This window comes from Quercus suber, unplaced genomic scaffold (genome assembly GCF_002906115.3).
Source record: "Quercus suber isolate HL8 unplaced genomic scaffold, Cork oak 2.0 scaffold_353, whole genome shotgun sequence".
Taxonomy (NCBI): domain Eukaryota; kingdom Viridiplantae; phylum Streptophyta; class Magnoliopsida; order Fagales; family Fagaceae; genus Quercus; species Quercus suber.
The window spans coordinates 1-120,177 of record NW_027069805.1 but is presented as its reverse complement, the minus strand read 5'-3'; the positions used below and the strand labels follow the sequence as shown (position 1 = coordinate 120,177).

The following is a 120,177-nucleotide window of genomic DNA, read 5'->3' as shown; positions in this document are numbered from 1 at the left end:
ACTTTCTTAAATTAATGACCAGATTTTAGTAATCACACATAGCTAATCAAGTAAAAAATTAAAATATATAATATAGGAAAAACTACTTTATCAATTCCAAAATTTATTGAGCCTTTTTTCCTTAATTACGACAACAGAATACTAAAAGAGNGATTGGTCAACATCTGTAGTTTGGTGTCTTTCACATTCTTTGTTCATTTATAAGTAGTCTCCAGAATCTCCCATGCTTCCTTAGCAATAGTTATATGTGAAATCTTGTGAAATTCTTCTGGAAAGACACCATAGAAAATAGCGTTCAAGGCTTTACTATTAACATTAGCCGTCGCAAGTGCTGCCTTATCCCAGGTGGATTTGGCAGCCTCCGGCTTAGTCCAACTAAATTCAACTGCATCCCACACAGCATCATCAATAGAACATAAAAATGCCCTCATTCAGACTTTCCAAAATGTATAATTATTTCCATCAAAAAAATTTGGCACATTTAGAGATTGAGACCTATCCATCTCAATGTAGGGCCAAGCATCGCACTAAGGTGTTTAAACCACAACAAATGCACCCGCTCTGATACCAATTGAAAGTTCAAATAGCGTTGAAAACATTATGAACGTTTAGACTCCCAAACAACAAATTACCAATTCAAGCTTATACCAGAATTGATAAATAATCTAAATCATAAATAATCACAATTACAGTAGTAATTAAATGGTAAAGATAAAGGGAAGAGAGATGCAAACACAAGGACAACACACGATGTGTTATCGAAGAGGAAACTGAAGCTCTCAGCGTAAAACCTCTCCGCTGCCCTCCAAGCGGTCAATAATCCACTAAAAAATGTAGTTGGGATACATGAATAGCAATAGACCTTCTAAGCCTAATCTACCCAGGTACTTAAGCCCTCCAACTTCTTACTCCAACGAGGTTACGCCGAATTTTTTTCTTTTCTAGCTTACTGGATTCCGCTATAAACCATAGCATTAACCAATAGTCATTGGTCCCTTCCAAACTGCTTCCCTTAACACCAAAAAAACATTCTCATAATCATGGGTATGGTGAAAAAATGATTTGGTCAAGAACCTCTCAAGGATGTATCAATGGAGAGGAAGAGAGTAGAGAAATTTGAAGAGTCTCTTAGGTGAAGATTGTGGATGAAGCAATCTTGTTTTTTCTAGGGTTTCTCTCTCAAAATTCTCTCTCTGGAAGCTTTCTACATTTCGTGGGAATGAGGGGTATTTATACTAAGGTGAGAATGGAATGTAAAACGTCAGTTTTTCTCAAACAAGGCAAGTTAGCGGCTTGGCCTCACGACTTGGTTGAGTCGCGAGTTCAAGCCGTAAGCTAATGGCCTAACCAGCCTGGGACTTTTGTCCTGTAGTGCAACAGCTGGCGCGACTCTTCAGCTTCTAGCATGCTTGGCACGTGTGCAACTTCTGGCGACTTGCAAGTCGCAAGTCACCCGCAAGATCCAGTCGTGAGTCTCTGTTTCTTTGCACAATCTTGAACATTTCTTCACACTCTTTCACTTACTACCCTTACAAGATTCTTACCTAAATACAGGGTTACTAAATGCTAAAATATAAGCAAATTTGGCACGAAATAAAGCCAACAAGATGGTTGATTAAATTCAAACTTACAAAGCTCAGCCTTAGCGTTTGCCAAAGACGGTGTTGCACGCGTTTTTGTTTATCCAATTAGATTTCAATGTAATAAGTAATACTTAATAATTTAAAATAGTAAAAACAAGAATTGTCTATTAGTGAAAATTAGAATCCCAAAATACCATTTACAAGTCACTATAAATTTGGTTATACATTTTGATATATAGCAGTCAAATTTGTTCTTGTCATTTTAAAATTTAAGTCAGTTTGGTTATATTATTTTCAATTTGCAGTCATCCTTGGTCCAAGTATGAGTTTGTTATAGTTTTTGAGTTGATATATGTGTCTATTGGAGTTGGAAATGGGTAAAATTGATTTTATTTTTGTGTTTAGTTGCCAAAAAATGCAAGAAAATTTGTGATTTGACTACAAATTGACTGTTACAAAAAATATAGGAGCCATATTAATGTAGGGAACAAAATTTTATTTTCACCAAATTAAAACAATAAATTATGCATAACGGTTGAGCTAAGACTAACCATTATCAAAACATTTTCAAAATATTTAATTTATTTTGTAAGTAAACTACGAATGTTATTTAATATAGCTTTACTCTCTTTTTTTTCCTTTTTCCATATTTCGATTCTATTTATTTATCATTGACTATGTAGACAATCTATTGCTCATATACTTATTAGGAACTGGCTTAGTTCTAATGTTCTTGTGCATTGGACTAGTTAGGATGCTCACATGTGTCAAATTTTTGTTAAATGTCCATATCTTAGTAGGTGCCAGTCTTCTTCATCTGGCCGCATTGCATCAATATGGATCAAATAATCCATTAGGTTTACATTAACAGATGGATAAAATTGCTTTTTACCCAAGCTTGAGAAATGCAGCTGTGATTGGCTTCTCTCAATGCACAAAGCACTAGATCCATTCTTGCCATAATTATTATAATTTGGGGCCACTTGGTATAGGAGTTTAAACAAATGTTTTCAGTTTTTAAACAATATAATACGCATTTTTATACACTTTTTCACCCACACATATTTTTAAAAAATACAAATAACGTTATTAGAACAACGTTACCAAACCGCAATCATTGGAACACTTGTCCAATCAAAACAATCTATTAGAATGGAAAAAATAACGTAAAGAGTATGATATTTGTTTGTTATGGAATAAATTGGATATCATTAAATATATATAAAATAAAATAAAAAAGACCATTGATTATGTCCGTACAAGTTTATAAATGTCAAGTTCAAAAGTGTGGATAGTAACTTAGGGGCATAGTTGTCAATATCGTATCATGTGTAAAAAGTACCGTATCGTATCGGCGTATCGTAAGTGCTCATGAATCGTACAATACAGTGTGCGTATCGTATGAATCGTATCATATCGTAAAATCGTATGTATCGTACGATAAATAGGCAAATGCTTTAAAATAAGATTTTTTTATTAAAATTTGTACTTTTATTTGAATCTAACAAATTGTTTGATTTGTTTTTAACACACAATTATTAGTTTACTTAATTTTGCCTACTAAAATAACATATTTATAAGTTTTTTCCCCTCTCTCTTACAATTGGACTGCACAGTACACACTTACCTTTCACTTTAATATTTAAAATTTTTTTTAATTTAATTTTTTTTTTTTTTTTTTTTTTGTTATTGTTACAAGTCCAGGAAACTAGAATGAAAAATATATATATATATATAATATATATATATAATTATAATTATTAAAAAAAAAAAAAGAACAAGAAGAGATAGTAAATGTTAATGACGAATGACGATGAAGAAAATTTTAATAAAGAAATAAATTTGCAAAATTATAAACATGATGATAGCGTAGACTTAGATGGGGTTGACTAGGTAATTTGATGAATATGATGAAAATAAATTATTATTTTTGAATCATTTGTAATATATTATCACTTTTGAATTTAAGCAATTTGAATGTGTATGTTATGAACAAATGCTAGTTTGATTTATTTAGTTAGCTTGTTAAATATTATTACATAAGTGATGAATAAATTAGTTATTGGTTAAATATATTCAAAATTTATAATGAATATACTATTTATATATGTATATTTATAATTTTTTATAAATTTTATTAATTGTTTGTGTATCTTATGATACACGATACAAAAAAATTAAAAATCAATTCACGATACGATTCACGTTTTGACAACTTATAAGGGGGCTTTTCCACACACACACACACACATAAAAGAGACCCATATATCAATAGAATGATAATAGTACTAAACATAGTAGGAGCTATAAAATTTGTGCAAAACACACACAAACACACACACACACATATGAGATGGATTCAAGTTACACCTAGTGTAATTCTATTAAAGTTGCATTTTTTTTTTAAATCATAGATTTTTAAATGATATAATGGTTTAAAAAATACTATTAAATATTAATTTCTTACCAACTCATTTACCTAATAAATAGAATTTTTTCTCACTCCTTATTTATTACTGTAGGGTCAGTTTTTGTAGCTCAAACCTAAAAGAGATTGGTCATAGGCCCAACGAACCTAGAACAATGAATTTGTAGAGAGTGGGTTGAAGATTTAGGCGTTGACCGGCGTCTTAGAAGCAAGAACATCTTTTCCTTTTATTGAATAAAATACTTAGAACAATTTACAACTAGGGGATGCTTCTCGGCCCATGGCCGAGGAGGCCTTTTTCCTCCTTTCACTCTTTCAACCCCCCCCCCTCCCACTTACATTCTGCTTGTCTCTCTTATATATTACTCTCTTCCTCCTTCTGTTGATCGTTCATTGGCCTCTCCTCTGGCTGCCTGTCCCATCAGAGGTCGTATCCGCGCTCAAGTGGTTCACCTTGACCAATGTAGCCCTGCCTGGGGGTTGCATCCCCATTAATGCGGCCAGAAGGGTTAGGTGAACATATTAAGTGTTGAGGTGACAACTTACTCTGGGTCTGTCCACTCTCCCCTACTGTTGTCCTTAGTACGCCGAGGACGAGGGAATCCTCGGCGTGGACCCAAAGAAGAGTTTTCTCCCCAAATTGGCCTTGGGTAGCCACTCTTCCTCGGACTGGGCCATTTGGGCCAGGCCTGGAGTGGGCTATGGCTGTACGATTTCCTGGCCCCACAATAGCCCCTCAAAATCTTGCTGCACGCATCCTTGGGCAGGGAGTAGGATTTTGACATCCTCGGCCTCATTCCCCCCCGCCCCTCGTTAGTGCTGGGGCCCATTCACCTGCCAAGGGCACGTCGCTGACGCTTCGGAGCACGTAACATGTCCATCATTAAATCCAGGCGGCTCTGTGCTCCCATGTCCAATGAGGAGTTATCCATCCAACGGTGGAGATTCGTCTGGCATTCATGAGCGGGAAAACCAGCATGGCTCCTCGATTTGGGGTATAAATACCCGTATGAACCGCTTCTCCCTGTTCCTCATTTGTAATCGAGGATATTCGTGCGCCCTTCCCGAGTTCAGACACTCCCTTACTAGCGCCTCCAGCACAAAAATCTGTCCGAGGAGCCCTTTCTTTTTCCTGTAAGTCGCTCTCTCTTTGGCCCCTCTTTCTCGTTACCCTTTTTCTGCTTCGCCTGTTCTTTCTTAGTTCTTTTAGGCATCTACGAGGATGGGTAGGTTTAAGAAGTACGTCGATATTGAGGAGGCGATGGAGAAATTCATCACCGACTATAAAATTCCTGGCAACGTGAATCTGAGACATTGTGAGGACGGGGAGTGGCACATATACAGGCAGGAGGGCGAGGTGGTGATTCCCGTAGTCGCCTTCCTTGAAGGGGGGATGACGATCCCCATGGGACCGGTGATGAGGGATTACCTCACGCACTTTCGGTTGGCCCCCACCCAGTGTGGGATAAATGTCTTTAGGATTCTGGGCTGTGTGGACGCTCTGAACGAGAAGATAGGGTTGAGGTTGACCCACCATGACGTGAACTAGTGTTACAATCTTCAGCTTCTTAAGGCAAGTCGTATTACCTGAAGACGAGGGACGACAGGGTGCGGCTCATTCAGTGCCTCCCCGAGTCCAGCAAGGGGTTCTATGAGGACTTCCTCATTGTGTCGGGGAGTGGCACGATGGCCTTCACTGCCCCAAATTAATTATTAGAGGAAAAAAATAGTGTATTAATAATATACAAAATTTTCCATTTTTATCAAATACATTAAATACATTTTGAATTAATGAGTTATTAATATTGCAAGAGCAATTAGAGGAAACAAAAATGAAGCATTAATTATCTAAATAAATGAGTTACACGTTTTTAGTAAAAATATAGGGGGCTATCATTTAAATTTATATCTAAAGATAATTTTTTTTTACCAAAAATATAAGAGGAATGAGAGATTTTTACCATAGCATAATCACCAATAAGTAACCATATTTGCTTAACATTTGATGCTAGTTTTGATTCATAATCTCAATTCTAATGGTCTTTCTAAATATGAAAATATATAGCTTTTAAAGTAAAAGATCAAGGCAATTAATTTGTTTGATTCAAAAATCACTATAAATTAGACAAGGCCCTGTAACATTACATTCAGAAAAAAGTAGAGAAACTAATTTCATCAAAGAAGTTTTTAGTAATGGCTACTTTCATCAAATTTCTTTGTGTACTTTTCGTCCTCAGTTTCGTTGGCAAAGGTAAAGGATTCTATCAATGCATACAATCCTGAAAGGCATTTCTTTTGTTTAAACAAAAAGATGATATTATATGAAAAGGAACATTTTGTTTTATAATATGAAGGCATATGAACGATTCTTGTATTTTGAATGTTTTTGGATGTAAGGATTGGCCATGCTATCTAATGCATCGCAATCTTACTACCATATATAATATTCACGTCTTCTAGATATGTTTTAAATTTTTTTTATTATGTTTATTTTATTAATGTCCATGTTCTTCTTGTTCATGCTTTTGAATTTGATTTAGTATTTCTAATTTGTTTATGTTTCTTTAATTGTAGGAAATTGTGAATGCACCCTAAGCCAAGTAACCATCAAACAATCTAAAACTGGAGAAGTAGTGCAACAAAAGCCAGTGTGGAGTGTGACAATCAACAATGGCTGCCTATGTTCCCAATCAGATTTGAAATTGTCCTGCAATGGTTTTCAGACAGTGAAAGTTGTTGACCCTTCGGTATTGTCTAAGTCAGGCAACGAATGTCTAGTTAACAATGGTGTCCCAGTTGCACCATCTTCTTCACTTAGCTTCACCTATGCTTGGGACACTTCATTTTCATTCCAGCTACTTTCTTCCCAAATCAATTGTTCTTAAGGAGGTTTCCCAAAGTGCCTGATGTTTTTGGTAGTCTCATTTAAATTAGATGATTTTTCATCTAAATAAGAGCTTTATTGTTGTACTAAATTTCAATTATGTTGTCTACGTTAATAATAATATCATGGGCAATATAGAATTTTGATTTCCAAACCTTCATCTGAATTGCAGCATGTCGTCCATGCTCTTTTATATAGCATTGCCTCTCCTTTAAATTTTTGTGTTGTAGCGAATGCTTTTGCTATATGAATATGACTTGAATTTCAATACAATAGCTTGTCTTTTTTACCCAATATTTCAAATAGGTTCAAAATACAATACTAACAATATATATATATATATATATGAGTTGATTTCAAGTTGCACATGGTGTAATCAATTGTTCTTAAGAAAGTTTCCAAAAGTGCCTGATGTGTTTGGTAAATTCATTTTAATTAGATGATTTTTCATCTAAATAAGATCGAGCTTTATTGCTGTACTCGATTTCAATTATGTGGTCTACGTTAATAATAATTAATATCATGGGCAGCATAAAATTTTGATTTTCAAACCTTCATTTGAATTGCAGCATGTCGTCCATGCTCTTTTATAGAACTTTGCCTCTCCTTTAAATTTTTGTGTTGTAGCAAATGCTTTTGCTATTTGAATATCACTTGAATTTCAATACAATACTTTTTTCAACAAATAAAATGAATATTTTCCATAAAAAAAATAAATAACTTGTCTCTTTTACCCAATATTTCAAATAGGTTCAATAAATATATAGATATATGGATTGATTTCAAGTTGCACTTGATGTAAATTTTAAGCAATGTTACACTATTCAATAACTTGTGATGTGGAAGAATTATAACAGGTGTCATGAACATAGCCCGTCAGCTTCTGTTTTGGCTGACGGGTCGAGACGTAACGTAAGGTAAACGGGATGCAGTGCATACCGACTAAATCAAGATGAAACTGACGGGCTGAAGTACCCAAGTCCAACTGACGGCTTTTTGAAGCCGTCAGGTTACTGAACAAAGCTTGAAGGCCGACGGAAAGCGCTCGTTTTGTAGATTCACTTTACATGATTTCTGCTGGTCATGGTCAAAATAAGAGCTTGAATTTTATTTGTATGAGATTTTAATTATGTGATCTACCTTAAAAGGATATAATATATATAGTTGGACAGCATTGAATTTCGCCTTGGCCATGTTCTTTCATGGCATTTATCTCTCCTTAGTCCTTTCATTTTTTGTGTCGCAGCAAGTGTCTTTTTTTTTTTTGGGGGGGGGATCTTAATTAAGTAGTAATGTATGGGACAGAAATTGCATTGTGGTAATCAAGCTACATATAGTACCCAAATCAGTCTGTGATGTGGCCTACTTTTCCATGTAGGGTGTGTGGCCGGCTAATGTGACCAAAAAAAACAATGCAATTTTATTTCTTATTACCAAAAAAAAAAAAAAAATGCAATTTCTGTTATTATTATTATTATTATTTTTTTTTTTTTAAGAAAGGTTCTTATATTAGTAATTACAAGTCCAAAAGGATGCTACCAATTTCGGTTCCTGCAGTCCCAAAAAATGATGTCATTTTGGATTTTCCAATAACCAAAAACTAGATTGTAACTTGGACTTATGCATAGAAGCATTAAACAATAGTCATAAAAACAAAAGAATTAATTTTTTTTCAATATTTATTCGGATTTTGTTGATTATAATTTATTATTAGTTGAATAAATATTGTGAATATTGATATTGTTAATCAAATTGGAGGTGGAACTCCAAGGTGTAGCAAAGGGATTGAAATTGGAAGGTGCATGGGAGAGGGATGAAGAGGTTGAAAATCAGAGCTAGGGACAATCTCCTGCTTGATCTACTGTTGCGTTAGCGACGATCACTTATCACGTACATGAATATTCTAGTTACTTCATTTGCTATTGTGACTATCAGATTATCAACAAAAAAAAAAAAAAAAATATAAATTTATGGGGGTGTTCTTCCATTTTAGACATTAGGCAATTGTCAAAATAAGGGAAAGGACAAAACAATTGGTATACCATGTTTTCACTGCATGTCACTGCAACAAAAGTGAATTACGGTGACGAAGTGCTATTTATATATGGAATGTTTCCACGCACACACAAAAAACCTTCAAATATTGGGAGGCTACGTAGGATGTGCACTATAACACTTAACAAATGCATCATAAGAGAATTCTGCAAACTAATATTTCTTTATTAGTAATTATTTAAATTGCATTATTTAGAAATTATTTGGCAATGAATCATTTTTCCTAAAATTGTTTTTTTACAAAGAGGATTTTAAATATTTAAATTACGTTTTCAAAACAAGATTTCTTTTAATGTCTGAAGGCTAAAGGCTAGTTCAGAAGTTGCCACAGGAGCAAAGAGCTCAGACAAGACGTTTTGTCCTTCTACTGGGATCTAGTAAGTTAGTATATATTGACATATTGTAACCATCTTTATAGTGGATTTGGTGAGTTAGGCTTGACTTTGGAGTGTTTTTCTTTACTAGGTTTTTCAATTCATTAATAAATCTCGTCTTAGTGTGCGTGTATTATTCTTTATTACTTTATATGTTTTTAAGATAAAATTTAGTTACAAAATTAGTTGTAATTTTAGGCTATAAACTGTTCTAATAAGATGATATATGTAAAAAATAATATGTGCATTGCACATAATTACTTAAAATAAACTTAACACAACTAACCTTAGTTAACTAAACAACTTATTAAAAAAATAAAAAAAATAAACTAAAAACTAAAAACCCTCAAAAATTCTACACGTATGATCTCTCTCTCTCTAAACTGTAACCCAGAAGGCCAAAACCCAGCTCCAACCAATCACCCATAGCGTCCTATCTCCACCGCCGGCCGGCTAGCCCAAATCCTCCTGTCTCCACCGTCCGCCAACCTCAAATCCTGTATTGTCTCCACTGCCGGCCAACCTCAAATCCTCCTCTGTCTCTACCGCCGGCCAACCACCTCAATCCTCCTCTGTGTCCACCGCCGGCTCACTCAGTCTCCGCCGCTTCACCGATTAGAATTAAATTTCCTTTTTAATTCCTTTTGTTTTATTCATAGATAACTAAATTTACTTTTTTAATTCCTTCAAGAACTGAAGAGGATTTGCTAGCTGGTTTTTTTAAGTTCAGTTGAGGTTTCAATCTGATTCCTCATCAGCTCTCACTTTCTTCAATTGGGTCAAGAATGATTTAAGTCTCAAACTGTCAAAGTCATTGTTGTATGAGTGATAGGAAATGGGGTTTGCCTGGATAGTTTTACTTGTCGAGTTGTTGTGGAAGGACCTAGAAACAATAGTAAGTTGCTTTCAGCTTTGAAATTGTTGTCAGAGCTTTAGGGACTTGAAATTCCTATTTTTGCTGACTTTTATGAATATCTAGTGATCAAACTGTGTGAAGAGAATCGGCCAATTGCCACTAGAAGTCTTCTGGAAAGAATCTCTCAGACTCTCAGTATGGTTATGTGCCTGGCCAAGAACCTAGTGAATAACTCTGGGAAAGTTAATGCTTAGCCATCAACCAGTGCTTGCATCTTGTGCAATTATTTTGCTTTTGACATTTTCTTTTGAAGCTACAATCAAAATTTTTTAAACTTTATTTTCTACCTTTTTATTCTATTTTTGAATTGAAACAAATCTAAAAGGTGTTGGAGAGATCCTATATTCTATTTAAAAGTATTGTTTCATAGTCTGCAAAAGGAGAAATTTTTTTGAACCTTTTTCTAGTCTGTCATCTCAAAAGAACTTGTCTATTTTCTTATGGGTACAATTAGAAGTCAGTTTTCATAAGATTAAAAAATAATAGCTCATATATTTGCTGTTCACAGGTGGCAAATTTGAATTTTTCTGGCTCCTTCTTACTATCTCTCATGTCAAGTTTCATGTATAACTAAAGAATGAGTTAAAATCTATGCTTAATTTTCAAGTCNTGATGTGGAAGAATTATAACAGGTGTCATGAACATAGCCCGTCAGCTTCTGTTTTGGCTGACGGGTCGAGACGTAACGTAAGGTAAACGGGATGCAGTGCATACCGACTAAATCAAGATGAAACTGACGGGCTGAAGTACCCAAGTCCAACTGACGGCTTTTTGAAGCCGTCAGGTTACTGAACAAAGCTTGAAGGCCGACGGAAAGCGCAGGCTGACGTCTTAATAGGCGGACGGTTCTGTGAAGACTATAACTTGGTCATCACGCATGGGTTTTAGAATTGCTTGTACTCCACGCCCAGTATCAGAGTCCTATAAGGAAAGGATTCCGCAATCTACGCGCATAAGGATTCCTACAAGGAAAAGACTTCTACTCCAAGGAAAAAGGTCCACCCACTACTACTATAAAAAACCCAATACCCTCATGAGCCGAGGTACGCATAATTAACCCCTCTCTAGCACTCTAGAGTTGAAAGAAGTTCTAACTTGACCTTCGGAGGGTATTTGGCCGGCACCACACCGGTGCTCTCTGTGAGTCCTTTTCTTTTTTGTTGTGCAGGTGTTGTTTTTGAGCGTACACGCGTCGTGCAACTCACTGGTGAGATTTTCGGCATCATCAGTTGGCGCCGTCTGTGGGAAACGCTTTTAAGTGACTAAGCCACTATCGTTTCCCGGTCTAAAGGGTTGCATGGTACTCACTCGCTCAATGGCAACTACTAATGACGTACAAAGAGAGGAACGCCCACGACCGCCCTTGAGAGACAAGTTCAGACTCTCAGTGCCGCCGTGGAGCGTCTCACCAAACGAAACCTCGACTTGGAAGAGCAGCTGCGCCAGAGGGATACAGCACCAAATGGCCAACCAGAAGATCAAGAAGGGACTAGCGCTCCGAACAGGAATCAGGAGAGACCTGAGGGCAGCCACGCCCCAAGCAGCCGGAAAGGCAGCATGTGAGCATGCCATCCCTGCAATTTTATTTCTTATTACCAAAAAAAAAAAAAAAATGCAATTTCTGTTATTATTATTATTATTATTTTTTTTTTTTTAAGAAAGGTTCTTATATTAGTAATTACAAGTCCAAAAGGATGCTACCAATTTCGGTTCCTGCAGTCCCAAAAAATGATGTCATTTTGGATTTTCCAATAACCAAAAACTAGATTGTAACTTGGACTTATGCATAGAAGCATTAAACAATAGTCATAAAAACAAAAGAATTAATTTTTTTTCAATATTTATTCGGATTTTGTTGATTATAATTTATTATTAGTTGAATAAATATTGTGAATATTGATATTGTTAATCAAATTGGAGGTGGAACTCCAAGGTGTAGCAAAGGGATTGAAATTGGAAGGTGCATGGGAGAGGGATGAAGAGGTTGAAAATCAGAGCTAGGGACAATCTCCTGCTTGATCTACTGTTGCGTTAGCGACGATCACTTATCACGTACATGAATATTCTAGTTACTTCATTTGCTATTGTGACTATCAGATTATCAACAAAAAAAAAAAAAAAAATATAAATTTATGGGGGTGTTCTTCCATTTTAGACATTAGGCAATTGTCAAAATAAGGGAAAGGACAAAACAATTGGTATACCATGTTTTCACTGCATGTCACTGCAACAAAAGTGAATTACGGTGACGAAGTGCTATTTATATATGGAATGTTTCCACGCACACACAAAAAACCTTCAAATATTGGGAGGCTACGTAGGATGTGCACTATAACACTTAACAAATGCATCATAAGAGAATTCTGCAAACTAATATTTCTTTATTAGTAATTATTTAAATTGCATTATTTAGAAATTATTTGGCAATGAATCATTTTTCCTAAAATTGTTTTTTTACAAAGAGGATTTTAAATATTTAAATTACGTTTTCAAAACAAGATTTCTTTTAATGTCTGAAGGCTAAAGGCTAGTTCAGAAGTTGCCACAGGAGCAAAGAGCTCAGACAAGACGTTTTGTCCTTCTACTGGGATCTAGTAAGTTAGTATATATTGACATATTGTAACCATCTTTATAGTGGATTTGGTGAGTTAGGCTTGACTTTGGAGTGTTTTTCTTTACTAGGTTTTTCAATTCATTAATAAATCTCGTCTTAGTGTGCGTGTATTATTCTTTATTACTTTATATGTTTTTAAGATAAAATTTAGTTACAAAATTAGTTGTAATTTTAGGCTATAAACTGTTCTAATAAGATGATATATGTAAAAAATAATATGTGCATTGCACATAATTACTTAAAATAAACTTAACACAACTAACCTTAGTTAACTAAACAACTTATTAAAAAAATAAAAAAAATAAACTAAAAACTAAAAACCCTCAAAAATTCTACACGTATGATCTCTCTCTCTCTAAACTGTAACCCAGAAGGCCAAAACCCAGCTCCAACCAATCACCCATAGCGTCCTATCTCCACCGCCGGCCGGCTAGCCCAAATCCTCCTGTCTCCACCGTCCGCCAACCTCAAATCCTGTATTGTCTCCACTGCCGGCCAACCTCAAATCCTCCTCTGTCTCTACCGCCGGCCAACCACCTCAATCCTCCTCTGTGTCCACCGCCGGCTCACTCAGTCTCCGCCGCTTCACCGATTAGAATTAAATTTCCTTTTTAATTCCTTTTGTTTTATTCATAGATAACTAAATTTACTTTTTTAATTCCTTCAAGAACTGAAGAGGATTTGCTAGCTGGTTTTTTTAAGTTCAGTTGAGGTTTCAATCTGATTCCTCATCAGCTCTCACTTTCTTCAATTGGGTCAAGAATGATTTAAGTCTCAAACTGTCAAAGTCATTGTTGTATGAGTGATAGGAAATGGGGTTTGCCTGGATAGTTTTACTTGTCGAGTTGTTGTGGAAGGACCTAGAAACAATAGTAAGTTGCTTTCAGCTTTGAAATTGTTGTCAGAGCTTTAGGGACTTGAAATTCCTATTTTTGCTGACTTTTATGAATATCTAGTGATCAAACTGTGTGAAGAGAATCGGCCAATTGCCACTAGAAGTCTTCTGGAAAGAATCTCTCAGACTCTCAGTATGGTTATGTGCCTGGCCAAGAACCTAGTGAATAACTCTGGGAAAGTTAATGCTTAGCCATCAACCAGTGCTTGCATCTTGTGCAATTATTTTGCTTTTGACATTTTCTTTTGAAGCTACAATCAAAATTTTTTAAACTTTATTTTCTACCTTTTTATTCTATTTTTGAATTGAAACAAATCTAAAAGGTGTTGGAGAGATCCTATATTCTATTTAAAAGTATTGTTTCATAGTCTGCAAAAGGAGAAATTTTTTTGAACCTTTTTCTAGTCTGTCATAACTCTCAGTATGGTTATGTGCCTGGCCAAGAACCTAGTGAATAACTCTGGGAAAGTTAATGCTTAGCCATCAACCAGTGCTTGCATCTTGTGCAATTATTTTGCTTTTGACATTTTCTTTTGAAGCTACAATCAAAATTTTTTAAACTTTATTTTCTACCTTTTTATTCTATTTTTGAATTGAAACAAATCTAAAAGGTGTTGGAGAGATCCTATATTCTATTTAAAAGTATTGTTTCATAGTCTGCAAAAGGAGAAATTTTTTTGAACCTTTTTCTAGTCTGTCATCTCAAAAGAACTTGTCTATTTTCTTATGGGTACAATTAGAAGTCAGTTTTCATAAGATTAAAAAATAATAGCTCATATATTTGCTGTTCACAGGTGGCAAATTTGAATTTTTCTGGCTCCTTCTTACTATCTCTCATGTCAAGTTTCATGTATAACTAAAGAATGAGTTAAAATCTATGCTTAATTTTCAAGTCAAGAATGTGATTTTTTTTTGGTTTCTCTCTTTTTGCACAGCAACCATCACTGACAACACTGAATTCAAGAGCTTATACAGACAGAATATCTCTGTTTCTATTTGTTCTGCACAGGTTGCTGCTGTTGGGTTAGTTTGTTTTCTTATATTCAAGGGAATTCAAGGCTTAATACAAGCGTTAGAATCTATTAAAATGAAAGGGAAAAGGGTGTTGCAGTTCTATTTGCCACAAGTTTAAGCCGCATCTGCTTTGAGCATTACACTTGCATTGGCATGGCAAAAGGCAGTCAGGGAATGGGCTTTATTTATGGTTCATTTCATACTATGGAGCTCTTTTGTAATGTCCCTATTTGCTGGAATTCTCCTTATTTGCTTCCAAAAACCTGCCACTGAAGGCATTGGAGTCTATTTTATTGCCTTTGCAATTGGCAATGGATTGTATGCTTGTTGGGTCACAACGTGAATTAAGTTTTGTTGTAAGATCTTGATGAAAGCACTTGAGCCAAGTATTTTGTCCTTTACCTGAGTGGTACAATTTATTATTAAAATGGTTATTTCTTATCTGCTAGTGCTGTAATTTGAATTTCTTTGACAATTATGTGGCAGAGGCATTAGCTTTGAAAGTTGAGATGGTGTATAAAATTTAAAACCCAATCTCACTGCATATAGAGCTTATAATAGACTGCTTGTGTAAAATAAACAAAAGTATGGAGGGTGAATATGTAATGAAAGAAATAGTTAAATTTGGTGTGCCACCTGATATAGCAATATGCAAGGCAATAACAAATGGATACTGCAAGGAAATGGATATCAATAGAGCAGAATTATTATTGGGCTTCTTTGCCAGGGAATTTCAAATCTTCCATACTGAAAGTTACAATACACTTGTGGTAAACTAGGACTGCAGAACAAGTAAAACTAGGACTGCAGAACAAGTGGTACCATTTTGAACCACAAACATATCTCTCACAATAGCTAAAATAAAGTCAACCTAAACTATATTCCGCCTCACATGACAATATGATTAGTATGGAATCATCAATCTGCCAATGGTCTAACCATTAAAAATAGTCTTCAATATGCCAATGGCATCACAATAAAAAATACTAAAAGGTTAACAATTTGCCAATAGTCTAACAATAAAAAATAGTCTTCAATCTCTAACAAATAAAACTGCATAGTCTTCAATCTCCATCCAATAAAGTTGCACCCTAACTCCAACCTATTTAGTGCTTTTGCCAAAATGGTGCTCTTCTTGGATAACATCAAAAGTAGTTGTTGAAACCTGAAAACAATTGCAAAGAATAATTGTCACAGACTATAAACAAATTTATGTGCCTACAAGATTGATATATTACGGTGGAATGTAACAAATCTTACTTTATTTAGGCTTCCAAGTGATTCAACTTGTCTCGCCTCACAAGCTTTTTTTTGTAAGCCACTGGCATGTTTTTTAGCATGTGTTGTTTTGCTTCGAGATTTACCATTTTTCTTCTCTAATGCAGATTTCAATCTTCTCTTTGGACGCCCAACAGTAGGTTTTTTTTTAATCCTATGTATGCTATCACCTTGTAAAACATCTGCAGTAACATCACCATGGACCTCTATGCAACTCTCCATATTATTCGAACGAAATTTTTTTCTAATCTCCTACAAATCCCTCATTAATTTTTCAAAACATTCTTTGGTGTGTTCATACATTATCTCATTCTCTGCTGCAAGTGTGGAAATTTCACGAGCATTGTGACTTAAATGAGAGTAGCGTTTTCCTATCGACTCTTGAGCATTACCTTTAATATCAATGCCATGATAGTCCTTGCCCTTGCATCTTGCGTCCATCTTTTCAATACATATTGGACGGGAAGTCTTTTAACATTTTTATGTTCAAGAACTTTCAAAGCATGGGCACAAAGAATTCCTACAAAGCTGAACTTCTTGCAACTGCATTCCACCGTTGTAGTTGAGGCTTCATATTTAACTAGGTGCTCTTGAATTCTTTGACTATATTTGACCTTGTATTCTGTGATAGTATCAGATTTATTAGCCTTGTAAATAGTACAATCAGCAATCTTCATATATTCATTTTGAAACATTTGAAAAATTTCTGGGGTGTACAACTCTACAACATGTCTCAACATCTCTACATTAGATTGTAAAATCGGTTTTGTTTGCCTCATTTTGAACTCTGCCTGTAGTTCTTGATGTCTTTTATCAACCAAAACTCTAGAGTAATGTCCTTAAAAGCGCACACAATCGTGTTTTGGTTTCAAGTATTTCTTCAACACATTGTTTATTGACTCACTACGTTGGGTGTTTTTCATATCAGCAGTGAACATATGTCGACCATATACCATAGCCCATTTTTCTTTCACATCAAATATGCTACACAACCATTTATTATCAGTAAGACCATATTCCTTAAGCATATAATCCCATGAAACAAGCCATTCATCTTCATCTTCATACTCATACAAACAATCACTAAAATCATTTGCAAAATGCTTAGATGAATGAAATACATGATGTAGATTCTTAGCAGCATTCTTATAAATATGCCATACACACAAACGATGATTAGATTTAGGAAATACCTCTGTTATTGCTTTAGCCATTGCAGCAGATTGATCTATAAGTATAGTTCTTGGTTGCTTTCGTGACATTGCAGTTAAAAAAGTTTCAAACAACCACTTAAATGACTCTATAGTCTCATCATAAAGTAAGGCTGCACCAAAGATAATTGATTGTTTGTGGTGATTAACCCCAACGAATGGAGCAAAGGGACGATCATATCTATTTGTTCGATAAGTTGTGTCAAAACAAACAACATCTCCAAAGTGCCTGTAATCAACTATTGATCTAGCATCAGCCCAAAAAATGTTCATGATTTGACCATCATCATCAACTTGTATTGAATAAAAATAAGATGGATTTGCCAATTGCATCTTATGAAAGTACTCCATCATAGCAGGTCCATCTCCTTTCCTCAAAGCCATCCTCCTCTCATTATGTACATGATTTTTATAGTCAACATCCATAAACCCAAGATTTTCACGACCCCCAGCTTGCATGCTCAATAATTCAATGGTTTGTTTAATTGATATTCTAGACCTCTCTGCATCATTTGCAATGGCTTTTTGAGCAGATGAAATTTTTCTCTTCGATCTTAACATATGTTTCATTGGCGAAGGAGCAAACTCATGATTATGTTGACCATGAAAAGAAACAACATGTAACATACCATCCTTTTGAAGATGACAGGTCATCTGTGCTAAACAACTTGTTCGTGAAATTGGACGACGATAAGATGCATTTTCGCGACGTTTGTCAACAGCTCGTTCACCCTCTTTTGAGCAACTAAATGTTCTCCTTATAATTTGCCCCGCATTTCCTCACTTTACAAAATGTTTCCGTACACTAAAGCCAATTCGGTGAGCATATTCTTTGTAAAATTCATATGCACTCTCATCACAATCAAATTTCATGCCAATTGTTGGAGTATTTGATTTGTTTAGGCTTCCAAGAGTAAGTTCTACTTTAGTCTCCTTTTGTTGATTAGCTATCCAACCAATGAATTCATCTTCCAATACAATTTCTGGTACTTCTACAATTTCCTTGCTATGTCTACTTGGAGTATTTGAATTTTTTGCGCTTCCATGAGTAGCTTCTATTTGAGCTTCCTCTTGTTGATCAGCTATACAATCATTCAATTCATCTTCCAACAAAATGATTTGACTAGTATACATCACCTGTAGTCAAGATACATATTCAAAATCAAATCAGAAAAAAGGAAAAAATTTATAAACAATATTTAAAAAAAGTATTCCAATATTCAGGACCCATTAAAGAATACTCTCCATGAATTACTTACAAACACTAGAGTTTTAGAATGTATAAATCAAGAAGCCTATAAAGTTTACTCTTAGTTCTTATACTTTTGAAAATCAAGTCAATATGAACAAGAACAATTTTTTTAGATGAATCAAAGATAAATTCAATACCAAAGAAAAATGAATACAATTTCTACAATTCAGCTAAATTTAGTATCATAAAAACTACAACAAAACCATAGTACAAGACAGCAAATAACAACACTATTACATATTAGAGAAGAAATACACATAAATTCATTTTTTTAATAAGTAAATTAAACTAGATTTGGTAACTTATAAACAAATGCTAGAAAATCCTCTTCAGTTCTTGAAGGAATCAAGGTTATCAATGAACAATCAAACTAAAAAATGCACATTAATAAAAAAATAAAAAATAAACTAGAAAATCCAGAACTCACATTAATAATCAAACACAATTCATTCAGAAAAAAATTAATAGAATTAAAAAGGTAAATTTAGTTATCTATGAATAAAACAAAAGGAAATTTAGTTCTAACCGGTGAAGCGGCGGAGAGTGGGTGGGCCGGCGGTGGAGATAGAGGAAGATTGAGGTGGTTGGCCGGTGGTGGAAACAGTACAGGATTTGAGGTTAGTCGGCGGTGGAGACAGGAGGATTTGGGCTGGCCGGCCGGCGGTGGAGATAGGAGGCTATGGGTGATTGGCTGGAGCTACGTTTTGGCCTTCTGGGTTACAGTTGAGAGAGAGAGAGATCATACGTATAGAATTTTTGAGGGTTTTTAGTTTTTAGTTTTTATTTTTATTTTTTATTTTTTTAATAGGTAGTGTAGTTAACTAGGGTTAGTTGAGTTAAGTTTACTTAAGTAATCATGTGCAATGCACATGTTATTTTTTACACATGTCATCTTATTAGAGCTGTTTATAGCCTAAGGCTACAACTGGTTTTGTAGCTAAACTTTTTCCATGTTCGAATTAGCCATATATGGGTCTAAACAATAATTTTTCAATTGGTATAAGAGCATAGGTTCACCATTATAGGAATAATTTTCTTATATGATCCTTAACCTCGTTTGTCATGAATATAGTTAAAAGTCATTATACTCATGATTGTCATAATGTAGCTCTTTTTTTTTTTTTGATACCAGTGATAATGTAGTTCAAAACAATTTTATAGATGATCTTATAATTGTTGGTAACCAAGCTCTTTAGGGAATCAACAAAATCCATAGCAAAATTGAGCAAGAGTGAACTTGAAAAAGAATCTTTAATCCGTAAAGCTCAAAGTAAGATCAATTAATCCATATTAAGATCCCTCCAATAGTAAGATCAATTAGATGGAGGCCTCCTCCAACGGGATAGGTTAAGGTGAATTTTGATGTTGCTCTCTTCTTAAAAGATTGTACTGTTGGTCTCAACATTATAATACATAATGATCATGGATTACTTATGGTTACTCTATCACAACAAATTCCACTGCCTACTTCAATAGAGATGGTGGAAGAGTTAGTAGAATGTTAAGCACTTTGTTTCGCACAAGAGCTGGGCTTCGACAAGTTGGTGTTGGAAGGCGATTGGAATTTGTTATACACTCTATCGTTGGAGACAATATGGGTTCTTTGTCCTTTGGTCACATTCTTCTAGATATTAAGCTTTTTTTTTTTTTTCTTTTTTGTTTTCAATAATGTTTTTGTTTGCTATGTTAGACGGTTAGGGAATTGTGTTGCTCATACGCTTGCTAGAAGAGCTATTAGTAATTATTTTATGTTTGGATGAAGTCTGTTCCTCCTGATATGTGTGATGTTTACAATAACGATCTCTACTTAAATAATGAACAATACTTCCCCGTTTGGGGCTTTCTCTAAAAAAAGAAAAAGAAAAAAAGAAATACAAAGGAACAATTATTGAAAGAGAATAAAAAGAAAAGATGTTAAATGTTGAAGATGATGTCAATGATAAGATGATTTTGTAACATGATGAAGACGATGATAACATTGACTTGGACTATATCTGACTATTTGAGAATAGCTTATTTAGCTTTTTGTTGATTTTGTTTTTGCTAAAAGTGTGTGTAAAGTATACTTGTACTTTGAAAAAATAAAAAAAGTTAGAAAAAATGAGGTTTTAAAAAACTATACATAAAACCTAAAAAGCAAAAAAAGCTAGCTCATAATCTATTTCCAAACACACTATATGGAGATGAAATTGATTAGGTAAGATGATGAATATATTACGATAGATATTATTTTAGCATATGTTGAGTCAGTGGCATGTATTTAGTCAAATTAGGTTTGCATAATCCTAGTAGTAATACGACTCTACTTTGGCCGTGTATGACATGCACTAGAAAACCAAGTCCTACTTGGTTTAGGACTTGTAGTAGCTGACCTATGCTAGTATATATATGCATAGATTCTTTTGTGTTTTAGTAAATTATGTGTGAGAAAGTGTAGTGCTACAAGACTAGTGAAAATACAATAGGGTGCTCTATTCTTTATGTGAGAGAGCCAAGGGTATATTTGTGAGGGTACTATTGTGCTACTATTTTAATCTCCTTATTTTATAGTGGAACCTTCTTTGTCACCGCCACTGGACATAAGAATATTGCCGAACCGCAAAAATTCCTTATGTCTAATTTTCTGCTCTCTTCTTTAATCTTGCATAAGTGGGTATTTTCACAATAATTGGTATTAGAGCTCTAGGTTGGTAGATCCAATGGAGGTTAATGCTTCTATTGCCAAGGTAAACGTTGTTAAGTTCAATGAGATAGGTAACTTCGGGTTATAGAAGAGAATGGTGAAAGATATGTTGCTATAACAAGGTTTGGTGAAGGCTTTGTATGGGAAAACAAAGAAACAAGAGAAGACGACTGATAACGAGAAGGAAGAACTTGAGATGAAGGCAGTGAATACAATTCGGATATGTCTGGCAGACGAGCTTATGAATGATGTCATGGATGAGCTCACTGCTGCTATATGGTTAAAGTCAAAGAGTCAGTATATGTCCAAGTCCCTCACAAATAAATCAAATCTTAAATGGAACTTTATGAGCTTAAGATGGTTGATGTTGCAGATTTGACTCAACACATCAACACATTCAACTTGGTTTCTAGTGACATGTTAAGGCTCGATATAAAACTCAATGATGAAGATAAAGCGATGATGCTTTTGACCTTACTTCCGGCTTCCTACAAACACTTGGTTACAACCTTATGTTGGGGAAGGAGACTCTGGAATTTAAAGAGATCTTAGGAGCCTTGATGGATCACTACCATTGGAAACAGAACTTGGGTGAGAGTTTTGGTGAAGGGCTCACTGTAAAAGGTAATCAAGATCGTGGAAGAAAAAAAGACAAGGATAATAGTTCTGCTAGGGGACACAGTAAATCCAAATCCAAGAGTAAAACAGTGAAATGTTATAAATTCCAAAAGAAGGGGCATATGTTGCGAGTCTGTCTATAGTGGAAAATATACAAGGATAAAAACAAGGAAGGGTCCTCAAAATTTGTAAACGTAGTGGTAGTGGATGCAGATTCAAATTGAGATTTGTGTTCTATTTCATCAAGTGTATAGGTTGATCGATTCTTGGGTTTTAGGGATTCAACATGTTCGTTCTACGTGATTCCTTATAGGGATTGGTTTGACACTTACAGGTTAGTTAATTGTGGTTTGGTTCTAATGGGAAACAAAGTTGTTTGCAAAGTTGTTGGAATAGGAACAATTAAAGTTAAGATGTTCAATGATGTTGTGAGGACATTAAAGGATGTAAGACATGTTCTAGATTTGAAAAAAAAAAAAAAAATCTTATTTCATTGGGAATCCTAAGTTCTAATGGTTTTAGATATAAATATGAAAATGAGATAATAAAGGTATCAAAGGGCACTATGGTTATGATGAAGGAACAGAAAGTAGATGGTAATATCTACAGATTGCTTGGTAGCACCTTATATAGGTGGAGTTGCTATAGTTATTAAATCTAAGCAGGATGATACACTCTTGTTGCATATGCGATTAGGGCATATAGGTGAGTGTGGTATGGGGGAATTGTAGAAAAGAAATCTGTTGGCTGGAGTTAAGTCATGCAAATTAGATTTCTGTAAATACTGTATTATGGGAAAGAATTGTAAAGTGCAATTCAAAACTTCCACACACAAGATAGAGGGTATTATGGATTATGTTCATTATGATATTTGGGGATTGGCGAAGGTTATCTCTAAAGGTGGTTCTCAATATTATATGAGTTTCATTGATGACTATTCTAGGAAAGCTTGGATTTACTTATTTAAGAACAAATCTGATGCCCTTGCAAAGTTCAAGAAGTGGAAAACCAAACTGGAAGGAAAGTCAAGTGCCTTAGAACTGATAATGGCACTGAATATATGAATAAAGAGTTCTTGAGGTTTTGTGAAGAGCATGGCATCAGGTGGCACTTTTCGGTACCAAGAACACCACAACAAAATGGAAAAGCTGAGAGGCTTAATAGAACACTTGGTGAAATATCTAGATGCATAAGACTGAATGTTGGGCTTACTAAGGTCTTATGGGTTGAAACTGTGAATATGTCTTGTTACATTATGAATTGATCACCTAGGTTTTCACTTGATGGGAACGTTGCTGAAGAGGTTTGAACTAGGAAAGAAGTTGATTATTTTTCAATAAGGATCTTCAGGTATCCTGATTATGGGCATATTCCTAGTGAAGAGAGTTCATTCAAAATCAAAGAAGTGCATCTTTCTTGGGTTAAAGAAAGGTGTAAAGAGATTCATGCTTTGGGATCTGGTTGTAGAAAAAGTGGTGATAAGTAGAGATGTGATCTTTGATGAAAGGAAGAGGAGTCTCAAGTAGTGGGAAGTTGTAGTGACAGTGGTAAATCAGTTGTGCAAGTGGAGCTAGATGAACTGAAGTCTCAGCTCGATAAGGAATCTCACAATTGTGATCAGGAAAATCACAATACAATATCAGATAGACCTAAACGCAACAAAAGACTACCAATTAGGTATAGTTTCGAGAATCTTGCTTCTTATTATTTACTAATTAGTAGTGGAGATCCTTCCACATTTCAAGCAGCAATGGATTGCTTTGAAGGGACAAGTGGATGGAAGCTACAATGGAGGAGATGGAATCTTGAAGAAGAACAAGACTTAGGAGTTGTTAGAACTTTCAATAGGAAAGAAACCAATGGGTTTCAAGTGGGTGTCTAGAAAGAAGGATGCTATGTTAATTGCTACTAGGAGCAGGTGTGAGGTTGACATACAAAAGCCTATGTTACGCAAGGAGTTGAAAATGGAAGCTGAAGACATGTCAAAGGTCTTAGATGCAAGTGCTATTGGGTGTTTGATGTATGAGATGGTCAGCACTAAGCTGGATTTGGCTCATGTAGTGAGTACTATTAGCAGGTACATGACGAACCTTGGTAAAGAGCACTGGAGTGTAGTGAGTGGATATTCATATACTTGGAAGGTACTTCAAAACATGGGATTTTGTTTGCGGGGCAATAGGGTGATAATTCATTGGTAGGATATGTGGAATCGAATTGTGTAGGCAATGTGGATGGTTATTGTAGGGACTCGGTTTAGGAAGGTTCCCCAACAATACATTTTTAGAGAGTGGGTCGAAGGGTTAGACCCTCACAGATTAACAATGGAGCACAAGCCACCTTTTTCCATTGAAGGGGGGTGAGCCCAACTTACAACTAAGGGTGGCTCCTCGGCCTTCGTCCGAGGAGGTTCCCCCCCTGAAACTGACATGACCTCCGAGTCATTCTATGTCCTTCTCTTGAGTAATGAAAAATCCCCCTCCTGAGCTGCTTTGCTCGCCTTTCTTATATAGCTCTCTTCCTCCTATCCCCTCCTTCCTTCTGTTGATAATCCATTGGCCTCCCCTCTGACCGTCCGTCCCATTAGAGGCCTTATCCGTACTCGAGTGGCTCACAATGATCAATGTTACCTTGTCAAGGGGTTACATCCCCATTAATGCGGCCAGAGGGGTTAGATGAGCGCATTCAATGCAGAAGTGACAGCTCGCCTAGGGCTTGCTCCTTCGCCGTGCTCCCATCGCCGACGCGTGGCACTGGACCCCCTCCTCCTCAGATATTCAAGGAGTCCCCTTTGGTGGGGTGTTGCTCGTGTTCTCCCGAGGCCTCGGACGCCCGAGGACGGGGTAATCCTCGGATATGTTCCTCGGGGGTCAGTCCTTTCCCATAGGCTTGAGTCCGAGGACCATGCAAGGCCTTGGCTCAGTCTAACGCTTTTGTTTTTTTGTAAGTAGCTAGTTTCCCTATAGGTTTGAGTCCTTGGACCATGCAAAACCTTGGTTCAGTCTAGCACCCAGGTATATTTGGGTGGTTAGTTTTCCCATAGGCTTAAGTTCGAGGACCATGCAAAGCCTTAGTTCAGTCTAACGCTTTTATTCTTCTGTAAGTAGCTAGTTTCTCCATAAGTTTGAGTCATTGGACCATGTAAGACCTTAGTTTAGCCTAGTACCCAGGTGTTCTTCTGTAAGTAACTAGTTTCATCGAAGGTTTGGGTCCAAGGACTGCGGGAGACCTTGGTTCAGTCTAGCACCCAGGTGTTCTTCTCTAAGTAACTAGTTTCACCGAAGGTTTGGGTCCGAAGACCGCGAGAGACCTTGGTTCAGTTTAGCACCCAGGTGTTCTTCTGTTTAGGGTGAAGGAGTTTGTCCCCGGTGCTGGGAAGCTTGTTCTTGGCGTGATGACGGCCTCGACCTTGCTCTGCCGGGAGTGGGCCATTCCTCTGACCTGACTCTTGATCCCGCGGTGCCCTGGGCTGGGGTGGTTCGGACTTCTAACCTTACACGTGGCTGTAGCCCCGCCTTCAGTTCAAGTTCCCACCCTCCTCAATCACGAGGCATCCCATGACTGTTCGCATTCCGTGCTTGACGCTTCAGTGCGCAAGGCGCGCTCTCATTAATATCCTTGTGGATTGATGCAAATCCAGCGATCGACGGCCTCCTTAGAAATTGGTCAGGATTAATGTCGCTGATAATCCTTCTTTCGAATTCTGTGTGAATCAATTCCCACCAACCTCCATCTTCTAGATAAGGCCCTCTGGGGGGGAACGTCCTTCCACACTCCACGAACCCTCTAGCCAAACAAGAAACATGTCCCCTCAACTTTCTGAGCCCTTTCAATAACCTTGCCAGGGTTGTGATAAGAGTTTGGAGGAATGGGATGGCTTTGGATAGGAGTGAGGGCACACAGGCCAAAGGTCCTCCTCCCTCGATCGAGAGTTGTTGCGGTTGTAGTTCACGTCAGACTTTCGACGCGGCAAAGTTTGGGCGTCATCCTGATGATGTCGTGCATGGCAGTCAGGAGGGAGGTCCCTGAGGTACATAACGCTCTTCTCCGGGTCGCGTCCATGCCTGCCCTTCAGATTGGCAGTGATTCGCACTTGGCTTGCCCGCCGATGGAGGCCCGTAAGATTACGTCATGTCTGGTGCCCGGGTGTTGCCGCCTCCAACGGTTAACCATCGTGGGGCTGGGAGAGAATCAAGGGAACATCATGGGGAGGGGCCGCCAGGCGCCCTTGCATCTGCTCCTCTCTTCGCGCCAGCATTATCCGCACTAGCCTGGGGGTTATTGGTAGCCTTAAAACAAGCTTGCCTTAACCCCCTTCCCTAGAGTTAGCTTTAGAACAGGCCCTCTGGGCCTCTGTTTGTAGAATTAGCTTTAAAACAAGCATATCTGAGCCTCTGTTTGTATCTTGTACTTGTTTTTTGATTAATAAAATGCTGCGACATCTGTTTTCTTTTCCTATTCTCTGAGTCTTTTACTTTTCTGCAATGATTATCTCTTGTGCAAATGCGTTGTTGTTGGTTGTTCCTTCTTTCTCTTTTTTTTTTTTTTTTTTTATGGGATTCGTGGTCAGTGTCGCTGGTGGTAACGAAAAACTACCTAACCCTGCGTAAGCCCCCAACGGGAGAATCATTAACCGTTGCGCTTGCTAACGCCCTAGTTCTCCCCACAGACAGCACCAATTGTAGGGACCTGGTTTGAGAACTTCTATTATTGAGAGAGTGGACTCAAGCCAAGTTAGCCCATTACAATGAATTTGTAGAGAGCGGGTTCAAGAACTAGGCCCTAGCAAACGGACGATGCCTAACGTAGACTTCACCTCCGCTGAAGGCTAGCGCGCCATGGCTACCCTCCAAGGTCGCTCCTCGGCACCGATCCGAGGAGCATGGCAGTGGCCCCTTTTCTTCTCCATCCCACCGTCCAAAGAACCCTCTCTTTATATAGCCCTCTTCCCACAATCTCTCTCTTCCACCTGTTGATCATCCACACACCTCCCTTTTGACCGTTCGTCCCATCAACCGCTTTACCAGTATTCACGTGAGTTGCAGCAACCAAGGCTGCCCTGTCCAGAGGTCATATCCCCATTAATGCGACCAGAGGGTTAGGTGAGCGCATTTAGTGTGGAGGTGACAATCTATCCTGGGCTTGCTCCCCCACTTGGTGTTGGTCTCGGTCCGCCGAGGACAAGGTCATCCTCGGCGGGGATCCTTGCAGCTCAGGCCTTCATACCACGTCCTCGGGCGATTCTTCTTCCTCGGCATGAGCCTTGGGTCGGATGTAAAGTGGGCCAAGGTCACTAAGTTCTCAAGCCCCACAATAACTATAGTAGCTATTGATTATAGTGTACTTTTGTGTTATTAATTATAGTAAATTATTATGATTATGTTTGTATATGAAAATAAGTATTCTACTATTTTTAGAAATATATAATATGTCAAAATTTTAATGCTTAGTTTAAATATAGATCAATGTTGCAAGTCCAAGTAAATTTTAATGCTTAGATAAATTATTGTCCAAGTAAATTCCCTAATTTACCATTTCTAACAAATTAATCATAGACCAATGTTGCAAGTCCATTTTCAAATAGGGGTAAATTTGTCTATTTTAATCATTTCCTCTCATCTCCATTATAATTTTTAAAACATCCAAACAAGAGGAAGAGCTAATTACTCCCTTCCCCCTTACTAATTTTAAAAACATCCAAACAAGGTGGAGGGGAACCATTCTCCTCTACTCTCCTCCCTCTCTAAACTTCCAAACAGGCCATTAATCTAATGATAAAGAGTAATCATGATGAATAAGGCTGATTATTTGGCTTGGTCATTGCCTAAAGCCATCTATTAGCAAAATACTCCAAAATATTTTGTTTAATAATCTGTTATATAGAGAGAGAAAAAAAAAATTAGTTGGACTATATGTTCACTTTCTCACCTTAACAAAGGCCTCAAAAATTGTGTGTCAATAGGAATCCAAACTAATTAAAATCCTAAATTGTTTTAAAAACAATACTGCTATGAGTGTGTTGTATCGTCATTAGTGATAAATTTCTTATGACAACTCAAGGCTTCAATAGTGATCTCTCTCTCTCTCTCTCAAAAAAAAAAAAAATATATATATATATATAAATGAAAAATAAAAATTAGATTTTAACTTTCCATCACCGTACATTTATTTAATTGAGATAAATTAAAATTCTTGTTCAAAGAGAATAATAATTTTTCATAATATTTATTTATATAAAATTTATTTTGGTTTGGTTAGTATTAATTCATTTAGTTTTGTGTTAAAGTTTTCTTTGTTTGGACGTGTGGACGTTGTTGGGTGTTATTATTATTAAGTGAAGTCCTAATAGCGACTTATATAAATTAGATTCTATTGTTCTGTGCAAATAAAAATTGTTAAACAAAAAGTTAATAATGAAAATATCCTAATTGTAAAGCTAACTTTCTGTTGTACTAACACACAAAAAGATTTAGAAAATAATGAGATAATACAACAAAAGATAATAATGAAAATAAATAAATAATCCAAATAATTCTCTAAAATATGTAATTTAAGAAATCCTGAGTATATAAAAAGACTAATTATTCTCCAAATGCATATATTTCCTACATAATTTTATTAAGCAATACTTGTTATAAAATGCATTTTCCAACATCATAATTGATAAAATCCTTCATAAAATCCATTATGTCATAACAATATTAAGTGGATTACTCATGGTATCGGTTGAAAAGTAAATGTTTGTAAACTTAAATACAAATACTTAACTAGTAATTTTGAATGTAAATTATAATAAATTTTAAATATAAAAATGTCTCACAAAAATTATTGTCTTACGCCTCAAGTTAAAATGGGTCAAAGTCTTTTTTTTTTTTTTTTTGGTTAACAAAAAAAGGGGTGTTTATGGTTGTATTAAACCCCCGGGCAAAGCGCCGCGCCGTGAGATACTCACTTATTTTTGCACGTGTGAAAGTCACCTCATTTCTAAGTACACCCCTCACCAAGGATGCCCACCAACAGAAGGCTGTTGGCAGGACTCGAACCCAAGCCTGACAAGCAGGGAAGCGAAGTACTGACCAACTCAGCCAACCCCCCGTTGGCTAAAATGGGTCAAAGTTGAATATGGATCGGGCACTACAAATCGAAAAAAGTCTTATTTATATATATAAAAGAAAAAAATGGTTGAATGCAATATTTTATATATATATATATATATATATATATATTCACAAATATTTATCTGGATCCATAAGAGCATCCGTAGCAACCGTTACAAAAATTATGCCATTTTGCCATACCAAAAGCTTACTTTATTATTTTACCACATCATTTTACAATATTTCATTTATCAGATATTCTATATTTTTACCACTTCATTTAAATATTATTTCTTAATTCTTTTTAATTCTTATTTTATTCTTTCTTTATTATTTGTTCCTAATGGTAATATTTGTTCCTACAACAATCATATTTTCAAATCTCATCAATTCTAATGTAACATTTTCAAACAATTCTCTTAATTCAACTGTCATATTTTTAAAAATTAATATTTTCTTAAGCATTTTTTTTTAAAAATAAAAATAAAAATAAAAAAACTTAGAACCTGTCACCTTAAAAAAAAAAAAAAAAAAAAAAAAAAAAAAAAAAAACCATGTTGAACCTGTCACTGAGTGAGAGCAAATGGGCAAAAGAAGCTGTCTCCTGTATCAAAGAACTCAAACTGATCAAAACAAGACCTATCTAGAAACCAAGAACTCAAAAAGATACTGAGTTTGAACAAACCACAAGGCTAGATGACAAAACTCAAGCACAAATAAGTTCTGAGCACAACCAGGCTATATAGAACAGCAAGTAACGCATGCACCCAGATAACACCAAATACCAAGGCTCATATCAAAAGCCAAAAACATATGCTAGAAATAAAGTTGAAATGGAATACAAGAAACCACATAACAAGAAGGGGAAATGGCAAAAACTTCCCAAGTAAAATTGTGATTGATCTTACAAAATGTAACAAAAGGGCATGTATATTTGAAAGAACAAAGAAACAGAATAAGGTTGATCCACTTAATGGACTAGTAATAGGAAATCATCCATATTTCAGAAATTATACTTAATAGATTATTGAGTCCATCCATTTTGAAACATGGAAATAACATCACATATAACAGACATAGCTTTGAACACTGCCATCGCATTTCATTTATTTATTTATTTTTGTTGATAATCAAGTGAATTTTATTAAGTAACAAGCTGGAAAACCAGCCACAGTTGCAATAGAGCAAACAACTCCCAACAACCAAATAACAGTATCTAACTACACAACCAAGATTGACTACCCATATACGTAGGTCAGGGACAAATTCCCAACAACAAACAAACCAAAATACAAGATAATGCAAAGCTAAACAACCACATATCCGCTTGGCAAATAGCAGGAAGAAAAATCTGCAAAAGTTGGAAAGTTGTACACAGATCAAACTTTAGGCTTAAACACAACATTTGAGATACCCCATTTGGTACAGGTTTTTTTGTTCATACTAGAGTTGGGATGTACACCTTTACTTTCAATTTTAATCTTCACCAGATTCTTTATGACCCCTAAAGTTTGGTCCTCTATTCTCACAGTCCCCTGGTGCTTAATAGAATCTCTTTGAGCCCAAACATGGTATATACCAGCATTGAAGCCTAACCTACAACAATTTGCAAACGATTTATTAATATATATATCGCTTCATGAAATTATGACTGATAGGTTCACTTTTAACACACACACACACACACAGACACTTGTGAATCCATGCCTCACTCTTTATCATTCTAAATTCTAAATGCTGGAATTAGATCTTTGGTACATATGGTTTTAGCCTAAATGCTGGAATTAATGAAACAAATACATAACACAGCACACAGCACATATGAACTAAGAAGATAAAGAGAATCAAAAGTAGATACTAAAATACCGAGAGAATCACAGAGAAGGCGGAGAACTTACCTGTACACAGTAGATGTATAACGAATCGATGAAACCTTCAGAGAAACGGTGAATCGATGAAACCTTCAGAGATAGAACAGCGAATCGGCGACTCTAAGAACAACGAACAACAAATCGGCGACTCAAGATAGAACATAGAGGAGAGGACCCACAACCCAGAGACCCACGCCGATCACAATTCGAAGTCACAAACCCACAACCTAGAAACCTAAGCCCACACCGATCACAATCGGAAATCACAAACCCACAATCAGACCCATGTCAATAGGCGACTCTGAGATAGAACAGAGAGGAGAGAGCGAACAAAAGGGGAAAAAAAACCGGTGAAGGAGATTTTATAGATCAGTGATGGTAGAGAGGAAATCGGTGGTGGCTTATATTCATGAATGGGAAGAGAATAGAGCAAAAGGGAAGAGGGAAGAAGAAATAGTATGGGAGAGTGGAGATGGAGGCGGTGAATACTGAATAGCTAAAGGAGAAGATGAAAGAGATATGAGAGAGAAAGAGGAATAAAAAATTAATAAATCCATATGCCACAGCTTACTGTACCATGGCAAATTTGTGACTCTACTATAGCATGTTGCAAAAAATATGGCATTTAGAACATTTGATAAATGGGTTCAAATGGTGTTTGGTGTGAGATATGTGTCAAATATTTAACATTTGGCACATATCTCACATCTACTGTGGGTGCTCTAACTGTATCCACCTCTATCATGTTTATTAAAAAAAATAATATATCTGATAATTTATTGGATAATTTCATCTCAGTCGGCTATTAAAATTTTAGGAAGATTTAAATAAAAAAAATTATGATAAACCACAAAGCTGATGGACTCCTAAGAAACCATTTTGACACCGCATCAGCAGGAAAAGCAAGAAAAGAACAAACCCTTCAATGTCTAAGTGTGAGGATCACCATGTTGTAGTAACACCATATCTTAATCTTATCAAATTTATGTATGCATAAAAAATAATTGCTAGCTATATAAGGTCGCTTATAATTATTGATTATATACGTAGGAAGGAACACTGGCATTATTTCCTATATGTGTTGTGTCAACTAGATTGCGTATGTACAAAACACCATAAAAAATGAAATTCGTAGTGCTGATCTTGATTGTGAGCTCTTCTTGGGGCATGTAAACAATTCTATAGTGAATAAAGATATGAGGCAACATGATGTCCTAGCCAAGCTAAAATACTTGCTCTTGTTTTTGCAAAAGTAAAACAGTTGGACAACCACGGCTCCCTTTAACAGGTTTCGATATCCATTGTCCCATTCGTTACCATACTTTGAAGCTATTATCAGTCTCCATATGTATTTTCTATCTCAAAGCACCATTGCCATTTTCCAAATAAGTCTTGATTGAAGGCTCCAAACCTACTGCACCCTAACCGAGAATAATACCACTGGATGAATGGTTTTTGAGACTTCGTTTTAACTGGTCATATATGCATACCTTTTTTGTCAATTTACATTTTTATAACAATATTTTGAGTTGTTATTTGATCTTGCAGTTTAACCTTTAGCTAGTGGTCCACTAGTTGAAATAGTGATCTACCTCCTTGATGCAGTACAAAAATTTTAAGGTTCTTCTCGTTAGGAAGATAGAAAAGTGAAAGGATAGAAAATGTTGAAATAATATAAATAAAAAAAATGTTATAATTTTTCTTGAGAAGATGGTGATAGGCCAAGAATGTATTGACCCCTTGTGATGAATTAACCAATTAATTAGCTAAGTTAATTAATTAATTAAATTAGCATGCAATAAGCGTGGTAGCACAAACAAATCACCAACTAAGTTAAAAAGTAGCGGAAAATAAATTAACACGGTGGTTTGTTTACGAATAGGGAAAACCTATACAGCAAAAACCCCACCGAGTGATTTTAAGGTCACTAATTCCGAGAATTCAATATTATCACAACAAGTGGTTACAAGTAAAAGAATCTCAATACCTTATACCAACCTACAATTGAACTCTTACCCCAATACCCAATTGGACTTGTTCTGTAGTGACAATCTCTCCTTTCAATGCACAACTCCCAGAATGTGACTAACTAATTCGATGCGCGGATCCCAGTACGTGGCTTACTCACCAACTTGAGAAGGATGTTTGCTGCAAAGTTCTTCAGTTCATCACATGATGAAGATCGCAAAACTACAAAATTCTATGGTGTACAAACATAGTAGCTTCTTGAATAAAAAGATGAATTGGGGCATATGTCTCCAGTTCACAATATACTTGTGAAAAACTTTTGCATTGAGTTGTATCAACTTTGACGGCCCTTAAAACAATCCTTATATATATTTAGGGTTGTGAGAAAAGAAAGCCCAAACATCTATTCACAGATTGGAGTGAAATCAGATCTGAAAAATTGATTTTCATAAACCTCAATGAATACCTTATCTATTGAGCAACTGTCAAGCATTAGGCTAAAGTAGCCTTTAAAACCTCGATAGATACTAGCTGTCGAGTTTTAAAATTCAGTACTTCTTCACTTGATTCTTGGACAGACTTGCATGGCCTTAACACTTGAACTTGAGAACTTGTTTCTTGAAGCATTAAACACATCCTAAATTTACCCAATTATCAGTAAAGTGCGTTTTGTCAAAGGATTAACCAATTCTATATTGACATATGTTCCTAACATGATTCACATGTCCTAACAGATGGAATGAAAAAATAGAAATTATAACATCTTTCTAGTTCATGCATTATTCTTTATATATATATATATATATATGGCTACAATCTACACCCATTTAATTGTATGTCTCATTATTGCTTTCTAGCATGTTTTATTGCTTTTCTAGCATATTTTATTACTTTGATGTTGTTGGCCTAGCCTTCTTTGGTTAGGATATGTCTAAATTTCTTGTTTGTGCTTTCGCCATGTTTGTGTGCTTAAAACTTAGTATGGATGCTATGCCTAGTGCTTTTATAGCTTTATACATCTTGTTTATATCTCTTTCTTGTGTCTTGTGTCATGGGTAGGGTGTAGATCTAGATCTAGTGGTCTAGGCCTATATCCATACACCTAAGTTCAATAAAGGGTTTGGATTAGTTCCTATTTGCATGTTTATGCTTTGTTTACCCTTTTCCCATGCTTTTATGTTTAGATCCATGCTTGTATGCTTAGATCTTGTTTCTTGCATTCTTGCCATGCTTCTCACATTTTGTTTCTCTTTGTGGGTGTGTGCTTGCACCTTTGGTGCCTTTTGTTTGTTTGGTTGCATCATTTCCCCTTTTGTGGCTTGTTTGGATGTAATTGTATGGTGAGTACATATTTGTCATGTTGGCTTGCTTGTAGCTTGTCTTTCTCTCTTTGTTTAGCTTTGCATGTTAGAGTTTATAATGTTAGCCTTGTATGTGCCTTATAACATGATTAGTTTCCCCTTTGTGCGATAACATGCTCAGCCTCTTTTGTGCTTACTTTGTGCCTTCTTGTTTGGTTTCCTTGTTTTGTTTGCATCTTTATACCTTTGCCTATATTTTCATGCATTTTTCTTTGCTTGCTTTTCCATGTCATCAAGTATAGCTCCTGCTTATGATTGCGTGCAGGTTCACACCTATCTTTGTACATGAAATCCTGAGTCCCTTTTAGGAGCTTTGCTTGATGGCACATGCGTTGTTCGTATTAGAATACGATGGAACTACAGACACTAAATCCAAACCTACATTCGTCTTAGGAGACCCTTTCTTGTTTGTTCATTCAATAATATACTTTCTTGCCTGTTTGCATGCTTTCTTTCCTTGTTTGATTGTCTTGCTTCTTTGCTCGGTGTTTCTTTGTTTCTTTGCTATCTATTTTGCTTGTTTGTTGGCTTTGTGTTCCTTGTTTATTTGCATGTACACGCTTGGAGTGCGGACACAACTTCTAAAATGCAAGCAAAAAGGGCAAAAATGCAAGCAAAAGGAGCAAGCCCAAAAAGGGCAATGACCAATTGATTAGAAGGTTTAACCTCTTCATGTGGTTCTCTCTCTCTTAGTGTTTTCTTTTAAAACCATGTCTATAGCTTTCTAGATTAGAGCTTTCTTTTTTCTGTACCTTGCTTGGGTCATGTTCCTTGGGTATGGCAATGTCTGATTCTTTCATTTTATTGTACCTTGCTTGGGCAATACGCTTTGGGATGTTGGCAATGTCTTGTTTATTTTTCTGCTATGCTTGTTTGCATTGTGCATGTATCTCTCTCTCTCTCTCTCTCTTGCTTGCTTGCTAAAGATAATCATGCACTTTGTATGATGAACTCACATGGTCAAGAAGGTACCCCCCCCCTACCCAAATGATCATAGGTGTTAACCTTGGAGTGTGGGTATGCATTCAAGGTAATTGTTGTAGATGCATATTCACGCTACATTGTGTGCATGATTGTCATGATGTGATTGTCTCGATCCATGTTAGCTAGTGACATTGGTTTCCCCGTGTATGTGTATGGGTGCAAATGCCCGCGATAGGATTTAGGTTTCCCCAAATCCGTGGGAAGTACGCCTTGGTCTAGTGTGAACCATGGTGGAGGGTGTAAATGTTGTCGCCACCTAGATTAGGTCTAAGAACCATAAATGTAGTGCCCTTGTGAAATGATAGATCTTTGCTAGAGCATGTGTGTAGAGTTTAAGTATAAGGATTATAAACACAATGGATGGAGTCGCCACCTAGTTTTTGTGATGGTCTAGGAGCCATATATATAGCATCCTCTCGAGGAAGAACCTTCTTTGATCTTACTACCAAAGATATGGGGTTCGGAGTTAAGGTATGGTCTTGGGAAGGTGTTAGGCACCAAAAACCACCCAACCCTAAGGTTGGCTTCCTCTCTCATTGTGTCTTCTGTCTTAACCCTATTAAAGGCATACTCAATATTGTTATTCTAACTCACACACACTTTAGCATACATCTAAATACACAACATGGCATCAAACATCCCTAACCATACATCTATCATGCTTGTCATCCATCACAAATCCTAGTATACATCTAATCATGCATATCATCACACCATAAACCCTAACATATATCTAGCATACAGGTCAAACCAACCTAGCATTCATCTATCATACATGTCACATCATATCTCATCCAAAGCAGAAGCATGTATCATTAAATAATTCAAGCAAACACGTGATTAAGCATAACTCTTCCAAACAAACATGTTCAAGTCTATCACTAAACAAAAACATATTTAAAGATGCAGGTTCATGTGAATCAATGTTATGAATACCGTTTCAGTGCCCGTTCCAGTTTGTCTATTGGGATGAAATATTTCGGTACCAGTCTATTTCGGCGTACCGTTTTAGACCGTTTCGAAATCACCACTTTATATATATATATATATATATATATTAGTAATTAATAAAAAAAAGTTATTACTGGCATAATTAATATATATATATATATATGTTCTTAAGCCAAACTTTATATATGTAATATCATTTAATGAATGTAATATTGTGTTTTAAAAGAAATGCTGCCATAATAATAAATTAATTAGATTGATTATTTTAAAATTCAAATTTGGGTATTTTTGTAAATAAACAAACATTGATGGATATTTATATACTAGGAAGCTTCTAGGAAGCCCCCTTTTCACCTAACCCCACCATCACCCACGTGCAATGACTTTCTCCTCCACTCTTATTATTCTTCTTCACTTCAAATTCCCATCAGTTACAAGTTCTTGGAAAGTTTCAGACTCAGAGGCCCAGAGGCTAGAACAGAAGTTTAAGTGTAGCATTGAAGAAGAAAGTTTTAAATGCAGCAAAAACTTGAGCTTCCTCCACAATGGCTGTAAATTTCTAATCTCTTCTTCTTCCTTTTTCATTTTTCATTTTTTTTTTTCAAATCATTTGGTAGCTCCATAGCAAATCTGATTTGAACTTCTTCAGGCGATCAATGCTAGGTGGAAACATGCTGTGCTGATGGGTTTGTTAGTTTAAGTTTTTTTATTTTTTATTTGGCTAAAAACTGCTACCTACATTTCGGCTGAAATTTATCGAAATTGACCGGAACGGCCGGAATGACCCCAAACTGTTCGGAATTGGACTCGAGGTGGAATGGGTGAAATTACCGTTCTAGATTGCGTCCCAATACGAAATTTTTTGGCCATTCCAGCCGGAACGGAACGGATTTAATAACAATAATGTGAATGCATGACTTACCTCGCTTACCTTGCAGCAACTCAGCACCTTTGTCATTTATGCATGAACATGTAAATACGTGTTCATGACATTAAAACAAAACAACACAAGATAAACTCTAATTCTAACATGTGAAACAGAAGCTTAAAAGCATAAATACATGAAAAAGGGTCTAAACAGAAGTATTACATGTGAAAACAGAGGCAAAAACAGATAAAATAAAATTAGGGTTTCTGGGCAAGATCAAGCGCACACATGAATAAGACTACGTGCACATAATCAAGCATGTGCACGCAACCAAGATTATGCGCATGTGGGTTTCAGCGCAGAAACCCTAAAAACACAGCAAAATTTTAAAACACTAAATCTTACATACTAACATGCTACATAATACATAAACATATTAAAGCATATTACAACAAAGAAACTAAAGCAAACAAAAAGATTAAAGTATAAAAATAAAAAAATAAAAAAAAAGAAAGGAAAAAGAAAGTTTAGACTAATACCTAAAACAAAAAGCTCTTCAAGCTTGATTTTAACCATTCCCCTCAGTCAAATCTATTCACAATTAAAAACAAAAGTGATTAGTAATCTTAAACTCAAAGATCAAGGCCAAAAAGGGCTCTAATCAAAAGAAAATTGACTTGAGGATGTTTTGTGAAAAACTCCCTCTTTAATTAACTATTTTTAGTAAATCTTTGTGTTTTCCTGTGGGATTTCTGTGTGTTTTTGAAAAGGTATCATGTATGGCTATTTATATTGAGAAAATAGGGGTTTGGAACGACTCTCAGATGATGTGGGAGTCATTCCAAACCTCAGCATTAATGCAGAAAATTTGCATTTTTATGTTTCTGGAATCCACCATGAGTGCGCAAAATTGTGCCTGCGTGCGCATGATTATGGCTTTGTGTGCAACCGCGTAGGTTGATTCCCACATGCGCATGCCAAGGGTTCCTTCGGTTTTACTTTTCCAAAAATAAATGTATTTGATCATTAAAAGTTATATTTTCCATTTTAAATTTTTTTAAGTCAATTTAACATTTGATTGGGCCCTAAGCCAACCTTGGGTCTTAGAATTCAGCATCATTGGGGAATGGGGGGCTGGGTACAAAATGCGGTATCTAGAAGGATGGGAAGGTGTTAGGCACCCAACCCCACCCAACCTGTAGGTCAGCCTCCACTCATTGTGTTCCAAATCCTAATCTCATCAAAGGATCTTCTAATATGTTATTCTATAGTCATACACACTAACATGCATCTAACATCCAAACATGGCATATGTCCCACACTCATCATAGCATAAAACCCTACCATTCATCTAGCAAAATATATCCAAGGACATAAGTATATCACAAGGTGAAAATATCAACAAGGCATTATTCAAGCATATTCATCATGTTCATCAACCAAAAAAAGTCCACCATGTTCATCAACCAAATCAAATGCATTTTCATGTAATTATGCATGACTTACCTTACTTACTTTGCTGCACCATAACACCTTAGCACCTATGCATCAATGCATGCTCAAGTTCTCATGAATATTCACATGGTTCATCAAAGCATAAACCCTAATCATCAATCTATTAATCCAAGCATGTGAAACATGTTATCCTACAAACTCTAATGCTAAACATGTGAAAACTAGACTCAACAAGACCTAAACATATGATTAAAACTAAACAAAATAAATGAAATCAAGAACCCTAAATCTGCGTTTTTGGGCATGAGTGTGTGTGCATATACACGAAGTATGCATACGCATGCCTCGAGTATGCGTGCATGAAGCACGCGCATGCATGCATGCCCAAAAACACAATTTCAGAACAACAAACAAAACAACAATTTAACAAACCCTAGTATACTTCTAATACAAAACAAAACAACCTAAACTAAAAAAAAAAAAACTAAAAAAAAAACTAAAAAACAAAAAAAAAAAAACATTATTAAAATTAAATAATTATTAAAATCTTTGCTTAGATAGAAGGTTAAATAGTTATGCATTCATTTAAAACTTTGCTTTGGTAGAAAACTAAGAGTGAAATATGATGGTAATTAAGAGATGATGAGGTGGTAAGCTAAATGAAAGAGTTCTCTTATTTATTGTAGAATAGAAATAAATAACAAAAATTAAATAATTCATTAAAAATCTTTACTTAGTTAGAAGGTTAAATTGATATACATTTATTCCAAGTTTTGCTTAGATGAAAAATTATCTTTTCACTTTTCTTATTTAGTTTAGTAAGAGATAGAATTGTTTTTTACTAAAGTTGTCTTGAAAACAATTTTATCTCACAGTAAACTAAAAAATGAAAGTAAAAAGATAATTTTTCACCTCATTTAAGGTTGTTGCCAAACATAGGAAAATAAGATAATTTTTTTTTATTATTCTTTTTGCCAAATAAATAAATATTATGGAATTCTATCCTATCAAAATTTAAAGGTCTTTCTAATTAAATAGGTAATAAAGTTTTGCATGAATAGCTAGCTTTAAAGTAACAGATCACAGCAATTAATTCATTTGATTAGAAAATCACTATAAATTACACATGACCTAGTTGCATACCATTCAGGAAAAAGCAGAGAAACTAAGTAGCAGTAGTATTGATTTTAGCAATGGCAGCTTTCATCAAACTTCTTTGTGTATTTTTCTTCCTGAGTCTTGTTAGCGAAGGTACGTAAAAGATTCATGCAGTGCATGCAATGTATCCCTGAAATACATGGCTTTCTTACTGCAATGCATATATATATATATATATATATATTCATTTGGAAGAATTTGTCGCTGCTCTTGATTTTACACACTAGCTAGCTAGAGTCACTCCTACAAATANATAGGACTTAAAAACGCCACTATAGGGGCGATCAAAATAAAAAAAAAAATTTTTGCATGGAACTTAAGTTTTTAAAACTCGAGATCCATATGACATTTTCATTCCAACAACACTCGCTAAACAAGTTTTTAGGACTCGAGTTTTAATATGGATCTCGAGTTTCTAAAACTCGAGATGTTATTTTCCTTTATTCTTCAAACTTTTGCCTAACTTACTACATACTTGGCCTTTACATTGTTAGTCTGCCCATTCCCCCCATACGGTGATATGTATACTTATTTAAATAAATTATTACGTAGAGTAAAAATCCCATAAAAGCAAACATTTGAATTTGGAGATACATATATAAAAAAATAAAAGAGTTTTATAGAAAGTCCGGGCTCTAATAGTGATCATATCCATCCAATTAAGAAGTCAATTATTGCAACTCAATTCCCTTCTTTCATGTCCCACATTTCTCCAAGCGTGACTCGTGAGCTTGTCTAGCACTGCAGTTTGAACACATCTGCTAAATATGTTTTCAACATTCACCATTTTCTCCCCACCAAAACGTGAAGCAGATTGGAGATGGGAGCGTGATTTTGATCCAAACGTGAGACCTTTATTTATTTATTTATTTTAAATCATAGTCAGCAGTACACACGATATCCGAGTTGACATAAAAATCATTTTTTATATAACGGTGACACATTTGAAATATTAGGAACCAATTAACATATAGCGAAAATTATAGGAACTAAATTTGTAATTAACCCTTAAAAAAAAAAAAAAAGATTATGCATGGCAATCTTACTACCATAATATTCATTTGGAAGAATTTATTACAGCTTTTTTCATAATCACTAAAAAAAACTATATATATTTGGGTAACCCATATTATACGCATATTCAGCATGACATATTACTCTATGGCATTAGGGCCATTTTTACACGTGTCTTTATTGTGTTAGAAATATGAAGGAAGAACAAAGGCCAACTCAACAAACAAACAAATGAACAACTCGCCAAGCAAAAACTAGCATTATGCTATCTTGTAATGATTCTTCTTTTCTCTAAACACTTGAATAATTATGACTGGAGGTATGTTTGTTTTCTTACACTGCTCTAAATTAATTTTTCTTAACAGTAACCTAAGCCAAGTAACCATTAATCAATCTAAAACTGGAGAAGTAGTCCAACAAAAGCCAGTGTTGAGTGTGGCAATCACTAATGGCTGCCCATGTTCCCAATTAGATATGAAATTGTTTAGCAATGGGTTTCAAACTGTAAAACTTGTTGACCCTTCGTTTTTGTCCAAATCTGGCAATGAATGTCTTGTTAACAACGGTGCGCCAGTTAGAGTACTATCTTCTTCAGTTAGCTTCACCTATGCTTGGGACACTTCATTTTTATTCCAGCCACGTTCTTCCCAAATAAATTGTTCTTAAAAAGGTTTCACAGAGTTTCTGATGATCTTATTGGTAGATTCACTTTAGATCATTTTTGGTCAAAATAAGAGCTCTATTTATGTACCGGGTTTAATTAATTGCTCCATTTAATATCATGTGCAGCATGAAATTTTTATTTTCAAATCTTCATATTTCGTGTTACAGGAAATGTTTTGGTTATTGGAATTTATTTTGGCTTGATTTTTTCCATATAACCCGTTAGATCAAGATGTCGTGCGTGAATTCAATATAAGGAAAATGTTTCTCTCTAAACCAATTTTAAGAAAAACCCTTCAAACTTTTTCCTATATCTTTTTAATGTATGTAAATTTTGCAATTCTAACATTTTTGAATTATATATTTTTATTATATCTTCCATACTTACAAAATTTTAAAAATATAAAAAATTGATAGCTATATCATCAATCAAATGTTTAAATTTTAAGTTTTTGAAGTATAAAATTATATATAAAAAATAATTTTATTAATCAAATAATAAATAATATTCGATTTGAACGAAATTTGACATGCATGTTAAAAATATATAGAAAATGTAATATAACAGTTGAATTTTTAAAATTCACATCTATTAAAAAATATAAGGGGAGTTTGAAACGTTGCTCTCCAAAAAAATCTTGTCCTCAATATTATCAACTCTAGCTTGTAAAAAGTGCGAGAAAAAACTTATTAAAAAACAAACTGGTGCAATCTACAGTATTTTTCTTTCAATAAATTTTATGATTCTATATCTTAAAGCAGTATTCAAAATTAACAAATTAATATTTTAAAAAAAAAAAACTTTAAATCACAAACGAAAAAGTTAAATGTATAGCATTAAAAAAAATAAGTGTCTTTAATTAACTTATTAAATATCTTTCATAAGGGTAAATGTCTTCACTAACTTATAAAAATTTAAATTCATAACTAAAAATAATATCCATTTCCAAGACAAATAACATAGGGAGGAAATTATTTTTTCACAAAATACTTTTTAACTAATAAAATAACTCGTTGCTTTTACCCAATATTTCAAATAGGTTCAAAATAGCAATTATAACAAAAATAGAAACGAATCCATTGAATTTCATTTAATTTTTTACTACAAACCATGGAATATATAGAGTAAGTGAGAGATATATCTAAAAAAGAGTAATACTATAGATACAAATTTTTTTACAAATAATTTTACAAACTACTGATATAGTAAATGATTATTGAAAAATGAAAAATTGATATTAATGATGAGTCTAAGTTAAAATCAATAAGAAGTTGGTCACATCAATAGTTTGTAAAAATATTGTAAAATGATTTGCGGCTATATTATTATTCATCTAAAAAAATGATAACAAAAGAAGAAACCAGAATTAAAGAGTAATAGCTAGAATTCTAGGAAAAACCTTCTAAAAAAAAACTAATAAAACAAAACAACAAATCTTCGTGTTTTTTCCAATAGCAAAACCAAGTACAAACCCAATTGGTGTGAATTTCAACTTCTAAAAGAATTGTTCCTCAAAATAAAGAAATTCTTAAGATATTTTCTATTTGCAGAAGAGGGAGGTGGGGGGACATTAAAATTATTTATTGTGTAATATAAATAAATTATTAAAATTAAATAATTATTAAAATCTTTGCTTAGATAGAAGGTTAAATAGTTATGCATTCATTTAAAACTTTGCTTTGGTAGAAAACTAAGAGTGAAATATGATGGTAATTAAGAGATGATGAGGTGGTAAGCTAAATGAAAGAGTTCTCTTATTTATTGTAGAATAGAAATAAATAACAAAAATTAAATAATTCATTAAAAATCTTTACTTAGTTAGAAGGTTAAATTGATATACATTTATTCCAAGTTTTGCTTAGATGAAAAATTATCTTTTCACTTTTCTTATTTAGTTTAGTAAGAGATAGAATTGTTTTTTACTAAAGTTGTCTTGAAAACAATTTTATCTCACAGTAAACTAAAAAATGAAAGTAAAAAGATAATTTTTCACCTCATTTAAGGTTGTTGCCAAACATAGGAAAATAAGATAATTTTTTTTTATTATTCTTTTTGCCAAATAAATAAATATTATGGAATTCTATCCTATCAAAATTTAAAGGTCTTTCTAATTAAATAGGTAATAAAGTTTTGCATGAATAGCTAGCTTTAAAGTAACAGATCACAGCAATTAATTCATTTGATTAGAAAATCACTATAAATTACACATGACCTAGTTGCATACCATTCAGGAAAAAGCAGAGAAACTAAGTAGCAGTAGTATTGATTTTAGCAATGGCAGCTTTCATCAAACTTCTTTGTGTATTTTTCTTCCTGAGTCTTGTTAGCGAAGGTACGTAAAAGATTCATGCAGTGCATGCAATGTATCCCTGAAATACATGGCTTTCTTACTGCAATGCATATATATATATATATATATATATTCATTTGGAAGAATTTGTCGCTGCTCTTGATTTTACACACTAGCTAGCTAGAGTCACTCCTACAAATATGTCTGTCTTCATTAAATATTTTGATAGTTATTTTGTTTACTAACTCAAAATAAATTTGAAATTTGTCAATACATTTTTTAGTGTTTGTGTTGATGCTTTTTAATAGATTAGATTAATTTGGGTGTTAATAATTATTTTGTATTTCTTAAATTACAGGAAATTGTCAATGCTCCTTGGACAACGTCTCAGTTGTTCGATCAAAAAGCAAATTAGTTGTACAACAAAAACCAGTGTGGAATGTGACAATCAATCTTGACTGCCCTTGTACTCTCACAGATTTGGTATTAAGCAGCAATGGGTTTCAAACTGTATTACCTCTTGACCCTACCGTCATAGTTCAAAGCGGAAACCAATTACAAGTCACTGCTGATGGTGGTACGATTGCACCACACTCTAACACAGCCTTCGCCTACGCTTGGGACACTTCATTTTCATTCAATCCAGTTTCTGGCCAACCAAATTGTTCTTAATAAAAGTGTTAAGGAGGTTTCGTTTCACTGAGTTTATGATGTTCTTGGTAGATTCATTTTAAATGATTTCTGGTTATGGTCAAAACAAGAGCTTGAATTTTACTTGTATGAGATTTTAGTTATTTGATCTACCTTAATAATTTATAATTAATATATCGTTGGATTACATTGACTTTCAGCTTTCCAACAATTTCACCATGGCCAAGTTCTTTCGTAGCATTTATCTCTCCTTTCATTTTTTATGTTGCAGCGAGTGTGTTTTTTTTTTCTTTTTTTCTTTTATCCATTTTTGGGATCTTAAGTAGTTAAATAGTAATTTATGGGATGGAAAAAGTGCATTAAGCCAACAAGACTTAAGTATTGGATTTGAATCCCCCTAATCCCCATTGGTGAGCGTGAGCGCATTAGTGCCAATTTCTTTTGCACTTTCTCCTCTTACAAGTTTTTTTATTTACCTATTTACCGAGAGAAAAAAAATGTGTGGGATGGAAGATGTATAGTGTGATGTAGGTATGAAATAGGTACACATTTCATTCGGATCAAGATTTAAATTTTTTTATTAAAAAAAAATACCGCATAAAAACGGAAATGATAAAACTGTAAATAAATGTAATTATGGGTATACTATATATGAATATAATTTAATCGCATACTTATATAATTTTATAAGATGTTATAAAAATTGAACTAAATAAATATTTAATAAATTTAGTGTATCTTGTTTTCAAAATTTTAGTTGCAATTTTAAGGAAAATACATCACGAATGAAAAAAAAAATGTTTAAAATATTCTTTCATTCACTTTCTTACCAAAAAGACAAAGAATAAGAAAAAAAAAGTGTTCGACTTTAATGTGTTATTGTGAATACATACATCCCATGCACATTCTTCCAAACGGTACATAATTCATGTCGTATTTAATATAAAATACATTTTCCAACCAATAAATTGAGGCGCTAATTTTATGCATTATTTCAAACATGATCAAAATAGACAAAGATAACTTAAATAAGAGCATTGCATTTTCATTTTTGTATAATAAACCATGGAAAATATGACATTGCAAGGGAGAGAGACCTAAAGGCTAAACAAAAGGTATAACAACAGAGAAAAAAAAAAAAATGAAGTAATAGAATTCTGACAAATTAAAAATAAAAACAAATTAAACGAAATACTTAGGTCTTTTCTAGCCACAAAATCAAGTACATAAAATTAATACTAGCATGTAAGTCAAAATGTTTATTGATTTTCAATGGTCTATGGCTAATGCACATTGTCTTCCCTTTATAACATCACCTCTCAATTGTATTTTACGTAAATCCAGTTTTCGAACACATAATATTCGAACGGCAAATTACTTTGCTCCTTTCAACGCCTCTACCTGAATAAGTGAATAAAGACAAGAATTATCCTAGAAGAAAAAGAAGAAGAAGAATGAATTAATCCAAGTGTCCATCTTCAAAGAGATTCAAGAATTAAATCAATCTCTTGAAACTCGACAAACACATCTACCAACAATTTCTTGATCTCTAGTTCTCTAAAGTTCCTACGAAGACAACGCTTTGGTGAAATGTAAGAAGATCACTCTCTTGATATCTCATCTTTCATGAATATCTCCACTTGGGTAGTACAAGAAAAGTTTACCAAATTCCTTCCATCTTTCAAGGTGGAAGTAATTTTTATTCAGCGATATGGTTTAAAAAAGATAGACTCTTATCAGTTCTTACCATCCGAAGGTTCACCAAACAGCCTATCGCCTATGGCTCGACCCAGTAGCTCGACAACACACCAAGCTAATGGATAGTCCAACCTATTGTTATTGAGGCCCATAAGTAGCCCAATGGGTCAGGCTATGTGCTAGGTTTTATGCTCATGTGCGCTCGATAGGCTAGCCCATTAGCCCAACCTGTTGGCCCAACCTGCTGCAAATTAAGCTCAATAACTCAGCATTCATAACAAAAATAAATAGGAAAAGTATGAGGAATCGAGGATTGATCTTGACACATTACAAAATATTACTTTTAAGAGCAATACCCTAATCACTAAAATACTTAAAAGTGATCGTGATAAACTTAGTTAAGTAATTTTTTTTTTTTTTTTTAGTAGTCTAACAACTTTGCATAAACCGTTGGACATTTATTTTATTAAAAGATTTATAAAAAATAATAATAAAAAAAACCATTTAAAACCTTAATAAAAAAAAATTAAATAGGTTTCATCAACAAAACAAAAAAATTAAACAGATTTTACCGTAAAAAAAATTTAAGTTTGTTTTAAATTCTTTGATTCTTCCCAATGTTGGATACAATGCAATGATAGGCAGATATGAAGATCTTCTCAGTACTGTAGTTGCAGATCCTTGTCGTGTTTTAAGGCGTGCACTTCAAAATGCAGGGTCAATTGCGGGTGTAGTTCTAACGACTCAAGCTGTGTTGGTGGAAAAGATAAAGAAGCCTAAGCCAGCTGCTATCCCTCATGTTCTAGGCATAACTTCTTAAAGAAAAGATGGGAAAAGATTAGTTGGAAATCTAGTTGAAAGCTGAGAAAGGCCCGTGTGTGTCACATTGGTTTGAAACAAACAATTTGAATTACAATTCCATTTTGTCCACTAAAGTTCTATTCGGTCCAATTTAGTTCATTCTGCCTTATTCAGCCCACTTTGGTCCATTCAATCCACATTTGCCCTATTCGGTCTACAAGTCCTATTTTGTCCACTTCGGTCCTATTCAGTCCATTATATCCACTTTAGTCCTATTCGGTCCATTCTGTTTACTTTGGTTCTAATTGGTCCTATTCAGTTCACATTGCTTCTATTTGGTCCATTCTATCCACTTCAGTCCTATTTGGGCCATTTAGTTCAGTTTGGTCCTATTCGATCCATTTTATACACTTTAGATCTATTCGGTCCATTCTAGCCATTTTCATCGTATTAGGTCCAATTTGGTCCAATCTGGTCCATGTGATCCTATTCAGTCCACTTTGTACCTATTCGGTCCTATTCTATCCATTTAGTCCACTTTGTTTCATTTGGTCCAATTCAATCCATTTCAATCACTTTGGTTCATTTTGGTCCACTTTGATCTTTTTTTGTGCACTTACATAATGGGGAAAAGACATGTTTAGGTTAAAAGCACCTAATGCAAATCCAAATTTATTAATATATATAAATCTTAAACATGTAATATCTAAAATTTTCAGCATAGCATTTATTGTTACTACATTTTTATTAAGTTATATTAATGTAGCTGTGTGTGCCCAAAATCGTCTTCCTCACAATAATGGGGTCACAATTTATTTATAAGTGGGATTACGCTCTATCCTACCAATTTAGGCCCCAAACAAGCCTTAGTTCCTCCCCCAAATTCCCCAGTGTATCCCACTGTTTTCCTTCTCTATCTCTCGCTCTCTTACCTTTCCCCTCTCCAAAATGTCCAACCTCCCTTGCCCTTGACACCTACCCCTTCTTATAGTCCCTTCCTAGTGGTGTGGCTATCATTACCTTCTCCACTTACACACACATTCCCATGCTCGCCAGATTCCCAAGGGATCCTCACAAATTCAGAGGATTCCCTTAGAACTTGTTCTAGACGCCGGATAGTGTTCAGGAGTGGACCCCTTCTAGAACCACTAGTCCTCGATTACCAACCTTGCTGGGGTTGCGCCTTACCCTGATTTCCTTTGTGGTCAGTCAGTGCCTTACCAACCTCTTAGGAAACCCTCAGGTGCCATCGCCCAAACCCCTGGTCCATATTTAGAGGTCGGGCCCATTGTGATAAAGCTCGGGGTTACCCCCCGTGCGTATCGAGCTCAGATCGCCTAATGGGCTTTGGGCTTCATGTTGGGACTTATCTATGTGGGCTGACATGGTTTCTAGGGCCTAGCCCCCCATAGTAGCATTTCAGTCCACTTCAATATGACTGAATTTAAGTAAAAGTATTTCTAAATATAAAGGTTATAAATATACAAATGTAATCTTTAGACCAGCTATTCATTTGTTTTAATGTCATTACTTTTAAATGAATTGCATGAGGTTGAATATACATTTAAGCAAAATAAATAAATATATACATATATGTATGTATGTATAATTTTAATTTAAATAAATTATTCACTCTTAAAAGAGATTATCATGATAATCAAAACTCATATCAAACTTATACTGAATATGTATAATTTATTATCTAAATTTTATTTGAGAGAGAGAGAGAGAGAGAGAGAGAGAGAGTAATTGTGATGGGGAACTAAAAAATACAACACCAAAATGTACAAACCCAAAATAGAGTTTTAAAAATCACAATGAATCATCAATATAAAGTAGAGTTGCAAGAAAGAATAAAAAATCAAGAGAGAGAATAAACACTTTTTCAAGAGAGAATGTGAGAGAGAATAATAAGAAATTTATAGAAAATAATATGAGAAGAAAAAATTAAAAATTAAAAATATAGTAATAAACACCAAATTATCAAAGTCATGTTACGTAATAAAATAATATTATATTCGTATATACTATCTTTATAACGCAATATAATAACATTTATGAAATTAAAGAGAATAAAAAGATAACAACCTAAAAACACAAAATTTAATCATATCAACGCATTAGAGATACAAGAAAAATATAAAAAAAAATTCCACTAAAAATGAAAAAAAAAATGAGAGAGAGAAAGAGAGAAATTACCTTTTGTGTGTAAAAAAAAACTACGAATAGATTGGAAAAGATAATTATAAATTTATACTAAGAGGAGAGGAATAAGAAAAGTAAAAGATAAAGGAAGATAAAAAAAATAGAGGAAAAGTGATATTAAGTAAGAAAGAATGTTAAAAATAGGTAAATGATATGGCCGTTAATGTGAATCAACAAAAGAATAGCAACAATAAATGCTATAATAAGAAATTTATAAAAAATAATATGAGAAGAAAAAAGTAAAAATAAAAAATATAGTAATAAACACCAAATTATCAAAGTTATGTTATGTAATAACATAACATTATATTCTTATATACTATCTTTTTAACGCAATATGATAACATTTATGAAATTAAAGAGAATAAAAAGATGACAACCTAAAAACACAAAATTTAATGATATCAACACATTAGAGATGCAAGAAAAATATAAAAAATTCCACTAAAAATGAAAAAAAAAAAAAAAAAAAGAGAGAGAAGAGAGAAAAATTACCTTTTGTGTGTAAAAAACCTATAAATAGAATGGAAAAGATAATTATAAATTTATAATAAGATGACAGGAATAAGAAAAGTAAAAGATAAAGGAAGATAAAGCGATAGAGGAAAAGTGATATTAAGCAAGAGAGAATGTTAAAAATTGGTAAATAATATGGCCATTAATGTGAATCAACAGAAGAATAGCAACAATAAATGCTATTCTCTAGCTTTTCGATATGTATAATTACAAAGGTTTTTAGATATATATAGTTATTAAGATTAGCTAGCTTTAAAGTAAAAGATCACGGAAATTAATTTATTTGGTTCGAAAATCACTATAAATTACACAAGGCCCTATTACATTTCCATTAAATAAAAAGGAGAGAAATAATTTCTCAAAAAAAAAAAAAAAAAAAAAAAAAAAGGAGAGAAACTAAGTAGCGGTATTATTGGTTTCGGCAATGGCAGCTTTCATCAAATTTCTGTGTGTATTTTTCTTCCTGAGTCTTGTTAGGGAAGGTAAAAGATCATTTGGAAGAATTTGTCGCTGTTCTTAATTTTACACATTAGCTAGCTAGAGTCACTCCAACATGTCTGTCTTCGTTAAATATTTTGATAGTTATTTATGTTTAGAACTTAAAAGTAAATTTGAAATTTGTTAATACATTTGCTTGTGTTTGCGTTCATGCTTCTTAATTAATTAGATTAATTTCGGTGTTACTAATTATTTTGTATTTCTTAAATTACAGGAAATTGTCAATGCCCTTAAGCAACGTATCAGTTAATCAATCAAAAAGTGAATTAGTTGTCCAACAAAAACCAGTGTGGAATGTGACAATCATTCTTGACTGCCCTTGTACTCTCACAGATTTGGTATTAAGCAGCAATGGGTTTCAAACTGTATTACCTCTTGACTCTACCGTCACAGTTCAAAGCGGAAACCAATTAAAAGTCACTGCTAATGGTGGTACGATTGCACCACACTCTAACACTTCCTTCGCCTACGCTTGGGACACTTCATTTTCATTCAATCCAGTTTCTGGCCAACCAAATTGTTCTTAACTAAGGAGGTTTCGTTTCACAGAGCGTATGATATTCCTGGTGGATTCACATTACATGATTTCCGCTGGTCATAGTCAAAATAAGAGCTTGAATTTTTTTTTTTTGCATTTATAAGAGCTTGAATTTTATTTGTATGGGATTTTAATTATGTGATCTTCCTTAATAATATATATAAAATAAAACTATCATTGGATATATTATTGAATTTCAACTTTCTAACAATTTCACCATGGCCATGTTCTTTCATAGCAGCATTTATCTCTCCTTTCATTTTTTGTGTTGCAGCAACTGTGTGAGTGTGTGCGTGTTTTTTATTTTTTATTTTTGTTGGGATAGTAATGTTGGAAAATTGACTCAAATTCCAATTGTGACTTGGAAAGTCAATTAAGTTTCTTAGTTGAAGAAGGAAAAATTAATTTGAGTTCCCTTTGTGTGGAAGGAAAGACTATTTATTATTAAAGAAGCAATGTATTCCTAGGTCAAAAAGAAATAGGAAAAGAGTCTTATAAAGAGACAATGTTACAATGAATTTAATGGCTTTGGCCCAAGGGGCCTCCCTATAGGGAGAGGGAAAATAGAGCGTGAAACCAAGAGGAAAAAAAAAAAAGGATTTTTGCTTGGGAGAAACGCAAGGAGGAGGAGAGAGAAAAGAGTTGCCACTTTCAAGGAGATAGCCAAGGAGGAGAGAGTAAAGGGTTGCCGCTTTTGAGAAGATAGCCAAGGAGAAGAGAGCATTCTGCCTTGAAAAAGATAGCCAAGGGAGGAGAAAACAAAGGGTTGTTAGCTTCAAGAAGATAGCCAAGGAGGAAAGAGCAATGTGTTGCCACCTTCAAGAAGATAGCCAAAGAGAGCTATGTGGAAAAGAGAAAGAATAACCAAAAAAAAAAAGTTAAAAGAGAAGAGAGTAAAGTGTTGCTGTCCTCTAGATAAATAATTAGTGTGTGTTAGAGTAAAGAAAAATTTTCTTATTTTTCTTTAGCCGTGAGACACAGAGAGTATATGTAAGAGCAAAGAAAAACAAGAAAGATTTTTCTTTGGCTGTGAGACATATACAAGAGATATTATAATTGATTTAAGAATAGTGAGATTGATTCAGAATTTGTCCCGTGATTTTTTCCTTCAAAGAGAAAAAGGTTTTCTACGTTAATATTTGTATTTTTATATATGATTGTTATTTGGAATTGATAATATTGGTAGCAATACTAGTTGGGATCCAACACTTAAGTAGTAGTAATGTATGGGACGGAAAAAGTGCATTGGGCCAACAGGACTTAAATATTGGATTCGACTCCTCCTAATCCTCACTAGTGAGCGTGTTAGTGCTAATCTTCCTCCATGTTGCCTTTGGCATGTAAGGATTGTCTCCCTTTCCTCTTACGCATCTTTTTATTTACCCCCCCAAAAAAAAAAAAAAAAAAGTATGGGACGGAAGATGTACAGTGTGACATAGATATGAAATATGTACATTTCTCATTCGGATCAAGATCCAATTTTTTTTGGAAAAAATAAGGTATAAAAAAGGGAAATGAAAAAAACCATAAATAAACGTACTTATGGGTATACTATGTATATAATTTAATAGCATACTTATATTATCTTATTAATATAATTTTATAAGATGTTATAAAAATTGAACTAAAGAAGATTTTTTTTAATAAATTTAGTATATATTTTTTCCCAAATTTTCGTTGTGATTTTAAGGAAAATACATCACAAATGAATAAAAATGTTTAATATATTCTTTCATTCACTTTCTTAGCAAAAGGTCAAAGAATATGAAAAAAAAAAGGTTCAACTTTAATGTGTTGTTGTGAATAGCGAATACATACGTCTCATGCACATTCTTCCAAACAGTACAAAATTCTTGTTGTATCTATAGAAAATGTTGTGTAAAAATAGTCATCCAATCACATACTTTCATACATTAACACAAAATTCATACATATAATAAACCATGGAAAATAAGCCATTGCATTATTTCGAACAGGTTCAAAATAGACAACGAAAACAAAAATAGGAGCATTGCATTTTCATTTTCGTATAATAAGCCATGGAAATTAAGCCATTGCAAGGGAGAGAGACCTAAACAAAAAGCATAACAACAGAAAAAACGAGAACCAAAATGAAGTAATAGAATTCTAACAAATTAAAAACAAATTAAAAATAAATAAAAAACAGAATACCTAGGTCTTTTCCAGCCACAAAATCAAGTACATAAAATTAATACTAGCATGTAAGTCAAAATGTTTATTGATTTTCTATGGTCTATGGGCAATGCATATTGTCTTTCCTTTATAACATCACCTCTCAATTGTATTTTACGTAAATCCAGTTTTCGAACATATAATATTCAAAGGGCAAATTACTTTGCTCCTTTCAAAACCTTTACCTGAACAAGTGAATAAAGACATGAATTATCCCAAAAGAAGAAGAAGAAGAAGAAGAAGAAATTAATCCATGTGTCTATCTTCAAAGAGATTCAAGAATTCTACCAATCTCTTTAAACTCAACGAACACATCCACCTCGGTCAAAAAAAAAAAAAAAAAAAACAAAACAAAACAAACACATCCACCAATTTCTTGATCTCTAGTTCTCTAGATTTCCTAAGAAGACTACGCCTTGGTGAAATTTAAGAAGCTCACTCTCTTGATTATCTCATATTTCATGAATATCTCCACTTAGATAGTCTCTTATCAGCTCTTATCATCCGAAGGATCACCAAATAGCTCATTGCCCACAGCCCAACCCAGTAGCTCAACAGCTTGTCAAGCTAATGGGCAGCCAACCTGTTGTTGTTGAGGCCCATGGGTTTCCCACTACCCCAATGAGTCAAGCCGTGTGCTAGTTTTATGCCCAATGGTCTAGCCCATTAGCCCAGGCTATTGGCCCAAGCTACTGCCAAGCCCGATAACTCAGCATTTAGAACAAAAATAAGTAAGGGGAGTATGTGGGAATGATATTGAGACATTATAGAGATATTTTTTAAAAGCAATCCTCTAACCATTAAGATATTTAAAATGATCGTGATAAACATAGATTAGTAAATATATATTTCTAGTAGTGTAACAACTTAATTTAACCATTGGACATTTTTTATTTATTAATAAGCTTTAAAAAAACCATTTAAAACCTTAATAAAAAAAATTAAATAGATTTCCAACCCTACCTGCTAAAGACAAAATAGTAAGAATGATTTGGAGTATATTGTAGCCAAAAGAAAAAAAAAATGCGCTTTTTAAGACTAATAAACAAAATATGTATACAAATGCCCTCTAGTCACATGGCTGAACAGTTCAGCGGCTTCAGACTTGTAGCCAACCATGGCAACACCCACTAGTAAGTATTAAGCTGGACCAAAACTGGTGACTTTTTGCACTGCTCAGCACCCTCCAAGTGAATAAAGCCAGAATCCCATCTTTAGAGAGATTCCAGAATTCTCACTCTTTAAACTAGACCAACACAGCTCATAGAACTCCTTGATCTCTGCAATTCCTGAGGAAATGACTCCCAATGAAAGTGTGAGAAGCTTGCTCTCATCCTACATGAACATCTTCAGTAGGGCAGTACAAGGAGAGTGCCAAATTCTTCTCGTGCTTCAGGGAAGCAATTGCTATTCAGACTTTGTGCACATCGTTACTAATTTATTAATCTTCTGTCTTTTCCTCCCGACCTTGTGTCTGCTTAATTTGGAATCATTAGGTATATGAGTTGCTTCATCTTTCTTGCTTGTGTTAGTTGGCTCCTTTCTCTTTTCATGATTTTTCATAATTTGGTCATGATTCCTCTTGCTCTTCTTTTGTCTTCCTTCTGACTGACCCTTCATTGATTTTGCATTATGAGATAGCCTAGCACTTTGAACTGCTCTTAAACCACCACCACTACCAGATGACGGGTGATGCTCATTTGAGCTAGGGATGCGGGCATAGGCATTGGTTTTCTTCTCTCTCTTTCTCTTCCTTTGTTCTACTGAACCATTCTCCTCAGGTATAGAACTCATTGCTTTGTGTTTCCTCTTCTCCAGCCTAAAAAAAATAAAGCAAAATAAGAGATGGAAAGAAAGAATAGAGCAAGATTTATCAAAAGAACAGAGCAGCATAAAAAATGTGATCAGTTGTACATGGATTCAGAAGCCTTCATAGATGTATCTGCAAGCATCATTTCTGTATCACCAGCATCAGATTCTTTGGAACTCGTTCTGCCATGGCGGTTCTGCAATAAGATACATGAGGACAACATAATCTTCCATCATATATGTTTTTTTTTTTATAAGTAATCTAAAATTTATTCAAATCACAAAAAAGAATCACCCAAGTATACACAACATATACAGCTGGGGATCATAACAATCAAGTACAAAAGTTACAAACATCCATCATATCATAGATTGAAAAAATGGAATGGCTTCCAACAATGGACATCCAATCAGTCAGCATTCTAAAGAAGAGAGGTTTAAGATCAGCTATTGTCCTTTCTAAATCCTCAAAGCACCAGTTGTTTCTCTCCCACCAAATGCACCACATCAAACAATGAGGAACAGCCATCCAAATAATCTTCCATCATATATATATATATATATTATTATCAATAAAAAAGCCAACCCAAGTACGTTGGGGAAGTACTATGGGGGCACATATCAGGAACCAAAATTACAACGATCAAGTAAAACAGGAAGGGAAAACAAGAAGAATGAGACAAAGCCACACTCCATTCAAGGAGAGTGTGAAAGAAAAAAACCTAAATCTCTAGCGTAGAACGTTTACATCCCTCAAAGCTTCTAACATTCCTTTCACGTCAAATACACCATATCAAGCAATGAGGCACAAGTCTCCAAAAATAAATATTGCGATGTCACCCAAACTTACCCTACCAAGACTCAAACAACTCAATAACCTTATGAGGCCTAACCCAGTGGATTCCAAATGAAATGATTCTTTATCAAACACACTTCAAATGAACTCCCACCAAAAGAAAAACGCCTGCAGGAGGGACATTAGATCCCTATGTTTAAACTGATAATGCTCATTCATTAAGGGGGGGGGCAAGAAAGTCTTTATGTTTCTTTAACTAGAGGCCTTCATCTAATGAATGGTTGAGGACACACTATGGGACCAAATTGATAGTAGAGAATAGAGGTAAAGGGTAAAATAAGAAAAGAATGCAAGGAAAACAATCAAACAACAGCCAATAGCCGGTCTATGTAACATTTTAATAACAAAATCAGAATATCTTACCCTCCCCCCTAAAAAGAAATAAAAGCTTTCAGCGTTGGTGGTTTCATTCTGGTTTGTGACACTTGTGGTTGGGCCCGTCCTAGCATTCTCTTACAAATGCATAAGGCGTTCCAGGCAATACAAGTGCAGGACCATACAAAGACACGGCCAGATACCTAGTTTTGAATACTAGCTTGTGTTTATTTCATGCACAATGTGTGCGTTTGGATACGGTGGATAGTCACGGCGCGTTTTGCTTCCTGTGTTTTCTCTTTTTTTTTTTTTTTTTTTTTTTTTTTTGCCGCAATTGTTGACATTTTGGGGACAAAATTTACTGTTCACGTACTGTTCACGCACTGTTCATGCACTGTTCAAGCAATATTTAATATTAAAAGTGGATCCCACGATACTATTTACACATTTAAAAATTATTTTGCTACAGTGTTTTCAGCAACAATCAGTTTTTATCAACTTTCAGCAACAATAAGTGCTATCCAAACGGACCCAATGTCTATCAAACTCCTCCAGACCTCCGATCCCACTGAACTATCCTCCATCTCCGTATTTGCCATCCACCTAGTTGAGCTCACAGGACATGCTTCTACCATGCTAATTGTGCATTACAAGTACAGCTACTCTTCAGAAAACTATCTTAAGACATGCTGCAACATTATATTGCTAATGTTTTTCTCAAAATTATAAAAAAAACTGTGAAGCCACATAAGCATGTGGCTTATTAATGCCTAGTGCCAGTACTTTGACATTTAAAACAAGGCCTCCGTGGAGAGGAACCTATGATCAAGCTATATTTGCATCACCAACAATTTTTAGTAGAGATTACACTATTTGAAAATAATTCATTACGGTATAAAAAAGATCGAACTTGAGGGCCTAAACAGCTCAAAGGAGTTCTCAACCAATTGGATGATCAAGTCCCTCTCTAAAATTAAAATAAACTATATTTAAAAATGAGCTTAAAACAGGAAATGAAAGAATCACCTCAAAAACGGTCTTCAGAAAACTCTTATATTTATCTGGAGTAACTGACTCAACTACTGCAGAACCACACTTCCGTATTATTATCTCCATTATGACAATGACCTGTGAATAAAGATGCACATGCATATGTATGAAAATTTCCAACACCAACACCAATATAATTTCATTTATATATGTAAATAAGGCAAATAAGTGCTTAATGTCAAATTTGCAAGTGCCTTTGATCTAAAATGATGTCTGGAGACAGATGACCATGGTAAAACTTCATAGACAACATCAGACAGAAGCCTGTGTAGGTCTTTGGCTTGTAAGCATGACACTAGTACTTTCACGAAACCCAAAACAGCCTGTTAAATATGCAATCAACTAATTAGCATAAAAAGCAAAATCGTACCAACCACTGAATCAGGAGCAACTAAGAGAACACTCACTTTTATAATTTCCACCACTTTGGTATGCAGCAAAGATAAAAGTGAGGGGACAATATCAGGCATTGAAAGACAGATATCTGCATCCTGATAAACTAATACTGACAGGGCAGACACAGCCCCACTCTTTATATGAGGAGATGAACCAGAAAGATAGCCCATTATCTGATTATTGTAAAATCATTAGATATTAAAGATGAAAGCAGTTGAGGAAGCGGTAATTCATCAAATAATCAAGTAATTAAAAAGTACCATCTGTATTAAATCAGATGTTGAAGTAGAATCATTAATATACTTACCATGCCAATCAGTTTGTGATAAGGTGCATCAGAAATAGCTGATGAGTCTTTCAAGCTGGCACTTATCTTAAGGAGAATATCATAAGCAGATTTCCTGAATTCTTCGTTTCCCTACATATAAAAAAACACATTAGTAGTGCAGAAATCTTTCTTATTGCAAAATTAGCAACTTTTTTATAGGTAGATAGGGGGGAAGGTGGGGTTGGACAGACATGGGGCACCACAACGATGCCATTACCATTGGCTGTCTCTTGAACCCAGAATTGGTAACTCTGCTTCTACAACAAATAAGAGTTATAAAAAGGGTGTGATTACAATGGAACTTAAGTAATGTTGACACAAGAAGCTTCAAAAGTACTAAGCTTACTTCAAAAAGTCGACAACAGAAATGTACATTCATCAAAAGGAAAGATGGAATTAGATCACAGCCTCCCACTACAACATGCATACAAAAGAAAATTAAGAAAACATAAAACTATTATAAAGGGAGAAGGAAATACTGGTGTACAACTGCCAACTTATACAACCTAGTTTCCCAGAAGTTGCAAGACAGTAGAGCTCTTATGGGCCTCTCCATGCTTTCAGATGATCCACTAAATGTACATACAGTCAAGTATCCTCAGTATTCGTGGATGTGTTGACTCCCTAACTGGAGATCATAATTGACTTCAGATGAATATTCAATTTAGCGGAAAAAGACTTAGCATGGATATAGATATATCTACCTCGAATGCTACTTTAGTGGCAGCTAGCCTTCCACTCTCAAGCCCTATTGTGGGTCATGTCACAATCCATCAATAGTAGGTTAATGGAAGTGAACAGACATTATCTAATTAAGAGATTTAAGCTACAAGCTTCTTGGCCTAAAAAAATTAAAGGATTGAACTGAGTGACACATATGGGATAAAGATCTCATTATTCCCAGTTACAAGGTCAAGTCTAAAATTCAGGCAGAGCTTCACTGATGTACTCTTAAGAAACTAACTAGCTTGAGAGAGAGAGAGAGAGAGAGAGAACGGGCTAAACAAAAATGAGGTAAAGCATTTACAACATCATACTTCTGGAGATAATAGCTCTTACCTCCTTTAATGTGAGTATAATCTCATTGAGAATAAGAAAAGCCTTTGTGTTCTCCTCCTCCAACCTCATCTGCACAGAGCATACAAAGATTTAACAAAAATTCAGCAAAAGAAATTGAACTGCCTTTTTAAAACTGTATAGAAAAGGTTGCTGCTTCACAAATACAGCAGAAAAGTGTAGATGTTTGTAGGGAACCAACTAAACTGCAAGTAATGTGGCAAATGAGTTCTGGCTGTATTTCATGTAAGTAGTTAATCTTCATTCTGAAAAGAAATTAAAATATGGAACTATGAGAATGTAACACAGCCTCATTCAGCATAAAATGTTTGTGGAAGATCCTTTGAAACAAGAACACCAGCACAGGTGTCAAGGTCTGAATTGCAAGTGGAATAGCATGATAATTGAACATAGGTCACATACCACAAGTGCAAAACAACGAGAGCTGGTACCAAAACTGATGAAGTAAAAAATTTTCAAGGGATTTGATAATATAAACAACCGCAAAATACAATTAAACATAGGAATCAGCATTGAGCATGATAGAAAACTTAGGATTCCAAACTTAGGGTTGGCTAGAGTCAACACCAAACTATTAGAAAAATTCCAACTGAGTTTTAATTCATCATAAACTTTTTTTCTTTTTCTTTTTTGAAAAGTCAATCATAAATTTGTCTCCATAAGAATATAATAATATGCCTATATAGACTACTATGACAAACCCAAATCTTTGATCAGAAAAAACCCCCAATCTTAATTGACTTGGGTCAAAGCCCAATTATTGAATTACGAAAATAACCTTCACTCCAGTCAATTAAATAATAAGACCTAAATAAAATCCAATGGACCAATAATAAAAAATATAATTGGCTTCTAAACTTAAACAAAACAAAATTTTCTTCCTGCTCCTTGCAACAATCACCCAACAGGAAAATGGACACCAAATACAAAAGCCATCTGAGATTGTCTGGTAAAGTGTAGCCAACAAGCTATACAATTCAAGTGGAAGGAACTAAAGCAAGCCAAAACAAGCATTGGTCATTTTGGCATCATGGCTTATCATTCAACAAAAGCTGAATAATGAAATAGCATTGGTGAAGTCAGTCATAGTTGGGATATAAAACTTCATGGCAGTTAGCAGAAACTGAAAAAATATTTTCAACTATCTCATACATTATAAGATGACTTTATAAACCCACATGTATAAAACAAAAAAGTAGAGAAATGCTTTCAGCTACTGCAGTCAATAACCATCAATGTTTTGGAACTGCACGGACCATTGATAAAAAGAGCATAGGGGGAAGGGGCTGTTATGTAATGATAGCATCTAATCTTCCCAGGCCATCAAGCAGAAAGGTATTTGGATATTAGATAAGACAAATAGGAGCAAATTTGTCCACATTTTGGAGGGCTTCACATTTTTATTGGTATTCTTGTTATTTTTTCTATAAGTGTGTATGTGTTCCTATTTATTTATTTACTTTGACAATAACAAGAATTGGTTAATATGGTTGCATTTGTTGCATGCTCTGATAGCTAATCTTAATTGATAGAGGGCACTCAAAGACCTTTGCTTCCTACCAACCAGTACACTTTCATCTTAACTTGTAGAAAAAGATATGGCTTCTGTTATCGTTTTGAGTAATTACATGAGACACATTCATAGAGAAGTGCTAAAAATTTCAAAACCAGATCTATGGGGCATGCTGCATTAGTTTAAGAATCACTAACTGGGACAGCAGAAAATAACTTAGAGAAAAATATATTAAAATAAAATTAAACAATTAACAGGTAGAAAAGTAAAAGATGAGATCAAAACAGAGGAAAGAGAAAGAACAAGAGGAAATCAAAGATAGAAAGCGCACCCAGGCAGCTCTCCAAACTTATCGCTATATTATGCACCAATAATTTTTTTTTTTTTTTTTTTTTTTTGCCGCAATTGTTGACATTTTGGGGACAAAATTTACTGTTCACGTACTGTTCACGCACTGTTCATGCACTGTTCAAGCAATATTTAATATTAAAAGTGGATCCCACGATACTATTTACACATTTAAAAATTATTTTGCTACAGTGTTTTCAGCAACAATCAGTTTTTATCAACTTTCAGCAACAATAAGTGCTATCCAAACGGACCCAATGTCTATCAAACTCCTCCAGACCTCCGATCCCACTGAACTATCCTCCATCTCCGTATTTGCCATCCACCTAGTTGAGCTCACAGGACATGCTTCTACCATGCTAATTGTGCATTACAAGTACAGCTACTCTTCAGAAAACTATCTTAAGACATGCTGCAACATTATATTGCTAATGTTTTTCTCAAAATTATAAAAAAAACTGTGAAGCCACATAAGCATGTGGCTTATTAATGCCTAGTGCCAGTACTTTGACATTTAAAACAAGGCCTCCGTGGAGAGGAACCTATGATCAAGCTATATTTGCATCACCAACAATTTTTAGTAGAGATTACACTATTTGAAAATAATTCATTACGGTATAAAAAAGATCGAACTTGAGGGCCTAAACAGCTCAAAGGAGTTCTCAACCAATTGGATGATCAAGTCCCTCTCTAAAATTAAAATAAACTATATTTAAAAATGAGCTTAAAACAGGAAATGAAAGAATCACCTCAAAAACGGTCTTCAGAAAACTCTTATATTTATCTGGAGTAACTGACTCAACTACTGCAGAACCACACTTCCGTATTATTATCTCCATTATGACAATGACCTGTGAATAAAGATGCACATGCATATGTATGAAAATTTCCAACACCAACACCAATATAATTTCATTTATATATGTAAATAAGGCAAATAAGTGCTTAATGTCAAATTTGCAAGTGCCTTTGATCTAAAATGATGTCTGGAGACAGATGACCATGGTAAAACTTCATAGACAACATCAGACAGAAGCCTGTGTAGGTCTTTGGCTTGTAAGCATGACACTAGTACTTTCACGAAACCCAAAACAGCCTGTTAAATATGCAATCAACTAATTAGCATAAAAAGCAAAATCGTACCAACCACTGAATCAGGAGCAACTAAGAGAACACTCACTTTTATAATTTCCACCACTTTGGTATGCAGCAAAGATAAAAGTGAGGGGACAATATCAGGCATTGAAAGACAGATATCTGCATCCTGATAAACTAATACTGACAGGGCAGACACAGCCCCACTCTTTATATGAGGAGATGAACCAGAAAGATAGCCCATTATCTGATTATTGTAAAATCATTAGATATTAAAGATGAAAGCAGTTGAGGAAGCGGTAATTCATCAAATAATCAAGTAATTAAAAAGTACCATCTGTATTAAATCAGATGTTGAAGTAGAATCATTAATATACTTACCATGCCAATCAGTTTGTGATAAGGTGCATCAGAAATAGCTGATGAGTCTTTCAAGCTGGCACTTATCTTAAGGAGAATATCATAAGCAGATTTCCTGAATTCTTCGTTTCCCTACATATAAAAAAACACATTAGTAGTGCAGAAATCTTTCTTATTGCAAAATTAGCAACTTTTTTATAGGTAGATAGGGGGGAAGGTGGGGTTGGACAGACATGGGGCACCACAACGATGCCATTACCATTGGCTGTCTCTTGAACCCAGAATTGGTAACTCTGCTTCTACAACAAATAAGAGTTATAAAAAGGGTGTGATTACAATGGAACTTAAGTAATGTTGACACAAGAAGCTTCAAAAGTACTAAGCTTACTTCAAAAAGTCGACAACAGAAATGTACATTCATCAAAAGGAAAGATGGAATTAGATCACAGCCTCCCACTACAACATGCATACAAAAGAAAATTAAGAAAACATAAAACTATTATAAAGGGAGAAGGAAATACTGGTGTACAACTGCCAACTTATACAACCTAGTTTCCCAGAAGTTGCAAGACAGTAGAGCTCTTATGGGCCTCTCCATGCTTTCAGATGATCCACTAAATGTACATACAGTCAAGTATCCTCAGTATTCGTGGATGTGTTGACTCCCTAACTGGAGATCATAATTGACTTCAGATGAATATTCAATTTAGCGGAAAAAGACTTAGCATGGATATAGATATATCTACCTCGAATGCTACTTTAGTGGCAGCTAGCCTTCCACTCTCAAGCCCTATTGTGGGTCATGTCACAATCCATCAATAGTAGGTTAATGGAAGTGAACAGACATTATCTAATTAAGAGATTTAAGCTACAAGCTTCTTGGCCTAAAAAAATTAAAGGATTGAACTGAGTGACACATATGGGATAAAGATCTCATTATTCCCAGTTACAAGGTCAAGTCTAAAATTCAGGCAGAGCTTCACTGATGTACTCTTAAGAAACTAACTAGCTTGAGAGAGAGAGAGAGAGAGAGAGAACGGGCTAAACAAAAATGAGGTAAAGCATTTACAACATCATACTTCTGGAGATAATAGCTCTTACCTCCTTTAATGTGAGTATAATCTCATTGAGAATAAGAAAAGCCTTTGTGTTCTCCTCCTCCAACCTCATCTGCACAGAGCATACAAAGATTTAACAAAAATTCAGCAAAAGAAATTGAACTGCCTTTTTAAAACTGTATAGAAAAGGTTGCTGCTTCACAAATACAGCAGAAAAGTGTAGATGTTTGTAGGGAACCAACTAAACTGCAAGTAATGTGGCAAATGAGTTCTGGCTGTATTTCATGTAAGTAGTTAATCTTCATTCTGAAAAGAAATTAAAATATGGAACTATGAGAATGTAACACAGCCTCATTCAGCATAAAATGTTTGTGGAAGATCCTTTGAAACAAGAACACCAGCACAGGTGTCAAGGTCTGAATTGCAAGTGGAATAGCATGATAATTGAACATAGGTCACATACCACAAGTGCAAAACAACGAGAGCTGGTACCAAAACTGATGAAGTAAAAAATTTTCAAGGGATTTGATAATATAAACAACCGCAAAATACAATTAAACATAGGAATCAGCATTGAGCATGATAGAAAACTTAGGATTCCAAACTTAGGGTTGGCTAGAGTCAACACCAAACTATTAGAAAAATTCCAACTGAGTTTTAATTCATCATAAACTTTTTTTCTTTTTCTTTTTTGAAAAGTCAATCATAAATTTGTCTCCAAAAGAATATAATAATATGCCTATATAGACTACTATGACAAACCCAAATCTTTGATCAGAAAAAACCCCCAATCTCAATTGACTTGGGTCAAAGCCCAATTATTGAATTACGAAAATAAACTTCACTCCAGTCAATTAAATAATAAGACCTAAATAAAATCCAATGGACCAATAATAAAAAATATAATTGGCTTCTAAACTTAAACAAAACAAAACTTTCTTCCTGCTCCTTGCAACAATCACCCAACAGGAAAATGGACACAAAATACAAAAGCCATCTGAGATTGTCTGGTAAAGTGTAGCCAACAAGCTATACAATTCAAGTGGAAGGAACTAAAGCAAGCCAAAACAAGCATTGGTCATTTTGGCATCATGGCTTATCATTCAACAAAAGCTGAATAATGAAATAGCATTGGTGAAGTCAGTCATAGTTGGAATATAAAACTTCATGGCAATTAGCAGAAACTGAAAAAATATTTTCAACTATCTCATACATGATAAGATGACATTATAAACCCACATATATAAAACAAAAAAGTAGAGAAATGCTTTCAGCTACTGCAGTCAATAACCATCAATGTTTTGGAACTGCACGGACCAATGATAAAAAAAGCATAGGGGGAAGGGGCTGTTATGTAATGATAGCATCTAATCTTCCCAGGCCATCAAGCAAAAACGTATTTGGATATTAGATAAGACAAAATAGGAGCAAATTCGTCCACATTTTGGAGGGCTTCACATTTTAATTGGTATTCTTGCTATTTTTTCTATAAGTGTGTATGTGTCCCTATTTATTTATTTACTTTTGACAATAACAAGAATTGGTTAATATGGTTGCATGTGTTGCATGCTCTGATAGCTAATCTTAATTGATAGAGGGCACTCAAAGACCTTTGCTTCCTACCAACCAGTACACTTTCATCTTAACTCGTAGAAAAAGATATGGCTTCTGTTATCATTTTGAGTAATTACATGAGACACATTCATAGAGAAGTGCTAAAAATTTCAAAACCAGATCTATGGGGCATGCTGCATTAGTTTAAGAATCACTAACTGGGACAGCAGAAAATAACTTAGAGAAAAATATATTAAAATAAAATTAAACAATTAACAGGTAGAAAAGTAAAAGATGAGATCAAAACAGAGGAAAGAGAAAGAACAAGAGGAAATCAAAGATAGAAAGCGCACCCAGGCAGCTCTCCAAACTTATCGCTATATTATGCACCAATATTTAGTGAAGCGAACAAACATCTTTCTAATTAGAAAAATAAAAACACCGCCTACTACTATTGAGGACCAACTGCACAATTTCCCCCATTATAAAAACTAAATAAGTTTATCATTACCTTAAAGAAAGAATTTTTTACCTTCAATGCATGAATCATTAATATATGGAGACTAGCAAAGCGACTCCTAAGAGAGGCAATATCAACAGGAGACTTAAGACCAAGTAACAAATCAATCAGCTCAACAAATCGGGAAGAAGAAAACCAGGCATGTTCCTGTCCCATTCCATAACACAAATGAGAATCAAGTTCATAATGATAACAAGCTCCAAAAATAACATATTTAAGAGTTGGGAGATGCCAATTCAGACCTCCAGAATTCTGCTCAAGGCGTGGTATGCTTCACAATGACCAGACTTATTAGTTACCTAAAACCAAAGGTTCACAAATGGTGTCAGCCTAAATCCACTAGTCAAAGGAGTAACAGAATTGGCATTAATAAAAAGCATGTCATGTTACTCATGTGGGTAAAGAGTGCCAACAATATACCTCAAAAGTGTGTCTAATAAATTTATAGATTAGATCAATAACATCCTCCTTGGCTCCTTCAACAAAAGAAGATACTAGCTCCATTATCACACACCTGAAAGAATAACAACATTAACTAAACAGTAAATCATCAATCTATTTTATGACCATATGACCAGAAAATGGGGGAAGGTTTTTTTTCTTACCAGATATACAATGGCATTTCATTGACTACAAAATATCTAACAATAAATTCCTACCAATACAAATACAAACACAAACAAGCTATACTTTATTTACATATTTTGCATAGGCTTAAGTGCTAGATAGTACTGATAGTCAACAAGAAAAGGTGGTTTTGGAGCAGGAGGGCAAAAATTTTAGGATAAAATGATCCAACACATTTAGACAAACTTATACAAAATGTTTTATGGTCTAATAATTGAATGACTGCATACAAGCTGCAACAGGGGCAGATATCATCAAAATATTTTGTGACTAGAAAACAATAAAGAATTCTCTTAACCTTTTACCATTGTCATTCCTGTAGACTTCACGTCATCTAACACAACCACTTATTAGACTTCACGTTATAAAATATAATGGTGCAACCCATATGATAAACTTTTATGAAATAAAAAGCATCATTAAAACCCATATATCAGACTACATAATGATTTCACCAGGCAAATGCTGATGCCAGCAAAGAATGCCATTGGTAACCCATTTACATAAATTATGGATACATTATCAGTAGATGTACATTTGCCATCAAGATGGAGGTTTTGAAATAACTGTAAATTTTGGTTACTGTAGCAATTTGACGGATATTTACCAAGAACAGAATATTGCAATCAGACTCATTCAGAAGACATTTAAGAGGGCAATACTTCTTCTTTTTTCTAGGTAATAAGACTTATATCGAAAAAATTGAACATCGTGTTCACAATGGTGAACACTCTAAACAAGAAACAAATACAAGAAGTTCAAGAACTAAAGCTAACAGATTGTAACTTAAGGGTCTGTTTGGTTGGAGGGGTGGAAAAGTGGGAGAATAGAAAATAGTAGAAGAATAGAAAAGATTTTAATTTCTTCTCTTTTTGTTTGGTTGGGAGCGGAAAAATAGAGGGATGGAAAAAATGAGTTTTCTTAAATTTACTCATATACCCTTGTTAAAAAATGATGACCAATTAAAACAAAAGAGTGACAAATAACTAAAAAAAAGAAATCACCCAATTTATTAAAAAATAAAAATCATGTTCCAAAAACATCATGTCTAGTTAAACAAACAAAAAAAAAAGAAGAAAAACAAAACAACTATCACACAAGGAAAACAAAAAAAAAAAAGGGGGGGGGGGGGGAAATGGAANCTCCTCACCCAACTAAAGACACTCAAAAAAGTTTTCCTTCGCATTTTCTTTTCAAAATATAAAATTAATAGAAAATTACTGCCAAAATATTTAGTGCTGATCATCACAAGATGAACTTTTAAAAGAGGGTAAAACTAAGAAACCAACAAGCTACCAAATGAATCTAAAAGAAGTATGGAGCGCAAAACCAAAGAAATCATTATGTAGTGAATTTAAAGTAAAGTTCCTAAAAAAATTCGATTTGTAATCAAAAATAAAAACCAAATACTTTGCCAGGAAAACAAAGTAATGAACATCCAATTCATGGCAACAAAAATTCATACAATTCAGTTGCTTTTATCTTGTTGAAGTAAGATATATTGGTAAAGACCAATAAGAAATACAATACAAAGCCATAAATAACAAACAAACAAAATTCCCATGTTCTACCTTTCTCAGTTGACCACATAGACAAGTTCTTCATCATCAAACAATCATTTATACAGAAATCTCAAGTAGGATTATCACATGGCTACAAAAACAGGACAATCCTATTTGGTTAAAAATCCTGTCTCATGGAAAAACATTTTGGCTCAGCTTAATCCTACTTCTCTTAAGTGAGGAAATGGACAATCCTATTTGGTCAAATAACAATAGACCCTTAAGTCCCTTTGCTTTACATGATTTTCAAACAAGTTCTTGGATATTAAGCCGAAGTGTTTTCTCCTTTCCATGAAATAAAAAACTCACACAGACTTCCTTTGAAAATAATAATAATAATATATATTCATTTATTTATAAGCACTGCTAAAATATATTATTAAACCTAAAACCCTTGGCAGATGGCCTATTACCCAATTTTATATGATGCATACAATCTCGTTACCAGCTCTGCCACCACCCTTGGGGCCAAAGCTCACTCATCCGAAAAACAATATCACTCACATTTACCTCTGAATCTCTTTCTCTGTACTACTTAGATTGCCTTGTTCTTTATCAATCATTGCTTGGTTATCACTCCCCAACTTTTCAAATTCACCCTCACCATCTACGAACTGAAACCTCTCGAATAATGACATGAGAATCATTTTAGTTATAGAAGAATCAGTAATAGAAGCCAGGCATCCAATGGCATCCTGAGAAAATAAGAACAAAAAATATTTAATCATATTATTATTTAGAAATTGGCTAATAATTCATACTGCCAAAGAAAATACAGACCAAGAGAATATCAGAACTAAACAAGCAATAAACCAATCTTAAACCATAAAAAGAAGATTAAAATTCTATAAAAAATGACACACAAAAAAATACTCTATACATATAATTTTATTTAAGAAAAGATTAATGCAACATTCTCAAACGAGAAACTTATTGTGTCCCTTGGAAATTAACTCTCAGCTGAATAGAATCAATATTAGAATGAATATATATGAATATATATATATATATATTGCAGCCATGGAAATTTCTCAATCACTAATCTAATGTACATATTCAAAACAAAATCACATTTACGCATTTGCACTTAATTTTCAGTCAATCACGGAGTTGTTAATCTGTAGTTGTTCCAAAACTACGGCATGTTATTAAGCTCCAATACCCTAGAGTAACAAGTTTAGCTTCTCCAAAAGCCCACAGGTTGGCTTGGCATGTGTTAGCATAAAGAGATCATCATGTAGGAAGGTCAGTGTTGGTATAATATCGGCTCACATTGACCATCATTAAACCATGAGACCTGCCCAAAACCAAGAGCATTGAGGTTGATAATGGTGGCTTGGACTCTAAGATACATATCAGTTCTTTTTCTATTACCTAAAAAAAAGGTTGCATAATGCATACCCAAAAAGGCGAAGAAAAATAAGGTATAAATATTTAAAAAGGGAATTAAATTTGTACAAAATTTGTGTATGGAATTGCAAATGGTTACAAATAGACCACCTTTCTATAACCACAGTGGAGAAAAACAGAGTAATTTATGGACAACGATTATGCTTATCCTGTAATTACAGGTATGGAGAGCAAGAGAAGATATATCAAATTTCTAAATATAAGTTCAGTGAGTGACAAATGGAGAACCTTTAGATACGAGCGCTTCTCAGGAAGTGAATCAACAAATAAGTTCGTTAGAGCCTGGAGCAACTCTGTGGAACATGATGTCAAGGCCTTGATGTTTTTGGTTGCAATCTTCTTTGAGTAAGTGGGTACATTTCTGAACTGTAACACACAATCTTTTTCTGCAAATCTAAGAAATTTATTTTACAACAAATAACCAAGGTCAAAAACTGAATATAAGAAATGCCCAATATAGTGAACACATCCTGGATAAATGAGCTGTAACTCAGTATATCAAATGAATTTTAAAGAATCCAGCACACAAGGTCTGCAGTTCAAGACATAGTACGGATGGAGATCAGGTATGTTTCATCATTTACCTTTATAACGAAAAGGAAGAGGAGCCTATTTGATAAAAGGTGTTACAATGGATAGATATTGGAAGTGATAGCACATACAACATGCAGAAAGACTCACACTGACAACTCCTACTCTGATTTCAATGAAGCAATGAGAGAGAGGATTGTGAAAAAAAAATTGAAATAAAGGATAGAGATTCCCTGTATTTTTTGAGGAAATACCTTTACGACTAGCCCGCTCAAATGATTTAGCAAGGGGCACAACATTCTCAATATAGTACCCTAGTGAGCTTCAACAACATAATCTTTTAAAATAGGTATCAACCAAATGTTCAACAAGTCAAGTCCCATGTAGGGAGATAGGTAAAAGTGTAAGTATCCGCTCTGGTCCCATAGCAATTACAGCAGACCCAATACATTCCGAAGCTGCATTATCATCAAAAAGATATTAACCAATTATCAATAGAAGTCAATTGAAGATAACATTTTGCTACTACCTACAAAACTTGTACCTCTACCATGAAATAAATTCAAACAAAAGTGCAGAAATAAATTAGACATGACTCATCACATTCATGAGAAACTTTATGGATCCAGATTATAGAGTGGTTATACTAGATCTGTTGAATTGCTTGAGCTGATAACCATATAAAATTCAATAATAAGGTAAGATTTAGAAACTCTGTTATAAGAACCAAAACGTCTCCCATTAAGAATGCAAAATCCAAAATTATTCCCAAGTTGATGCACAAACAAAGAACATCATAGAGTTCAACATGCCAACCCCACCAATTTTCATCTAAATACAAACTTCATCAAAAAGGGCCTTTCCACTAGTACTAATGAAAATATATGATTCAGTGTAAGGCCAAAACACTAAAATGATTTTTGCAAATTGCTAGTCACCAAAATTAGAGCTTGATGTAGGTAACAACAAGACCAAAAAGACTTTATATTTACATATTCATTCAAACCANCAGAGGAGTTGGGTTCTGCAGATTCTGTTTTAGGGCTAAGAACATTCTTGTTCTGATAAACAAGAACCTGTGCAAAAAGCCCAAAAAAAAAAAGGCATACAAAATGAATAATTAAGGACATAACCAAAAATGAACATTAAAAAAAATTGAAAGAAAAACACCCTGGCTTTACTTATGAAGGAGAGAGCACCTGTAAGGCAATAGCAATATTTTTATGCATAAAGGAGTCCTCCTTTAGAAAAGTAATTAATATTTCAGCCAAAGCTCCAACATTCTGGTAAGTATCAGTGGATGGCAACAAAAACTAGGTAGCAGTCCCACAGGTCATGGGCATGAGCTGAGATCTTGCTGGTTGTAATCTACTACTTTTAACTGGAAGACAAGAAAGAAGAAAATCCACATGTAAACTCATGAAATGGTTCACTACATACCATCATACACACAGCAATAGAAAACATTGAAAGACTAGTGTGAATAAGAGGAATGACATGGCAACAGAAAGTCTTAATCCTCTCCGCAAACTTTCATAATTACTAAGAAATTTAATTTTACAACAAAAATAACCAAGGTCAAAAACTGAATATAAGAATGCCCAATATAGTGAACACATCCTGGATAAATATATTTACATATTCATTCAAACCAAAGGCTTACCAACATGGGATTAGTTAAAATGAATTTCCATCAACTTACATGGTCAGTGTTGGATGTGCCCCCATTGGCAAGGATCATCAAGTCCGCAAGTTTAAGCACTATACTCTTCATAAAGACATATGAGATTTCTCCTACAACCAAAAGTACATAATATGAGCAGAAATTGCAGTATTTTACTAAAAATATCAGTGTTGCTCACAAATGGCTGTAACATGCTGAACTTGAAGTACACAATTCTAATATGCATACAGGTGCATAAATCAACATACACACTACCTGGAAGCTCATTTATGTAGAACTGTGACTTTCACTATAAAGGGGTTTCAATAAAATTAAAAGAAATTCCAAAAGATAAAACAAAATACAAAAAATAAAGGTATTATATCAAAAGAGTACCTAAATACATGGTTATGCTCTTCACAATAATTCCATATCATAAATGTACTACAAGTGAATAACTGGGACCTCATTGTTAAAGGAAAATTAACCCAGTGTGGAAATTATTCCTCATAGGCTATTTCTAATACCCTCTTGAATTTGTAACTGAAGTTTTTTTTGTATCTTGTCGCAAGCCTCTATATAAATGCAACAACGTTCAAACTTCTACTATTAATTTATCACCTATGCAAGGGAGTCAATTTTGTACCAAAGGTTGTTTTGGTTTGGCCAAGGGAACGAAATATTACGGTACCGGTTGATAACGGTATACCGTTTCGGGTTTACTGCTATTGATATATTTCTAAGCATAAATATATATTTTTATTATTTATGTAAGTATGAATTTATTAATTTCAATATTTATCAACATAAAATTTAAATCCACATATTTTATAAGCTTACATATTAGCTTAAGTACATTAACCAATATATTAGATTAAATAAAATATTTTTTAATAATTTTTTTCAATTTTTTTTTTTTTATTGTACCTGCCAAAACGTCAATACTGGCCAGTATGGGCTAATACAGACCGGTATGGCAAAAATAGGCCGGTACAAGCTGGTATTTTTTTCCGGTACGTTTTGGAGGAGTACTAGTATCGGTTTAATGGCCAGTACGGGGTATATTTCCTCGGTACAGCCGGTACCAATACAATATTGACTACCTTGCACCTAAAACCTCTTTATGTTCAATAATAATGTCAAAATTTCAAAATAAGGAGTTTACAAATTCAAAAATTACAGATATATTGTGATTTCATGCTACGCTCTCTATCCTATGTTGTTTGTCCACCTTAGAAAATCCAACTCCTAAAGGAATATTATTTGATGAATTGTCTTTGAAATAAAAATTTATCAGTTTCCAAAGATACCCTTCATAATCAAAATTAAAATAAAGCACGTAGAAAAGAAGTATTGACTTTCAAATAAAGTACATGGTAAGTTAGGAAAGTTTTTTCATTTTCATTTTTTTGATTAATAAAAGAAAGGATTCAATGATAAAAAGGGCGAGGCCCAAATACACAGGAAGTATACAAAAGGACTCTTTAAAAGGTTAAAGATCTGAGCCCAGCAAATAAAGTCAACCAACATTCAAGCTGCCTAAAAAAGCTAAAAGATCTGATCCCAAAGAAAAAGAAGGCAAAGTAGCTTGTTCCCACTTGAATAATCTTCACGCAAACTACAACTTAACAATGTCCAATTAAAAGCTTATAATGTACTTTGGCTAGGCTCAAGTAGTGAAGGTTGAAGTGGATTTGGGGTCAGTCTTAAGTTTCAACCTTACAGTCAGTAAATATCAGACATCTGAAATTTATATTCAATAAAACTGAGGGGCAACTTTACTTATTAAAAAAAAAAAAAGAAGGGTAAATTAGCAACTGAACCAAGAATATGGACTTAATTTAACTGCCAAAGGCATGTTGTTTTTGAGCATAGACAGTACCAACTTGCTCGCGGCCTTGTTTACACCCGAGCTTTTAAAAGACTTAAAAGCCTTCACAAGACAATCTTGAGCACATCTCCTAACCTGAACCAATCATATACTCATTGTTCAAATTTTATGAAATTGGTCATTGCAATTAACAAACTCATAAACTCAACATCTTTTATGAATAAAAGAATCAAGCATTACCTTGGGACGGCGATCAATTGAGAAATCAAGGAGAGTTTGGAACCCTAATTTGAGAGAATCCCAATTCTCCAAGTCACAAAACCCTAACAAAATTCCTAAACACTTGACCACAGCCTTCACAGTGGCCACAGCCAAGCCTCCATCGCTCCCTCTCTCCTTCCCAACCAAATTGACCAGCACGGACACCGCTTCGCCCGCCTTCTCTGCGCTGATTTCCTGCGCTGGCACCAGCGGAAGCACGACGGACAGAAATGACAACAGCGCGGCGGCAGCGGTGGAGTCAAGCGTGTCGGAATTGGAAGCAGCGGTGTCGATGGCAGCGGCGAAGTAGGCGCGCGGGGTGAGGGGGAGGGACTCGGAGGTGAGGATGGAACGCATGGCGGCGGCCGTTGCAAGGAGGTGGCGGTGCTGCGGGGCGNGAGATATTGCAGTCCTACCCTAAAATTGATTACTAGAAAGTAGTCCTAGCATAAGCATAATATAGTCAACACCGAAGAATGCAACAAGGCAATGTGTACAAACTGTAAGCACAGTCCAGATTGAACATATCATCCCTATAGGATAGAAGGTTTGGCAGTGTGATGCTAAAATTGCTGAGCATGAACTTCTTTTCATCAAACAACTCAAGCCATGCCAATAGATGATGAACAAACACCTTAACTTACTAAAACCTCGATAAAAAGTGTCCTGTGCAAGTAGATTATTAACCAATATCAAATGCCCAAAGTGTGCAAGTAATAATTCAGTGATTACTTTTCTTTTCTTTTTTGGAAGGTAATAATTCAGTGATTACTTTAATGACCTTATCTGAACAAAAGTGGTCAATTAAGAGAATTTTACATGCCTTATTTCTCCTTTTTACAATCTACTGCTAAAAAACAATTAGACAAATCAAATAAGTTTTTTTATAAATAGACAAATAAATAAGTTGATTCAAGCAAGTGAAATTTTTAGAAGTAACAATAATTAAAAATAAATATAAAGATTAATCTGCAGAATGTAGTATCAACAACATAACATACCAAGATTGAGAAACAAAACAGTTATGACCCCCAAAATATGCTCATCTGGAGTTCCACTATAAGTGGCAAGGGCATTCTCAAAGATAAGACAAACTGATTTTATTGCACTTGCTTCCATGCTCTCCTGACCTTCATCATCAGATGGTTTATCTTTATCAGTCAAGAGAGTTTTATAATCCGCAAGATGGCTGAGCAACTCTTTCAAAATACTGAAGCCAATGATGCAATGCTAGCCTCTGAACTTAGAAGACCTAAATCAGCATTGGCAACATGAATCAGAAGATGTATAATATATACCGAATTAACACAAAGGATAGAGAGGGGAAGGGGGGAAGATGATAATGATGTGAAATGTGACAATCACAAACAGCTTCTTTTCTAAATTCCATTGCTCTATTAAACTTTATATTGTAATTTCTAGGAGGACTTTTCTGTAACCTTGTGAAAATTCTCCTTTAATGAAGTTACTACTTACCAAAAAAAAAGGTAAATTACGATTAACAGCATGAGATGAGACAGCAAAAGAAGCTACATCAAATGTTTCAATGCTAAAGGCATAGTTGCATCATTAATAATGTTAAATCCAATGCACAACTAGAAACATACCTGCTAAACAGCCACAAACTAGAGGAAGATTCCTAATCCACAAGCTTGATTCTCTATCATGAAGTATATCCAGAGCACGTTTTAACAATGTTGCTGCAGAAATATCAGTGTCCACAGGGTTCTTATCTCCCGAAGACACATACGATACAAGCAAATCTACAATTTTCTCTGTCTCTGGAACAGTAACTTCAACTCTCAATGTTTCAAAAAACGCTTCAATAACTTGAAAAACATGTCTTGTAAGCACCGAGAACTTGGAATTCAGAAGCTTCACTATTTCTGAGATTACTTTTGAACTAACTTTTGTAGAAAGACTCGGAACACTAATCTTCACTACACTAAGCATATAAAGAACCTCCAAATGTTCAGGCTTCGACAATGTATCATCTTTAGACCCATCTACAGCCTTCAAACTACTTAATTTAACTGCCAAAGGCATGTTGTTTTTGAGCATAGACAGTACCAACTTGCTCGCGGCCTTGTTTACACCCGAGCTTTTAAAAGACTTAAAAGCCTTCACAAGACAATCTTGAGCACATCTCCTAACCTGAACCAATCATATACTCATTGTTCAAATTTTATGAAATTGGTCATTGCAATTAACAAACTCATAAACTCAACATCTTTTATGAATAAAAGAATCAAGCATTACCTTGGGACGGCGATCAATTGAGAAATCAAGGAGAGTTTGGAACCCTAATTTGAGAGAATCCCAATTCTCCAAGTCACAAAACCCTAACAAAATTCCTAAACACTTGACCACAGCCTTCACAGTGGCCACAGCCAAGCCTCCATCGCTCCCTCTCTCCTTCCCAACCAAATTGACCAGCACGGACACCGCTTCGCCCGCCTTCTCTGCGCTGATTTCCTGCGCTGGCACCAGCGGAAGCACGACGGACAGAAATGACAACAGCGCGGCGGCAGCGGTGGAGTCAAGCGTGTCGGAATTGGAAGCAGCGGTGTCGATGGCAGCGGCGAAGTAGGCGCGCGGGGTGAGGGGGAGGGACTCGGAGGTGAGGATGGAACGCATGGCGGCGGCCGTTGCAGAGGAGGTGGCGGTGCTGCGGGGCGGAGGACCTGGCGTAACGGTCCATGAGCTGTTGGCAGATGTCGGAGCCATCTTTCAAAAGCTCCTCCTCTTGTTCTTCTGGTTCTGGCATGGTGGTTTTGCCTTTGGTTTGGCTTTTGGATTTGAATTTGGAAGTGATATCTGCTGTGCTGTCTGGTTTGGTTGTGATTTTTGAAGGGAAAGGGTTTATAATAACTGTTTTAAGGGTTTAGGGGTTTAAAAGTTTTCGGTTTGTGTTCTCGGATTAGGTCCGACTCGCTATGATCAGGTTTTTGGGGCGGGTGTTAAAGTTTTGGGCTTTGCTGGGAATAGGCCCACTAGTCTAATATTTTATCTTCCTTATTTACAAGTCGACACAAATTGAGGGAAAAAAAATTAATTTTTGTTTATTTAAGAAATGAGTTGAGTTCAAGTCTAATGACACATTTAGTATACTGAATGAAGATTACGATAAGAAATAAAAATCTTTATTATTATGAATAAAATATGTTGTGATAAAATAATTAAACATATTTATAAGTTTGATGGTGAGTTATAACATTAGATAAACTTAAGATTTATTTTTGAAAATATCTTATTTATATTATTATATTTTTTTTAAAATATTTTTTTATTTGAGAGAAATATGAATTATTTTTATGATTTTTTATTTTTATAATTGTTAGTGTATATGAGAAGTTTGTTTATTTAAAAATATATTAATTTTAAAATTATATCATATCATCCATTTCTTGGTAGGATAATGTCATCAAAAATAGTTTAAACATGGTAAATGCTGATGATTCTAATGTCTTCTTCTTTTTTGCCCCTACTTTCTTTTGGCTGGTTGGTAAAAATAACAATAAAAGCACATTAAACTTTAATTAACTATTTAAATCATTAGAAATATATAATTATTCTATATCACATTGTAGGTCCTAAAATATATAACTTCGAAAACTTTTTTATGAAATTGCTATAAAAATATTGTGTGAATAGCACTATATAAAAAGGAAAAAAAAAAACACTAATTTTTTTTAAAAAATAAGGACACAATAAAATGTCACAATATTTTCATAATATTTTTTATTTTTAATTATGATTAATTCTAGTCTAATATTTTATTAATTAATTAATTTTTTTGACATATGAAATATAAATTTTATGATAATTTATTGTGTTTTAATTTTTATTTTTACAGATAGAATCCCACTCAACCCACTTTTTTTTTCTTATCTTTTTTTTTTTTCTCATCCACCCGTTTCTTCTCATTCCATTAAATTTTTTTCAAATTTTTAATATTAAAAATTTTAATTAATAATTAAAAAATATTTTACAGATTTTTTTAACAAAAAATTGATAAAAAGACAATAAATCTAAACAGGCCCAAAGTAATTGAAATGAACAAAATTAAAGAACTGAAATAAATTTTGAAAAAACTTAAGGGATAATTTTACATTTTAACCTAAATAAAATAATCTTCAACGTTTTCAATGTATGTGCATTTTTTAATCAAAACATTGAAGAAAACTTAAAACAAGATCATGATAAACAATCTTGGAATAATATATAATCTTACACTTGCTACGAATTTTTTTTCTTTTTTTCTTTTTTTATAACGAATTACAAACACTACAACTTTGTTACCAAAAAAAGAAGAAGAAAATGTACACTAAAACATGCCTATTTTGCAAAAAGTACCAAGAGAAACATTAATAGAACACCAAACACCATCAAGAAAGAGAGAAGGCTTAGGCAAAAGAGATGGGTGTGGGCTATATATAATAGGGGAGAGGAGAGCTCGGTGCTCAACGATTACCTATTGGTTCGGTGCAGCCAGTTTTTTCTGCAGCTAATATTATGAGAGAGGTATGACATTGATTTCTATGGAATTTTATTTTCTTTCTTCTCTACCTCGATCCTCGTCAACATCAATATTATCATCATCATCTTCATCACCATTAACGCCGCCGTTTGGGTAGCTGTTACTGCTGCTGCAGCTGTTACTGTAATCCAAGAGTACATCGTGCTGGTCAACGTCAAAGCCGAGACGGTAATTATTTTTGTTAGAGATTATTTTTTGTTAGAGAATTTTTTTTGGTTAGAAATCTGGGTAAAATTGAGATTTCAAAATAAAAAGTAGTTTAGGGAGTGCGATTTCAAGTCGCAATCGTGCGTTTTGGCCCAAAAATGCTGAACAAAACGGGCACTTAAGTCTGCTCCTTATCTTGGGCTTATTGTTAAGGTTACTTGGGCTTCCTTGAAGAAGCCCATCTACATCTCCATCATCTTCTCCATATTTTTTAGGTTTCCTCTTCTCTGAACTAGCAGTAGTCGTCTCTCACTCACTCACACAAACTGAGCTGAAGAAAAAAATGTCAATAACCAGGCTGTTGTTTCTCCGACGATGCTTATACAACAACCAGACTCCCAAAACCACTTTGCTCTCCTCCCATTTCCAATCCTTCTCTTCTTCTTCATCTTCTCCTTCTCCTTTTTCTGATGATCCCATTTCTCTCTCTGTTTCCTCGGAGCTCCTTAACAACCCGAACTCCGACCCGCTTCCGATCTCCGAACGCCTCCACCTCAAGTTCTCTCACATCAACCCAACCCCTTCTCTCGTCCTCTCCACTCTCAATCTCTCTCCCGAAGCCGGCCGCACAGTCCTCGGCTTCCACCAATGGCTCCTCTCGAACCCTAACTTCACTCACTCCGACGAAACGGTGTCGTTCTTCGTCGATTACTTCGGCCGCCGCAAGGACTTCAAGGCCATCAACGAGCTCCTCTCCTCTTCTCGTCTCTCGCTGTCGCTCGGCCCTAAAACCCTACACGCCACCATTGATAGGTTGGTCCGAGCGGGAAGGCCTGCCGATACGGTGTCGTTTTTTGAAAAAATGGAGCGAGAATACGGCCTTAAACGCGATCGCGAGTCGCTCACTCTGGTCGTCGAGAAGCTTTGTGAAAATGGTTTTGCTAGTCATGCGGAGAGGATGGTGAAGAATTTGGCGAATGAGTTTTTTCCTGATGAGAAGATTTGTGATTTGTTGGTGAAAGCTTGGTGTGTGGATGGGAAGCTTGATGAAGCTAATAGACTTGCTGGGGAAATGTATAGGGGAGGGTTTGAGATTGGTGTTTCTGCGTATAATGCGATTCTTGATTGTGTTTGTAAGCTTTGTAGGGACAAGGATCCCTTTCGGCTTGATTCTGAGGCTGAAAAGGTTTTGGTGGAAATGGATGTTCATGGGGTTCCTAGAAATGTGGAGACTTTCAATGTGTTGATTGGGAACTTGTGTAAGTTGAGGAGGACCGAGGACGCGATGAAGTTGTTTCATAGGATGGGGGAATGGGGTTGTTATCCGGATGATACCACGTTTCTCTTGTTGATTCGGAGTTTGTATCAGGCTGCGAGGGTGGGAGAAGGTGATGAAATGATTGATAGAATGAGGTCCGCGGGGTTTGTGAGTAAGCTTGATAAGAAAGCCTATTATGGGTTCTTGAAGATTTTGTGTGGGATTGAGAGGATTGATCATGCTATGAGTGTTTTCAAGAAGATGAAGGAGGATGGGTGCGAGCCCGGGATCAAGACTTATGATTTGTTGATGGGGAAGTTGTGTGCTCATAGTCGTGTGGATAGGGCCAATGCGCTTTTTAATGAGGCGAAGAAGAGAGGGGTGCCGGTGGAGCCTAAAGCTTATATGGTGGACCCAAGATTTGCGAAGAAAAAGAAGGTGAGGGTTGTGAAGAGTAGTGTGAAGAAGAGGGAGACGTTGCCGGAGAAGATGGCTAGGAAGAGGAGACGACTTAAGCAAATTAGATTGAGTTTTGTGAAGAAACCGAAGGGAATGATGCGACGTGCCTTCTGAGATTGTTTGTAATTTTATTTTAGCACACCTTGTTGGAATTTTTGCTAGTGGTATGAAAATGGTGATCAGAGTTGATCATTTGTTTTTGATTATTTCTGTTCTTTTAATTTTGTCTTGCTGTTTTTATTTTATTGTTAATGATGCTAGAAATAAAAGTTTTTGTCATATACGAGAAGTCATTGTTCTGCTTATTGCAAGCAAACAAGCTTATTAGGATTTTTATATATTTTGTTGAACTATCTTTAGATCCTTTGTAGAACCTACTGGAATGCACTTGAACTGCATAACCTATCAATGTAGTATTTTGGGTAACCATGTATTCAGTTGGCAAGAAACAGCGATCAGTTAATGCAACTTTTGTCTTTACAGATTTAATATTTTCAGAGAGGGCTAATACTGTGTGACAGGAACTTTAGATTGCATGAATGAGTTCTTATCTTCTTTTTTAATCACATTAATATTGGTATTCCTTCTGTTTTATCTTGCATTGGAATCTTGAAACAAACTTATATTCCTCTACTGCTGGGCATAATTAAATGAGCATACCTCTTGACATGTCCCAAGAGTAAGTAGTGAGCCAATGTCTTGTTTGTTGGCATTTTCTGGGTTAGGAGTTCCAGATTAGAATTGTAATCTTAGGTTCAACTTGAAGTCAACCTACTTATCTTCTCTGTAGTGATTGTTATGTGAATAATACTGATCACTAGTGGTTTTCCAGAATACTCTGTCAAAACTGCTATGATAGTTACATATAAGATTCCTACTCATATGTAGCAGTGGTAGTTAGAGATTGGAGAGGGATGTTGGTTTTTGCTTGATAAAAAAAAGTGAATACCAAGGTACCTGTTCAAGCGGAAGCTGAAGCTTTTCCATGGGCGGTGCAGCTAGCAAGCCAAATGCATTTTAAGAAGGTGATAATTGAGGGTGAAAAAAAAGAAAATTGAAAAATAGGGCTTGAATTCTCTCACCTTCTCTTTTGAAAACCCCCCAATTCCTTTATTTGAATCCCAGATACCTCAGATTTTACATTGTCAAAGAAATTGCAATGAGCAAGATAGGGTATGGATTGAACCTTAGGCTGCCATCACAGCAGAAGAAGAAGCAGCAGCAGCAGCAGCAGTCAACAAAGCCGCCTTGCCCACCTACCTTTGGGTTTAACGACGATGATGAGGATGAAGTGGAGAGTGATATTTCTCGGAAAGCTAGCAAGAACAAGTCTCTCAAGGACACTGAGGAACAGCAGAAGAAAGCCCTCGAAGAAGACCCCACTGTTTTTGATTATGACGGAGTTTATGGTGACATGAAACAGAAAGCCATTCAACCTCGAGTTCAAGATCATCAAGACAGAATGGTAAAATATTTATATATCAACATTATTCTGTAAGAGGAACATTGTGGTTTATTGATAAATAGTTATTAGCCTTGACTTCATAAAAAATTGACTTCATGAACAATGCAGACCTTGTGTGGTTTCATCAAACAATTTATTTGTTGCAAGTAGCAGCTAATTTTTGTACCTATGCAGTCGGGGGAATCAAATAACACCAATTAGATTATATCATATCACCCTTAAATTTCTCTGTTGTTGCTACGATTGATTTTGATCCTTTCTAACTTAATATGGCATGTAACAGACGGTAGTGCATTCTAATGTACAGGAAGGTAGTCTTGCTTATAACAACATTTCTTACACAATCTTTATTGTGATGCCCATCATAGAAGTGATAGAACTTTCATATTTTTACCTCAATTACCATGCAATAATTTCTATTAATTAAATTTTCTAGTGAGAGCCACTTCAAAGAATGTTAAATCTCATTTATGCCATTGTTTAAACCTTGCGTCTTATGGGACTTGCAATGACCCTCTGCCTTGACACTAATTATAGGCCACTGTCAATTCCTTAGTAGTGGCTAAAAAGTTTCAGTTTGTGGTGGTTTATTTTTTTGGCTGTCTTTTTGCTGGTGAATTATGTACTAATAAACAACTTGTATGTGAGTTTTCAACTCCCTGAATGTTTGCTTAACAGGTTGATTATCTTGAATGTTTCAGAGTGTACAACAATCCCAATATCATCGTGCACTTTGATACAGAGACCATGGATATTGTTAGCAATACAAAAGGCCAGATGTCTGGGATTTTACTACGAAAAGTTGATACTGGGGAGGAATCTGTGCTTGAGGCAAAGGGGTTATGTTATGGTATAGGTCATTCACCGAATAGCCATTTGTTGGATGGCCAAGTTGAGCTCGACAGATCTGGGTACAAATTTGTTGAAGAAGGTACTGCAAAAACTTCAGTTGAAGGTTTATTTGCTGTTGGAGATGTACAGGTAATCCTCTCCAGAGTTAGCTTTTTTATTTCTTCAGTTTTCAATTGGTCCTGGACCTGTCAAGATTTATTTTCTCTCCCAGATACCTTACCCAAGACTCTGGTCCAAATGTTGCAACAGTTCAACTAGTGGTCATCTTATTGGTTCAGAAATTGTATTGATTATATATGTAATGACAAAGCTTGTGTCTATTAATTATTGCTTGTTGGATTTATGAAGAATTGGGATACATTCAAGGAAATTCTGAGAACTACTTGGGGAAAATCTTGTATGAATGGAAGTGATGCATTTTACGATCTTTGTCATCTAATCAGTTTCTTGGCATGTCTCATTTAAGGAGGAAAGAGATAGTGCAAGGAATTAGGTTTTAGCCTTCTGTTACATTTGTATTGGAAGCTGTGAATCTTCACAATGGCAAGAAAAACCTCTTTAATAATATTTCTAAACAACAGAAATAATTGAAATTTATAGCTAAGCCGTAAGCACATCTGCTTATCAAGTTCAATCACATTGTTATTTGGCTGTATAAGTCCAATCTCATCTTGTGATCTCATATTACCATATGTTTGTGAATCATTATCATAGCGGACAATCTTGTAATTCAAATTCTTGTTATTTTAATAGGACCATGAATGGAGGCAAGCTGTAACTGCTGCTGGATCTGGATGCATTGCTGCTTTATCAGTTGAGAGATATCTTGTGAGCAAAGATCTCCTTATTGAGTTTCACCAGGTATTTGATGAAGTTCAAATTCATCTGTTCTACTTGTCTATAGACTCTAGAGATAAGATTACCTTAACATGTGCTTATCATCCCCATGCATTGGAAAACTGTTGTTAACATGACTCTGGTAGAGAACTAATCAAAAAAAAAAGTGTTCCGGTAGAGAAGGGAATTTTGATTGCTAAAATACACAGACAAAGCTGAACATAGGATGTGCAATTAATTATTTTGTGTTAAGAGAATTTGGTGCACATAGTTTTTGTTAGCTTAATCCTTATACTAGGCATTTGTTGGGACAAATATTGGTTAACCTAGAGGTCAAGTCAATGAATTTTCTTTCTTAAAGCTGGTCAATTGGTTAACTTAACCATAGGCATATTTTAGTTAATGGTTGTATAGTAGGCATACCAAGATATCGCTGCAAACCCAGAGACTTTATTACGGCCAGTGAAGCCATGGAGAGCAAAAGAAGTCTGCAGACCGCCTAAATGGACCAATGAGTAAAATCTCCTTGTGCTTTTGGATCCATACCCATATTAATTACAAAGAGTGCTAAACTATTAGCATGAGTAGAAATTGCCACGGTTTAGAAGTTGCAGTCTCACGTACAAAGTTGCCAATCACTATGCATTCTATGAAGCTACAAAGGTTGTGCCTCTTAACCATCACTGTAATGAGAAATTGGCACAAGGAAGAGCAATAGACTGGACCAACTATCTTGTTGATCATATATTTCTAAACAACAGAAATAATTGAAATTTATAGCTAAGCCGTAAGCACATCTGCTTATCAAGTTCAATCACATTGTTATTTGGCTGTATAAGTCCAATCTCATCTTGTGATCTCATATTACCATATGTTTGTGAATCATTATCATAGTGGACAATCTTGTAATTCAAATTCTTGTTATTTTAATAGGACCATGAATGGAGGCAAGCTGTAACTGCTGCTGGATCTGGATGCGTTGCTGCTTTATCAGTTGAGAGATATCTTGTGAGCAAAGATCTCCTTATTGAGTTTCACCAGGTATTTGATGAAGTTCAAATTCATCTGTTCTACTTGTCTATAGCTTAATCCTTATACTAGGCATTTGTTGGGACAAATATTGGTTAACCTAGAGGTCAAGTCAATGAATTATCTTTCTTAAAGTTGGTCAATTGGTTAACTTAACCATAGGCATATTTTAGTTAATGGTTGTATAGTAAACATACCAAGATATTGCTGCAAACCTAGAGACTTTATTACGGCCAGTGAAGCCATGGAGAGCAAAAGAAGTCTGCAGACCGCCTAAGTAAAATCTCCTTGTGCTTTTGGATCCATACCCATATTAATTACAAAGAGTGCTAAACTATTAGCATGAGTAGAAATTGCCACGGTTTAGAAGTTGCAGTCTCACGTACAAAGTTGCCAATCACTATGCATTCTATGAAGCTACAAAGGTTGTGCCTCTTAACCATCACTGTAATGAGAAATTGGCACAAGGAAGAGCAATAGACTGGACCAACTATCTTGTTGATCATATATTAACCAATAAACCTTGTAAAATACATGGTAGGGTATTATGCATCTATAGTCAAGATGGTGGATGGGCCTCTCTTCCAATTACTAATGGCTTATCCAAAAAGAAAGGAAAATGTTTACTTATTTACAGAGCAAGATTTCAGATCCTTTTGGTTAAATTGGGGGTTAGTCCCATACTAGACTAATGCATGGAAGGGTTTATCTCTTATTATATTTTAATTGGCAAGTACACAATATTGTGTTTCTATAGACTTGTAGGACTAAACCTTAATTTCAACTAACTTAGGAAAACATTAAGGGCAAAGTTTAGCTACAAAATTGATTGTAGCCTTAGGTTACAACCTTACTCAATATTTTTTTATTGGAGGTGAAATTTGACAAATCCACCATTAGATTACATTTTTTTTCTTATATCTTCCATGCTTGTAAAATTTTTATAAAATTAAAGATAAGTAGTTATGTCATCAATAAATTGTGTAAATTGCAAGTTTTTGTAATTTAAAATTATGCATAAAATATAATCTTATAAATAATATAATAAAAAATATCCGATTAGCATAAAATTTGACATTTGTATCAATAGCATAAAAAACATACAATCCAACGGTTAGATTTTCGAAATATATTGTAATTTTAATAATATTAAGTAAGGTTGTTGCTTTAAGTTACAACCAATTTTGTAGCTAAATTTTGTCCAAATAGTAATTCTAATTGACTTGGGAAATCCCAATTATTGAATCACAAAAATGCCCTTGACTCTAGGAATTAAATAAAATGCTAGTAACCTAATTAACTATGAAGATCTAAAATAAAATCCAATTGACTTCCAAAATTTATAAATAAAAAAAAAAAAAAAAAAAAAAAAAAAAAAAATCTCCTTGTGCTTTTGGATCCATACCCATATTAACTACAAAGAGTGCTAAACTATTAGCATGAGTAGAAATTGCCACGGTTTAGAAGTTGCAGTCTCATGTACAAAGTTGCCAATCACTATGCATTCTATGAAGCTACAGAGGTTGTGCTTGTTAACCATCACTGTAATGTGAAATTGGCACAAGGAAGAGCAATAGACTGGACTAACTATGTTATTGACCATGTATTAACCAATAAACCTTGTAAAATACATGGTAGGGTATTATGCATCTATAATCAAGATGGTGGATGGGTCTCTGTTCCAATTTCTAATGACTTACTCAAAAAGAAAGGAAAATTTTTTCTTATTTACAAAGCAAGATTTCAGATCCTTTTGTGTTAACTGAAATCTCATGTCAACACAAAGCTTTCCCATTTTTGGTTTTTCTGTATAAGTTGGCTCAGTGCTTACATGTTTTCCCTCTCTTTCTTCAGTATGCATTAAGAAAATTGTACCATGAAAGTCCAAGCCTTATATGTGTACTATATACTGCACCAACCTGCGGTCCATGCAGGACTTTGAAGCCAATTCTTAGTAAGGTACATAGTTTGAAACTTGTTCTGCTTTTGCATTATAGTTCAATATCAATGCTAGCTTAGCTAATTTGTCATGGTTAATGATATCTCAGTTATGATACACATGATAGGAACCCATTCTAGCCATGTGAAATTTGGTAAAAGAAATTCATTATGTTGTATAAAATCTTGACGTGTATGCAGCATGTTGCAGGTGACAATCTGTTAATAAAAGAGGAGATGGTAATTTAAAGAAAACTTTCATGTTTCATATGTTGGGCATAATACAAATTAAATTATGATCCTAGTGACTCTCTGAGGCTTGTTTCTCATAAAACAGTCTGATAAAGTGCCTCAGGAGAAGTGACAGACATGGAAAAATAATGTGCCTTTCACTTAAAAGCTTGCACAACATGAAAGGATGTTATTTTTTCTTCTAGCATGGTTGACTCTAGGGGGTAGCACATTCAGTTGGGAATTGCATCTCATAAAGTGAAGGTCACTGATCAAGTTACTCCTAGTGTAATTCTTTCTTATTATTATACCTCTTAATAACTTTGCATTGAGTTCATATTTTGAAAATTCTAGTGTTGGATTACACAATCTCTTTGTTTTTAACATGCCAAATTTGTCAAATGGGTGTTAGTTACTATCCAATCCAAAAACTCATGTTATATGTATAATTTTTTAAAGTACAAAGAACTTTGAACTTCAATCATTTTATGCATGATATAGTTTTTGATCTCTGGTCACTTTGATATTTTGCATGCATGAAGTGTGAAAAGAGAAAATGTAATTGAACGATGGATTTGTCAAAAAACTAATCCAATGCAAAGTTTGAAAGTGGTGTAATATTGACAAGAGTTACACTAAGTGTAACTTGAACCTAACCATAAACCAAAAGGAGGAAGGAGTGTGCACTTAAAATCCAAATATTGTAGCACAATGAATTTCTCTTTAAGTTGTGAAACCAAAACCAGAAAATTTAGTACTAAAGCATGTAATCTTAGCAAAACAATATTCTTTCTCCTTAATTATCTCTGTCTTCAGGATAGGTAAATACACAATTCATGCATTTGCATGGGACTGAACTTGTGATCTCATCCTCCATCCCCTTTTTTAAGCAAGGAGGAGATGCCAATTGATCAAGGATCGTTATACCAACTGTTGTTTTTGTTTTCAGAAAATAGAAACATATTTTTGTCTTTTTGAACTGAAGTTTTGGTTAATATAAAGTTCCAGAACGCAAGTTTGACTGGGATCTATATTGTGGATAACAATATATATTTTAATAGAGCTTTTCACTGTCGCATGCCACCCAAGATTATCAAACAACCAGTGTGACTGAAAGCAAAGTTCCATGTTACTCTTGGTTCTTGGTTGAATATATTATTTTGCTATGAGCTAAGAGCAAATATATATATATATATATATGTTGCAGTGCTTTTGGAATGAAATTTGGTCGTTTCTGATATTAATTTGGGTAAACAAACACAGAAAAATACTAATTATGGAGCTGTGGTGGGTGTTAGTTTAAGAAGTAAAAGCATAAGCCAAAGGCAGGAGCATTAGTATAATAGGTTTCATCATGTATCGGGTTTTGGCTTTATAGATGGAAGATGAAGTCCCAAGTACATGTAAATATGACATCTTGACTTTCTGCATTGAATGCCACATATTTTCCACCAGAAAAACAAGCCATTTCATAATCATTAATGAATAAGATGACATCTCCAAAAATTTCTTAAATCAGAACATGGTGAATTGCAGTACCAATATCCTTAATGGCCAATGTATCACTTGGAACCTTACCACTATTGCAATTGGTCTGTACTTAACTGTGGATTGTGAGTGGAAGTTGCATCTTGTAAGTGATTCACATATTCTGATAAAATTGCATAGAATATGGTATAGCCAAGTCAACTCAAGACCAAATATAGGGTATTACTAGGAAGAAGTTACCAATGTTGTGAAGAGAATAAACAAGCAATGCCTCTCATGCATGATGGAAACTTTACTCTATGTTTCACGATTAATGATTCATGCTTTATATTGTTGAATGATTTACGAAGAATATGTCACACTTTTACTTCTGGTGGCAGCTGATAGACGAATTTGATCAAATTGTACATTTTGTTGAAATTGATATTGAGGAAGATCTAGAAATAGCCGAAGCAGCTGGAATTATGGGTACACCATGTGTGCAGTTTTTTAAAAATAAGGAAATGCTAAGGTTGGTTATATATTGTCCTTTCATTTGTCCCACTGCATGTGTTTTCTTGGATTTTTTTTTTTTTTGGCCCTCTCAGAAAATACTTGAAATTCAACGGATCCCCTATTTTTTTCTTTTTCTTCGTGGGACTATGACTGACAAACTTATTATGTTAACCAATTTTTGTCATTGCATGGAGGTGTTTCATTTGACAAAATTTTGCATATTGATGTGAGATGTTATGATATCGATACTCAACACAAAAGTAGTTCTATTTCTTGTGTTTTAGTGGTTGAGTGATTTTGACTTTGGAAAGCTTTCTTTTCAATTTATGGAGAGGGAATTGGGGAAATTATCATCTTATGTCGACTCTCTATGAATGTCTTTTGCATGAATCTAGTCCCTATTTATTTGGTTAGTGGTTATCAGCTGCCTACCTGTTTCTAGTCTGGTTATGCAAGACTGTGTCAGAGGTGAAAATGAAGAGAGAGTACAAAGAATTCATTGAAGAAAATAAATGAGAGGATTTCAAATTGGGTGATGCTCTCATTTCATGATCCAATTTTGTTCCTTCTAAAGAATCTAGTTGAATAATGCCTTCAATTTTTTCAGTGATGTCTCATATTGATCAACTACGCTATAAATTATACAAGCAGAGCAGCCAATGCATTGGTTACGGATTTTGCATCTCTTTCTTTTGAATTTCAATGATTTTGTAAATCGGATTCAGCTTTGAATTTTTTTCTCATATCGACTACTTGCTTCTAACTAGAATAATTTGCAACCATGCCCAACCCTTATGTTTTGATGATTCCCCGCCCCAATTTGTAAATGTAGCTGTCCACTTGTCCTTTATATTAGTGTGATTGTGAATATCCTTTTATAAGTGATGGTTGAGAAGCATGTGGATGTAGACATGAGTTTTACGGCCACAACAAAATCTTGCAACATTTTCTCTAGAAGTGGTGTCAATCTGCCATAGGTCAAAATAAAATGTTAAATTTTTTTTAAAAAAAATAAAAGATTATACCAGGACTCACTAGAGCTCAAAACAAGGATGTTGTAAAAATGTTGATAGATTTTATTGTGTCCCTCAACTTTCTCAATAAAAATAGTCTTACACTTGTGTAGTGAGATGCAGTTTTTTGTTTGTGCGGTTCGAAACATACTATCAATTGCAATAGAGCAGAAGATTGATGATTAATCATTTTCTGCTAGAGAAATTTCTTTGTAATTATATTTTTGCTCATTTTTCACTCCGCTTGTAACATTAACATTACTAGCCAAAAAAAGAAGAAGAGAAAAAAGAAATTGATAGGATATCCTTTATTGAAAGGAGAGAAATAAGCTAAAATAGCTAGGGAAAGGAAGAGGAGATAGAGTAGTTGGTTGTTTCGTTGTAGACTCTGCTCCAAGCCCCTTAATGGAAGTTGTCTTATTGGAGCAAGCTCATTTTGTAGCTAGGGAAAGGAAGAGAAAAGAAAAAACAAGGAAAAGAAATTGATAAGATGCATTTTTTTTCCTCATAGATACGATAGAATTTTAGAGTATAGCAATCGCTAAATGATTATTTCTTTTTATCATCAGGCCAAAGCACCAAAAAAAGTTTATTCAATGATAAGAGATTTTACTAATTGAGCTAACTGAAAATCACGGATAAAATATCTTTTACTTTATTTGATAAGTTGACATTTCTTTTTAAATACTCATTTATTTATTTATTTTTGAACCCAAAACGTTGGAAACACCAAGTTGTTTGATGATGATTTTCTCTAGGTTTGCTTTGGTAAGTTTGATGATTTTCTCTCCTTTGCTTTCAGATTCAATTGAGGCCCTAGCAATCCAAGCTAGATTCAATAAATTAATTATTTTCGTAATAATCCTTCATTTTAATTGACCGTAAGGAATCCCCTCCCATTTAAATCTTCTAGTTCTCTCTATTTTTTTTAAATTAAATGTGAGACATGTGATACTTATTTGAGTCCGTGGTTGTTAGCAGACTATATTCGCTAATAACAAACCTTGTGAAGAGAGGGTTTGCTATGGGCATTAATGGCGATACAATCTTGATGATGTTTTGTTAGGGTTGGCCAAGTCTTTCTTTTTTGGAGGAATGTGGACTTAAACGACAACACCGGCGTGTCTCTGATGGCGCGTGTTTCATTTGATGGGCCCACCACCACCACCACCACCACCGGCGTTGAAACCCAATTTCAATTTAAGTCCGATGATCTATCACACAAACAATAACATGCTGTATGGTTTTGCCGTTTTGGAACGAAGAAACAAGAATGTCTCTTTTTTTTAAACTCTTTTAACTTATTGAATTTTGGTGGTGGCTACTTCCTTGGTAGTGGAGCTACCGATGGATAAAGTACTTAAAAAAATAATTGAAAATGGGCTATTGATGGATTCGATATTGGGTTGGGCTGGAGTTAAAATATAAAATAAAAAACCCAGCCCAACTTCTTCACCTTGATAACTCTAAAATTAACTTAATGATGCAAAATACACCAACAAATTTTAGTGTTGACTCATGAGTCATGACTTTTACTTGTATTGAATTCAAATTTACTGCTATACTTTTAAATTTTGAATCATTAAACAAATCAAGCTAAAATCTGTTAGCTAGTCACTATAATATACACTAATAAAAAAACATTGGATCAAAGCTACGACTAGTCGTTTAGAGGAGAGTTGGGGTTGGAGGTGGTGGCTGGTGGAGGAGAAGGGAATGCGGACTTTGATGACAATTTGAGGGGGTCTCTGACGGAGTGTGTCGTGTGCCCTGGCATTGAAAGCCATTTTCCCCAATCTCTCTCTCTCTCTCTCTCTCTCTCTCTCTCAAACCCATCTTCTATCACATATATAACAGTTGAGTTGAGGAGCTGCGTGTTTGTACAATTTAAGAGGTGCTACATCTACAATATTTTTACAATATTTTCACAACAAAATTATAGGTGATTAATTGTTATTGGTTTTAATTTTAACTCAATTTTACAAAAAATTAATTGAAAATGAGCTGAATGGAATCGATAGGGCTGGGTTGGAATTAAAATATAAAATAAAAACATAGCCCAATCAACTTGAGCCTCGAGGAATCTAAAAAAAAAAACTATGATTTTTCACTAGCTGATATGCCATCATCACTTAAATCTTATTTGTGCACTTCTATAAATCTCACTTTATACTTTTTCAATAAAGAAAAGGAGGTCATAGTGTATGCTATATAAAGATACTACTTTTTTTTACTAATTTATTCATCCAATTGTGCTTCTTAAGACTACTACTTCTTCTCTTAAAAGTGTTAAAAAAAAAAAAAAAAGTCTTGTGCCTTTTCTCTTTGTATTTCATAGAAAAGTCTTTATCTTGTGGATCATTTTTCTTAGCTGCGTATTAATTAATTAGCAAAATTAAGTCTAATAGTTCAAGTTCATCAAAACTAAATATTAAAATATCTAGACATATCAAACCAACAAATATATATATATAAAGTCAATTTAAAAAAAAATTGCATATATTTTTTCGACTTATTAATAGCATAGATTGAGTTAAATTTTTTTGTATAAAATTTTTTGCTAATCAGAATCTAATCCAACTATTTTTTTGTTCTTTTTTTTAACAATTTAACCTATTAACCCAAAGGAAAAAAAAAAAAAAACCCATTTTGGAATGACATATTAAGTTGGATTGGGTTAAATTTGTTAGATTGGTAGGTTGAATGTATACCTCTATGTTAATCATTTTCATTTTTAACATAACTATCAAGAATGTAATTGACTTGTTTTTAAGAATTTAGAGATAATGCTGATGGTTAATAGTCAATGGACCAAATTAGTAAATTGATTCTTCATCAATAATTTATATAATACTAATTAATACTAGTTATGGAGAAAAGAATTTGTTTTAAAAAGAATTAGTAACTTACTCTTTAAAACATATATAATAATAAATTTATGAAACAGGGAGTAAGGCCACAATTTATTTTATAAATGAATTTACCTAAGAAATTTAAAAAAATTCAAAATTATATGAAGGAGTATAAAGATTAATATTTCAAATTGTAACAACGATTGAAATATCCACATTTAATCTTGGCAATCTTAGCAAAATATGAAGACTTTATATACATAACTTTGAATCATCCATAATTATTTTAATAGTTTTGGCAAAATTTATACTATAAATATTAGGACGGTGAAGATGGACTACCAAAATGAAAAGAGCAAATTTTCTCAAAAAATATATATAGAGAGAATTACTCATAACATACCAACTATATCTGGTGACTTAGAAATATCTAGGGGTGTCAATGTTCGACCCAACCCGCGAACACGACACGAACTCAACACGGGTTTTTTCGGGTTAGGGTTGGGCCTTAATGGGTTTGGGTCATAAATAGGTTGACCCGAAAGCAACACAATAAGAAACGTGTCATAAGCGGGTCAACCCGCGTAACCCGCGTAACCCGCAATAGACACGTTTGACACGCCAATTTATTTGTTTCAACCTGAAATGACCCACTTAACACAATCCGTTTAACTTGTATAACAAATAAATATTTATTTTATTTTAGATTTGTTAAATACCTTTTATATCCAACATATATTTTAAATTTGAAAAGAAAAGTGAGTAATTACAAAAATTTACAAGGGATATAATTGGAAATTGAAACTTTACAAACCTTAGAACTACTAATAATTTTTTTTTTTTTTGGCATAGAACTTACACAAATGAAATTGGATGAGCTTGTGGAAGATGTTATGAATTTGGACATCAATAAAGAATCTATGGATGATAATTGTGGTCATAGTCAGGATTAGTCTATTGTTTACTCAAATTCTTTCAATATTGATACTTAGCATTTGGCGAGTTCCAAGAATATTATATTTTTGTTGAACTATGTTATTTTATTTTTGTTAAACTTTGTTATTTTGAATTTGAGTTGAAGTGTATGCACTTCTTTTAGAGTGCAAAGAACTTATTTCTAGATGAATGTTATATTTTTGTTGAACTATATTATTTTGAATGTGGGTTGAAGACTTGAAGTGTATATACTGCTTTTTGGGATGTAAAAAAAATTATTTCTAGATGGATGTTATATTTAATATTATGTAGGTTGAAATGGTTGTGTTACATTTATGTCAACCCAACACGACTCGTTTATTAAGCATGTCAAATGGGTTGGGTCAGGTCAACCCGCCTTATTAACAGGTCGGGTTAGGGTTGAAAGATCATGACACGATTATTAAATGGATCGAGTTAGGATTGAGCCATTTAGTCAAATATTCCTAACTCGACACGACACAAACTTGACATGCTAATCCGAATTGACACCCTAGAAATATCTAAGTTGGTGAATAGAGAGTGTCTGCACATGTGCGGTACAATGCTCCGTCCCCACACGGCCACACCGTCCATCCACGCGTAAAAGACTTTTAAAGTCTCTCACCAATTCCAATAATTAAAAGTCTCTTTGCTTTGTTGTTTTCATGTTCTACACTTTACCATTCTTGCAACTAAGCACAGTTATTCATCTTCACATTCCATTGTCTTTGCTCTTTAGTCTTTACCGAGAACATGGCTGAAATTGGCTATGGCATCGCAGTGAAGGTCCTGGAGCTGCTTGGATCCCGTACTTTCCAAGAGATCAGCTCGGCATGGGGCTTCAAAGGTGATCTGAAAAAGATTGGGCGCAGAGTCTTAGCCATTAAAGCCGTACTGATTGATGCTGAGGAGAAGCAAGCAAGTAACGAGAGGCTAAGGACTTGGCTAAGGGAGCTCAAAGATGTCCTTGTTGATGCCGAGAATGTGCTGGATGAATTTCAGTATCGAGTATTGCAGAAGGATGTAATGAAGATAAACGGGAGCTCTCGCAAAAAGGTGCGATTTTTCTTTTCTGGTTCTAATCCACTTGTTTTCCGTTTTAAAATGGCACATAAAATCAAGTGTGTTAGGGAGAAGTTAGATGATATTGCAGCTCTTAAAAAAGATTTCGATCTTGCTGAACGACGTGAAGATGAGAAGACAACAATGAACAGGAGGGACATGACCCACTCCTTCGTTAATCCTTCTAATGTCATCGGTAGGGGTTATGACAAAGAAAAGATCATGGATCTTTTGATGCAGCTAGATGCTAGCAGAAATGTCAGTGTAATTCCTATTGTTGGGATTGGAGGTTTGGGGAAAACCACACTTGCCAAGTTGTCTTTTGATGATAAACGGGTAGTTAGTCATTTTCAATTGAGAATGTGGGTGTGTGTTTCTGAGGATTTTGAGGTTACAAGGTTGATAAAAGATATCCTTAAATCTGCAATTTATAGGATTGATGAGAATTTCGATGCGGATAGATTGCCAAACAGCTTAAAAGAACTTTTGAAAGATAAGAAAATTTTAGAGAATTTGGGTGTGGATGAATTGCAATGTCGACTAAGAGAACTTTTAAAAGACAAAAAATTTCTACTTGTCTTGGATGACGTTTGGAACGAGGATGATAGTAAATGGAATCAATTGGAAGAGTTGTTACTTGGTGGTTGCAATGGAAGTAAAATCATAGTGACAACACGGAATAGCTCAGTTGCTGATATTATGGGCACTGTTCCAATGTACAAATTAGATGGTCTATCACAAGAGGATTGTTTGTCTTTGCTGGTGAAATTGGCATTTAAGGATGGAAGAGAAAAAGAATATCCAAACCTCTTAAAAATTGGAGAAGCAATTGTAGAAAAATGTAAAGGGGTTCCTTTGGCAGTGATGACTTTAGCTAGCCTACTTCGTTCAAAATTTGATGAACGAGAGTGGAAATTTGTGAGAGATAATGAGATATGGAATTTAGACAAAAAAGATGGTGGAATCTTACCTGCATTGAGGCTCAGTTACAACCAATTGCCGTTTCACTTGAAGCAATGCTTTGCCTATTGCTCTCTTTTCCCAAAGGATTATGAATTTAGTAGTTCTCTTTTGGTTCAATTTTGGATGGCACATGGAATTCTCCAATCACCTGACAATGAAAAACACAAGTTGGAAGATATTGGTGACTTGTATATCAAGGAGTTAATGTCAAGATCTTTGTTTCAAGATGTATATCAAGACGCTTTTTTCACTTATTCCTTTAAAATGCACGATCTTGTCCATGATCTTGCACTCTCAATTGCTAAAAGAGAGTGTTCGGTAGTGACCAAGGAGTCCACCCTTGCTGCAGAAGTTTGTCATCTGTCAATTTCGGAGAATGGCCAAGAAGTTACAACACAGTTAGAGAAGTTGAGCAAAGTTCAGACTATTATTTTCCAAACAGAGCAACCCATGTCCTTACTTGAAGTATGCATCTCAAGATTTAAGAACTTGCGGGTACTGGTTCTGAGAAAATCATCCTTTGAGGTGTTGCCAAGTTCTATCGGAAGTTTAAAACATTTGAGATATGTCGACCTATTAAGAAATGACATAATCAAGCAACTTCCAGATTCCATTTGCAAGCTGCACAGTTTGCAAACTTTACTGCTTGGTGGTTGCAGCAATCTTGAACGGTTGCCCAAAGGTATAAGGGACATAATCAGCCTAAGGTTTTTGGTTGTTACAACAAAGCATACCTGCATTTTGGAGAAGGCAGTAGGTTGCTTGGAATCTCTTCGAACTTTGTGGATAGGTGAATGTGAGAATCTAAAATGTCTGTTTGAAGGGATGGAGGGGCGCCTCACCAATCTTCAAACATTGGCTGTTGGAGACTGTCCAAGTTTGACCTCTTTGTCACATAGTATCAAACACCTAACTTCCCTAGAGAACCTAATGATTGAGAATTGTGAAGAGCTTAGTTTGACGGATAAAGAAGAGAATCAAGATCTCAAGTTAAGCCTCCGATTGTTGGTGATTGAGAATTTACCTAAGTTGGAGGTTTTGCCCCAGTGGCTCCAAGCATCTGCCAACACTTTACAGCACCTAAAGATTGAAGATTGTTGTAATTTCACCGCTTTGCCTGAGTGGCTGCCACGTCTGAAATCACTTCAGACACTTATAATTAGAGATTGCCCTGTGTTCTCATCTCTCCCGGAGGGGATGCAAGATCTCACTGCACTAAGAGAATTTCAGATTGAGGATTGTCCTAAGTTGAGTAAAGAGTGCAGAGAAGAAGTTAGGCACAAGATTGCTCATGTACCAAACATTGATTTCGATGAGGATGGTGGAAGTTCATCAGAGAGAGATGACGACATCAGTTTATATTTTCCATGAGGATGATGAGGTAAGGGCATATATGTCTAGATACTATTATAGTCTCTATCTCTACTCTCTCTATTGATTTAAATTAATCCTAAAGCAGGTTATGATTCTTAATGAATCCAAACCCCTTTTTTCTTTTTCTTTTTTATTTTTAATAAAAAATGCCAAAGCCCTCTTTGTCCAAATTAGATTTAAATTAAATTAAATTAAAACCAAAAATATATTTTTGCATGAAATTGAATATCCAAAAGTAAAGTGGTCTTCGAAATCTTTATTTTTTGCCCACCCCATCGGACCTTCCACAGCAAAAGAAGAAGAAAAAAAAAAAGCAAAAAAAAAAATATTTGATCGGTCCAACTAAATACTTGAAATTCTGCAAATCCCTTGTTTTCTTATTTTTCTTCGTGGGACTATGACTGATAAACTGATTGTGTTAACCAATTTTTGTCATTGCATGGAGGTGTTTCATTTGGCAAAATTTTGCATATTGGTGTGAGATGTTATGATATTGATACACAGCACAAAAGTAGTTCTATTTCTTGTGTTTTAGTGGTTGAGTGATTTTGACTTTGGAAAGCTTTCTTTTTCAATTTATGGAGAGGGAATTGGGGAAATTATCATCTTGTGTCAACTCTCTATGAATGTCTTTTGCATGAATCTAGTCCCTATTTGCTTGGTTAGTGGTTCTCGGCTGCCGCTAACTGTTTCTAGTCTGATTATGCAGGACTGTGTCAGGGGTGAAAATGAAGAGAGAGTACAAAGAATTCGTTGAAGAAAATAAATGAGAGAATTTCAAATTGGGTGATGCTCTCATTTCGTGATCCAATTTTGTTCCTTCTAAAGAATCTAGTTGAATAATGCCTTCAATTTTTTCAGTGATGTCTCATATTGGTCAACTACACTGTAAATTATACAAGGAGAGCAACCAATGCATTGGTTACGGGTTTTGAATCTCTTTCTTTTGAATTTCAATGACTTTGTAAATTGGATTCAGCTTTGAATTTTGTTCTCATATCGACTACTCGCTACTAACTAGAATAATTTGCAAACATGCCCAACCCTTGATGATTCCCCGCCCCAATTTGTAAATGTAGCTGTCCACTTGTGCTTTATATAAGAGTGATGGTTGTGATTGTCCTTTATATAAGAGTGATGGTTGAGAAGCATGTGGATGTAGACATGAGTTTTACGGGCACAACAAAATCCTACAACATGTTTTCAAGAAGTGAGGTGTCAATCCACCATAGGTTAAAATAAAATGTTAAAAAAAAAAAAAAATAGAAGATTATACGGGGACTCACTAGAGCTCAAAACAAGGATGTTGTAAAAATGTTGATAGATTTTATTGTGTCCCTCGACTTTCTCTATAAAAATAGTCTTACACTAGTGTAGTGAGATGCAATTTCTTGTTTGTACAGTTCGAAACATAATATCAATTGCAATAGAGTAGAAGATTGATGATTAATCATTCTCTACTAGAGAAATTTCTTTGTAATTATATTTTTGCTCATTTTTCACTGCACTTGTAACGTTAACATTACTAGCCAAAAAAAGAAGAAAAGAAAAAAGAAATCGAGAAGATATCCTTTATTGAAAGGAGAGAAATAAGCTAAAATAGCCAGGGAAAGGAAAAGAAAAGAAAAAACAAGGAAAAGAAATTGATAAGATGCATTTTTTTTTTTCATAGATAAGACAGAATTTTAGTGTATGGTGTTCGTTAAATGATGATTTCTTTTTCTCATCTAGTCAAGGCACTAAAAAGAGTTTATTCGATGATAAGAGATTTTACTAGTTAAGCTAACTAAAAACCATTGATAAATATCTTTTACTTTATTTGATAAGTTGACATTTTCTTTTTAAATACTCATTTATTTATTTATTTTTGAACCCAAAACGTTGGAAACACCAAGTTGTTTGATGATGATTTTCTCTAGGTTTGCTTTGGTAAATTTGATGATTTTCTCTCCTTTTGCTTTCAGATTCAATTGAGGCCCTAGCAATACAAGCTAGATTCAATAAATTAATTGTTTTTGTAATAATCCTTCATTTTAATTGACAGTAAGGAATCCCCTCCCATTTGAATCTTCTAGTTCTCTCTATTTTTAAAAAAAATTAAATGTGAGACATATGATACTTATTTGAGTTCATGCGGTTTTCATCTCTTTATAGACTTATCTAAGTTACCTACTACAGTTAAGGCCAACTCTAGTATTAATCCACTTAGGCAATTGTTCAAGGCTTCCAGATGGAAGAATGACTGAAAATTTTGATCCCAAAATAAATTACATCTTGAACTCTTTTAACTTCTTCTTTCTTCTTTTTTTTTTTAACTTTTTTTTTAAAGTTGTCCACATATAGCTGAAAATGGTACATAGCTACGGGTCTAGCTTACCTCCAATAGTTTTTTAACTAGATATCTCATTTTATTTTAATGAGAAACTGTTAGATCACCCACTAACTTAACCTTTGGTGTAGTTTAAAATTCAATACCACATTATTCCATCTCAATGAAAAATTAACAAAATGTCCAGATGAAAAACTATTGGAAGTAAGCCTATACCTGTAGTTGCAAAGCACTTTAGTGTTTGATATACATGGTCCAATAGTGGACACAACTTGTTTTTGGCATGCAAACGGAGTGGACTATATTAACTTAGCAAAGTACAATCGTAGTGTTATCATTTATGTACCAAAATAAGTTACAACCAACAAATACATACACAAAAAGAAAGAAGTAATAAAAAATGTGGCATATGTCACATGTGTCATGTAGTATTTCCCTTCACATTTGGTTGCTCCCTCTGTTAGTTAGTTTGTCTGCATATCTGTTTGTCCCTCTAAAAACACGTGCTCAACTGAAGTCCTTGTTTGTGTAAGTAGATACCTGCAATCATTGATTAAATTTATTAGTAGTGGAGGTTATGAATTGTTCTCTGATGTAATCCATTGAATTGCTAGCTGGGAATCCGATTCTAATCCCAATTCCAAGCCAATTGTAATCCATAGTACCAGTGCTACAGATATTCAATTCAAGACGGAATATCGTTAGCTAACATCCTTTATCAAACTCAAAGAATGCCCCCTGCATTTCCATTTAAACTTGCATTTTACAATTGATTCTTCTTGAATAGTTCATATTTATGATATTCCACCAAATCTATTATCAACTGGAATGTATCGAATAGTTAATTTACTTACACAAAGGAAAACGATCTCACCCAAACAAAGTTAAAAGATATATACTGTCTCAATGCTTAAGTCATTCCTATTCTATGCTTTGCCAGTGGCCTAAGAAAGAATCATGTGCCAAGCCAAGTCATGATCCTTGGTGCAATAAATCCACCTACGTGCAATTTTGCCATCACTTATTTGCAATTATATCCTAAATGTTTCTATTGAACACTTCAAAAATGTCAATTAAATTACAAGACACTTAGTCGTTAGTATATATAGTTCAAGAAATTTCAATTGAGTTATAAAACACTTGACATATGTAATCTAATTTTTTTAAGTCCCATATGTCATAGTTTTTTTTTTTTTTTTTTTTTTTTTTTAAGGAAGTAGTATTATTTATATTGCTTACTAGCCAATGTTCTCATGGTCGACCTTCATGTTCACTCATTTTCATTTTCTCAAAAAACATACAAACAAACCGAAGGACCACTGATGCAAAAATGTAAAATATCAAGATTTGTAATTTGTTTATTTCAAAAGGGCAGGGTTTTTGTTAATCCTAAATTTTGACAATTGGATTAGGGGGAGAGTGAATGGGCTGTAATTGATCCACTGCCATCCTATGGTCGAGGAAGGGATACAGATGGTGGAAGGTTCATCAGTCTTATTTTTGGGACCAACCTCACTGATGTTGTAATAACAGGTATATCAAGCATACTTTTTTTGCAACTCAATAATCAACTGCAAGGAAAAATTTTATAGACTAAATTATTCATTCTTTGGTCCCTTGAAATTTAAAATTTGGTTTCATTTTAGTTCCTTAAATTTGAGAATTTTTATTTTGATTCCGATAAAAAAATGGTCTTTCCATCAAGGTCCCCGGGGGAGGGAAGACATCATTTTGTTGGCACTTACTAACAAGACGAAAAGACCATTTTGAATATGGAGACAAACTTGATTGATCAAAATGAAAATTCTCAAACTTAAAATATCAAAATGAAAACAATCCAAAATTGCGTAATTTATTAGTCAAAATTATAATACCATCTTGATTATGAGTGAACGAGGTTTCTTATTCTTATTCTTTTTTTAAAAAAAAAAAATTCAGGGGACAATGGCACTATTGATGGTCAAGGTGCTCTCTGGTGGGAAAAATTCCACAAAGGAAAGCTGAAGTACACCCGCCCTTACCTGATTGAAATAATGTACTCTAATAAAGTTCAAATATCCAATCTCACTTTGCTCAATTCTCCATCATGGAACGTCTATCCTGTTTACAGCAGGTGAGATTCTCAACAATTTTCCATCCTGTTTTGTTTTGCCACAGAACCATATAAGGCCCCAAGGGCTGTCTAATTCAGAATCCCAGGATATAGGATTTCTGGTTATAAAAACAGCTATTAAGACTTTAAAGAATGTGTCATAAAGTATTTCCCTCTGCATTTGGTTGCTCCCTTTGTCAACTATAGTCTGTCTAGACATCTATTTGCCTCTCGAGAGTCTAGACACATGCTCAACTGAGGTTGTCAGTAGGTACCTGCAATCATGATTAAATTTGTTAGAAGTGGGGGAATTGTTCTCTGATGTAATACATTGAACTGAGAACAGGCAATCCAATTTTAATTGTATCTTTTTGTAATCTCGATTCCAAGCCAATTGTAATCCAGAGTTCTGCAACTATACTATCAAAGTAATACCCAAACTAAGAGGGAATCTCTTTAGCCAACATCCTTTGTAGACTCAAAGAATGCCCCCTGTACCGGCCATTCTTTATAAAATCAACTGTTATAGAATAGTTCATATTTCATTTTTAAAATTCCATGTAATTAACCAAGAGCATATGGAATTTTGGTGCCAATGTTGGTAAGAAAGGAATCATGCTTTTGTATAGTATGTCACGGCTTCCAGCCCCTCCTTTTGCTTTCAGGCAAATAATGAGATTCCACCAAACTATCTAAATTACACTCCATGCACACAGTCTTATCTATTATCAACTAGAGTATGTATTGAGCTTCCATCACCTAAAGGAGAAAGATTTTACACCAATAAATTAAAGGATATACTTCGTCTCCATGATTAAGTAATTCCTATTCAATGCTTTGCCAACGGCCTATGAAAGAATCGTGTGCCAAGTCATGATCTTGGTGCAATAAATTCACCTACATACGATTTTGCCATCACTTATTTGCAATTATATCTGCCCTCTCGGAATTGCTCTGTAATAAAAATAGCTGCTAAGAATTAAAAGGCATTGATTGACTTAACTATCAAATTCCTTTCCATTCCATCACCACAAGAACATGGCTGAAATTGTCTATGGCGTCGCAGGGAAGATCCTGGAGCAGCTTGGATCCCGCACTTTCAAAGAACTCAGCTCAGCATGGGGCATTCGAAGTGATCTGAAAAAGCTTGAGCGCACAGTCTCAGCCATTAAAGCCGTACTATTTGATGCTGAGAAGAGGCAAGCAAGTGGGGAGAGGCTAAGGACTTGGCTAGGGGAGCTCAAGGACGTTATTAAAGATGCTGAGAATGTGTTGGATGAATTTCAGTACCGATTTCTGCAGAAGGAAGTCATGAAGAGATACGGAAGCACTAGCAAAAAGGTGCGTTATTTCTTTTCTGGTTCTAATCCACTTGTATTCCGTTTTGAAATGGCACATAAACTCAAGGGTATTAGGGAGAGGTTAGGTGATATTTCAGCTCTTAAGGATGAACTCAATCTTGCTGCACAACTTGAAGATAGGAACCCAACAGTGAACAAGAGGGACATGACGCACTCCTTTGTTCCTTCTCAGAATGTCATCGGTAGGAATGATGACAAAAGACAGATTATAAATCTTTTGATGCAGCAAGATGCTGACAGAAATGTCAGTGTAATTCCTATAGTTGGGATTGGAGGTTTGGGGAAGACCACACTTGCCAAGTTGGTTTATAACGATGAAGAGGTAGTTGGCCAGTTTCAATTGAGAATGTGGGTATTCGTATCTGAAAATTTTGATGTTATATGGTTGATAAAAGAAATCCTTAAATCTGCACTACGTAAAATTGATGAGACTTTGAGTCTAGATTGGTTGCAAATTCGCTTAAGAGAACTTATAAAACACAAGAAATATCTAGACATATCAAACTAACAAATATATATAAAGTTTAAAAATATTTTGAAAAAAAAATGCATATATATATATATATATTTTTTTTTTTTTGACTTATTAATAGCATAGATTGAGTTAATTTTTTCTTATAAAAAATTTTGCTAATCTGAATCTAATACAACTCTTCTTTCTTTTTTTTTCTTTTTTTACAATTAACCTATTAACCCACCAAAAAAAAAAAACAATTTGAAATGACATATTTAGTTGGATTGGGTTAAATTTGTCGAATTGGAGGGTTGAATGCATGCCTCTATGTTAATCATTTTCATTTTTAATATAACTACCAAGAATGTAATTGACTTGCTTTTAAGAATTCAGAGATAATGTTGATGGCTAATCATCAACGGACCAAATTAGTAATTTGATTCTTAATCAATAATTTATATAATACTAACTAATACTGGTTTTAAAAAAATTAGTAACTTATTCTTTAAAACATATATAATGAATTATGAAACAAGTAGTAAGAATTATTTTATAAATAAATTTACCTAAGAACTTTAAAAAAATTCAAAATTACATGGAGTATAAAGATTAGTATTTCAAATTGTGACAAAGATTGAAATATCCACATTTAATCTTGGCAATCCTTACCAAAATATGAAGACTTTATATATATAACTTTGAATCACCCACAATTATTTTAATAGCTTTGGAAAAATTTATACTATAAATATTAGAACTGTGAAGATGGACCCTACCAAAATGAAAAGAGCTTATGGTCTTCAAAAAAGAAAAAAGAAAACAATATATAGAGAGAGAATATCTGATGAGTTAGAAAAATCTAATTTGGCGAACATTGGTTAATAGAGACTATTCCAATAATCATAAATGAATAGACTATATATAGAATTTCAAAAAAAAGACAAAAAAAGAATGGACCATATATAGTGTCTGCACATGCGCGGTACAGTGCCCCGTCCCCACACGGCTACCCCGTCCATCCACGCGTAAAAGACCTTTAAAGTCTCTCACCAACTCCAATAAAAGTCTCTTTGCTTTGTTGTTTTCATGTTCTAGACTTTACCATTCTTGCAACTGAGCACAGTCATTCATCTTCATATTCCATTGTCTTCGCTCTTTAGACCTTACCAAGAACATGGCTGAAATTGGCTATGGCGTTGCAGTGAAGGTCCTGGAGCTGCTCGGATCGGTTACTTTCCAAGAGATCAGCTCGGTATGGGGCGTCAAAAGTGATCTGACAAAGCTTGAGCGCACTGTCAAAGCCATCAAAGCTGTACTCTTGGATGCTGAGGAGAAGCAAGCAAGTGACCATAGGCTGAGTGTTTGGCTAGGGGAGCTCAAAGACGTTCTTAAAGATGCCGAGAATGTGCTGGACGAATTTCAGTACATAGTTCTGCAGAAGGAAGTCATGAAGAGAAACGGGAGCACTAGCAAAAAGGTGAGTAATTTCTTTTCAAGTTCTAATCCACTTGCAGTCCGTTTTGAAATGGCACATAAAATCAAAGGTATTAGGAAGAGGGTAGATGAAATTGCAACTGAGAAAGATAATTTCAATCTTACTCAAGGACTTGAGGATATAAAGTTAAATATGCAGGAAAGGAGGGAGATGACCCACTCCTTTGTTCATCCTCGGAATGTCATTGGTAGGGATGATGCCAAAAAACAGATTCTAGATCTTTTGATGCAGCAAGATGCTGGCAGAAATGTCAATGTAATTTCTATAGTTGGGATTGGCGGTTTGGGGAAGACCACACTTGCCAAGTTGGTGTATAACGATGAACAGGTAGTTGGCCACTTTCAATTGAGAATGTGGGTATGCGTATCTGAGGATTTTGATGTTACACGGTTGATAAAAGAAATCCTTAAATCTGCACTTGATAAAATTGATGAGAATATTGTTGTGGATGGATTGTCAAATAGCTTAAAAGATCTTTTGAAAGATAAGAAAATTTTAGAGAATTTGGGTGTGGATGAATTGCAATGTCGACTAAGAGAACTTTTAAAAGATAAGAAATTTCTACTTGTCTTGGACGACGTTTGGAATGACAAACGTAAAAAATGGATTGAATTGGAAGATTTGATACTTGGTGGTTGCAATGGATGTAAAATCTTAGTGACAACACGGAACAGCTCTGTTGCTACTATTATGGACACTACTACCACATACAATCTAAAAGGTCTACCCGAAGAGGACTGTATGTCTTTGTTTGTGAAATTGGCATTTAAGGTAGGACAACAAAATCAATATCCAAACCTCTTAAATATTGGAAGAGAAATTGTCAAAAAATGTAAAGGGGTTCCATTGGCAGTGAGTACTTTAGCTGGCCTACTTTATTCAAAAGTTGATGAACATGAGTGGAAATTTATTAGAGATAATGAGATATGGAATTTAGAACAAAGGGAAGGTGACATCTTACCCGCATTGAAGCTCAGTTACAATCAATTGCCATTTCACTTGAAGCAATGTTTTGTATATTGTTCTGTTTTTCCAAAGGATTTTGAATTCAATAATCTTCAATTGATTCAATTTTGGTTGGCACATGGAATTCTTCAATCCCCTGCCAATGAAAGTCAAGAGTTGGAAGATGTTGGTGACTTGTATATCAAAGAGCTGTTGTCGAGAACTTTCTTTCAAGATGTTGATCAACATGAATTTCTACCCTTTTATTCCTTTAAAATGCATGATCTGGTCCATGATCTTGCATTCTCAATTGCCAAAGGAGAGTGTTCGGTAGTGACCAAGGAGTCTACCCTTGCTGCAGAAGTTTGTCATCTGTCAATTTTGGAGAATGGGCAAGAAGTTACAACACAATTAGAGAAGTTGAGCAAAGTTCAGACTATTATTTTCCAAACAGAGCAACCTATGTCCTTACTTGAAGCATGCATCTCAAGATTTAAGTACTTGCGGCTGCTTTATCTGGGGGAATCATCCTTCGAGGTATTGCCAGATTCTATCGGAACTTTGAAACATTTGAGATATCTCAACCTAACAGAAAATCACAGAATCAAGCAACTTCCAGATTCCATTTGCAAGCTGCACAGTTTGCAAACTTTATTGCTTGGTGGTTGCAATAATCTTGAACGGTTGCCCAAAGGTATAAGGGACATATTCAGCCTCAGGTTTTTGAGTGTTACAACAAAGCATACCTGCTTGTCGGAGAAGGCAGTGGGTTGCTTGGATTCTCTTCAATTTTTGGGGATAACTAATTGTGAGAATCTAAAATGTCTGTTTGAAGGGATGGAAGAGGGGCACCTCACCTATCTTCGAACATTGCTTGTTTTCAAATGTCCAAGGTTGACTTCTTTGTCACTTAGTATCAAACACCTAACTGCCCTAGAGACCCTGGTAATTATGGGTTGTGAAGAGCTTAGTTTGATGGAGATGGAGGGAGAAGACAATCAAGATCTCAAGTTGAGCCTCCAGAAATTGATGATTGCAAGTTTACCCAAGTTGGAGGTTTTGCCCCAATGGCTCCAAGGATCTGCAAACACCTTACAGCAGCTATTGATTGTCGAATGTGAAAATTTGAAGGCTTTGCCGGAGTGGCTGCCACGTCTGAAATCACTTCACACACTTCGGATTGGCGAATGCCCTAAGTTGTCATCTCTCCCGGAGGGGATGGAAGCTCTCACTGTGCTAAGACTATTGAAGATTGGAGGTTGTCCTGATTTGAGTAGAAAATGCAGAGAAGAAGATTCGCACAAGATTGCTCATGTACCACAGATTGAACTCGACGAGGATAGTGGAAGTTCATCGTCATCATCAGAAGAAGAGGTAAGGGTAGATCTATCTTCTTGTTCTTCTTTCTTGTGTTAGTAAAGGTATTGTTCTATTCTTAACATGGTTTATTCTTTTTCATCTATCTTTTTGTTCTTTGTACCACCGAAGGGACCAGGTTCACATTAGAAAAGAAGATGGCGTCAGCGAGTACTTCCTAGAAAAAGGGCGATGAGGTAAGGGCATATCTGTCTTTTTGTTCTTCTTCGTGCTATTTAACTACAATATTTATTATGGTTTTTAAGTTTTTAGTTTTTATGCTTAACAATGACTCCATATTTTTTTTTTCGATGAGCACAATGAATACTGATAGTTGATAAGTTGATAGTGGATACTATTATACTAATCCTGAACGCTGGTTATGTTTAGCCCTTTTCTTTGTCTAAATAGTTTTGAAGTAAATTGAGACCAAAAATATCTTTTTGGATGAAAATTGAAAATAAAATTCCAAAACTTAAGTAGTATTTCAAAGGGTAAAATACTCTCTTAGTCCTTAAACTTTATTAAGAGTTTGTTTTTCATCCTTAAACATTAAGACATTCATTTTTCGTTCATAAACTATTGAAAATTTCATCTTTCGTCCCTAAACTATTGAAAATATTTTTTTATGTCCTTAAACTTTACTAAAAGTTTGTTTTTTCATTCCTAAACTATTGGAAATTTTATTATCCTTATTTTTGTCTCTAAACTATTGAAAAAAAACTCTTTACAAAGTTTAGGGTTGAAAAAAGAACTTTTTATAGTTGATGGACAAAAACCAACCTTTTATTAAAGTTTTGAGACCAAAATAATATTTTATACTATTTTATGTCTTTTTTTCCCACACCTTTTCCTCACAAAAATATAAAAATAAATAGAAAAAAGAAATAGAGAAAGAAGAAACATTGATCTATTTACTTTATGGAGGAATTAAATCTTGTATATTGAACACTGTGTTTCAAAGTTTGGGCAACAAGGCATTGACAGCCATAATCTTGATTGATTATATTAAATTTTTATTTATTTATTTTTCTTTTGTATAATAATTTTTCCTAGTATTATTCACACTGTAATTTTCTTATATACTAGATAATTGCAAATTTTGTTTCAGGAGTTCGACATAAGTGACATCCAATAGAATTTGAACATTGCTCAATTCAAAGTCATAAGTTCCTTCTATAATTCATAAATATTTCTTGATTGTGATTTATATGATGTAAATAAAAAAATACTTCTGTTATTTAGTTCACTTTTGAGTGATGTAAATAAATAAATATTTCTGTTATGTAATTTGCACTTAATGATGTAAATAATAAACATATATGTCATTGTAATTCAAAGTAAGAGATGAAAATAAACAAAGAAGTGATGTGTATACTCACTTGACTACATTCTAGTGTATAAAGTTGAGAGTTCCATGGATTGGTTTGTGCAATTGTCTGTTCTTATAATCACGTTTTATGATTCTTCTTTGTAAGCAATAAGCACTGTGTATATTAACATGCTTAATTAATTAGAAAATATGATGTGTAATTTATATTGAAGGGAGTGATATTTTTATTTGGAATTATAAGCTCCTTCTAACTTAAGCAAAAGTTATAAATGATGTATTAAGATTAAGTTTAGAGAAAAATGACACGCCAATGATTATAGGATGTTGGTTCTCAGGTTTGCAAACAATGAGTGCCATTTTCAAATCCTTCTTAATCCAAAAGAGTCTAAACACTTGGGTTTCTCAAAAAGAATTGCTTAAATCTCTACTACCATCATGTTAATTATTGAATTTTATGTTGTTGCAATTCCCTCCGATATTGTCCATATCAAAGTTGAAGAACATAAATGCAATCCCACTAAAATTATTGGAAAAAAGTTTGAGGGAATAATATGAAATGGCCAATTATATAATGGAATTCTCTTATATTCGATTAAAATTTGGGATCTAACTTCTAAGAACTAGAATTTAACTACTCAAGAGCCAGGGTCCAATTAAAAAAAAAAGATAATTTAAACGCAACCTTTTTTAAATAGATACGTGAAAGCATGTAATGCAATACAAAAATGAAAAATGAGTGTCAATTAAAGTCCAAAATGCTCAAAATGTTAAAAAGAATAACCTTCACTTTTTTTTCTTTTTTTTTTTGGAAACAACCTCTACTTTTCTTGAAAGCTAATTTATATGTCAAATTTAAGGACACTAGGACCAAAATGATTATTGCATTTGTTAACAACTAATTTGTGCTTAAAATTTAAAGACAATAATGTCTCAATACGAATGATTTCACCAACCATTTCGAAACATTCTTGTTAAATAATACCTTCAATGATTTTCAATGATATCTCGTATTAATCAACTTTGCTCTATAGTATACAAGCAAAGCGACCAATGGATTTTGATATCCCCTCTTGAATGTTAATCATTCTCTAAATTAGATTTAGCTTTGAATTTTTCTTGCATCAATTACTTGCTACTTACTAGAATAATTTGTGAGCATGCTAAAATAAAACCATACTGTTATACTCTTATTACATGAAAAGATGAAAGAAAATATTGTAATTAAAAATAGACAAAATAGTAAATTCCATTTATTTATTTAAACATTTTCTCTCCTACTTTTCCTCGTCTTTTGTCTTTTTCACCACATTAAACAAGGGAAACCTCTCATTTTCCTACATTTTCCATCCTATCCCTATTAGACCCAACCAAACAGACTGCGTAATGGAATTTTTAGAGATAGCAATTTTATTTTTTTTTAATACCTGGAATAAAAAACAATTATCAATCTAAGCAGCAATTTGTAATTAGTGTTATTGAGTCCTTACTACTAATTTTGGACACAAAGATTGCTATAATCTGATGATGCCAAAATCGTCAGTTGGGTCACTTGTCCAATCCGGAGCTTTAGATGATCTTGTAGGACCTGCAAGACAAAGAGAGATAGATCAAAGAGACCAACGGGTTGTGCCCGATGGGGGAGCCTCTGATGCTTAAGTTAGTATCACCCCATATTTCTCATATTTAGATAGTGTTTTATTGTAACTTTTGACATACCTTCACAAGTGAGACGAACTGTCCCTTTTATATGTGATTTGGATAACTGTTATACATAATTGGAGGTGATTATTACCCATGTGTAACAGTCATCGTATTGATGGGCGTTTAAGACCGATGAGTAACGGTCGCCATTAATGTGTTGAATGTGCTTGAACGGTTACATCTTTTGGTCTACTAATGATGCAAGGTTGTCCATATTAATGGACGACCTTAATGATTTTTAGGACTCATCAGTTGCCCCCTATTCCCAAGTCTGATTTTGGTTTATGCTGGTCAGGCTTAGGGAATGTTCTTGACTTGTTTAGATTCAGGCTTCTTTATCTTCAACTACTTTCTTCTTCAGGAACGGTAGTATTTTTGTGAAGACTTCTTAGAATCTGCCTTTTGAAGGTCTTTTTGGACGTTCGAGGGATCATAGCTTGGTCTTGAAAGTGAGCAAATTTCTTTGGACGGTCCTTTTTTATCACTACTGAAGAACAAGCTAATTTCTTTAGACGACCATTTTTTATCACTGCTGAAGTGTAAGGTGATTTCTTTGTACGTCCATTTTTTATCACTACTGAAGAGCAAGGTGATTTATTTGGACGACCATTTTTGATCACTTCGATGCTTCTTCTTTTATTCATTTTCTAGTTGTCACATTTGATATTCTTAATTTGCATTTGACTTGCGTTTGTGTAAGAATCCTTGTCTGCTTACACTCGTCTAAGGGTGTCACTTAGCCACTTTTGGGTGACTTACATCCAGTTATGGAGCTTTGTCATTTAGGCTTTGTTAGTGATTTACATCCGTCTTGGAAGAATATTATCACTTAGCCATTTTTTTGGTGACTTACATCCATTTAAGGAATCTTGTCACTTAGGCTTCGTCAGTGATTTACATCCATCTTGGCGGAATCTTATCACTTAGCCATTTTTTGGTGACTTACATCCATTTAAGGAATCTTGTCACTTAGGCTTCGTCAGTGATTTACATCTGTCTTGGCAGAATCTTATCACTTAGCCATTTTTTGGGTGACTTACATCCAGTTACAGAGCTTCGTCATTTAGGCTTTGTCAGTGATTTACATCCGTCTTGGCAAAATCTTATCACTTAGCCATTTTTTTGGTGACTTACATCCATTTAAGGAATCTTGTCACTTAGGCTTCGTCAGTGATTTACATCCGTCTTGGCGGAATCTTATCACTTAGCCATTTTTTTGGTGACTTACATCCATTTAAGGAATCTTGTCACTTAGGCTTCGTCAGTGATTTAAATCCGTCTTGGCGGAATCTTATCACTTAGCCATTTTTTGGTGACTTACATCCATTTAAGGAATCTTGTCACTTAGGCTTCGTCAGTGATTTACATCCGTCTTGGCAGAATCTTATCACTTAGCTATTTTTTAGTGACTTACATCCATTTAAGGAATCTTGTCACTTGTTACTGGAATGATTCCTTGATGCTATGTCGTTTTGGACCTTCTTGAGGCCATGTTGATATCTGCATTAAGTAGCACATGCACTTGCCAAAATTTGTTTAAACAAGAATTTCAAAAAAATTCATACATGAATAATGAGCTACCAATGGCCTTGTTGGGCATTTTTCTTATTGTGCTAATATTCCGATTGGACCAATTATTCTCTTGTAATCCTATAGCTTTACCTCTTTTGTAATTCATGTAAATACATTTTTGCATGAAACCTTATGACATTTACAAAAATAAGCATTGTGACTATAATATTTCATGTAAATAGTTAGTTGTGAAATGCTAGGGGGTAAGAGTTACATAGTTGCTAATCATAGTTCATAAACATTATCAAGAGAATAATTAACGTACTATAATACGTTTCCTCTTATTGCTTCCCATTTAATTCATTCAAAACTAGACTTTTTGACAATTAATTCTAATCGTCATTATTCCAAGAATATTGGTAATCTTAAATAATTAGGTATAGTATTCATCACAATTGCTGTGCTTTATGCATTTGATGGGTTTTCTGAAAATTTCATGAATTTGCAAAACCAAAAAAAACTATATACCTTTTTTATTTATTGATTATTTATGCAAGCTTGATATGTACTCATTTTTAATACGTTAGTCACTCGCATCGCTAATTAAATGCACACGAATAGAAAGAAATAAATGAGTTACCTTAGATGACGAAATTACGCTGCCATATACCTCTATCTTTTCATTGTTGAGATCTTCATAACGAGCTTTTGTCCTTTAAGACTTGTTAAGCTTAACATAATATTCAATGTCTGAGGCCTAGGTCTCTTTTGCTTCAATCTTTTGAAGATGTAAAAACTAGGTCATATTGTTGCCCCCTGTTCAGACATGAAAGGTGCAATTCTTATCTGACAACAACCAGAGGAATTGCCTATCATGGTTTGAGCTTGTATTTTCCTTTCTTTGGGCTTAATCTTATTTTTTGATGGGAGTGCTTTGACCATGGTCATTTAAGACGACTCACTTCGATAGAGTTAGCTGCATTTTGTTAGGAGTGACAATATACAAATAGGCAATTGCATGTTGTACAATAATTGATGTCATTCGACAAAGCGTACTCTATATAAATCACAGAGAGGTACTATATGATGTATAAAGAATAAAGCTATTGACTATATGCTTCTTTAAAGTGTCGAGACTAAAGTAGAGATCGTCAATTATTTTGGATACTCTTATTCTCGACCGATTTCTCTTTGTATTTACAAATTTTTTCTTTGGTAGACTCACATTTAGCAATCTTTATAAGGCTATTTCCTGTGTAGTTGACCTTTGTCTTAAGATTACTATTAAACTTGGTAGTCCATCGGTTTTTCGGGTAATTCAACCAATTGGCTGAACCCCTCATGCATGTCCTATTTGAATCTATATGATAGTAGATATATATATATATATATATATATATACACACTCCTTTTTGACCTTACTCAATGGGTAGTTAACTTTAGAAATAACACAGCATTGCAAATATTAAAAGATAAAAAGAGATGAATTATTAAATAACACACAATCCAGCACTTTTTGCTTTTGAGCACAACCAATAGTCATTTCAGGATTTGGCTTCTCTTTCTTAACATCCATATATTATTATGGTATTTAGAGTGATGATGCAAAAGATTGATTTTGTATTTAATTGGTAATCTATGCAATGCCTTAAATGTAAACTATATACGTTACACTCGACAATTAAGTTTTAGAAAGTTAATAGGAGGAAGAGTAAGGTTTTAATTACCTGTTGGCCTTGGAGACTTTTTTAGAAATTGAATATTTGAGCCCACCTTTGCGAGGATGTTAGAACATTCATGCTTGGCTTGGAACCACTTTGCGCACATGACGAGTGACTTGGATGTGTGTATGGGATTTTTGGTATCCTTTTACGTTGATTCCTTTTCAATGAGCTCATCTTTGTTGGGTTGATATTGGCTTCAAAGCTACTAGGGCTTGATTCGCCATTTGTGATGTCAAAGGAATTTTCACAATCTTTGGTTGTATTTCCCTTTTCCACTTAAGTTTTTTTGATCTCTTTTTTGGCTGTTTCTTTTTGACAAGTTCTCATTCTAAAGCTTATAAACTTAAGAATAAAAGTCCAGTAAACAGTCTAGTATTTTTACTGTGCAAAGTGTTAGACTTGGAGTAGCACTGTCAAGTATAAAATTCACAAATGTTATTAACCACAAGTATATAAAATTTGTTGTGGCTTATGGGTGGTTGATGCATCCATAACATAGTCTTTAGCATAGTATACCTTAGCGCGTTTGCATAACACAAATATATATGTACATAACATAAAGAAAATGTAATTTAATTCATTCTGAGCACTAAAATAATGGCTTAATTTGTGAAAGTATGATGCTCAAATATATAGAGACCACAAAAGTTTCCATGAAACCATGTGGTGGATTTGTGGACGCATCATATGGCCGCTTCGATTGAATCATACATGTGGAAAGTGTGACACTGTTGAGAGTCCCTCATTTTTCCCTTTGAACGTTGCTAGAAGGCATGGTCATGTATAGATGGAAGGAGCCATTTAAGTTCTCCATTCTCATAATCAAAGCAACATGTATTTGTACATGGAAAAGTTTGAACAATAAATTTGGTATGTTCTATTATGGAACATTTCAACATATAAAATCTCATAATATTTTTTAAAATAATTTTTGCTTAACAATTCCTGTATTTCTATAAGGACTGAAGTTTGTAATTATTTGGGTCTTTCAACCCTAGTCCCACCTTGCATTCATTTTGAAAACTATTCTGTGTGTAGGGCCGAATAGGCCATTTTTGCATTTTACTCCTAATGCTCTTTTTATTATAAATCTTTTTAGATTGTTCTTTGAAAAAGAATGTGTCATTGGTCAATTGACAAACTAATAACTCGTGCATAACGTATACTTTTTCTATTTCTATATTTATCTTTTACTGTTGTCATCAATAAATACAAATATAAATTTGGGGATGGCCCTATGATACAGCTTTGCTACCCGTGAATATCAACCAAGATATTATCAACGTGTTGTGTACCATTTATTTTCCTTCTTTAGTGTACCATTAATTTGACACTATTAAAAGGACACAAACGGTTTGTTTTAGTTATAGTAGGAAATAAAGCTTTTTACAGGCCACAACAATGATATCAAGGTCATAATGTTTGACTAATATTTGGGCTTTAATGGTGGGGGATATTAAAGAGAAAACGGTGAGATTTTTTGGTCTCTGACCTCTTTACATTCTCTTTTCCCTTGCCATATATAATATATATATATATATATATATACACGTTGTATTCTTTGAACGTGCATAGGCAGTAACTATAAATCCTCACAGTTGTACAGCTATTCAAATCAGACTTTAACACCCAAAATTGGAATCTTAAATTCATCAATCAAGGCTATTTTAAAGCTAGTATATTTTTTCTTGAAATATTTCTAGGCTTTATATTTTTATTTTTCCTCAAATTGATTAATTCTAATTCACACTATTCTATTGACTACAGTAGATTTTTTTATCAACGCTTAACGTGGAGCTAATTCTTTAAGGAAAGAAAAGTGTAGCATGAAATAAACTTAACGCTATTCTATTCTCTAGCCTTAACGTGGAGCTAATTTTTTATCAACGCTTAATGCTATTCTATTGTCTAGCCTTTTCCTTTCAAGGAAAGAATAGTGTCTAGTAATTTCTTTCATTAATTCTTTAACTCCTTGACGCATAGGTGTCTTTTGAGGGTAGTGTAGCATGAAATAAACTTAAATTCTGTTTGCAAATAATGAGATGAAAATAACTCATCTAACCTGAAGACCCAAGAATTGGGTCACGCTGTTGTGATTCGTCCAGGTTGCTTCTAGAAATTTGGAGATGAAAATTCTATATTTCCTTCCAAAGGTCATCCAGTGCTCCTTTTGACGGCGCACTTGCTACTTTACAACGACCAAGGAGATGGCCTGTAGTCACTCGATCTTGAGATGCTTTCGGGTGATCTCATTGTCGTCGATTGGTTTCACCAAATATTGCAACTATGGTCATGCTTTGGGTTTGCCTTGCGTTGAAGACATTATTGGTCACCGCTTTTCTCTGACTTCAGCCACTGTCGCTTGGAATGGTAGTTTTCCTAGATCTTTCTCGGATCCTTCATAATCTGTATTTCTTGATTTCTTCCCACATAAGGGAAGAATGACAATCCCCTGAAAGAGACAATGATGAAAGGGGTTTCATGGAGGAGATCTTGCAAATTTTCGACTAAGTGACCCTTTTGTTGTAGGAAGAGCTAGATGACTAATCTCCCCACAGACGGCGCCAAACTGATGATGCCAAAATCGTCAGTTGGGTCACTTGTCCAATCCGGAGCTTTAGATGATCTTGTAGGACCTGCAAGACAAAGAGAGATAGATCAAAGAGACCAACGGGTTGTGCCCGATGGGGGAGCCTCTGATGCTTAAGTTAGTATCACCCCATATTTCTCATATTTAGATAGTGTTTTATTGTAACTTTTGACATACCTTCACAAGTGAGACGAACTGTCCCTTTTATATGTGATTTGGATAGCTGTTATACATAATTGGAGGTGATTATTACCCATGTGTAACAGTCATCGTATTGATGGGCGTTTAAGACCGATGAGTAACGGTCGCCATTAATGTGTTGAATGTGCTTGAACGGTTACATCTTTTGGTCTACTAATGATGCAAGGTTGTCCATATTAATGGACGACCTTAATGATTTTTAGGACTCATCATAATCCATCAAAAAAAAAAAAAGATTGCTATATCATCTAGTGCGTCCAAAATGGAGCATCATTAGCATTGGAATGCAGGTTTTTCATTAAGAATGTGACAAGAACTCACTAACACATGCAAGCATCTGTTAGCTTTGTAATACAACTTCAGTAAATTTGAGACATCATCAAGGATGAATGGACCAAGTTTACCCACCCTAAATAAAGTAAGAAGCTTTTTTGATACTATCAAATGAGCTTCTGAGGCCTTATGAGATATCTTGAATGCTTTCTGCAATGCTTCAAAATGCTACTCTAAAAGACCCTCCAAGTCACTATCGTCTTCTACATTACTAGTGAATTCTAATTGAGTTAAATACAAAGCACATTGAACTTATGTGACAAGATCTAAAAAGGAAAAACGTAAAGAACTAGAAATTCAAAAATGAGATAAAATAAAACAAGATATTCATAGGTCACATGGCGACCAAAGCCACTAATCCCATTTATTCTTTTTCAAATCTTCTCATTGAAATCAAAACATCCACTTCAAGCGACACATTCTTACTCAATGATAGTGCAAAACATGTGAATTTACTTGTCCTTGATTTATGTATTCTCTATAGGGTTCCTTGTAAGTTTCTCTTATTTACTTCTAAATCAAATACCATCTTTTTGCTTACCGTGACTTCATCTCAACCACCCCAGAACATGCTTTTGTTGTTTGCTCATTTATCCCTACCATAAATTATTGTCATTCACTCTTTCAACAATTCTTCATTTTACTTGAATGGAATTACATATTTTGCTCGAAGCAGCCATTCTAGCTTTGAAAATCTCTTTTAACCATTTGCTTTGTTTTTGTTTCCTCAACATGGATCCTACTGTTTCTTTGAAGCCATATATATCTATTTCATTTTACAAAATGTTTCCCTAAAAATTTCCCTTTTAGATTTCTTATTATTCCTCAATAGATCAGCATATACCAAGTTACCAACTGGTAGGGACATCAGACACCAAGCATAAGCCCGTGATACTGATAGGCTTCCAAATTTCCTTCGTGAATGAGCAATAAAAGAACGTGATCCATGTCTTTCGATATTTTTTTCTGCATAATAGACAAGCAGAATCTTTTTGCTTCTTAGTTGCTTCCAAATTGCTGCACAAACAAACTTGTTTGATGAAGAAACATACCAGATTGTTCCATCACAATCCTTAATCAGGCATCTGCACTAAGCTCAGTTTACTTTGGCTGTTTTCCAATTCCTCTGATCTTTATAATTGCTAACCACCCTAGACACCCTGATAATTGATAATTCCAAAGAGCTTAGTTTGACAGAAGAAGACAATCAAAATCTCCAATTGAGCCTCCGAAAATTCAGATTGTCACTTCACAAAAGTTTGCAGTTTTGCCCCAGTGGCTCCAATGATTTTCCGACACTTTACAGCACCTAGAGATTGAGAATGTTACAATTTCAATGGTCTTGCCAGATTGGTTGCCGAGTTTGAGATCAGTTCAGACACTTCAAGTTACTGGTTGTCCTAAGTGTTTAAACAAGAGGAAGATTATGGAATTTCCAACGTACAACATTTTTTAAATGTCATTCATATGATTTCTTTTTGTTTTCATATTATAAATTATAAGGAATTTGTGACATTTTAAAAGTAAATTCATGACAATTCACTTTAGGCCCCAAATATTATATGTGCAATATATTATAATTGATTATTTTATCCCCTCTTCATGTTGAAGTTCTAGATAATTGTATTTGGTTTTGGTCATTCGGTATTTGTCTATTGTTAAACTCTCTCCTTAGACTCTTCACCTTATTCATTGTGATCACAACAATATTAGTTGCAAAGGAGATGTCCTTCAAATTATTTTGAAGCGATACTAATACTATAGTGTAGCTCGTGTGCAAGTGATCATCTAGTTATTTCTTAAAAATAAATAAAAATCATCTAATTACTTGGAAAATGTGGGGGTATAATTGATTTTTTTCTTAAAAAAAAAAATGAATGAGGTTTAATTGACATAGTGGATATTAATATTTGGGTTCTTAATTAAAAATCCACTTATAATGAGCATATTATCACCCTAGAGACATATAATGACAAATTTGACGTATCTTTAAATTATGCAATGCTATAATAGCTGTTAACATACAAATGAATGTTAGTATTGTAATTGGCAAATATATGTCAAAGTGAAGCTTACTTTTTTTTGCTTGTAACCCTTAACAACAAGCCAATTTTGTATTTGAAGCCATAAAATTTTAGTTTATGATATAATTTCCATTCAATAATAATAGTTTTGATCATGCACTAATTAATTTTAAGCATAAACAAAAATTTTGAATCTTATATCTCTTATAAATAAACAAAAAAAAGTTTTACAAGTATTTTTTTTTTTAAATGAAAGTTTTACAAGTTGACGTAAAGATATTGAAAACTTAAAATAAAATAAATAAATAAAAATGAAAACGTTTTATTTTTTTTTTTTCCAAAAACCGCCCGAAATGATTGGTGGGTGAAAATATGAAAATTGAAAAATAGGGCTTTGAATTCTCTCTCACCTTCTCTTTTGAAAACCCCCCAATTCCTTTATTCGAATCCCAAATACCTGAGATTTTACATCCTCAAAGAAATTGCAATGAGCAAGATAGGGTATGGGTTGAACCTTAGGCTGCCATCACAGCAGAAGAAGAAATAGCAGCAGCAGCAGTCTTCAAAGCCGCCTCGCCCGCCTGCCTTTGGGTTTAACGACGACGGCGACGATGATATGGAGAGCGATATTTCTCGGCAAGCTAGCAAGAACAAGGACATTGAGGAACAGCAGAAGAAAGCCCTCGAAGAAGACCCCACTGTTTTTGATTATGACGGAGTTTACGATGACATGAAGCAGAAAGCCATTCAACCTCGAGTTCAAGATCGTCAAGACAGAATGGTAATGAAAATACAGTTTGATTTTTATTGAAAACTCGCCCAGAATGTAATTTATACTTACTGCATAAATAAATATAGAAATGATTTTTCTGTAGCGTTGATATCAATTTCTCTATGTTTAAAGGTTATAGAATGATTCTAGAACTTTAAGTTTGAAAGGGAAATTTTTATAAGACTGCTATACAACCAGCTATGCTCTTATGGTACCGAGTGTTGGGTTGTTAAGAAGTAACATATTCGTAAAATGGGTGTAACTGAAATGGGCATGTTAAGATAGTTTAAAGGTAATAGAGTGATTCTAAAACTCTAAGTTAAAGGAAAATTTTCGTAAGACTGCTATACAACCAGCTTTTCTCTTATGATGCTGAATGTTGGGTTGTTAAGAAGTAACATATTTGTAAAATGGGTGTATCGGAAATGAGAATGTTAAGATGGATAAATGGGAAATAGATGGAAAGATAGGATTTGAAATGAGAAAATTCACATAAAAGGGTAGCCCATATTGATGAAAAGATGAGAGAGAGTTGATTGATATGGTTTGGTCATGTTTAGAGAAGAGCGATTAGTGCACTAGTGAGAAAGAGTGAGTTGAACCAAGTTGAATGAACGGAAAAAGGACATTTCAATTAAGGAAATATCAGAGAGCATGACTTCAGATAAATTCTTGTCATTTACATGATTATGAATTAACTTTAGTAGTAGAGAAAGCATCATATTCAATGGAATGGAAGTGCTAATGTGCTCTATATGGATGTAGAATTCTGTTAGAAAAATGGTTCATCAGTTATGGGCATATTGCAATCTTGATTTTTCTTTCCCAGGTTCTTATATTTAGAATAAATTATTTTTTCTGATGAAAATTGCAGCATCTATTTTTAATTTTGTTTGTCTTTCCATAGATTTGGTTAAATAGTGTTTATAATTAAAACATGCTTGTTTCTATTGCAGCCAAGATATATTCAGCTATTGAAAGAAAAAATAAAAGAACGAGAGAAATACCGTGAGGTAGTGTATGAGAGAAAAATTGCGAAAGAGAGAAGCCAAGATGACCACCTCTGTGCAGACAAGGACAAATTTGTGACGAGTGCTAACAAAAAGAAACTTGAAGAGCAGAGAAAATGTATTGAGGAAGAATGTTGTGTGAACTTCGAGAGGCACAGGATGATGTATGTATAGCTTTTGCCTGGTCTTGTATTTATCTAACTCCACTTGTGTTCGACTTATCATGGTTCTTGTTATATATTACTTTACATGTGATTAACTGAAATTGCTAGTTTAGATTATACATTTATTTTTTGCATGCTCGTGTCCTGTATTAATTCTTTGTTATCCTGTTTACTACTGCACATTGCCATTTTCTTTAATGACTTTTCTATTTCAACTTGACATATTATTTAGAATGACACATAAAGGTAGTTTAATAGTTGAATTCCAATGTGATGACTAACGAATGGGGTGAGTGTGGAGATGGACTGCACCTAGGATGCACGGACACTTCATTTGGGGTGTCGTACCGTGTCGTGCCCGTATCGTAAGGATGTCCTATTTGCCGTATCATGTTATAATTTTTCAGAAATTGCTTGTGTTGCCATATCATACCTGTACCCTTGTCCGTGCATCCTAGGACTGCACTTAATGCAACTTGACATTCATTTCTAAAATCAAATATTTGTTTTGTTTAAGTTTCTAGAGCTTGTACAAAGTCAGGAGTTATTAAATCCAGTCAGGACTCAGGAGTTTCATGCATTCAATTGTGAGAATGTTTATCATAAGTTTTGGCAGCAAGTTGGTGGGACATTTCCTTTTTTCTTCTTCTCCCTTTTTTTTTTTGGGAGAAAAGGGATTCCCTAATTCTCTCAGTTCCTTGTAAAGCAGCCTCCACCATTGGGCATAATTTTAGTTAATGCGTTCTCAATTGGATTGTTCTATTTGAAGAACTGCATCAGAGAGGTTTTCTGTGGATCTTTTTTGAAAGGAATTTGCTAGTGTAAATTTCCCAGCTTTTTGGTGGTTATTAGCTATGTTTAAACAATTTTCCTTCAAGTGTCACTTATTTAAAAAAAAAAAAAAATTCCTTCAAGTGTCTCATTTGCACATTTATAATTTTTAATGCCATTCCGCCAGGGTCCACGAAGGGATTTTAATCCTAATCCTTAAGTTTATCCTTAGGCCTTTGGTATCATTCATGCCTTACTCATCTATGAGACAGATGAGTGGGAAAATGCAGTATCATGAATTTT

At 34.5% G+C, this 120,177-nt stretch overlaps 8 protein-coding genes across 9 annotated transcripts; 5 read left to right on the top strand and 3 right to left on the bottom strand.

Moving 5' to 3' along the window:
- Positions 1-16,880: 16,880 nt before the first annotated feature.
- LOC112003734 (protein FAR1-RELATED SEQUENCE 5-like) lies at positions 16,881-17,906 on the bottom strand. Its single transcript, XM_024035943.1, has one exon. The coding sequence runs from the start codon at positions 17,904-17,906 to the stop codon at positions 16,881-16,883; it is 1,026 nt and encodes a 341-aa protein (XP_023891711.1).
- Positions 17,907-53,597: 35,691 nt separating this feature from the next.
- On the bottom strand, positions 53,598-75,629 carry LOC112003759 (uncharacterized). Its single transcript, XM_065760092.1, is given in 28 exon segments — positions 53,598-54,402; positions 54,498-54,589; positions 56,590-56,691; positions 56,808-56,936; positions 57,021-57,182; positions 57,317-57,427; positions 57,684-57,791; positions 58,397-58,465; positions 58,744-58,850; positions 60,943-61,126; positions 61,243-61,371; positions 61,456-61,617; positions 61,752-61,862; positions 62,832-62,900; positions 64,875-65,009; positions 65,105-65,161; positions 65,283-65,376; positions 67,562-67,746; positions 68,690-68,855; positions 69,075-69,318; positions 69,321-69,370; positions 69,372-69,450; positions 70,691-70,786; positions 73,749-73,958; positions 73,961-73,999; positions 74,355-74,901; positions 75,007-75,399; positions 75,401-75,629. Coding segments are annotated over 28 exon segments (4,356 nt in total). The 5' UTR covers positions 75,515-75,629; the 3' UTR covers positions 53,598-53,990.
- LOC136061798 (uncharacterized) lies at positions 72,466-73,138 on the bottom strand. Its single transcript, XM_065760109.1, has 2 exons — positions 72,727-73,138; positions 72,466-72,621 (listed from the first exon to the last, which is right to left on the bottom strand). The coding sequence occupies exons 1-2, from the start codon at positions 73,102-73,104 to the stop codon at positions 72,466-72,468; spliced, it is 534 nt and encodes a 177-aa protein (XP_065616181.1). The 5' UTR covers positions 73,105-73,138.
- Positions 75,630-77,063: 1,434 nt separating the features above from the next.
- On the top strand, positions 77,064-87,716 carry LOC112023414 (thioredoxin reductase NTRC-like). The gene is made up of 6 exons (XM_065760091.1): positions 77,064-77,455; positions 79,984-80,616; positions 81,295-81,597; positions 83,239-83,346; positions 85,189-85,293; positions 87,372-87,716. Exons 2-6 carry the CDS (start codon positions 80,311-80,313, stop codon positions 87,714-87,716), a joined length of 1,167 nt encoding a protein of 388 aa, XP_065616163.1. The 5' UTR covers positions 77,064-77,455; positions 79,984-80,310.
- LOC112003729 (small ribosomal subunit protein mL104 (rPPR9)) lies at positions 77,640-79,432 on the top strand. Its single transcript, XM_024035940.2, has one exon. It carries the CDS (start codon positions 77,778-77,780, stop codon positions 79,263-79,265), a length of 1,488 nt encoding a protein of 495 aa, XP_023891708.1. The 5' UTR covers positions 77,640-77,777; the 3' UTR covers positions 79,266-79,432.
- Positions 87,717-92,953: 5,237 nt separating the features above from the next.
- On the top strand, positions 92,954-96,035 carry LOC112023395 (disease resistance protein RGA2-like). The gene has a single exon (XM_065760102.1). It carries the CDS (start codon positions 93,062-93,064, stop codon positions 95,702-95,704), a length of 2,643 nt encoding a protein of 880 aa, XP_065616174.1. The 5' UTR covers positions 92,954-93,061; the 3' UTR covers positions 95,705-96,035.
- Positions 96,036-103,039: 7,004 nt separating this feature from the next.
- On the top strand, positions 103,040-116,557 carry LOC111985625 (putative disease resistance protein RGA1). Of its 2 annotated transcripts, XR_010623665.1 has the most exons (4): positions 103,040-105,757; positions 105,872-105,936; positions 106,851-106,897; positions 116,467-116,557. XR_010623665.1 is itself a non-coding variant. In XM_065760101.1 (3 exons), exons 1-2 carry the CDS (start codon positions 103,118-103,120, stop codon positions 105,887-105,889), a joined length of 2,658 nt encoding a protein of 885 aa, XP_065616173.1. In that variant the 5' UTR covers positions 103,040-103,117; the 3' UTR covers positions 105,890-105,936; positions 106,851-107,174. The 2 variants fall into 2 exon arrangements, 1 of the variants encoding a protein (XP_065616173.1); XM_065760101.1 differs by lacking the exon at positions 116,467-116,557 and having other exon boundaries at positions 106,851-107,174.
- Positions 116,558-117,513: 956 nt separating this feature from the next.
- Positions 117,514-119,220, top strand: LOC112000448 (uncharacterized). Its single transcript, XM_065760113.1, has 2 exons — positions 117,514-117,938; positions 118,886-119,220. Exons 1-2 carry the CDS (start codon positions 117,774-117,776, stop codon positions 119,111-119,113), a joined length of 393 nt encoding a protein of 130 aa, XP_065616185.1. The 5' UTR covers positions 117,514-117,773; the 3' UTR covers positions 119,114-119,220.
- Positions 119,221-120,177: the final 957 nt, after the last annotated feature.

What these genes read in the sequence shown, in the direction of transcription:
- LOC112023395 (XM_065760102.1), top strand. Translation starts at nt 93,062, where the DNA reads ATGGCTGAAATTGGCTATGGCATCGCAGTGAAGGTCCTGGAGCTGCTT.
- LOC112023414 (XM_065760091.1), top strand. Translation starts at nt 80,311, where the DNA reads ATGAGCAAGATAGGGTATGGATTGAACCTTAGGCTGCCATCACAGCAG. An exon ending in TCCTTATTGAGTTTCACCAG is followed by an intron (nt 83,347 to 85,188) that starts GTATTTGATGAA and finishes CTCTTTCTTCAG; the next exon opens with TATGCATTAAGAAAATTGTA. An exon ending in TGAAGCCAATTCTTAGTAAG is followed by an intron (nt 85,294 to 87,371) that starts GTACATAGTTTG and finishes TTCTGGTGGCAG; the next exon opens with CTGATAGACGAATTTGATCA.
- LOC111985625 (XM_065760101.1), top strand. Translation starts at nt 103,118, where the DNA reads ATGGCTGAAATTGGCTATGGCGTTGCAGTGAAGGTCCTGGAGCTGCTC.
- LOC136061798 (XM_065760109.1), bottom strand. Translation starts at nt 73,104, where the DNA reads ATGCGTTCCATCCTCACCTCCGAGTCCCTCCCCCTCACCCCGCGCGCC. An exon ending in CAATTGATCGCCGTCCCAAG is followed by an intron (nt 72,622 to 72,726) that starts GTAATGCTTGAT and finishes TGATTGGTTCAG; the next exon opens with GTTAGGAGATGTGCTCAAGA.
- LOC112000448 (XM_065760113.1), top strand. Translation starts at nt 117,774, where the DNA reads ATGGAGAGCGATATTTCTCGGCAAGCTAGCAAGAACAAGGACATTGAG. An exon ending in AAGATCGTCAAGACAGAATG is followed by an intron (nt 117,939 to 118,885) that starts GTAATGAAAATA and finishes TTTCTATTGCAG; the next exon opens with CCAAGATATATTCAGCTATT.
- LOC112003734 (XM_024035943.1), bottom strand. Translation starts at nt 17,906, where the DNA reads ATGACCTGTCATCTTCAAAAGGATGGTATGTTACATGTTGTTTCTTTT.
- LOC112003729 (XM_024035940.2), top strand. Translation starts at nt 77,778, where the DNA reads ATGTCAATAACCAGGCTGTTGTTTCTCCGACGATGCTTATACAACAAC.